The sequence below is a fragment of the Lontra canadensis genome, unplaced genomic scaffold (assembly GCF_010015895.1).
Source record: "Lontra canadensis isolate GAN:19392208 unplaced genomic scaffold, GSC_riverotter_1.0 scaffold148, whole genome shotgun sequence".
In the NCBI taxonomy this organism is placed as follows: Eukaryota; Metazoa; Chordata; class Mammalia; order Carnivora; family Mustelidae; genus Lontra; species Lontra canadensis.
In genome coordinates this window covers 2,156,084-2,297,156 of record NW_022631142.1, presented here as the reverse complement: position 1 = coordinate 2,297,156, position 141,073 = coordinate 2,156,084, and the positions used below count along the sequence as shown (strand labels likewise).

Here is a 141,073-nt window from a genome sequence, read left to right as displayed (position 1 = left end):
ATCACCCCTCTGCCTAGAGGTAGTGGGAGGGCAAGCTTGCTGGAACAGGACAGGGCAACTGTGGGAGAAGATGCCTGGCCGGAGCTGCAGCTCCAAGGAGCCTGGCGGGGAGGGAGCCTGGGGAGCAAACACCCCAACCTCACCTCCTTCTGCAGATGGTACCTCCCATTGGCCAAACACACCTGGAAGCCAGAGGGCAAGTGCAGAATAGGGTAGAGGAGGGTGGGAGGGGACCTAGGTGCCTGATAGATGGATGCTTCCCCTTGGAGAAGGGCCCAGCAGGAGGAACAGGGTTTCAGAAGGATGAAGAATTCAATTTATGGTCCAGTTCAGGCAGTGTAAGTTACCTGCTTAACAGCCACCAAATGAGATGCTGGGCTAGAGCTTAGATGCCAAACGGTCTAGCTTCCTGTGGTGGTCCCTGGCGCCTTGGAGATCACCCATCTTTCACCTCTACCTGCCTGGAGTCCTGCCTGGCACGCAGGGTTGGAATCTAGAGGACTTCTGTTGGGGGGACTCACACCAGAGGCATTGGGCCTCCCCTCGTACTACAGGGTCAAGGAGGAATCTGTAGGTCTGACCAGGCCTTGTGAAGGCAGCCTAGGGCTTGAGGGCTCCAGGCTGGATTAAGTTGGGGAGCGGGGCTTACCCAAAGCTTGCTCAGACCAGCCTTGGCTTGGGGCTGGGAGGTCTTGGGCCACCCCATTATTCCCAGATAGGGGGAGATCTTTAAAGACAGTTTGGTTTTCTGCGGAGTGGTTGGCTGCAGAGAGTAGGGGAGGGGCACAGTCACCAAAGCCTCTAAGGGATCGGAGTGGCCACCAAGTCCTGGGAGGACAACAATCCCAGAACAGTGCAAATAGGGTGTTTGTCTGGAGAACGGGAACCCGCTGGCACTAGCAGCACATTCCACAGGATTCTATAATCAGATTAGCCAGCTCCCAGGCGGGTCCAGGAGGGCTGGGAAGACAGGCAGGGAGAGAAAGTGGGCCAGGAGAAGGCCTTCCCTCTGAACTCTCCTACTCTGCCTCCCCACCCCCTTCTAAATCTTCACATCTCACCACCTAATTGCCCTCCTCGACATTCATGTGGGGAAACTGAGACCCAGCGGTGGGTGGGGGGGACTTGTCCAGGGTCTCACAGTGTCAGGGATAAGTCACGCCCTCAATTCTGCCCTCTCTCTGTGGGATGCTATTTCCTGGCCCCTTGGGGAACAGTCTCATCCCCATTCCATACGGGCCTGGTACCTAATTTGCAGGGCCTGGTGCAAATTGAAAATGTAGGGCCCCTCATTCAAACGTCGTTAAGAATTTCAAGGGGCACTTGGGTAGCACAGTCCATTAAGCCTCCTGCTCTTGGTTTCAGTTCAGGTCATCATGAAATCAAGCCCCGAATCAGGTTCGACACTAGGCATGGCATCTGCTACAGACTTTCTCTTCCTCTGCCCCTCATTGCCTCTCTCTCTTTCTCTCTCAGATAAATAAATAAATCTTTAAAAAAAGAAAAAGAATTTCACAATTGACTACAGAATCCTAACCCCTCTGACTTGACGGTAGAAAATGCAGGAAGCAGGCCCTCACCCCACACCCAGCTCAGCGGCTTAGCGCTGCTTCTCCTCTCCCCTTCCTCATGGTGCATGCCATCCTGCGTGGTCCCGTAGGTCCCAACCCCTGGGGGTCCCTCAGCAGTGCTGGGAGAGGAGGCATCCTCGCTGGCTGTCTGGGGGCTTCTTGAGGGGGCTACTCCAGAGTCCCCAGTGCCCAGCACAGGCCTGTGGGTATTTGTAAGTGATAAAGTGCATGTCTTCCCTTGAGGACACATGGGGGGACAGCCTGAAAGCCACCTCCCACTCTGGCTCCCCTGGGGCACAGCAGGGAGAGATCTCAGACACAGTGCTTCCTGCCAGGCTCACCCAGGACCAAGACCAGGCAGGATTCCCTCCTTCTCTGGGTGCGCGCGTGTGTGTATGTGTGTGTGTGGAGAATGGGAATGAATGGGGACGGCAGAGGGAATGGTAGACTAAGGAAGATTAAGGTGATAAGGAGATTTCACAGAGAACAGCTGTAAAGCTCTGTGACAGGGGTGAGGATTATTAGATTACTATCCAGGGCCAGGCCCCTGGCTCCAGGCTTTAAACCCAAATCTTTGCTAAGTGTGGCTGAAATTCAAGGAGTTCACAGAGTACAATCCCTCCAGACAATCAATCTGACAGATCATTGATATTATTCCCATTGTACAGATGAGAACCCAAGGCTCAGAGAGGCCAAAACTCTTAAAAATGGCTGAGATGCAGATTAAAACTAGTTCTGGCCCAAACGGCCTCCCTGAGACTGCCCCCGCCCCAAGGTGAATCAGGGCCTGTTCCCAGCCTTGTGGTGCTCACTGTCCGATGGCTGAAACCTACAGGGAACTCAGAGGAAGGAGAGGTCACTGGGGGCTAGCATAGTAAGGGGAGGCTTCCTGGAGGTAGTGGGAGAGAGACGCATAAGCTGTCTTTGAAAGCTTCACACCACTCTCTCCAGGAGATTCACACCACTCTCTCCAGGAGACGGTGAGGGTAGTGTCACCTGTGCACAGAGCAGTCTGAACAAAAGGGTGGAGGAGGACCAGTCGTGGTGGGTTGGTCTCTCCACAGAGCCTGGCAGAATTGAGGTTCTAGCAGGGGTCCCCAGGTGGGCAGCAGCTAGGCTGAAGAGTTTTGCCTCAGGCATCTTGGCCAGGAAAGTTCCAGATGGGGGCAGGCTGGAGCCCCTGCGGGGAGGCGAGGACTGAGCAGGAGGCTTCAGTCTGGGCTGCAAGGATCAGGACCAGCTCAGCTGCAGGAAGGCTATGGGGTCAGACGTAGGTCATCTGGAAGTGGCCAAAGGAGATCATCAAGGGCCTATTTCTGCAGAGTTCACTCTGCAGAATTAATTCCTGGCCCTGGATCATGAGTCTGCAGAAATCTCACTCCTCAACAGCTTCAGGTGGGAGCAGACCCAGAAGCCCTTGGGTCTGTCCTCTCTAGCTTGGGTGCCTCATACTTGCCAGACCCCAGGATGGAGTTACAGAGAGGAAGATGGCGACCAGCATACCCTCAGGAATGCCCATTTGGCAGATGGGATCACTGAGGCTGGCTGTAGGGAAGGACTTCCCCAGGCTGTACAACAAAAGAGAGGAGTGGCGGGCCGAGAACCTTGATCTAGGATGGGCCTTTTCATTCCTGTTGGGGAGAAGAACAGTTATCAGCGAGCAGGCACACATCAGGGGCCCGTGGAGCAGGCATTATTGTCCATCCTGACTACTTATAGTGACATCCAAGCTCAGAGAAGCTAAGGCCCCTGCCCAAAGGCACACAGGTAGAAAGTGAGCAGGTGACTTGGTTGCTGAGCCTTAGTTTCCTCATCTGTATAAGGTGGGGGATCAGGCTGAAAGACGGTCCCAAGGAGCAAAGAGGGCTTTGGAAACCTCTCCACATTGTCTATGAGAACAGCCTCTAGGAAAGCAGAGTTCCAGTGGTTACCAGGCCCTGGCACCTGGCCAGAATCTCCCTGTCCCTGGGACAGAGGCAGGGAACAGCCTCTTCCCTCCTACATAGACTCCTGCTCCTTTAAAGTCACCCCCAGCACTCAGCGGCTGCCCTTGGGGCTGTAGTTGATAGCCTCTGTAAGAAGGCCCTCCCAGTCATCCCTGTTCCTTGATGTAAAACACTCATGGGGGCCCGAAAACCTCATGGGGGCCCGGAAACACTCATGGGGGCCCGGAAACCAATGCCATGTTTAAACCAATGGGAGGAGTCCCAGTCCTAAGGAGCTCACCCTGTGTGGGGTGGGGAAGGGGAGGTGTTGCAGGGTTTCAGGAGTGGAAGAATGAATCTCCAGGAGAAAAATGTGAAGTGAGGTGAAAGTTTATTAAGTGGAGGTGAGAACAGAAAGGGAAAAAAAGAAACCTCTCTAGAGAGAACCGAGCTGCTATGGAGGGGTTTTATGCTAAGTCTTTTATAGGAAAAGGACCAGGGAACTTGGTAATTTTCTTGTCAATATCATGGTGGATTTGTAAATATCATGTCTATATTTAGAACAAACGTGGTAGACTTCTAACAGTCATGAGAACAAACAAGATGTTCCCTTCTCTCTGGTTAGTATCTCCTCTATAACATTTCTCCACATCTGGGATTTCTGTGAGCCTAGTCAGAACCCCCACTACCTGTCTCTCCCGACCTAGCCTGGCCTGTCCCTTACTCCTGGTGAAGGGGACACATGTGTGCATGTAGATGGAGGTGGGGAGAGACGGAGGTCAGAGAGTGGAGGAGAGAGGAAGAGCAAAGATACCCACAGTCACTCCAAAAGTGGGTCAGCACCAGGAAACAGGGAGGTAAAGGAAGCCTGGAGGAGGCAAACTTCCCAGGTTGGAGATAAGGGAAGTCTTCTTGGAGGAGGAGACTCTGGAGGAGGAGGAAAAAAAGCACAGGAAGAGCATCAATAGCAAAGGGAAGAACAGGAACAAAGGTTGGGGTTTGAGGACCAGCCTGCTGTGTCTGAGGAACAGTGGTGAGTTTGGTGGAAGCTCTAGGCTGAAAGAGGGTAGGGAGGAGGCAGAGAGGTGGAATGAAAAAGCCTGTGGTCAGACAGCTGGAGTTTAGTCAGCAAGTAGGAAGCCACTAAGGATTAGTGTGTTTTAAAAAACAAAAGTTTCGTTATAGACAATTTCAAATATATATATATAAAGAGAATGGGATAATTAGCCCCTATGTGCCCATCTTTCACCTTCCAACAGTTACCTGCTCATGGCCAAGTTTGTTTGATTTTTACCTCTACAGCCACCCTCTTCTGCAGACTGGACTCTCTTTTTTTTTTTTTTTTTTAAGATTTTATTTATTTATTTGACAGAGATCACAAGTAGGCAGAGAGGCAGGCAGAGAGAGGAGGGGAAGCAGGCTCCCTGCTGAGCAGAGAGCCTGATGCGGGGCTCGATCCCAGGACCCTGGGATCATGACCTGGGCCGAAGGCAGAGGCTTAACCCACTGAGCCACCCAGGCGCCCCTGCAGACTGGATTCAAAAGCAAACCCGGGGGACGCCTGGGTGGCTCAGTTGGTTGGACGACTGCCTTCGGCTCAGGTCATGATCCCGGAGTCCCGGGATCGAGTCCCGCATCGGGCTCCCAGCTCCGTGGGGAGTCCGCTTCTCCCTCTGACCTTCTCCTCGCTCATGCTCTCTCTCATTGCCTCTCTCTCAAATAAATAAATAAAATCTTTAAAAAAAAAAAAAAAAAAAAAAAAAAAAAAGCAAACCCGGGATAGCATATCAATGAATACATTAAAATGTTAGTGTAAAGCTTCAAAAGTAAGGATTCCTTAAAAAGAAACCCAATCACAATTGTTACAGGCTGAATTCATATGTTGGAGTTCTAATCCCCAGTGCCTCAGAATGGGACCGTATTTGGCAATAGGGTCTTTAAAGGGGTCATTAAGTTAAACTGAGGATTACAGCAGCTTTAGTCCAGTATGACTGTTGTCCTTACAAAGAGAGAAGATAGGACACAGATGCACACAGACGGAAGAAGATAAGAAGACACAGGGAGAAAATGACCATCTACAAGCAAAGGAGAGAGTCCTCAGAAGAAACCAATCCTGCTGGCACCTTGATCTTGGATGTCTAGCCTCCAGGACTATGAGAAAATAAATTTTTGTTGCTTAAACCACTTGGTCTATGTGGCATTTTGCTGTGGCAGCCGGGCAAACTATGGAAGATTTCTGTTTATTTATTTAGGTGTTACATGGTTATACTATTACAACACCTTAAATATTAATCAGAATCCCTTAATATTGTCAAGAATCCAATCCCAGTTATCTCATAATTTTAGCAGTTGGTTTGAAGATCCAAATAAAGCCCATACATTGCATTAGATTACTAGATCTCATAAATCTCTTGATCTGAGGGTTTCCCCTCTTTATCCCCTCACCTCGCCATCTGGATTTTTCTTATTTGCATTCCAGTTACATTATTTAACATGTTCCTCTGTCCCCTGCATTTCCTGTAAATTGATGATTAGCTGTAGTGCCTTGATCAACTTCATGCTGATTTTCTAGAAAGAATAATTCATATGTAGTATTGTGAGCATCCATCAGGAAGAATAAAATCTCTGGTTGTTATTTTGTGATATTAACAGTCACTGATGAACATTGACCCAAGCTGTTATTTCATTAGGGCTTGGAAGATAAAGATACTCCGATTCCATTATTCTTTTTTTTTTTTTTTGCTAGAATACTTCTACCAGGAAGTAGAAGGAGGAACTTGCCGATATCAGCTATTAGTTACCCTGAGGAACAGTCAGTCACTAAAAGTGTTACTGTCGAAGCAGGTGTGGGATAGGATGAAATCTGCCTTTCCTAAAAGAAAATTTTAAAAGACCAAATAGCACAGAATAAACCAAGGACATTGTTAAAGAGTTATTCTCCAAGACCACCATCCTCTAAATGTTTTATTACTTATTTAAAATATGTTTATTTTAAAGTAAGTGTTGGGGTGCCTAGGTGGCTCAATTGACTAAACATCTGCCTTCAGTTCAGGTCATGGTCCTGGAGTCCTGGGATCGAGCCCCAAGTCTGGCTCCTTGCTTCGTGAGGAGCCTGCTTCTCTCTCTCCCTGCCACCCCCCTCCTTGTGCACGTGTGCTCTCTCTCTGTCATATAAATAAATAAAATCTTAAAAAAATAATAAAGTAAGTGCTATACCCAACATGGGGCTTGAACTCACGACAAGATCAAGAGTCACACATGCTCCCAAATGTTTGGCTCCAAATGAGCCAGCCAGGCTCCCCTAAACATTTAAAGGTGAGTTTTTTCTCAGCCTTTAAGGAATAGACTGCTAATGCCAGGTAGACTGTTCTGGAACATAGAGGAAGGAGAGTTTCCAATTATTTTCGTGAAGGCAATTTAATATTGACAACCCAGCAAAACACAAAATAGAAAATAAGAAATCAGTCTCACATAAATATTGGGGGTGCGACTATCCTAAATAAAATAGGTTTTAAGAATTGTGGTGGTTCGTTTTATGTGTCAGCTTGACTGGGCCACAGATATATAGTGGAACGTGATTCTGGGTGTGTCTATGAGGGTGTTTCTGGATGAGATTGACATTTGAATCAGTGGCCTGAGTAGAGCAGATTGCCCTCCCCAATATGGGTAGGCCTCATCCAATCCATTGATAGCCTGAATAGAACAAAGGCTGAGGAAGGGAGAATTCTTTCAGTCTGTCTTCCAGTGTCTGGGACACTGATCTGCCTTCACGCTGAGACTAGAACTGAAACTTAAACCATCAGCTCTCCTATTCATAGGCCTTCAGACTCAGACTGGAACTACACCATCTGCTCTCCTGGTTCCGGAATTTCCGCCTCCATAACTGCATGAGTTAATTCTTTATAATAAATCTCTATCAACACACACTCACGTGCACACACACCCTGTTCTGTGCTCTGCTTCTCTGGAGAATCCTAATATGGGAATATAGTTTAGAATCTGGAGCATAGTAAGAAAACGGCAGGTGTATATAACTAATCTTTGCATGGTTCAATTTTAGAAAAACCTATTAATGTAGATGAATATCAGAATATAATATTATAAAATGTCATCATTAATAGATCAAAAGAGGAAGAAAAGTATATTATTTTCTATATAAATGCTGAAAAGGCATTTGTTAAAATGCAACATTAATTCCTGATTTTTAAAAACCTCTTGATAAAATAGAAATAGAAGGCTACTTCCTTAATAGGATAGATAATACATATATAAGGGCAAAAGCATCACTATGTATAATTGAACAGCTTGAAACATGGCCAATAAATTCATGAGCTAGACAAGGATGTTCCTTCTCACCAGGCTTGTTTACCATCACTCTGAAGATACGAGCCACTGTAATTTCTTAGGAAATAGGGGGCATAATATCAGAAAGAAAGAAAGAAAGAAAGAAAGAAAGAAAGAAAGAAAGAAAGAAAGAGGCAAAAAGGGACAAAAATACTGTTTCTGTGTAGGATTGATTCTGTGTAGGAATCAGTAAGATAACTGGGTACAAAATAAAGACATAAAATAATAACTTTCGGGGTGTCTGGGTGGCTCAGCAGGTTAAAGCCTCTGCCTTCGGCTCAGGTCGTGATCCCAGGGTCCTGGGATCGAGCCCCACATTGGGCTCTCTGCTTGGCAGGGAGCCTGCTTCCCCACCCCCCCACACACACACTCTTTCTCTGCCTGCCTCTCTGCCTACTTGTGATCTCTGTCTGTCAAATAAATAAATAAAATCTTTAAAATAATAATAATAATAACTTTCTTGGGGCGTCTGGGTGGCTCGGTGGGTTGGGCCTCTGCCTTCGGCTCAGATCACGATCTCAGGGTCCTGGGGCCGGGCCCCGCATCGGGCTCTCTGCTTTGCAAACAAGGAGCCTGCTTCTCCGTCTCTCTCTGCCTGCCTCTCTGCCTACTGATCTCTCTCTGTCAAAAAAATAAGTAAAATCTTAAAAAAAAAAATTTCTTATACATGAACAGTGAATTATAAAATTTAATTAAAGAAAATAGCAACTACAAAAATAGCAAAGAAGACAAGATATAAAAAATAAAATATCTAGTCATACATTTAATAAGAAAAATGCAAGATCTAGAAGAAAAAAAAATGCAAATGCTACTGGACACCTGAAACAAAACAGAAGTAAATGGAAAGAGATACTTGGTTCTTGGATGGGAAGACAGTAAAATCAGTTTTTCCCATATTGATACACATATATATATTTTTATATATTATAATTATAATATAATAATATATTATATATTATATATATTTTTATATATTTGAAATGATTCCAATAAAAATAAAGATAAGGTTTTTAGTTTTGTATATTAATTTGTGTAAGCCAGTTGCTTGAACAAATAAATCGAAGTATATAATAGCTAGAAAATGATGGATGTTTATTTGAAACAAAATAGATCTTCCTGTTGGTGGATCTGTGTGTGTGTGTGTGTGTGTGTGTGTCTTTCTCTCAATCAGAATTCTTTAATTTTTCATTCTGCTATTTTCAACACATAGTTTCTAAGGTGACTGTGCTCATGTGCCTGAAGCTGGCAGAGAAACATGAATGCTTAAGCATGGGACATTATTTTTAAGCATGGAAAACTTTCATGGGCCAGTCCTAGAAGTGGTACTCACCTCTTCCACTCACATGCCATTGGCTAGAGCTCCATTGTATGACCACATTTAATTTCAAGCAAGTCTAGTCTATATAGTCTGTCTAAGTGCCAGGAAATAGAAGAATTGAGTTCAAAGTACTTTTTGTCACAGAAAAATTCTGAAGTTCACATGAAAAACATGCAAGAATAGCAGAACATTAGAAACAAGTTTATGCTAAACTCAACAACTTTGATGAAATGGACAAGTCTTTAAAAATGCAATTCTAGCAAAACTGACAAAAGAAGAAACAGAAAACCTAAACAGACCCATTACCTATTAAAAAAATGGAATTTGTAGAGGTGCCTGGATGACTCAGTTGGAAGAGCATGAGACTCTTGATCTCAGGGTCATGAGCTCAAGCTCCACACTGGGTGTAGAGATCACTTAAATAAATAAATGTTTTTTGAAGAAAAGAAATGGAATTTGTAGTACAAATCCTTCCCACAAAGAAAACTCAAAGCCCAGACGGGGCTCACTGGTGAATTTTTTCAAACATTTAGAGAAGAAATAACACCAACTCTACACAAACACCTTTGGGAAATAGAGCTTTAAAATCAGCAATAAATGATGAATTTTATCATCTATGGAGAAAATAGTATGAGCCCTTCCCAACTTGTTATATGGGACCAACATAATGTTGATACAAAAGCTTGATGAAGATATTATGAGAAAAGAAAATGCAGACAATGAATACAGATGTGAAAATCTTTAACAAAATATTAGTGAGTAGAATCCAACAATATAGTAAAAGAATAATATATCATAATCAAGTGAGATTTGTTCCACAAATGCAAGGCTAGTTTAACATTCAGAAATCAATTAATATCATTCATCTGTTAACAAAGGAGAAAACATGACCATTCCAGTAGATGCAGAAAAATCATTTGAAAAAATTCAAAACCTGCTCATGATAAAAACTGTCAGCAATGGTGAAACACTAAGTTTTTCCCAAGTACAGGAATGAAGCAAGGATGTCTACTCTCACCACTTCTATTTGATATTGAACTGGAAGTTCAAGATGGTGCAATAAAAGAAGAAAAAGAAACAAAAGGCATAAAGACTAGAAAGGAATAATCTAAACTATTAGAATCGGCAGATGATATGGTATTTACATAGAGAATCCTATGGAATCTATAAAGAATTATAGGAACTAATAAGTAAATTTTCAAGGTTATGGGATTTGAGGTAAGTTGATAAAAATCAATGTTACATCTATATGTTAGCAAAAAAAAACTGGAAAATGAAATTTTAAAAATACCATTTGCATTGTCATCAGAAAACATCAAATACTAGGAATATATCCAACAAAGTCTATGTAAACCTGTATCTGAAAACAGCAAAATATTACAAATCAAAACCACAATGAGATACCACCTCACACCAGTCAGAATGGCTAAAATTAACAAGTCAGGAAATGACAGATGCTGGCGAGGATACGGAGAAAGGGGAACCCTCCTATACTGCTGGTGGGAATGCAAGCTGGTGCAGCCACTCTGGAAAACAGTGCGGAGATTCCTCAAAAAACTGAAAATAGAGCTACCCTATGACCCAGAGATTGCACTGCTGGGTATATATCCTAAAGATACAAACGTGGTGCTCCGAAGGGGCACGTGCACCCAAATGTTTATGGCAGCAATGTCCACAATAGCCAAACTATGGAAAGAACCTAGATGTCCATCAACAGATGAATGGATAAAGAAGATGTGGTATATATATATACACAATGGAATACTATGCAGCCATCAAATGAAATCTTGCCATTTGCGACGACGTGGATGGAACTAGAGGGCATTATGCTTAGCGAAGTGAGTCAGTCGGAGAAAGACAACTATCATATGATCTCCCTCATATGAGAAGTGGAGATGCAACATAGGGGGTTTGGGGGGTGTAGGAAAAGAAAAAATGAAAGAAGATGGGATCAGGAGGGAGACAAACCATAAAAGACTCAATCTCAAAAAACAGGCTGAGGGTTGCTGGGGGGAGTGGGGGTGGATTAGGGTGGTGGGGATATGGACCTTGGGGAAAGTATGTGCTATGATGAGTACTGTGAAATGTGTAAACCTGGCGAGTCACAGACCTGTACCCGGGGATAAAAACACGTTATATGTTTATTTAAAAATTTACAAATAAAAATTTAAAACAACAGCAAAATATGACTGAGAGAAATTAAAGTGTAACAAAATGAATGGAGACATGACCATGGATTGGAAGATCTGATATATTTAAGATGTCCATTCTCCCCACATTGACAGATTCAGCACCACCCCGATCATAATCACAGTAAGTTTTTTTGAAGAGGTTGACAAACTGATTCTAAAATTCATATGAGAATTTAAGAGTCTAGAATAGCTAAAACAATATTAAAATGAAGAAGTCTGAAGAATTAATACACTTTAAAGACTTACTTTAAAACTGTAGTAATTAAGACAATGCAGTATCAATGTAAGTGTAGACAAATAGATCAAAGGAACAGAATAGAAAATCCAAAGTAGACTTTGCATATATGGTTATCTGAGTTCCAGTCAAGGCACCAAAACAATTCATTGGAGCAGGAAGTTGTTTTTTAACAAATGATGTTGGAACAACTGGATATTTACATGAGAAAAAGCTCAACTCAGCCTTACTTTTATGCCACACACGAACATTAGTTTGATATGGATTATAGACCTAAATGAAAATATCAAAATTATAAAGCTTCTAGAAGAAAACATAGAATATTTGGGGAGACTGTACAGGTAAGCCAAGATTTCTTGGACAGGACATAAAATAATCATAAAATGGCATAAAAATAATCATAAAATAATCATAAAACGGCATAAAAAACAAAAAACGGCAAAAAATTGATATGAGACTTGGGAATTAAAAGCTTCTGCCATTGTAAGACATCATTGAGAAAATTAATAGGCAAGCTACAAATTGGCAAAAGAAAAAAAATTTTGCGAACATATACATCTGAAAAAAAGGTTGGTATCCAGGAAATATAAAGAACTTCTACAACTCAATAAATAAAAAGGCAGTCCAATTTTTAAAATAAGCAAAAAATTTGAACAGATACTTCACAAAGAAAGATTCACAGGTGGCCAAAAAGCAAATGAAAAAGAGCTTGACACCATCAATCATTAGTCATTATTAGTCATTGACACCATCAAACCACAATAAGATAACAACCACACACCCACCAGAATAATTAACATTTTTAAATATCGGCAATACCAACAATTAGCAAGGTTGTGGAGCAACTGAAATTCTTTTTTTTTTTTTTTTTGGTAAGCTCTACACCCAAAGTAGAGCTTGAATTTGTGATCCTGAGATCAAGAGTCACATGCTCTACTGACTGAGCCAGCCAGGCTCCCCTGACATTCTTACACACTATTGGTGGGAATGTAAAATGGCACAACCAGTTTTGAAAAAAAGTCTGATAGCTTCTTACAAACTAAACATACAGCAACCCTCTGACCCAGCAATTCTGTTCAAGAGAGATGAAAAAATGTATTCATAAAAAGGATTTCATAAGAATGTTTATAACAGCGGGGAGCCTGGGTGGTTTAGTTGGTTAAGGGGCTGCCTTCAGCTCAGGTCATGATCTTGAGGTCCTGGGATGGAGCCCCACATGGAGCTCTCCACTCAGTAAGGAGTCTGCTTCCCCCTCTCCCTCTGCTTCTGTGCCCCGTCCTGCTTGTGCTCTGCCTCTCTCTCAATCAAATAAATAAAATCTTAAAAAAAAAAAAAGAATATTTTTAACAGCTCTACTCATAGTAGGTCCCAAGCTAGAAATAGCCCTGGTGTCTACTGATAGGAGATCGGCTAAACAAACTGGAATATCCATATAGTAGAACAGCAGAGCAATAAGAAGATCAAACTATAGATAACCCCAACAACTTGGATAAATTTCAGAAACATTATGTTGAATGAAAGAAGGCGTGCATAAACATGTGCATACCACTTAATCCCATTTATGTGACACTTTAGAACAAGCAAAACAAATCCACAATGAAAAAAACTCAAAGTTGTGGTCTCTGGAGTGGTGGGGGTGGAGACTGAGACGGAACATGAGGGAATCTTCTGGGATGATGGAAATGTTGTCTTATTCTAGGTGGTAGTCACATATGTAGGCAATTGCCAAAACGTATAATCCGAACACTAGAAATCTGTGTATTGGGGTGCCTGGGTGGCCTCAGTGGGTTAAAGCCTCTGCCTTCGGCCCAGATCATGATCCCAGGGTCCTGGGATCGAGCCCCACATCAGGCTCTCTGCTCAGCGGGTAGCCTGCTTCCTCCTCTCTCTGCCTGCCTCCCTGCCTACTTGTGATCTCTGTCTGTCAAATAAATAAATAAAATCTTAAAAAAAAAAAAAGGAAAGGAAAAGAAATCTGTGTATTTTATTATATTTAAATTATACCACCAAAAAAGCCCCCAAAACAAAAAACGAACAAACAAACAAACAAAAAACCAAAACCAACCCAAAAAGAAAAGCTGGGAAGAAGATAAGAAAGAATCCAGAATTAGACAGAAACACATATGAAACTTTAATTTGATAAAGATGTCACTGCAAATGAGTGGGTGAAAATGGATTACTAAATAAATGATATTGAGGTAACTGGGGAAAAAGCAAGTTGGAAGCAGCTGTCACTGCTGACACCAGCACCAGTTGTGGATGGATCAAAGACTTAAAGGTAAATAAACGAAACCAGGAAAGTACTGAAGCAAACATGGGTAATTCATGATTCTGACTCTGGAACTTTCTCCAAATGATTCACATGCAGAAGCTGTGGACGAAAATATGAACATGGCCTCTAAATCGAGCAGGTCTGATTGGAAACAAATACTGCAAATACAATTAGAAGAAAATAATCACACATTTATGTACATATGAGCCCACAGGTCAATTTTTTAAAAAGTTTTCCAAAAGGAAAATGGGTACAGGATGTGGACAGATGGCTCACAGAGTGTATATACAAATGGCTTCTAAGTCCATGTTCAAGGATGGCTCAAGAAATGCCAGTAAAAACCACGTCAAGGGGTACCTGGGTGGCTCAGTCATTAGGCGTCTGCCTTCGGTTCGGGTCACGATCCAGGGGTCCTGGGATTGAGCCCCACATTGGGCTCCCCGCTCAGCGGGAAGCCTGCTTCTCCCTCTCCCACTCCCTCTGCTTGTGTTCCCTCTCTCCCTGTGTCTCTCTCTGTCAAATAAACAAATAAAATATTAAAAAAAAAAAAAAGTCAAGTTACCATTTGCCCCTGTTCGATGATCTAGGCCACATTTTTTTTTTTTTTAACGTGGTAACATCCCACGTAGGTAAGAGTGTAGGGCAGCAAGCTCTCTCATGCATTGTTGATGATGGTATAAATTGCTACAATTCTTGGAAAGACAAACCGGAGAGATCTATCAAATATAAAACTGCACATACCCTGTGACCAAGCCATTCAACTTCCAGGAATTAATTCAACAGATACACTTCCACATGTCCAGAAAGACGAATGACAGAGATATACAGTGCAGCCTTGTTCGCAGTGGCAAATAATGGACATCAAAAGAGGCTGATTGAATAAATGACCGTGTCTGGATATAATGGAATCCATGAAACTGCCTGAAGTGCACCCAAGTGGATTAATGTGGTCCCTCTGAATGCGGACTCTGCAGCCAGAATGCCTGGGTCCCAGCCCCAGCTCTTCCACTTACTGGCTATGTGACCTGGGGCCAGTTACCTGACCTAGCCTGTCTGTGTCTCTGTTTCCATATCTCTAAAGTGGAATTAGTAATTAGCATTAATAATAATAATGCCACCTACCTCAAAAGTTTATGCTGAGGGTAAATGAGTAAAAAAACAAGTTTTAAGACATTTAGACCAGTGCCGGACGCATGGTAAGTAGGTATAGACTATAATTATTACAAATATGAAACAATCTCAAAAACAAAGTGCAAAAAAAACAAGATGCTGTCCCAGTTCTATAAAACTGGGGTGTGCAAAATAGTTCTAAATATTCATACTCGTGTATGTATAGGAAATCTCTAGAAGGAGGGACAGGAAAGTAGAGGTTGTCTCTGAGGAGTGATCAGGGACGGGAGGCAATTCTTACTAAGTCACTTTTATACTTTTAAACACATTTTTTTTTACAGAATATACACATGATCTATTCCAAAATTTTAAAATTAAAAAAATACATATATTGTAAAGAAAGTCCCTTAGGGTGATGGAACTGTGTCCTGGTTTGGGGTGGTTAGACAAATCTATATGTGTGTTAAACTTCATGGAACTGTACATTAAAAGAAAAAAGAAAATTTTACTGTCAAATAGTTTTGTTTTAAAAAAGTCCCTTTGGCTCCAACGCATGATACAGAGCCTGGAGACCAGGAGGCCCGTGAGGAGGTGATTGCATTTTGGAAGAAAAGAAACCCTTAGAGCCCAGGGAAGGAGCAACAGTAGTGGAGACAGAGAGAAGAGAATTCAGAACTGTACAGGAGAAAAGCGCACACTTCATTCTTTCATGAAACACAGCCTGACTTAGCTCACGTTGTTTGCTGGGCACTGGGCACACACCCACTTGGCCTAACAGTCCCAGCAGACAGCAGGTATTGTCATCCCCTTCCCAAATGAGGTTTAAGGAAATTGCCCAAGTTGTAAGTGGCAGGGCCTTTGAACCAGGCCTGACTGACTCCCATATCTATACTCTTTTCAGCACAAAAGACTCCTTTTTCCTAATAAGTTAGATCCAGGGGCATCTGGGAAGGCTTCACGGAGGAGGTGACGTTTGAACGGGGGCCTTGAAGAGCTTATCCAGTGTTCTGTCCTGCACAACCCCAAACACTGCCATTCACAAGGTAATATCTGGGACTGGCTTCCCCGGCCATTGTGCTGTGCCTGGGCCACAGCTCTGGGTTCTTCAAACAGAAATGGAGAAGATGCTACAATTAGATTTTGCTGTATAACAAACCGCCTCCCAAATTTAGCAGTTGGTTTAAAACAATAAACATTTACAGGTTAGCTGGCGACTTCTTCTAACCCCAGGTGGGCTTATTCCTCTACCTGAGTCAGCTGCCAAGATAGCTGTGGACTGAGCAGCCATCCTGATTTGCTAGAACTGTCCCAGGAACAGCACTTCTGGACCTGCATGCCGGGAAACCTGTTAGCTCTGGGCAAACTGAAACAGTCAGTCGCCCTGGTTGACTAGGGCAGGCAGGTCTTGATTGGCTTGGGCCAAGATGTCTCCCTCCATCATGTCTTTCACTCTCCAGAAGGCTAGCCAAGGCTCATGGCAGCTGTGATGGGGGTCCAGAGAGAGCAGAAGCATGCAAGGCTCCCTAAGGCCCTTTCAAGCTCAGAAGTGGCCCATCATCACTTCTGCCCACATTCTGTTCATCAAAACAAGTCATAAGACCAGGCTGGATTAATGGGGTAGGGATTACTTGATGGGATGAATTGTAAGGTCCTATTGCAAAGGACATGGAAATGGGGGCAAGGATGGAGAACGGGGGCCAATTTTGTGATCAGTCTACCACAGCCTGATTTTGTGTTAAGCCAACTACTCAATTTGGGAGATGGTTTGTTACACAGCAAAATCTGACCGATACACCTTCTCCATCATATGGGCCCTATTTGGGGAGTGGCAGGGAGTTCCATATGGCTGCAGCATGGTAGGCTGTCAAAAGATGGGGAGAGACATAAGAATGGCTGGGTCCACATGCTTTCTCGTCTCCTGGACTGGCAGGATGAGGACAACAGGAGAGGGACCATTATACAGGTGAGAAAGACTTCATACAGATGAGAAAGACTGGGGCCCGGCGAAGGCAGGAATGCACCCAAAGGGCACACAGCCAGTTTGCCCAGGCAGGGATTGGAACCTGGGCTTTCCCTGCTGGGCCCAGAAAAGCCAGGGGAGGAAGGGGGTCTCAAAGGTCCTTTCATGGTCTCTATACTTAAGACTCGAAGGCCATCACACATCCATAAGAATGGGGAGGGGTGGCCTGCTGGACACAGGTGGGTGCTAAGATCACCAAAACTCCCCTTGGCACTTACACTCCTACAGGACTGTACTTATTTATTCTTTCAATTTGAACGATTATTTTCTTTCCTCCAAAAACTCCCCGGGGCTCCCTCTATATCATTAGCAGCAAATGGATTTGCAGGTGTTTAATTAGGCTAGAAAATTATAGACAGCCAGGAGCCTTGACCAGGACTCTTTCGCCTCCTGGGGAGGCCCTCTGGCCAGGAAATCAGGCCAGTTTCAGGGAAAGGAAAGGACATCCCTGCCGATGTCCTGACCAACTGGGTCCCTGTAAAGCCACTCAGCTGCCACTGACCTTGTGGCTTTGGACTAGCTGCTCACCTCGCCGGGCCTCGAGCTCCTGGTCTGCACCCTGAAGGGTAGACAAAGTAAGAAGCGGTGTGGTGGGATCTGAGACAGCAAGGAGACTGTGTGGACAAACTGGCACTGGCCATGGACGGACCCACCATGGCTCTGCCAAGTGCACTGCAGCCCCAGAGGTGGGGAGGTGGCTGTGAGGAGCAGGCAGGGCCTGCAAAGCAGGGAGGACATGGGAGGGGCTCTATCCTCTTAGAAAAGCAGATGATCTTCTGGTTGCCCAGCAATCCTACTTGTGCCGGTGGCCCTTAGTCAGCACTGACTCACTTTAGCTTCTTGGCACTCCTGGGGGAATGTCTGCTACCCCCGTGGATGGAGGGGAGTGACTGTTCTGTACGGCACAGCAGGTGTGAGGCACAGGTCTTCTGGTCTGGGTCTCCAGGATCTTTCCACAAGCCTGCTGAATGTTGGTGGCAGGCCTCCCACCGCCAACTGCCCAGGACGGCACGTTCTGGATTTGCCCCTGCTCTCTGCTCCAGCAGCTACATCCCTGGGGCACCCATGCCCTCTGGCTTCTGGTTGGTTCTGAGGGTGGGAAGCAGCAGCAGTTGCTGGGAGGGTGGAAGGAGAGAGAAGCTGGGGATTTGTTGCTGGGTTCCCTTCCTGTTGGACCAGCTTGCTTCCTCCAGCAAAGCTGGCTGATCAGACTGGTTCCCCGAAAAGCCATTTCCCACCCGTAGGTCTCTGTAAATCTTTAGAGCCAGTATCTTGCATTTTCCCTTAATCAGTTCAATTTTCTGTAAAATTTCGTTTTTAAAAAACTTGAATCTGGTTTTTTAAAATAAAATTTCTATTTTAGGGCAGTTTTAGATTTACAGAAATCGTGTGAAGGTACATCAGAGGTTGACTCACTTCTTAAACTTCATTTTAAAGGGGAACTTTTCATGATTCCTGCAAACGGAAAAGCAGCACAACTTGCCTCACATTGACTTTAATCTTAAAAATGAACACTGAAAACAAAACGTTATTAAATTTTAAAAATTGGAATAAAAAATTAACAGCCAGAGGAATACTAATAAATCTGATTGATTTATTAAAATGCATCCTTGTGCATAATTGGCCAGAATCTCTATGCACGTGTAGACAGAAGTAGAGGCAGGCTATGAAGCCCTTCACGGTGCAAGGCCATGGCCAGACATCAGGTGGTTTTCGACCCCGACCCACTCAATGGCCCTGCTGAGAGTTCCTGGGAGGAATGAGCCAGCCCATAGCACAGCCAGCGTTAATGGAACACCTGCCTCTGGGGGTGGGGGGGGGGGGGGGGGGAATGCTCTGAGGACTTGCATCGGTTAGATCATCAGAGCCTCAGGACAATCTGATGAGGTGTTAGGTAATATCATTATCTCACTTTTTAGATGGAGAGATGGAGGCAGGTGGAAGAGCCAGTTCAAGGCCAAAGGCAGAAGCCACGCTAGAGCGTCGGGGGAAGGCGTGGAGGCAAGCAACAGCCGTGCTCTATTCCTGAAAACAGAGAAGGCAGAGACTGTCTTTAAAAGGGAATTCCAGGAGGATCTCCTCAGCTTTATTTCCACCCCGCCAACTTTGTACTCTGAAATTCCTTGATTATATAGAAAGGGGAAAGCCTAGAAATGAACACCCTAAATCCTTCTCCAAGATTCAACGATTATTAACATGCTCTGTATCTCCGTATGTGTTTTTCCATTTTGAATTGAAATAACAAAGCTTCTCCGTCACGTGGCCTTGGCAATAATACCAGGTTTGGCGTGCTTGTGATTTTTTTCTAAATGTATTCAAGGATAAATACCTTACTGTGAAAACAAGGAGCTATTTGCCTATGCATCTCCTAAAAGCATGCCATGTGCTCCTACAGGTATGACCGCCATATCCTGGGAAAATCGGGCCTTGAAATAGGAGGGATTGCTGTGGATCTCCACGGTTATTTTCAAAACAGATGCCACCCAAGCCCATCAGCTCCCTCCAGGGACAGGGCTGGGGACTGCATGGGGAGGATAGTGTGGGGTCTGGGCAGGGAAGGCCAGGGGAGGGATGTGAGCAGTGTGGACGTGGCTTTGCACTGGCTGTTCCCTGTGCCTGCACGCTCTTCCTGATTATGTGCAGGCCCCCTCCCTCCTTTTAATCGGGTGGCCGCTTGGATGTGTCACTCTCAGAGAGGCCAGCCACAGTGCTCCCCACCCCTTCACTGGCTTCATTCTTCAAGGTGCTCAGACGGTGATGCTGTTTCCTACATGAGGCTGTCGGCTCCACACAGGTGGGGACATGTGCCTCTTTACTCAGCACTGCGTTGCCAGCCTGGTGCAGACCTGACACCAGCACGTGTTAAATAAACGATTGCTGGAGGAACAGGTGAAGGAACCTCTGGCCTGAGGTTCAGATTCAGACTCGAAGCCTGGTGCCAACACCAGGGGCCATTTAGCCCTTGTCTGCAGAATTTCTGCGGTGGGGAGCTCGGTCCCTACACTCCTGAAAGGTGATCACATTTGAGGGTTTCTTTCTAGACTTTTCTCTGTAGATGTGATTTTTTTTTTATGCCACTTCAAAAGCTGAGACTTAGATTTATTCCCTGAGGAACATAAGAGGGAGTTTTTGCCTAGTACAGACAGCCTGGCAGGGACTTGGGGAGGGCAAGGACCCTCTGCTTTCTCCTGACCCCCATTCTGCATATTTCTGAGCAGAAGTCCAGTTTCCCAGCAGGCTCGAGGCCTGTGGGTTCCTCATGTCCCCCACAGCTTGCTCCTCCTCCCCACACTTCTCTACTGGTGAGGAGATGGGAACATCCTCCTCTCGGCTTAGAGGCCTCATTAACAAAATCCTGGGCTGGGTGGGGCAGTGGAAAGTGCTCCAGCTGAGAACAGCTGTCCCGGGTTCTCCGCCACTGTGAGTCACTGTGTAACCTTGGGCCTTGCCTTCCACACCTGTAAAATGGGGACAGTGAACTTGTTCTGAGCCCAGGGATAAGAAAACATTCTAGGTCAGGTTTCCAAGCCCCAGGGGCTTTCTGCAAATAGCAGCCAAACCACCCCATCCCCAAAGGCCTCTGGCGCAGATCAGCAGCAGAGAAACACCACAGCCTGGTTTGCCTGAGCACAGACAGAATTCCGGCCAAGGAACTAGGCGAGGGGCCCCACAGCAGCCCAAATCTGAGCTGTCCATGTGATGCAGAGAACAAATCAAGTTCATATAGTCAGAGAGGGCTGTGGTAACTTGACCACAAACCACTCCTTGGCCACCTGAAGCGGGGGTTAGCAGGCAGCCCCTTGAAAGGCCCAGTCCAGTGTCCGCCCTGTCCACCTGACCTTCCCACAGGCCACACGGAGCCTGGGCACCAGGCTTTTGCTGACATCAAGCTCCTGCCTGACATGCTTTCCCTGAGTGGCTTAGCCCCACGGTTTCTAATCCAGGAGAATGGGGTCTGGCTGGGAGTCGAGGCATTCTTGGAGGTGAGGTACCCAAGCCAGTAGTCTGGGCTCAAAGCCCTGACTTGGGGTGAGAACTGTCCTTGATATCCAAAGTTCAGGTGAGAATTAATTCCCAGGCTCCATCAAGAATCTCTCCTATTGGGACTCTCACACCTGCACAATAACCACTCAGCCTTTAAGGTCAGTGTCAGGACACTTCTTCCAGGAAGCCCTGCTGAAATGGCTGGGATTCAGCTCCCTGGTTCCCCCAAGATCTACAGTGGCCACCCTGTGTGAAACTCTGGCATCCCCCTGGCCTCAGCACACCCGGCCCCCAGTAACCCCTTCTGTTTCGGAGCACAGTCCCTATCGCCATCTGCTGCACTTTCAGTTTGCTTATTTGTTTATTTTCTGGCTCTCCCGTTAATGCAAGCTCTGCGAGGGGAGGGGTTGTTGTCCGTTTGGTTTGCTTTTGTATCTCTGTGCCTAAGCAGCGCCCAGGAGCTGTAGCCTCAAATATTAGTTAAACAGATAATGGATTGAAGGAAGGTGCACAGCATACGCCAAGGCTTGGAGGTGTGAAGGGGCAGGGAAGTAAGAAGGTGCTACAGAGTATAAAATGGCAAAAGTGAGATCTTCAAGAGGCAGGGGTGGGGGGGATGGTAGTAAGACCTGAACTGAAAGGGTTGTGAATGCCAGACCCAAGGTTGTTGTGGGGGGCTTGGCAGTGTGTTAGATGGAGGAGCAACGGATCTGCTCTGGGTTTGAAAAGACCCTTCTGGCTGGGTAAGAGGAAATACTATGGGGGAGAAGAGTAGAAGCAGACAGAACAGTGAGGAGGCCGTGGAATTAGCCAGGTGAGGGAAGGTGGGCACCTAGCCCACAGTGGGCAACATGGGGGGAGAGTTGTGGTGGAATCGGGAGAGGGAAGAGGAGGCCAGGGCCAGGCTGAGGACAGACCAGTGGACAGTCTGTTGGACTGTGGTCCACCTGGCAAGCCTCACCCAAAGGCTGCCCCCATTGGGGCCCAGGGAGCTGGAGGCCCCATCCTGGACTCCAGGGAGGCCCAGAACCCTCTGTGAATGGCAAGAAACTGGATCCACCATTGCCCATCTCGTGTCTGCTATGTCAAGTGTGGGACAGGCAAATTAAACCAGTGGGGGAAGCTCGGCTGACTCAAAGGGCCATGTGAGGGGCAAATGGGGTCACAGAAGAGCCTTACTTCGCGTGGGCTGGGCCCCTGTTAAGTGCTACATACGTATTTGTTGTTATTATTATTCCCAGAACCTCAAAGTTTGTTTTATTTTTTTTTTAAGATGTATTTATTTTAGAGAGAGAGAGAGAGAGAGAGAGAGAGCAAGCTTGAGCAGGGGGAGGGGCAGAGGGAGGGAACCCTCAAGCAGACTCCCTGCCCAGCAAGGAGCCAGTGTGAGGCTCCGGCCCAGGACCTTGAGACCATGACGTGAGCCGAAATCAGGAGTCGGCTGCCCAACCGATGGGGCCACCCAGGTGCCCCCTAGAACTCAAAGTTTATAAAATACTAGGCCCCTCCTCGAGCTCCTCACAGGGCCCTAGGGCTAACAGCAAACTGGATGCCACTTCCAGGGCTGGTGGGAGGATTAATTAAATGCAGGTGAAGCGCTGGAAGAGTCTGGTGTCCAGCAGGTGCTCGCTGAGTGGTAGTCATCAACACACAAGTCAGGCACTTCTACCAGCAATGAGCTCCCCCAGTGAAAAATGAGCCCTCGGAGAGATTGAGACTTGCCCAAGGTCACAGGGCAAATGGCTTGGAGATGATTCTTGAGATGGGATACAGGTGACTTCCGGTAGCTGGGGCAACGCCATGATGTAGGTTCTGGTGAAGGGGCTGGGTTCAGGAGAGGGTCTCCGGGGAGGGGCAGGGAGACAGCAGGACAGAGGGTTGAGGCCATGGTTTGGGCTTTGGCAATTTGGGCTTCCCCCACTCCTTTCCAGCTTTGCAGCCTGAACCCAGGGCCCTCCATCCCTGCTTACCCTCCGAGCGGGCCCCTCCCAGTCCAGCTCTTTGCCTTACAGATGGGGAAACCAAGGCCCGACAGGGTGGCAGGAGGTGCCTGTGTTCTGATCAGACCCACCACGTTCTCAACCCAGCCCTGCCCCTTCCTGGCTCTGAGATCCTGGCCAAGCCTGTTACCTACCCTGATTCTCCCTTTCCTCATTTTCTAGGATCTGTCAAAGGCATTTACCCTGTACCAGGCACCGAGCTGAAGGCTTTGCATGTACCATTGCATCTATTCCTGACAACAGTCCCATTTCCTGGATGGGGAGACGGAAGCTCAGTCTTTCCCCAGGTCACACAGTGTGTGTGTTGGGGGGTTGGATTTGGAGTGAGGATTCAGACTCAGGTCTGGGTGATTCCAAAGCCTGCGTTCTTGAAATGAAGAAAATAATCTGGACCTCATCCAGTCCTTGTGAGAACATAGAGATAATAAAACGTAAAACAGTAGTTAAGGCTTCCCTAGCCTTTAATGGCCGGGCCAGGTACTGTTCTAAGTATTTCACTTATATTAATTCAATTAATCCATGCATCAGCGCTCTCAGGAGACACCAATTTTACTATTACCATTTCCCTGTTACAGGTCAGGAAACTGAGGCACGGAGTCTAAGTGACGTGCTCAAAGTCACAAACTAGTGAGTGATAGAGTCAGGATTGGAATCCAAGCCCTTTGACTCCAGACTCCTTGCCTTTACCCCCTTCCCTACACACATCCAGCACCACACAGGATGGGACATGCTGGACCCTAAAGCCACATGGGCTCTTGCCAGCAAGGGAGACCAGGGCTCGGGACTGTTTCAGCCACCCTCACTGCAGCCTCATCCCAGGGTCTGGCCGGTGCACAGGCCACAACCACCAGGACAGAGAGTTAACAAGCTGAGAACAGCACAGGAGACATGCCATCCATCTCCCCAGAAACCACCCGGGGCAGGGCTGGCCCAGCTTCCTTACCCAGGGACCCCTCTCCCTCTCAGGTCTCTAAGGCCAGACCTGTAACCCTACAGCAGGCCCCACGGAAACCACAGCCACACCCTTTGCTTTCTCTTGTCCCATAACGCACCCTTCTAGGTCCTCTTAAGTGAAGACACTTTTAAGACACGTCCTCTCCAAATTTGAGTCTTTGCTCAAACTATCTCCTTTGCCTGAAGGCGCTCCCTCTGGAAAGACTTTCTTTTGCTGTGAGCAGAATTTCTCCCAACTGCTTCTGAAATCCATGGCCCTCATGGCCTCCATCATGCCCCACATCACACACCACTGTAGTTGTGTGTCTGGCTATCTCAAACTCTGGTCTGTGTACCTAACAGTTTTCGTTTTTGTTTTAATAGATCGATTTATCTATTTTAGAGTGAGCAAGCAGCAGGGAGGGGCAGGGGGAGAGGGAGAGAGAATCCCAAGCAGACTCCCACCCTAAGACGTGGAGCCCAACGTGGGGCTTGATCCTGCAGCCCTGAGATCATGACCCCAGCCAAAACCAAGAGTTGGATGCTTAACCGACTGAGCCACCCAGGTGCCCCTACCTATGAGTTCTTTTTTCTTTTTTTTAAGATTTTATTTATTTATTTGACAGAGATCACAAGTAGACAGAGAAGCAAGCAGAGAGAGAGGAGGAAGCAGGCTCCCTGCTGAGCAGAGTCCAATGTGGGGCTCGATCCCAGGACCCTGGGATCATGACCTGAGCTGAAGGCAGAGGCTTTAACCCACTGAGCCACCCAGGCGCCCCACCTATGAGTTCTATACAAGCACACAATCCCCTCCTAACACGTAGCAACACACTCAGAAACACACAGCCACAAAGAAATACACCACAGCTCTCTTGTCGTGGGTACACGCAGGCACCTAATCCCCAGTAACCACAGGCATGTCTGACCCGCTAACCGGGGGCCCCAGGCTCACACATACACTCAAGCTAGCCGCAAGGTAAGGTCCGAGAACGGACGCACACTCACGCACACCCACACAGACGCACCATAGCATGCGTCCAAGCGCACAGGGGTAAAGCTCCCCTTGCAGGATCACGTCTTTGCAGAAGTTGCCTCCCCGGCCTACACTCTACACCCGGGCACACAGAGCAGTATACAGTCATGCAGAAACGCGCCCCACTCCCCAGCAGTGGGCTCACTCACGGACGTGCGGAAGCGCAGTCATTCCCGGGGTGGGCTGGCTGGCTCTGGCTGAGGCTGGGAGGACATCTCCGCGGAGACAGGCTGGAGGCCCCAGGCAGGGCCTGAGAAAGCAGGCCACCATGCCCCGCCAGAGCTCGGGCCTGGAGGGGAAGAGAAATGATGTCTACTGGGGTCCTGGGTGGAGGGTCCTGGGCGGGAGAGGTCCTCTTGGGCTGATTCCCGGCTCCCATTTTCTTCTTACTGCTGTGCCTTCAGACCATCGAGCCCCCCACACATACCACACATGGCCCCCGTGCCAGGCCCCAGCCGTTGCTCCAGCCACCCTTGGCAGTCTTGTCCTTAAATATTAAAAACATGCATTGACCAGCATCTGCTGAACACAAGGCCAGATGAGGAGTACTCCATGCCAGGGGCCCCCCAGGCCTCACTGTGGTCCTGGCCCTGTCAGCACTGACGGCATCCCATGGGATCCTCCTGTCACCTCTGACACGAAGGATCATTCTGCTCATTTTAAGGGGGTGGAAATGGAGGCTCAGAGAGATGAAGGGACTCGTCCAAAGTGACACAGCCTGTGAGTGATGGGGCAAATATGGACCCGCTTTCCCAAGGGAGCTCCTGGTCCCCAGGCCCCCAGGCCCCCAGGCTGGCACTGGGTCCTCTCAGCCCTCCCCTGCCACCCGGAGAAGCAGCAGGTACAGGGAGATGTTGGGTGGGGTGGAGTCTTTCTTTGGGTCCGGGAAGGCAGCAGGGTCGATTTTGCTGGGGAATAGTCCGGCCTTCCTGGCTCTGGGACACCACCTCCTTGCACACCAGGATAGGGCCTCCAGGTGGGAAAGCTGTAGACATCAGTGAACAGCTCGTCTCCCAGCCCCACTTCAGGGTCCTGGAAGGCTGTGGTCCTAAATGTTCCCCATTTAGGGAGCAGGGTTGGGTGGAGCCATGCCAGCTACGCGGGGCCCTAGGATTCCTCTTCGCCCTAACAACCACGGGCTCACCAGCCTTATTTCTTCTTCCTGGGCACTCAGGAAGATTGAATTTCTTACCTAACTTGCCACTGTGACAAAAACCGGGAACTGGGATTTTTGGAAAGGGTGTAGGCAGAAGGAGCACACGCTGCTCCCAGGCCCAGCTTTAAGGCCACTGGGGTGGCACTCTGCTCTCTCCTTCTCCTTCTACCATGGCAGTGTAGCAGACTTATGTTACAGATGGTGGCACTCTAAGATGGGAGGAACTTGGGTCCCTGAGTCGTCACGTGGAAAAGAGATGCTCAGGAGAGCCACTGACCCACATTGTGTGAGCAAGAAATAAACTTTTATGGTGTTACCCTCTGAGATTTCAGGGTCTGTTACCCTAGAAGAACCCAGACTAGCGTGACTAATATAGTCCTCTTAGAGAGACTTCACATCTCGAGGTTTCATGCAGATTTTTATTTTTTAGTTTTAATTTGATTTTTTTTTTTTTAAGTGGGCTCTATGCCCAATATGGGGCTCAAACTCACCACCCAAGATCAAGAGCTCTATGCTCTACGGACTGAGTCAGCTGGACGGCCCCCAGATTTTTATTGAGGAAAGAAGTCTGCGACTAAAACCCCACATCCAGGGGATGCCTGGGTGGCTCAGCTGGTTAAGCAGTTACCTTCGGCTCGGGTCATGATCCCAGTGTCCTGGGTTCGAGTCCCACATCGGGCTCCTTGCTCGTCAGGGAGCCTGCTTCTCCCTCTGCCTCTGCCTGCCATTCTGTCTGCCTGTGCTCGCTTGCTCTCCCTCTCTCTCTGACAAATAAATAAATAAAATCTTAAAAAAAAAAAAAGATTTATAAAACCCCACATCCAGGATGTCCTGTCTCCAGGTCCCCCTGCTCTGATGTTTTGAGAGTCTGTATTCAGACAGCTGTGGGGCAGTGGGAACCAGGAGTGTCGAGCGTGCTCACGGACACTGGCTGTGTGGCCTTGGGCAGGTGTCGTGCTTCTCTGAGATGCAGTGTCCTCACCTGTAAAGTAGAGGCCGTGATGCTTCATCTTCAGGGGTGCAGGGAGGATCTAAAAGGAACTGTAAACTGTGGAGGGGGGAGATGGTGCTTCGGGGAATGCACTTTACCTCATTATGCACATTGCCTCCCAACAACCCCTCCCCCCCCCCCCTCGCCAAGGCAAGGGCAGGGAGAGGCTTTAGGGCTTTATTTCTAAGTGGGTTATCTGGGGTCCTGAAATTTCCTTCATCTAGTCACTGAATAAGCCACTGCTCTAGCTGCCAAGAGCCCAGCAGCAACACACGGAAGTCCTTGGAACCGGGTGGGGACACGTCCTGCTCTGTGCTGCATCCTGAGGCTGCAAGTCTAGTGTCTGCAGTCAAACCGTCTCTGCTCCGTTAGTAAGGATGAGAGTTCACTATGTTCCAGGCCCTTTGCGAGTCCATTAGGCCTCCATGAGGTAGAGGCACCCCCCATCCAAATTTTAGAGTAGGAACCTGGAGTCCCTTGTTCAAGGTTACAGAAGTAGGATGCATGGTAAGGCTGGTGTGTGACCCCAGGAAGCCCTACACCAGGGCCCAGGCACAGGACCACTGAGCATTTCTGTGGCTACTGCCTCTGTAGCGTGCATCTGCGTGGATGTGCTCGTGGCCACAAGGATTGGGGGAGGGGAGGCTGGCATGGGCTGGGGATCCAAGCCTTAGCACAATAGTAAAATTTCTCTGTTGCTTTGTCCCCTCCTGTCTCTCTGATTCTCCCCAGTTTTCTTCTTAACCTCATTTGGTACAACGCTCCCTGGCTTCACAGTTCTCTGTGCCTCACTGATTCTTTCCGTGCCCTTCACTGCCTAGACTTGGCATTCAAGGCCCCCAGGAGGTACTCTTTGCAGTCTTGCTTCCTGCCCCAAGTGCTGCCCTGTGCTCTGAGTTCCACTTAGTGACCTGTGCGAACTGCCCTTTCTGAGTCTGGCCGGCTCTTTCCTACCCAGTGTTCTCTATATGTCATCTTCTCCACTGAGACCGTTCTTCCCCACTTGATCCCCCCCATCTTCCAGCAGCCTTTCTGAGTCCTGGGGTTGGACTATGTTCTCACCCTTGCAGGACCACACCACAGGCTATGTCACTGCCATGATATGCTGGCTTGTCACAGCCTTCACCTCCCCCTGAACCTTGACAGCTCCTCAAGGGCAAGACCCAGGCTGGGTCCCCATCATTGCCTGGCACAGGGTCTGGCACCAAGGAGATGTCAGCCATCCTGGGTGGGCTTGCACTGTGAGTGAAATTTTAGGGATCCCTAGAGGATGACCCCACATTGAATGACAGGTAGAGAAAGGGGCAAGGTGGGACCTGGTATAGGGTGGGGTGTGAGGACCAAGGAATAGGGAAGTCAGAGTGGCCAGAGGGGTTCCTTTGAGGTCCTGAGGACAGATATCCAGACTGGTTCAGAAGAATGCCAGGGCCAAACCACAAATACTCTATTAGACTGTGGCCAGACCATAGCCCTGGCATTAAAACTGCATATATTATGTAATAATGGATACATACAAACCAGACATATGTTGCAGTCTTATAAGAAATAAATAGACTAAGGGCATCTGGGTCGCTCAGTCCGTTAAGCATCTGACTTCAGTTTAGGTCATGATCCCAGTGTCCTGGAATCGAGCTCTGCATCGGGTTCTCTGCTCAGTGCGGACCGGAGCCTGCTTGTCCCTCTCCCTCTGCCCCTACCCATACTCTCTCTCTCTCTCCAATAAATACATAATTTTTAAAAAGAAGTAAATAGGCTAGTCATATAATTTATTATCCATATCAGGACCTCTATGAGAAAGAGGTTGTGATGAATAATTATGTTGGGACAACAAGTGTAAATCAGGACTGTCCTGGGAATACAGGATATATGACCACCCTGGATATGAAGCATAATAAGGGAAACCTTTGAACCCAACGAAACAATGAGAGCGTGACTAATATATGGGCGTCAACCTTATCCAATCCCCCTGCCTTCCCTACAGAAGTAACTGCTCTCTAGAATTTTGTGTGAATTATTTCTTCAGTGAAAAAAAAAAAAACTTGTATTACAGATCACATGTTTATGAAAACCTGAAAAATATAATTTATTTTTGTTTGTTTGGGGGCCTTACAAATGCCGGATCATGTTGTATGCAGTCTTCTGCAACAAGCTTTTCTCACTCAGTATTATGCACAGCTGGCTGCGGCCATGCTTGATTCATCTGCATGGCTGCATAGGATTTCATTATATGGACATGGCGAGTAATTTATTAATTTATGAATTCATTTACCTGCTAAGGGCATTAGCTTGGTTTCTAAGTTTTTGCCATTCTCAGCGGCACTACTGCAAACGTCCCAGTACCGTTCTCCTGGTGCTCGGATGCGTGAGTTTCTCTAGGGTTTACACTCAGTAACGATATCAAAGGTTCCAAAGCAGTTGCAGTTTTCACTGCATTAGGAGCATAAACGAATCCCTGTTTGCTTCATGCCTTCACCGACACTTGTCACTGTCACTACTTACTCTTCTGTAGAAAATCTCATTGTGGTATTAATTTGCATTTTCCTAATGATTACAGTGTTGAGCATCTTTCCTTCCGGTTTATGTCGCATTCATATTTCCTGCTGTGAAATGCTTGCTTTTAGCTTTCTTTTTTTAAATTGAGTTGTTTGTCTTCTCTTATTAAATTTAAGAATTCTTGGGGCGCCTGGGTGGCTCAGTGAGTTAAGCCTCTGCCTTCGGCTCAGGTCATGGTCTCAGGGTGCTGAGATTGAGCCCCACATTGGGCTCTCTGCTCAGTGGGAAGCCTGCTTCCCCCTCTCCCTCTGCCTGTCTCTCTGCCTATTTGTGATCTCTCTCTCTCTCTCTCTCTCTCTGTCAAATAAATAAATAAAATCTTAAAATTAATTAATTAATTAATCAAATAATTCTTTATGTATTCGGGGTAGTACTGTTTGTTTGTTGTTATGGGCTGTCATATATTCTCCTGATTTCTAACTAGTCTTTTCAATAGTCAGAAAAAAGTTAAGTTGAAGGAAGCAGAGACTGCAAGGTGATAAACACCTTAACCAAAACAAAAACAAATATTGTTAATATTAACATCCTCAAAGAAATAGGAAAACATACTGCACCCCAACAAGATACTATAAAGAAGGAGCAGTCAGAGAACAAATAAGGAGCTCTTGGAATTATGATAAGAAAAAAAAAGAAACTCTATAGGGGGTTGAAGAAATTTTTTCAGAATAGAGAACAAAAAGAGGTAGAAAAAAAAAATATATATATAAAGAATTTGGGGGGTCCTGGCTGGGTCAGTTAGCAGAGCTTGCGAATCTTGATCTCAGGGTTGTGAGTTCAAGTCCCACATTCACTGTAGAGATTACTTAAAAAAAAAAAAAAAAGGAATGTAGAAGACCAGTCTAAGAGGACCAATATTGAAATAATTTAGGAGAGTCAGAAAGAGAAGAAAAACCAACAATAATAACAGAGAAAATAGAGCTGAGGAAATCATCATAAAGGTAGTTTTAGAAAATTGTCTCCAAATTGAAGATGAGTTTCCGGAATGAGAAGGCCCACTTTATGCCCGGCACAATGGATGGAAATGGATTTACTCCAAGACATATTGAGGATACTGGAGACTAAAAGCTTCCGGAGAGAAAGAACAGGGTTCCTATAAAAGATTAAGAAACAGAATGACATTGAACTTTTCAACAGAGACTAGAAGACAATAGAGCAAGCCTTCAAAATTCAGAAGGAAAATTATTTCCAACTTAGAATTCTGTACCTAGTCAAACTACCAATAAAATGTGAGGCACTGTTAGAAATGCAAGGTCTCCAAAAACATACCTCAAATATCTCCTTCTAGAAAGTGATGATGTTCCTCCAAATCCGACAGTGAGTATAAAAAAAGGAAGGTGTGGGATCTGGGAAGCAAGAGATTCAACAAAGAAGTGCAGAGAAGCTTCCAGGTGACGGTGAAAGGACAGTCCAGGATGAGAGCTGAGCAGCTGGCCTTGCCATCCACCTGTCTGGGCAGAGCAGTCACAGATCTGAGGGGACTTCTTCTGCATGAGTAAGTCAGTAAATACTTAATTGTGAAGAGTAAAACAATAAAACCAAAAAATCAATCATTAATTCCAAGAAAGACACAAAATTGTGCAGAACAAAAATTCATCGTGGCACACTGGGAATAACATTTGTTGTTCTGATCACATCAAAATCCTTCCAGGATATGCAACCAAAAGCACATGGAACAAAGAAAACATAGAGAAATTGGGCTGTATCAAAAATAAAAACTCAACAGAGTGAATAAGCTACAGATGGAATGGGAGAAAATATTCACAAATCATACTTACAATAAGGGGCTAATACCCAGAATATACAAAGAATGCCTACAATGCAACAACAACAACAACAACAAAACAAACAACTTGATTTAAAAATGGGCAAAGGACTTGAATAGACATTTTTCCTAACAAAATATACAATAGCTAATAAGCGCATGAAATGATGCTCAACATCACTAATCATCAAGGAAATACAAATCAGAACCACAATGAGAGACCACTGCATACCCGTTAGAATGGCTACTATCAAAAAAAGTAAAAACAAAAGCAGACAATAGTGTGTTGGGGAGGATGTGGAGAAATCAGAACCCCGTGCACTGTCAGTGAGAATGTAAGATGGTGCAGTCACTATGGAAAACGGTGCAGCAGTGCCTAAAAAAATTAAAAGTAGAATCATCACATGATCCAGCAATTCCACTTTTGGGTATATACCCAAATTAATTGAAAAACGGGGACAGGAAGAGATACTCATACACCCATGTTCATAGCAGAATTATTCACAAGAGTCAAGAGATGGAAGACACCCAAGTGTCCATCGATGGATAAATGGACAAAATATGGAATATACACACAATGAAATATTATTTAGCCTTATAAAGGAAGGAGATGCTGCAGTACGTTACACACAGATGAACACGGAGGACAATATGCCAAATGAAATAAGCCAGTCCTAAAGGAGCAACTACTACAGGCGCCTGGCTGGTTCCTTGGGTGGAGAGGAGACTTCTGATCTCAGGGTCGTGAGTTTGAGTCCCATGGTGGGTGTAGGGATTATTAAAATAATAATAATAATAACAACAACAATAATAACAACAACAATACTAATAAACTTTTTTTAAAAGACCAAATACTGGGGCGCCTGGGTGGCTCAGTGGGTTAAGCTGCTGCCTTCGGCTCAGGTCATGATCTCAGGGTCCTGGGATCGAGTCCCACATCAGGCTCTCTGCTCAGCAGGGAGCCTGCTTCCCTTCCTCTCTCTCTCTCTCTGCCTGCCTCTCTGCTTACTTGTGATCTCTCTCTGTCAAATAAATAAATAAAATCTTTAAAATAAAATAAAAGACCAAATACTGTATAATTCCACTTACATGAGGTACCTGGAGTTGTCAAATTCATAGAGCCAGAAAGTAGAATGTGGTTGTCAGGGGCCAGGGAGAAAGGAGAATGGGGAGCTACTGTTTTATGGGTACAGAACTTTAGTTTTGCAAGATGGAAAGGGGTCTGGATGCACGGCGGTGATGGTAAACAACAGTGTGAGTGTACTTAATGCCACTTAATGAACTGTACACTTGAAATTGGTTAAGGTTGTACATTTTGCAGCTAAGTGTATTTTATCACAATTAAAAGTAATTTACAAATAAAAAAAACTTTTAAAATCACATAATCATAATGATATTGGAAGGATGGGCAGGGGTTGACTCAGAGAGTGAGTGCACAGGTGTCTGTATGGCTGTGTGTTTGGGGGTGCTGGTGTGTGTGAGTAAGCCAAATCCCTATCTTCACAGTGGGAAGTCAAAGAGAATGCGTGAAACTGAGAGACCAAGACATAGAAATTATTGTGTTATTTAATGATAGGAGGTAAATAGCAAAAGAATCAGCTGGAAGGGCTGGAAATGTTTGCCCCGAGGGGTCAGGGCGGGGGTTGGGGGAGAAGGAAAAGGAGGTTGGGAGAGAAGACATAAGACTTTTCATGATAAGTCTTGCAAAACTGTTTGATTCTTGAAACTTTGATAGGAAAAAATAAAATAGTAACAAAACCCAAAAGCACATGGAAAATTGCTGAGCCTCCCCTAGAAAGCCCTGTGACTCAGGCAGTGGGCACCCAGGACCTGGGTGGCCTCCAGGTCACCTTGAGAAACTCATTGTCATGGACAGAGCGGTCAGAGCTCCCGCCCTCCACCCTTTTCCCCCGCATTAAATGAAGGACCCAGAGCAGGGGACCATTAAAGAAGCAAGAACCATCTGGATGGTCGGACAGAAGAGCACTGTTTATTGGAATAGCCAGGAGGTTCTTTAACGTGTATTGGAAAAATATAATTAGCATCTCAAAGCTATGATTTCATGGAGGTTGTTGCTTAGTATGAAGCTAAGTTTATTAAGTGAAAGGATTTAAAGGAAAATCGAGGCTGGCAGGAGAGGAAGTAAGTGAAAGGGAGGAAGTCATTCAGGGAGGGTGAGAAGGAGTGGTCATGGAAAATACTGACTTGTCCAACCCCTCATGTGAGGGATGGGGATGCCAAGCCCAGAGAGGGAAAGGTACCTGCTCAGTGTCCAACAGCAAGGCAGCAAAGGAGGGAGAAGTGACTCCAGCTCTCCTAAGAGCACATGGCCAGGAGGCAAGAAACCCATGCTGGGCCTGTCCTACTTGGCCTGTGCTCTGCTGTGAAGCCCTGAAATGCCTTCATCCTCTCAGGTTCCTGGGTGTCTTCATCTGCATAACGAAGGGGTTCTGCAACGAATAGCAACAATGTTCCTGGTAAATAGATAATCATTATGCAACGTGTACTCTATACTCTTACTCAGAGAAACAACAACAACAACAGCAAACACTCACGTAGGACGTGCAATGTACTGAAAACTCTTCCAAGCACTTTATATATGGTAACTTAGTTCATCCTCACTAACTCTGTGAGGTAGTGTAGAACCCGTCTCCAGGAGCCCCATGGTGATTTTCGTCTTTTGGCCGTCATACTCCTGTAGACACCCTTCCCACAGGGACGAGAGCGCATCTGCTAACCAGTAGGATATTCCAGAAATGATGTGGTGCACCTTCCATAGTTAGATCATAAACCTCCTTGTTTTCTCTGTCTCTCTCTCATATCAGTAACTCTGGGGAAGCCGGCCGCCATGTTGTGAGAACACTCAAGCAGCCCCATGGAGAAATTTGTGTGGTGAAAAACTGAGTCGTCCTGCCAACAGCCAACATGAACTTCCCAGCCATGTGAGTGAGATGACCCCAACCCTCCAGCCTCAGTTAAACCTTCAGAAGACCACAGTCCTGCTAACACTGTGACCCAACTGAGCTCCTCCCAAATTCCTGACCCACAGACACTGGGAGGGATAATAAATATCTGTTGTTGTTCTAAGATGCTCATTTGGGGTATATTTTGTTATGTAGCAATAGATAATTAATATTATTATGTAACATTGTCGCCCACATTTCACAGATAAGGATGTTGAGGGTTCATACAATTTGACCCACGTCACACAGTTAGCAAGGGATTTAAACTCTAGCAGTTTGGATCTATATAAAGTTCATGTAATGAATTAGAATCCCTTTTTTACAGGAATGAAGATATTCTGTCTAATCAAAAAGAGACAGAATGAGAAAGAAATACAGAGAGACAGGGGCAAAGAGAAATGCTCAGTTGGCTCAGGCCAATATGAAGGACTGGGGCTAGACTTCTGTGAAGTGAAGGTGACGGACAGTGGGAGAGCCCTGGTGCCCTTACAGTTCAGCCGTGATTAATTCAGGTCGCCAGTGTGTTTACCCTAGCTGGATGGGGGACCTAGCTTTGGGTACCCGGGTGTGGGAATCTGACATCCCTGAGTAGCCCCATCGGAGGTTCCCATCACCCTGCACACTCACCGTCTGGCCCCGAGATCAGAGATCCTCAAAGGCAAGGATGTAGTCTTGTTTATCCGTGCCCCTCACCTAGCATAAGGACAGTCAAGGGAGTCTCCAGAGGTTTATAGAAAGCCCTGACTGCGACCTCTCTGGAAGAGGCTGGAAGGCTTCTCAGAGGACGAGGCATTTGAGCTCAGGCCCAAAGGATGAAATAGAAGTCAGTCAGTGCACAAGTGTTCTAGACAGAGGGTACAGACTGGCAAAAGCCTAAAACTCCAGTTTTGGGGGGCCAGTATGAGGGAGTGGAATGGGCATGGGCTGGGCCCCTAGCAGTTTTGGAAGCAGGACATGGAGGCTTAGGAGGGGGATATTGCTGTGCTGACAGCAGGTGGAAGTCACCTGTTTCTGTCTCATGAGGAATTCACTGCACTTGAGGTTGGGTTTGGGGATTTTCATTGGAAACCCAGAAGTGGGCAAGGTCTGTATACTTGAGTCAGCCCAGAATGGAGAGAGAGGACAGGTGGGGACAAGTCACCAAGGCAGCAGAAGCTATTCCTCAGGGTCCCTTTAGTGTCTGACATCTGTCAAGAGCTGGGCTTTCTCCATTTGCCCCTCACTGGAATTAACCAGCTTACGTGCCCTGAAAAATTCCCAGTTCTGCCACCTGGGTTCAAGTGCTAGCTTTGCTGCCATTTACCAACTGTGTGACCTCCCTATTCCTTAGTGTCCTCATCTGTAAAATGGAATAAACATATGACCTGACTCATGGGGATATTATAAGGACTCAATGGGTTAAAGCATTTAAAGCACTTAGATGAGGCACCTGGATGGCTCCATTGGTTAAGCATTGGCTCAAGTCATGATCTCAGGGTCCTGGTATGGAGCCCCATGTCAGGCTCCCTGCTCAGCAGGGAGTCTGCTTCTCCCTTTCCCTCTGCTCCTCTCCCTCCACTCCCTGTTTGTTCTTTCTCCTCTTTCGTGCTCTTTCTCTCTCTCAAATAAATAAATAAAATCCTTAAAAAAAAATGCTCTTCAATGGTGCCTGACCCCAAGTGTGCAGTGAGAAGTAGTTATTATTATTACTTGATATGATTTGCCTTTTGACTTTTCCAAGTATTTAGACATCATTTACCTAATGCTTGTTTTTGCCAGACCTTGTACTTATCCTCTGAAAATAAAGATCAATAAGACACAGTCTTCCCAGGGGTACAGAAAACTTCAGTGAGGCAGAAACAAATATTGGTCAAATTCGTGCCATGCCAGAGGCCCAGAAACGCAGGACAGGTTCTTCCTATCCTCAGGAAGGTCATGTGCACACCTGTGAGTCTGTCTCAGGGGGGTCACAGGCTGACTAGGGAGAGAAGGAAGTAGTCCAAACTGGCCGAGGATTTCGAGGAGCCTGGAGGATCTCTGATGAGGGGCTGTTGAGAAACAAGAGGTTGTCCATCTAGACAACTGGATCTGGGGGAGACCATATGAGCAAAGGTCCTCCTTTGGAGGGGAGGTCAATGAACGCCTGTGCTCAATCTTTATTCTTTGAGTATTGGGAAGTCATCAGGGGTTTTGAACAGGGAATTCTGTTTGAATAATAGTAACATACCTAAGTTATTATGTACCAGCTGTATGCTTCATGCTGCCCATGCATAATCTCTTCATTGACTATAATCCTCACAGCCCTCTGAGAGGAATTCTGTCATCATTCTCATTTTGGATGAAGAAACTGAACCAGAGGTGGGAACCAGTTTCTTTAGATGATCCTATCACCTTGTTTTATTTTTTCTCATAGCAGTTATGATTATCTGAAATTATCCTTTTTTGTTTTCTTGCTTTTGTGTCTGTCTCTCCCAAGTAAGTTGTAAGCTGTAAGAGAGCAAAGAGGGACCTCCTGTATTTCTACACTCTACCCCTGGGCTGCAGATAATGCTGGGCACGAAGAGGGGCTCCCTAAGTTTTTGTTGAAAGCGTGCATGTCCTTCGTTGCCTGTGTGTGGATGGCTGGTCTCCCCACCAGTCAGGGACTTCACCATCCTGGTACCGTGTCAACCCACGAAGTGTTGGCACAGAGCAGGGCTGACTATGCTTGTTAAATGACTGAATGAACAAAAGCTAGAAGGGCTAATGGCAAGAATGCCTGCTGGGCTCTCTGGGGTCTGCGCCCCTCTCCTACGAGGTAGCTGCAGCCATTGCCAAGGGGCTGTCGTTTGTGGGAAGGAATAGGGCTCAGGAACAGGGCTGCTGGCAGACAGTGGCTTCCAGGACTGGGATGAACAGCTCTTGAAGCTCCTTTTCCTGCCCCTCTGCCATGGAGGTGAAGTGGCAGGAGGAGATGGGATGGTGGACCTACACTGGGCCCAGACACCTGCCAGTCTGTCTCTTAGTGGCCAATGCCCTCAAACCTCATTCTCCAAAGAAGGTTGTGCGGGATCAGCCTTACTGACCAGCAGGCAGGGAAAATCTAGTCCCAGGTCGGCTCTCTGCACCATGGCCTGGGTGGGTTGGGGATGTGATCGACTAGAGAAGGGGACTTCTCCTTTATACAAATGGTGAACAAAGGCCCTGGATGTGCGTTCCCTATAAGCAGGAATAACACATCCCTTTTGTGGAGTGCCCCAGTCCCCTCCCTTCCCTATCACAGCAAAGACTGGGTGTTGCCCTGCAGGTGACCCTCATCGCCCCTTTGCCTGACGAAGAATGCTTTAGACGATGAATATATAAAGTATGTGCGCCAGGCCCAAGCCATCTGCCTCACGTCCTCAGCCGTGGTCACATGAGCACATAACATGCACAGAGGCACATGGGCACGCGAACCTACTACACGCATGCATCGTATCTGGGGGGCAGCGGATGAGGGGTGCAGAGGGCCAGTGCAGCTCCCAGAGCTTCTCCCTGATCTCACACTTCCCGGTATGCTGACCTTTATCCACGACCATCACCTCTGCCCCATGTGCACATTGCACAGCCTGCGCACCAGGGAGCATCTCGCCTCCCACCGAGGTTTACTCTTACGCACCCCTCCTCAGCCTTCTCTTAGCCTCCAGGCACCCAGTGCTGCTTCCCCTGGCCTGTCTGCTTCCTCTGGGGCAGGGACCTCGCCCGGCTCATCCCAGCATCTGCGGCGCCCAACGGGTCCTCAGCTAGGTGCCCGCGCGCCAGCTGAGGGAGGAGTGGACCTAGGACAAGAGGGAGGAGGCAGAGGCTGCAGCAACTGGAGGAGCGTGGGGGCGGAGGCGGCAGAGGGAGGGGGCGCGCGCGCCGGCGGCGGCCGCCCAGGGCCGGGGCCGCGCGCCCAGCCTGAGCCCGCCCCGCCGCCGAGCGTCACGGAACCTGCTTGAAATGCAGCGGAGGAGCCGGGGCGGGCGGCAGCGGTGGCGGCGGCGGCGGGGGCAGCGGCAGCCCCGGCGCCGCGGCGAGGACTCGGCGGGCTGAGGCGCGGCGGCGGCAGCCGCACGGGGTGCGCGGGGCGCGGCGGCCGGAGCCCGGGGCCCGCCATGGGCCGCCCCGAGCGGGGCGCGCTCCGGCCGCTGGCGCCGCTGGCGCCGCTGCTGCTTCTGCTGCTGCTGCTGCCGCTGCGGCTCCAACAGCTCGCGGCGGCGGCAGCGGCTGATCCACAGCGCGGCGGCCAAGGTGCGTGAGGCTGGTTCCCCCGCCCGGCTCTGCGCCGCCGGAGCCGCCAACAAAGCGCGGCCCGGCGACCGGGCTGCGGGTTTCGCTGGGCTCCGTGAGCCCGGGCCTGGGGGTGGGGATAGGTTTCTCGCGACCCATCTATCCTTTAATTTGCCCTCGACCTTCGCCCCCCACGGCTCCCGGCGTCGTTGGCTCTGCCTTCTGGCACCTGCTCCTGGGGGATGGGCCCAGTGGGGGCCAGGCGGGCCGGGAACTTTGTGAGGGGGCGGGGGTGGTCATTGATGGTTCCGGGTGGGCTGCATGATTCCAGCCAGCGGGATTCATTTGACACGCGCGCTCCGCGGCGGCGGTGAGCTGAGCCGGGCGACTTCCCCGCCTGACAATGCGTTTCCGGCGACCCCTGCGCGCGGCGGAGAAAGAGGGGCTGCATGCTAAGGGGTTGAGCCCGCAGCGCCCAGTGCGTGTGTCGCGGCGTGTGCGGGGGTTCCCTGTGGGTCTGTGTCTGCGTAGATCTCTGATTGTGGGCCGTGAGTGCGGGTGAGTGTTCTCAATGGGGGGTATACCCAAGTCGTGTGACACCGACTGTGTCTGGCCTCGTAATGCCACGGAGCAGCCCGCCATCCCATTACCATTCTGCCCTCCTTCCGGATCCAGGGCTCCCGAGGCCCCCAGAGGTCTTCGGCTCCATTATCGCCTCCTTTCCTTCGCCCCAGTAGACCCCTCCCTGCGGCCAGGACTGCACTGTCCGTGCATACGGCTCACGCCCCCCTCTCCCCCGAGTAGGGCCGGTCAAAGAGTGTGAAGAGGACCAATTCCGGTGTCGGAATGAGCGCTGCATCCCCTCCGTGTGGAGATGCGACGAGGACGACGACTGCTCGGACAACAGCGACGAGGATGACTGCCGTGAGTTGGACGGCTGGGGAGGAAGGGAACGGGGCGGGGATGGGGGGCCGCCGGCCACCTGCTTGGGCCTCACTGCCGGGAAGCTGCCCTGGCGCCGCCTTCCTCAGGGTTGGGTGGCTTGGCCGGCGTGTCCTAATGGGGTCCAGGGCGGGGCCCGGCGCTGGTGTGGCCCAAGAGGAGGGCGCGCCACGCCCGGGTTGCCGGGCCGGAACTGTGGGCAGGGACACAACCGTCCCTGCAAGCGTCTAGCTTCCTGCGTCTAGCCCTCCTGGACTCCTGCGTCGGCCCCACGGAACGCGCGGGTGTTTCAAAGTTCTAGGCAATTCCGGGCCTCGTCTTGCTGGGTTTTTGTGAATGAATGGGCTCCCCGGGGCCCCTGATTGGCCAGGCGAGGACCACCCCATAGGCCCCCGTGGCCAGGGCGGCCAATCGTGGAGCGGGCGGGTGTGCAGTTTTCAGGCGCCGGGGGTGCAAGGGCCCTGCCCTGGCCCCGCCCCGGCCACACCCCCGCACGCATCTCCTGGGAAGTTAAGCGCCTGTGAGGCCCGGGCGCTGGCCGGCTCCGGTTGCTTTTCTGCCTAGTCATGGTGTAGAGGTTTTTGTGCCACCCTGACGAGCGGACCACGCTCTCCTGCTAGCCGGGCGCGGGCATGAGTCATGGGACAAACTAGGAAGGAGGGGGCCGGGAGAAAGAGTTTGCTTCCTGGAGAAGGCCCGAGGATTCCGAGACTGCACGTGAGCGCTCAGTTGGTGACGGGTGTGCACGTGGCGGGCCGCCTTTGCTGATGCGCTGCTTGCACACCTGGGCGCTACAGCTTTGCAGGTTCTTTCTTGCGATGCTTGTGGTTTCTGATGTTTGTGGTGGCAGAAGTGAGCTAGCAAGCAGTTGCCATGAAGGAGTGAGGCTCCAGGAGCAGAAAGAAAAACAGGACTCTTTAGAAACAGACGCAGGGGATCGTACATTCATGGTCCTGGAATGCCTTCTCAGTGCCAGCCCCGGGGCACTTTGGAGCAGGAGCCCACTCCATAGGCCAGGGAGGCCCCACAGGGTCTGTGGGAGGGCAACAGGTGGACGGATCCACAGCACCACACAGTGGCAGGAGCGGAAGAGGGAGGAACACCTGGACAGGCAACGTGGAGTCTTTGAGGTTTTCTGTGGGCTTGCTGGTCAGCCTCCAGATGCATTCTCAGCTGCAGTCCGGAGTTGGCTCTGTTTCTTGGGCTCATGGTCTCCTCCTGTCTTCATTTCCTCACCTGACCGCTTGGGCTCATGATTCTTGGCCTGTTTCTGAGGACCAGTTATAGTAATGTAATTGGAAGTCAGGCGACTGACACATGCTGACTGTTAGCCATGTGCCAGCCCCGCAGTGAGTGCTTATCTCCGGCGAACTCCTCCACTCTTCTCAGCAGGCCTGTTTCACAGGCTAAAAAACTGAGGCACTGAGAGGTTAAGTTACTTGCTCCACAGTTCCTGAGTTGCTAAGTAGGAGCTTGAATTTAACGCTTCCAGAAGCGTAATCATAACCTCACCATTGATTCCCCAGTGCTATTGAAATGGTGAAAATGGCAGTGCTGGGGTAAAATATTATAGAGAGTCTCCCCCCTGGGAGTTGTTCTGTGGTTGCCTGACCAATGGAGTGCCGAGGATGAGGCAGGAAACTCGAAACTGCAGTTCTGGGTTGGTTTCACCTTATCTCTGGCTCTGTAGAACAACAATCTTGTGCGGGTTTTTCTTGTCACCCCTGTTTGTAGATAGGGGTGCTATCTCAGAGACGTGGGGCGATTTGCCCAAGGTCACACAGCTGAAAGTGACGGAACTTGGTCAAGATGTCCACGTGCCTCCTAGCTTGGGTACTGGCTGTCGCAGTGGGGAGTGTGGCACAGAAGGACCCAAGAGTGTGATCCAGGGGCTGGAAAGCCATGATCTGTGTGTTGGGCCTGTTGCTTCTCATCTCCATGGGAGGCTCTGGGGAAGATGGAGGAGTGAAGTAGCCTGTGTCCAGGTGACCCCAGATGGGACCAGGGGAGCTCTCGTGGCCAATATTGCCTCCTGCTTTCCTTCTGAGGTAGATGGCTTGGAGTGGAAAAGGTGGGAGCTCTAGTTAGTACCAGTCCTACGTGGCTTAATTTTTCTGAGCTTGTTTCCTCATCTGCCAAATAGGGCTGCTGTTCCTCCATCATAGGTTAATGTGTGGAAAGTCTTCAGACAGGGTGGGCAAAGAGAAGGGAATGGATGAGCCCCTTAGAAAGGGACTCTATGAGCCACAAAGAAATCTTGAAAAATGTGGATGGGGGCTTTGGGTAGCTAAGTTGGACTACGTGTTTGAGTGGTCTTTCCTCATCCCCTCCTTCCCCAAGTGGGGAGATTCCTGCTCCCCACCTCCGCCCCATGCTGGGCTGCCTGCCCAAACTGAATTTCCTTGAACTACCCTCCCCTCAAGTCTGTTGCTTCCTCCCTGAGCAGCCTCTCTGCCTTATATCTGATCCCCTCCTTTGGCACTCCAGCCCTTCTACCCTATGAGAGAGCCGGAACCACCCCACCTCTGTACCTCTATAGGCCTGCAAAATGGGCATTGCAATTTCTAAGTGAAGTCTGGGTAAGGCAAAATGAGTACAAGCTCCCAAAGGGGCCAGAATGCAGCCTAAGAATATCAAAAGCTGATGGAGGCTAGAGGGAGGAAGCTTTTATGTTGAGGAAGCCAAGGAGGACTTCCTGGAGGAGGAAATAGCTAAGCCAGGCCTTGAAAGATGATAACTGATATCATTCTCACAAGGCTTACATTTAAAAATAGGTGGTATGGTCCCCATAGTATGGAGAAGGAAACAGGAGTTCACAGAAGTGAAATGATTCCCCCCAAAGTCACATAGCTCCTCAGGGTTGGAGCAAAAACTCAAGCTAAGGGCCACTAAGTCCTGATCTTCATCCACAGTGGTTAGGACTTGGCACTTACAAGAGACACCAATAGAGTTGGGAGGATGGGGAAGTGAAATGCTTGTGGGGCTTCAGTTCCAGTCTCAGAAGACCTTCAAAGTGGAGGAAAAGGCTGGGAGCCTGAGGTCCAGGCTCAAGGAAGCCCAAGGGCGGCCCAGCCAGGCTAAGTGGGGTGAGATCCTGGGGTGTGGACCTGGTCACGTAGGCCAGTTGGCTCCTTGGCCGGTTTCCTGTTGCTTCTTAGTGTCTGGGGGCAGAAAGAGGGGTTCTGGTCTCTGGCCAGCCCTTTGCTCCCAGAGTAACAACAACAGCAACGACCACTTGTGTAGGCCCCGGCCTCCTGAGATGTGTCTCCTTGAGCTCCTCACGTCTATAAAATGGAGCAAGTCTCCGAACTACCCGCATTAGCACCATTTTACAAAGGGACAGAGCGGTTAAGTAACTAGCCCAAGGGCATCTGATTTTTTTTTTTTTTAAGATTTTATTTATTTATTTGAGAAAGAGAGAGAGTGAGTGGGAGCACAAGCAGGGAGGAGAGGGAGAAACAGGCTGCCTGCTGAGCAGGGAGCCTGATGCGGGCCTTGATCCCAGGACTCTGGGATCATGACCTGAGCCAAAGGCAGACACGTAAACGACTGAGCCACCCAGGCGCCCTGGGTATATGATTTTTAAGTGAAATTGCTGGGGTGTGAATGCAGGCGCTCAACTACAGCACCTGTGCTGTCTCCAGCAAATCCTCACAGTTTCTCCCTCTTGAGATGACGTTAACACCCCCCCCCCCCCCGCTTCAGGCCCCCCAGCTCCGGGAAGATCTCTGTGCTTCTCTTTATGTCTGGGCTGGGGATACCCATAGACTGGTTTTGTGCTCAAATTCCTCCACTTAGTTCAGGCTTCTTTAGGTCGTCCTTGTTCTCCCAGCCCCCATCAGCCCTCCATCCCAGGTCTAATAAAGAGTGGGCACAGCGAGGTCTCCCATGGTTGAGAGTTCATTAGCTGGGCAAGGCCAGGCTGCAGGAGCGCCGGGGCTTTCTGGGAAGCAGCCTTGTAAATAATTAAAGCTTGGCCACAGCTCCCAGCTGGGGCTTACAGCCGGCATCTGGCCTTCAGAGCGCTGCCTGGCCTCAGGCCCCATTCTCACATTCCTGACCCCAGGCCCAGCTTCATCTTCTTTTTGGATGGAGGCATTGCACAGACAGTATTACTCCTCTCTGAACTGTGATTTCCTATCTGTCCAGGCAACTCCACCATTCAGAGTCTTCCTGAGCCTCCCACATACCCATGGGGTAAAAGCAACTCTGTGACCAGCTCCTGTGGCCACTCCCCTCCAGACTCTTCCTATGAACTTGCAACACCGAACTGTAGCTTCTATCTCAGTCTGGCCTTCCTACTGCTTCTCACCTCTGGGCCTTTGCATACGTCACTCCATCAACCTGGGACACTCTTTTTGCTCCCTCTGCTGACTACCTTCTTATCCCCATCTTAGAAGATTCAGTGCAGGTATCACCTCCTCCAGGAAGCCCTCCCTGCTACCCTCTAGCCCAAGGCCAAGATACAGAAGTTGAGAGAGAGAAAGGACATAGGGAGCCATGTTGAAATCATAACTCATTGGGGCTCTCAGTCAGACACAGAAGATAATCTATCCCAGCTGTGTCCTTTGGTCGATAGGTCCTTGGGACGATAATCTCTCCCTCCCAAAGATACTGTGAGGATTAAAGAGAATGTGCCTGATGAGCAGTAGGTGTTCAATGAATGGTAATAGGTGTGATCGTTCTCAGAGGGAGGAGCTTCACTGAGGTCTCGAGGTACCTGACTGTCTGTCGGGGGGCCTCTGCAGGCCACCCAAGAGCCCCCTGCTTCCCCTGACCCCATTTGCTTGGCCAGATATCTGAAGGTCCCTGCAGTTGGTTGCCTACCCATGGTGGAAATGGCCTCAAGGCCACTTAGAGGGACCTGAGAGTGACAGAGGGGTGCCCAGGGAGGGGCTGAGGGAAGAAATGAATCAAACAGGCCTGACCCGTCTCAGTGGATGAGTGGCCTGGGGCCCTGGGAGGGGCAGAGGATGGCTTCCCTCAGGCCCTGTGTTCCTCCTGAGGCTGGTTTCTGTTCTCTCTGGCTGTTGTGGCTGTGCCTGGGAAAGGAAGGAAGCCATTTAGCCCCCAGGGCTCTGCCCAGCAGGCCCCAAGCTTCCCTCTCTTCCAGATCCAGGGCTGGCCCCCCCGGGGCTGGAGCCTGCAGGCCTTGGGAATGTTTGCCATAGACTCTCCTGTGGGTCTTTCCACAGGCACTCCTGGGACAGAGTTCTGCTCCAAGAGCTCCTTGGCTTTCTCAGGCCTGTGGAGATGCAAGTGCAGTAGGCCTTAGAGGGGTTGGCCCTGTCCTCCGTAGGAGTCAGCAGGCAGCTGGCTTGACAGTTTTTCCCTCCTTGGGGAAATAGCAGCAGCAGATGAAGCAGAGAGATGCGCCCTGGGGGGAGGATAAGGAACAGGAGGGTGTATGGAGCTGGTTGTGTCCCCCTCAAGGGATATAACCAAGCAGAAGCTCTCCTGGCCCCAGGGCTAACAGTCAGAGCCCTCGGCCCGCTCCGCCCCCGGGAAGGCAGACCTGGGGCCCCACAGATCTTGCTTATCTGATCACCCCATGTTTGAAGGCCTGGTAGAGATGCCACCTCCCTCCGATTGCCTTCCCTGACCCCTTGTTCCTGAGCTCCCACAACATGTCCTTGAGCCTCCCTCAGTCTTGGATTCTCCTCCGCATCGTCCGCTCCTCCAGCCCTGTGCTGGGAGATTCTAAAAGAAGTAGTTCCCTGGAAGGAAAGAATTACTCGTAACAGATATTGGCTACTTACCCGTGCCTGGCACCACATTGCAAATTTGCTCTCATTAGCTTTGCTACTCACAGCCCTGGGAGAGCTGTTTTCTTATTATTCCCATTTTATGGATGATGAAACTGAGGCTCAGAGAGAAGTGACTTGGCAATGTCTGAGGCTTACGTGGTGGAGCCAGGATTCGACTGAACTCTCTTTGCTCTGAAGCTTGGACTCTTCCTCACACTCTTCCTCTCTGAGCACTCATCTACTCTGTTGGGGTCAGAGCGCTGGGGGTTTAGAGGATGTAGAGAAAGTGGGGATGTGGTGACAATATCCAGCAGTGCCTCCCCGGGCTGCAAGTGTCTGGCCTGGGAGGGACTCTCCTCTCTGGAGACCCCATGGAACCACCAGAATAAGGTGCCCCATGTGCAACCTCCTATGGGTATGACCCTCCCACAGTTTTCAAGGCCTCTCTTGGCCACTGCCTGTGAGGTGGGGGATTACGGTTCTACCCGGACAGATAGGGAAACTGAGGACTGGCAAAATGTCGCTGATACAGGTGAGTCACTCTAGGAGAGGAAGGATGCTTCCTCTAGGAAAGTTCGAGAGCCCAAGCCATCAGAACCATCCCCTGAGGCCACCAGGGTGTGGTCTTCATTTCTCTGAACCTCCCATGCGTGCCCCTGATTCTAGATCTCTGAGCTTACTGATTACTACCCAGCCTTCAAAACCTAGCTCATTGCCACCTCCATGGAGCCTTCCCCAGCTTTCTTAACCTCTGCTGGGTCTAGATGCCCATGGCTTTGTGCATCCGTGTCATAGGAGCTCCAGGTTGTTTGGAGCACCTGAGCGATTTGTGATGAACCACAAGGCCTGGCACAGAGGAGGCATTTGGGGGATGGCACATGAATGAATAAACATGACTGAGGAAATGTCACCCACTTTAGAGGGTGAGAAGCTGATATTGGTCAGATTGGGGGCCCTTAAGGCCCAAGAAGGGAGCTGTGTATCATGTAGGGACCTTAGTCAGACTCTGTCTTGTGAGTTGGGTCCCTTAAAGACCGGAGACCACAGGTGGTTTCTTGGCAGTTATGCAGGGGCCGGGCTGCCTTATGGCACCAGCACGGGGGCTCCTCAGTGCTCACCCTGCAAACCTGGGAGATTTCCAGATCAGCCTTCAGAAGCTGCAGCCAAGGCGCTGGTGTCCAGAAATCGGCCCTAGATGTCATCAGGGACCTGTTCTCAGAATCAGAGTGTCCTTAGTTCCTGCGCTGGACTGAGTCGGGACAGTATGCTCCCCACTCCCGCCGGCCACCCCTGTCCTCTTTTCCCTTGCTGGATCAGGGAACAAGGTGTTCTCAGGATGAGGGCTAGGCACAGGCTCCTGCACAGTAAGAGGCTTGGGGCTCCCATGCTGGACTCTGTCTGGCTTCCCCTGGATTGCGGGAACTCCTCTAAAATCCTGATGTTAATTCTAACACATGTAATGAGTATGCTTGCCACTGAGGACTTTGTCAGGCAGGACCTCCTCAGCCGGGACGGGGAAGGATCATTGCTGCCCTTCACAAAGACCTCTTGGTGGGGTCGCTTGCTCCAGGCGACCTGGCAGGTCAGTGGCAGGACTGGGCCACGCCTGTCTGGCCACAGTCTATCACAAGTGAAAGGAAGTGATAGGTGCTCACACATCCAGTCACAACGAGAGTGGCCTGAGGACCTTGCTTCCTTTCCAGGCACCCCAGGCATCCCTCTTGCTGGCCCCTGGGTGCCCTCAAGCATGAGCTGGGACCCTGAGCCATAGTTTTAACCCCCAGCCATGTTGTTCGGGACTTCCCACAAGACCCCAGGAATCACCGTGTAGCTTGAGTGGTTCAGGAAGGACCCCCCTGTGAGCTCCCCATCTGCTGTGCCTGGTCTGACCTCTGTGTCCCTGGCAGGGCCCAACCCAGATGCCCACAAGCTGGCTGCTTTTAGGCTGCAGAACTCAGCCTACCATCAGGCCCCTCAGAATGCCCTCTGGTGACTGGAAGACATGGAGAGAGGAAGGGCTGTGAGGCTCCCGGTTCCCAGGATCCCTCATGCCCTCCACACACCAGCCCCTTGGAACATGGCAGGACAGATGGCCCAAAGCCTCTCTGGAAGACTACCAGTCTGTGTCCATGGGAGTGGTCGTGTGGCCAAGATCCCCTGGTCACTGGCCCTGTGGTGCCACAAGAAACTTTATCCCAGCCTCCGTGGAGATGATTTCAGCATCTGCCCTCTCACCCTATGAGAACCACACAGTATGGCCTTTTTCATTTTGTGCCTCATGGCTATCCTCGGAAGAAGATGGTACAGGAGTTAATTATCATCCCCATTGTCCTGATGAGGAAACTGAGGCTTAGGGAAGACCCGGGGCTCCCCCCGGGCCACACAGCTAGCTGCTGGCAGTGCCGAAGCTAAAACCCACCTCAACTGATTTTATTTTTCCAATGGAAATAACTTTGATTATGGGGGCACTTAGGTGCCTCAGTTAAGCGCCTACCTTCAGCTTCATGACCTCGGGGTCCTGAGTTGGAGTTCCCCAGTGCTGGGCTCCCTGTTCAACAGGGAGTCTGCTTCTCCTTCTGCCTCTGCCCCTCCCCCACCACATGTATGTACTCTCACTCTCAAATAAATGAATAAAATCTTTAAAAAAAAAACAAAAAAAGAAATAATTTCGATTATGTAAAGGTAATTTCATACTTAGAATTTTAAGAAAACCACCAGCAATACAGAAAAGCAAAAAGAGGACGGTAAGAGCCCCTCTCAGCTCTGCCATCATGGAAGCGGCTTCTCCTGCTAGAGGTGTTTCCCAGCATGGGAGCTGGCATGCATGGACACATGTATTTTTTCCTTTTAACAAAAATGAGGTTGTGTTAATGCCCGTTGTTTTCACCCCACACCAAACATGGCTTGTCAATTATAGTACTATCCCGTCATCGTTTTCAGGGGCTAGAGAGTCACCCGTTGCCAGAATCTTCTATAACTTAATGACACAGTCTCCTATTGATTGCCCTGTGTTTAGTTGCTTCTGTTTTTTCTCCTAATCTGCAGTGTTGGTGTATGGACCCTCCACTATATACCTTTGTGCATCATCCTTAGGATGAATTCCTAGGAAGGATACTGCTGAATGTGTCCATTTTCACCCTTGCCATATTGCTCTCTCTGGGTGACGCTTTCCCACCTCACCACCACACCCCTAACTCCCCAAGGTCCTTCCCAGCCAGGTAGGCAGCCTGCAGGACCTCCCTCTTCCTTGAGCATAGGGTCCCCTCATCTTGGCCCCATGGGGCAGACACAGTAGCCAGATCTAGGCCACAGAAAGCATAGCAAGGAGAAAGGACAACTGTGTTCTGGCCCCAAGGACTCCCCACCCACAACAAGGAAAACAAAAGGGAACAAAACTGATCTTCATTCTTCTCCAGATATTTGTAGAATCCATTCCCCTAGCATTGTAATAGTTATTCTGTCTCTGTCTGTCACATGCTAAGTGACCCTGCACAAGTGTCTCTCCCTCTCTGAACTTTATTTCCCCTTTTTCCATCAGTTCTTGCTCCACCTGCACTGCAACCAGCCCTCTGAGCAGACTCCTTCTCCCTGGAGTTGGCTCAGGGCCCCGTCCTGGCCTGGGGGTGGGGGACCTACAGCCCGAGCTCCTTACTTCCTGGTTAGGGTTAGCGGGAACGCAGCTGCCTCGGTGGGTGGATTCTGAGCTGGCAGATGGAGGCTAGCTGGACTTTTAGGGTCTACTTCCAGAACTCAACCCTGAGGCCCAGGTTTCTTGGGCCACTTTCCTTTCTGCTTCTTCCTGCACCCATGATCGGGTCGGATGCACTGGAGTAATGGAGAGAAGCAGGCTCACCAGCCCCGTGACTAGCTGGGGTTCCTGGTTTGGGTCTTCTGAGCTTCAGGTCCTTGGTCTTTGAAACAGGGATAATAAGCCCACCTTTGAGAGGTGTGCAGGCTGATGTTCAGCCCAGAACCTGGCCCTGACAATGAGCATCCCTGTTCCCCTTCCCTGGGATCCCTGCACAGGGAGCAGCCCCACAGAAGGCACTGTCAGCAGCTTCCCTCCTTCTCCACCAAGGACACAAGAGGGGCAGCTGCTCAAATGGCAGCAAGGAGATGTAGGTCAACTGGCCGGTGGGGAGAACTGAGCTGCCTAGGACGACAGCAGCTCTGCGGACTGGGAAGGTATGTATGAACCCTCTCACTCTGCTCCTGTCTGCCTTGGGGGCCCCAGGGTGACAGCTTTCTCGGTGGCCTGGGGGTGCTGGCCGTGCAGACGAGGCCACGGAGACTGGTTTACTGCAGGCCTGGCATGTTCGTTATCCAGACGGGGGTCTTACTCCGCCAGCAAGTCCAGGTTAACATCAGAGAGTTGGCGATAGATGAGAGGCAGAAAGGCCCGGTCAGGGCCAGGTTAAGCTGCTCGAGTGAATAGCTGGAGGCCAAGGGTGGGCTTTCCTGGTGGCCTGATGCCAGGGACATTCAGGCCAGCGCTCATTCCTCCCTCTTCTACTTCCTGGACCCCAGGCTGCCCTCTGGCCCCCATCACCCTCAGAGGCCTCCCTTAACCTTGTGCACCAGCGTGTGTGTGTGTGTGTGTGTGTGTGTGTGTGTGTGTGTGTGGTAGGTAGGGTGTAGGTGTGTGTGTAGGTAGGGTGTGTGTGCTCCAGGACCGGGTGTGTCTCAGGAGGCAGGTGACTATTCTGGACGCACTAAAAGCTGCAGGGTCAAGGTAACATTCTTCCTCCCACGCCCGCCAGGGCAGTCCAGCAGAGTCAAAGCCAAAGCCCCCCCACTGGGTGTTTGTGGCAGGGAATTCTTTGTAGCTGGAGAGGCGCCAGCAGCCTCTGTTCCCAGCCTGCCCCCTGCCATGCCACAGCAGCCTCTCCCCACTAAGCCCCAGCCTGCAGCCCTCTGTCTGGTCCCCACCTGCCCCCATTCAGAGAGTTGCGGTGGATATAAACCGGTGATCCAGATGATGGGCCCACCTCTGCCTCGTCCCAGCTCCCATCTCCCCAAGTGACAGTGGAGACACAAGACACAAGACCGGTCCCTGCCCTTCTTGGGGTCTCTGCTCATTGGGAGTAGGGCATTCCTCTTGGACCCACTTCTCTCCCTTAATAGCCAGTGTGTTCACAGGAGCTGGAGTCTGCTATGGCCAGGCCCAGGGTGTTGGGGGACAAGGAGATGGGTACAAGGCGCTGCCCCTGTTCCCTGAGGCCAAGAGTTTGAGAGCAGGGCCTGTGAAATCCAGCCTCTCCCGCAGGGCATGTGGCCTAAACCATGTACACGAAGCCTGAGCTGACTGGTTATCAGCAAACCCTACATCCCCTTGGGGGTTTCTGCCTGTTTATTTTCTTGCTGAGTCTGACTGCACTGATTCTTTAATACCCGTGAGCTAGCCGGAACAGACTGTTTCTGTGGCATGGCTGATGGTCTCCTGTCCCCATCCCTGCCTGCTTCTCAAGGGTGCAGGAACAAGTGTGCCCCACCCTCCAGAGTCCCCCAGACCTGGTTTTCGTTTGTAGTTCTTCCACATCCTAGTTGGGGGCCCTTAGACCAGTCCCTCCAAACTGAACCTCACACTTCCGTACAGTGACTGCTAAGTAATTCCTGGCCTTTGTGTCATGCCTGAAACCTTGTGGGTCCCACAGCGCCAGGAGCTGGGCCGCACCAGGGGACAGAGGTCTGCCAGCTGGTGTGATTGCTGCCCCCGTGTTTTGCCACTTCCTCTCCCAGCCCCTTGCACTCCCCCTCCCTGGCCTTTGGCCTCACCCACACTTGCAGGTTCTCTGCTGAGAGCAGAGGGCTCTGTTGGTTAACTGAACCCCACTGAGAGCCAGTCCCTCCAGGCTCTCATGCAACCACACCAGGAATGAGGTAGCCTCTCCTTGTCACCGACTTGCTGAGTGATGGGGGGACGTCTCTGCCCTCCCCTGCGCCTCAGTCTCCCCATCTATACTGGGAGGGAGTTAGGGTTGGATCTGGAGTTTGAATCCCTTTGGGCAGCTTTTAAAATTCAGATTCCCTGTCTCGGCCCAAACCTTTGCTGGCTGTGCAGATAGGGGGGAGTGCCAGATGTGAAGACCCCTCAGGCCCTCCTATCTCTGACCGCCCCTGCGTGTGTTGTGTCATCCGTGCGAGGCTTCACTGTGACATGGATGACAGCAGAGCCTTAAGCCAGGCAGCTTGAGGGCAAGTCCATACTTCATGTCTTCTTAGCTGGGGGACCTCAGGCAAGTTACTTCACCTCTCTGAGCCCTTGTCTCATCTGTCAAATGGAGGCATCAATACAGAACCGACAAGGTGGTTGGAGGACCATGTGAGTTAATTTAGGAAGAGCACAAAGAGCAGTGCCAGGCCATGGTCAGTGCTCAATTTGCTCAGTTGGTGTTGACCTCCTTCTCTGAGCTTCCATCTCCCATTGGTCCTTTAGGATCCCCTCCTGGGCTGGGCTGCTGCACTGCCTTGTGGAATAGGAGGAGGTGGGGAGCCCCCAAAAAGGCTCCTTTGTCCCTGCTTCTTCCCTGGGGCCCCAGGCCAGAACTTACTGTCCTAGTTTAATTAGGAAGAGCTCTTCCAGGGACTTCATTAGGAAATGAGTCCAGAGCCTCGGGGACCTCTGGGGAGGGGTGGGGCGCAGGAGGAGGCTGCATTGTGTCTGACCTGCCCAGCCCTTGGCCCTATGCTCCAGATGTGCCCAGGGAGATACGGGTGCTGGGTCTGTTGGGGTGGGCGGGGGGGGGGGGGGGGGAGATCCATGATGCGGAGGGCAGGCCGCCAGGGCCTCCATCCTCTGTCCCCTGCCCAGCTCCAACCTCACCCCCCGCCCCAACTCCAGATGGGGGTGGAAAAGGTTGAGAGAGGTGGTTTCTCTGTTTCTGCTCTGGCCACTTCTGGTGCCCGTTGTCCCCAGCCTCGCACAGAGCAGGCCTTGTTGGTATGTGTTCAGTGAATGAATGAGTGAGCTCTGGCTCCTGGGGCTGGAGCCACAGCCTCATTTGGCCAGAGGAGCCTTCCCACCCCATCCCAGTGTAGGAATTTCCTCAGCAGCCTTGCAGGTTGGAGTAGGTGATGTCCAACTTCTGCTTAAACACCTCCAGGGACAGGGATCTCACTAACTGACCAGAGAGCTTCTTCTGTTTCTGGATAGCTCTTTCTGTTAGGAAATGTGTCTTCCTTTACAGGAAGACCAGGCCTGTGTCCTGTGACCCACTCTGTTTCTGGGGCCTCTGCTCAGAGAGACTGCCTCCCACCTTCACCCCCCAAGCCTGCTCAGCATCCCTTCCCAGCTATGACACTGACATCCTAGGAGGCCTCGGGGGAGGCCCGGTCCCCTCTCAGGCTGCTACTTCTCAGGGCCTGGCAGGCTGCACGCTTTCAGTCTCTATAAGCCACCTCCTGTCACTCTGACCTGCTTCCCAGGGAAGTAAAGAGTGAAGACAGATGTGCCATGCCTAGAGGTCAAGTGACAGCTCCACAGACCCCTTGGTCTTCTAGTTAGCAGGGCAGCAGTTCCCAGACTCCACAATGACCCGCAGCCCATCACATAGGCCCTTGGGACTGTGGATGGGCCTCTTCTGCCCCTGAGACCAAGTTCTCAGCGTAGCACGGGCACCGCTCCGGCCTCAGTTAGGAACCTGAGAGTTGTCGCTGCCCCTGCCTCCCTCACCTGTAGAGGCTGCTAGCTCCTTACTTTCCTCCGCTGCCACTGGCCAGTCCAGGCCCTTCCCCATCCCACTGTGGCCACTATAGGGGTGCCGGCCTCATCTCTGCTCTTCCCCTCCCGTCCATTCTCTGCTCTGCAGCCAAAGGCTGTCAAGCATGCAGACCTTTGTCCTGTCCTCGCTCAGCATCCCACAGGGACATCCACCACGCAGAGGATTGAATCTGTTTGACATTCAGGGCCTTCGAGACCTAACCTGCATCTACACCTCTCTGGCCCCAGACCTCATCTCTACTCGCCTCCCGAATGCCATGACTGTATTCTCTAGCAGAAACCAAAACGAGGAGGAGTGTCCCAGGGCATCATACTCTCACATGTGGTTCCTCTCCCTGGAAGGTTCTTCCTCTGCTTGTCCAATGACTCTTTATCTCAGGAGTCACCATTTCCAGAGTGTCCATCCCTGTGTTTCTCTCTGCCCTGGGGTGGTCCACTGAAGAGTCTGGTTCACACCAGACCACAGGCCTCAGGGCTTGGGGCCCAGGCCTGAGGAGGGGAGACAGGGAGGCAGCGGGAGTGGGGCTCTGTCTGGCCTACATGTGCCCAGAGCCCCTCCCACCCTGTTTCCACTCCTCACGCGGCACGTGTCAGGCCGGGGTGTTTCTGTGAGTCCCGGGGAAGTGCCTGGTGTGCGGTCTTTGAGTCCGAGCTCCAGCGTTCCCTGAAGGCCTGTTCTGTGCCCGTGCCCTGTCAGGACCTGAGGAAATCTGCAGATGGAAAGCAGGCCCTGTCTTCTGAATGTTGGCCACCTAACTCAATGTGTGACCTTGAGTAATCGGCTCCCCGTCTCAGAACCTCATGTTACCTTGGCTGTGAAAGGGGTGGAGGGCCCAAGGCACTTCCTCCTACCCTTGGGCCTAGCTGTGCTCTGTCTGGGGTCAGACGGGCCCTGCATGGCCCCAAAACTGCAGCGAGACCAGAACTTCCCTTCCATCTGGTCTCTGGGGCCACGGGCCAGGCCACACAGGACAAGAGTGAGGGTTTACTGTCTTTTTGGGAGAATGCCCATGCCTCTATTTCCCAGCAGTTTGGTGTTGCCAAGGGCTGACTCCTACCCACCGTGACTAACTGGTCCTGGAGTGCTCACTGCTGTCCTGGTTTTCCAGCTAAAAGTCCCAGCCTCCCTGCATCCTGCAGACTCCCTCCACGTCTGCAGTGGGACCACGCCTGGACCTGTGGGTTCTACTGCCCCACTTGGGCATGGCTCACTTGAGAATAAGGAAAAAGCTGATCGTTCTCCACATTTTGGGAGAATTCAGGAGACACAGAGACCCCTTGGAAGGTGTGGAGGAGCTAGGAACAGCCCGCTTGGGGCGCCAAGATGGACTGGGCCTGGGCTCCTGGCCATTGCTCTGATCCTGCCTCTAACTCAGCTTTGCGACTGCCCTCTCTGGGCCTCAGTCTCTGTAGCTCTTCCCAGTTCCCCTCCCGGCAAGTGAGGATCCTTGCCTTGATGACCCCACCTTGCTTTTCTGCTGCCATTTATATCCTTCCAGGCATTTTTCTGTTTGTCTACATCCCATTTGGCCTTGCTACTACCAAGAGGAGTGGCCCCACGTTAAATAGAAAGGAGGTGAGACCACAAGGCCCTACGGTTTACAGGGCCCATCCCGTGTGATGCCTTGGGGCTCCTGGCATCCCCCAGGTGGACCTGGCAGGATTTACTACACAGAGGGAGACACGGAGCCCAGAAGCCCACCCACAGGATGGAGGGATGAAAGCAAATGGGTGGCCGAGATGGGACCATGGTGTGTGGGGGTGACAAGTAAGTGGGGGTCACCAGCTGGATGGCCCTCTTCCCTCTCCATTCCCACTTCGTCAATGTCTTCATCAGTAGGAAAAGATGGAGACAGATGGAAGGGAAAGGAAGACACAGGGAGGAGGGGGGAAACGAAAGGATCAACGTGGAGTAGGGGGTAGGGGGAGAGCGCTGGGGAGGCAGGGGAGGGGGATGGGTCTAAATAGAGCTGCTACTTCCTCTTGTGGTTCTCACAGTCTGTCTGCACCAATTCCTGACAGATGGAGGGAAGGGAAGAGCTGGTGCCAAGAGGCTGTCACCGCAGGCGGGCAGAGCTGGAGGAAGGGTGCTTTGTGGCCAGGGTTTGCATGGGGAGGGGGCAGCAGCTGGTGGTCTGGCTGCTGGGCTTCCTTGGAGCCAGCTCCTCAGGAACTGTGGCGCTAGAGGGGCGTGGATGCTGCTGGGCAGGAAAATGGGCAAGGGGTGAAGCCATCACCTGCCTGGGAATGGCTGTGCCCTTGCCCCTGACCAAGTATAGATGGCCAGTCCTTCCTTTTCCATACCCTGTGTCAGCAGGGCCTTCCCTCAGAGGATGCCTCTTACCCAGCCCTCACTGGCTGTTGGACTGGGCAGGTGCTGTGGGCCAGGAGGGAGGGTGGCTAGGGCTGAGCTGTGATCATGGTGAATCAGGACAAGAGAGCATGGGCACCTGGAAGTCCTTGGGCTCATGGCACCGTCGGGGGCTCAGAGCAGGTGGGGCCCAGCCTCATATCTGCAGGGCCAGAACTCACCCCCTCTTTGGGCTGCCCAGAGGTTTTGCAAGGTTTCTTGATTTTTCTCTAGGCTTTTTGACTGGAAAAGGAAGTTGCCTCTAGAGTGGGTTTGGGACCTCTGGCATCCCTTTCTAGGGTGTGGGTTTCCCCAGGCGGGGTTAGGTCTCACGCTGTCTGTTCTAGCATCCCCATGTCCCACGCAGGGCCCAGCACAGAGGAAGGGGTCCAGGGAGTGCCTGTTGAATGAATGCATGGGGGTGAAGGAGACCTCATTTCCTCATACGGCAGCTTTTCCCATTTGAACAAAGTTCTTTCAGACTCTATTCTGAGAGGCCTCACAGGTCCTAGGCCTATTACAGGAGCCACGCAGAGCCCCTTGCTGACCCTGCTGCCTTACAGCAGTCTTGTAGACCAGAAACACCCCAAGACCATCACCTCTCCTCCATGGCATCTGACAGGACTGGGTCTCTACTGGACTCATCTCTGGGTCATCAGTAATCAGAGCTGACGTCCAAGTCAGGAGGTGAGGGTTTGGCCCAGTGGGCCAGGAAGGCCTCCTGGAGCAAGGGGCTGTGGCAGACCCCTGTCCCAGCTTCTGCCCTTCCTTTCCTCCCCACACTATTCTCAGGCAGATCCTTGACACACTACTTCAACTGGGCAGTCCTTCAGGAGAGACCCGGGGACCTGAGGCCCAGAGCCCATCCTTAGCTAGAGACCAGGCTCATCATGAGCCCAAGGATGTATCTTACCATGGCCCGTCCTGGTCAGTGCCCCGAGACATGTGTGGTGATGGCTAGGGCCTGAGCTGGCAGGTAGGTGGGTGGGAGCTGGGCCTCCTCCTGCTCCCTAAAGTTGTTCCTGGTCAGAATTATCCTCCTCGTTAATATTAAAAATGGCACTCATTAATGATAAATTATGGTGTGTGTCCCCTGTGCCAGACCTCAGCTGGGTGCTCTGGGGGAAAGGCAAGAGGAGATGGTGGTGTCTATCCTGAGAGCAGGACATGCACCTTATCTCTTTCCCAGAGCATGTCACAGGCTGGGCACATGGCGGAGGGAGGCGGGGCAACTTAATAAGTCTTAGCGGTTGAGAAACACGTTCCTAGGCCCCTTTGGTGGGACACACTTCTCCCCTTTCTCTGTCATTCACAGACTGATTCCACAAACATTACTGCCAGGCCATGTGCCCACCCCAGCATGGCCCTACTTCCCGAACTTTCCCCTCACCTCAGCACTCTGATCCCCACGGGCTCCCCAGTGAGTATAGTGGGAGCTGTGGTTCCCTTTATCCCCCACCCCAGACTGTCGGCATGACCTGGGGCAAATCACTGCCTCTCTCAATGCCTCAAGTCCTTCATCTGTACAATGGGGCAATAGCAGTCCTGTCCTCAAAGGACTATGGGAGCATTAGGAGAGGTGATGGCCACAGGGCCCAGTAGTCAGTTGCTCAGGAGGGAAGGACAGAAATGAAGATCCCAGAATACCTCTGTTCTCTATGTGTGACCCTATGAATCCCCTGACGCCCTTGTCCCTCTGCTAACAGGGATGGCAAGGCGCCAAGGGGTGGGGTGACTCAGCCTGTGAGTGGCAGGCTCAAGCCCTGGCCCCTCGGGCTCTGAGGTCCCTGTGTTTGCCATTGCACCAGGCAGGGACAAAGGACTTAGCCCAAAATCTCCTTTGGAATTGCAATTGCAAAGGCTTCTGGCTTCCCATGCTGATCTCCTGCAAGCCTCCAGCCCCCAGATCCTAAATCCGTCCTAATCCTAGGAAAGAGGTAGTCCCCCACCCCCACCACGTCCATCAGGAGCTCCCAGAGCCCTCCCTGGGCCTGTCACCTCCCACAGGAGCCTTGAAGCGGCAGGCAAGGGCCTGGGCTGCAGGGATGAGGAATTTCCGTGTAGGGTTGAGATCTGTCACAACATTAATGTTAATTAAGCTTCGTTAATTCAGTCCTCTGCTTACACAGAGCTCCTGACAGCAAATTACTCATAAGTGAGGCAGTAAATTTATTGCTTCGTTTTCCCAAACACTCAGCAGCAAAGCACGTGCCCCTGGGAAAGTCAGAAGAGAGGCCCGGGGATGAGTCCTCTACGATTCTCGCCAACCTGACCCACCTGGGCCCTGTGGCCCAGAGAACAGCCAGGGCTCAAGGGGAGACCCTGGAGAGGACAGACACTGAGCCCATCTGAGCAGGCTGCTGAGAGATGTGGTGAGCTCCTCCTCCCTGGAGGCATGTAAGCAGGAGGGCCCGGAGCACTGCCAATCCCTTCGGACCTGCCCATCATCTTTCCACCTCATTCATCTCACACCACAGACTGCGGTGGCTCTGTGCTTTGTGTCATCCCGTGGTGTCCTGAAGTCACACAGTAGGGCCCCTAAAGACTGAGTGTGGATCTGGACATGAGCCCCAGAACTGCAGGGTGGTTTGACAGGAGCTCAGGGGCCTCCGCAGGGACCGAGCTGCCGGTCTACTGAGGCTGGACAGCCCTGCCAGGGATGCCATGAAGGGGTCTGTCTCTGTCCTGGGTCATGGGGCATTCTTGGAACCAGGACCAGGCTTGCATCTGGGCAGATGGCCCTTGAGCCCAGCCCCCCTTGCCAGGCTAGGCATCAGCCCTCCAGGTAAAGGTAGTGCATCTCCTGAGTTCAGTGCGAGCCCCTCCCAGTCCCTGGCCTCACGGTCCCTCCCCCTAGGACCTGCTTCCCTCCTTGGCTTTGAGCTATGCCATGCCTGAGACATTTGGAACAAACCCAGGCCCTGGGTACCTAGATTTTTTTTTAATTAATTAGAGCATTAAATGGTAGCCCTCTGGGAGAATCCCACCATCTGGCTGTCACAAGAGAAGCAGAAAAATCTATGCATATTTGTCTGTAGTGTGCGAATGTTCTACGAAGCCACCTGTGTGTGTGTGTGGCATGGGCACAGTGTGGCATGCGTGTGAGTGTGTTTGGCATGTGGCGCACATCTGAGTGTGTAGGTGGACAGTGTGTGTCCTTCTGTGCGCACGTGTGCTCCTGTGCAAGGATGCATTCTGGGTGCATGACCCCGAGGGTCTGCACGCCTGTCTCACACTTCCGGGCCTCGCTGCTAGGGGCAGCAAGTCAAGCTGGGCTGTGTGCTGAGAGGGGCAACCTCTCGACCCCTCCTGGCTGGGATGCTGATCACAGATGGGGGTTGAGAGGGACGCGTTCGCGGGTGGGCTAAGGGGAGCTCTGGCAAGTATACACACGGCCTGCAGGGGGCAGGCAGTGTGGGATTCTTATCCACACCCCACCCACCCTGCCATTTGATAGATGGGGAAACCCAGGCCTGTGCAAGCACAGAGCCAAAGTGTGGAGGGGCCCGACTGAAGCTGATGCTCTGGGACTCCCTGTGCTGTACTCTTTCCACTCCACTGGCCAGCATTTTCTTGACTTTGGTATCTGTAATGCTGTCAGATTTTCATAGTGGTTCGGAGATGTTCTTGAGAGAGAACTGGCCCCATTTCTCAGGGCTGCTTGGGCGGGAGCAGGGTGGAGCCGGGGGCAAGGTCAGGACTTGCACCGTAGCCCCTGCGTCCTTCCCATTTTGTGGAGGAGGTGGCCAGGCCACTGGACTGGCAGAACACTGGGCAGATAGAAAGCTGTTTGACCCAGGCCCAGCCTGTCCCTCTCTGAGCCTCGCAGGATGGTTATAAGAACTAAATGAGGAGGTGTGTGCAAAGAGCTTTGTAAACCCCAAGGTGCTCTAGAGAGATGAGGGTCTGGACCAGAAGTGGCTATCGCACTGCAATCAGGGTCACACATGTCCCCAGGGCCCCCCGAGGAGAAGGCTGGGAGGCAGCATCCTGGGTGGAGGCCGGCGCCCTCCCTAGCTTTACAGATTGTGAGCCTTTCCAGAACCATCCGCCTGGGTTCTAGCACTGTCCTCCAGCTCTGGCCTCCCACTGTGGCTCATATAATGAACTAGAGCAAGAACGGGGCTCGTAGAACAACAGATGGTGGCATGAAGGCCCGGAGAGGGTGAGTGCCTTGTTCAAGGCTGCATGGTCCTTCAGCTGGGACCAGAACCCAGACCTCCCAACCCCCAGCTCTGTGTCTTCAGAAAGGGCGAAAAGGGACCTGGAGGAGTTTTTTATAGCAGGGGAAGGATCTGAGAGCGCCAACTCACGGGAGAGAACTTGGGATCCCCTAAAGCCCCGGGTCATTATGCATGAATGAAGGACTTTCAAAACAATGGTTTACCGACTATTATTTTGACAGTATATACAGAATGTCCTATGGTGGATATGGTTGTTCCTGGGCCTGTAAATTCTATATAAATAGAAAAGACCCAGCCTCAAGACTGCTTGTGCTCATTTGCTCAATCATCCCGCACACATTCCCTAAGTGTCCCCTTGGTGCCCGCCAAATAGACCTGTCCCGCCCCCAGTGAGCTGCGAGTCTGATGGGGAAAGATAGTCAAGTGACAATACATCATAGTGAATCTGTGACCGAAAGAAGCCTTGGATCCTATGTGGGGATGTGGAAGACTTCACAGGAGAGTGGGGGAACTTCCAAAGAATGAGGAAGATATGCCTGCGTGACCCCCTGGCCTCCCAGCTTCCCGTGGGCTTGACCTTGGACAAGCTCATCATTCACCCAGAAATGGGCAACAGAGCACTTTCCAGCTGCCCTCCCCTATACAGCTCTCCAAGGCCCAGCCTTTCTACTTATACATGGAAAAACCCAAGTAAGGAGGAACCAGGAGGCCTAGGTTGACAAGAGGCCAGGCCTCCTGAGGCCCCCTTAAGAACTGTAACAAGAACTCCTTGAGGGCCTACTGTGTACAAAGCCTGGGAGTGGGGGAGCAGCTGAGAAAAGTTGGAAGTTCCATCACTGAACGTTTTCTAATATTCCTATTTTCTGAAATACTAGAATATTCTGAGTATCTTTTTTTTTTTTTTAAGATTTTATTTATTTATTTGACGGAGAGAGAGAGATCACAAGTAGGCAGAGAGGCAGGCAGAGAGAGAGGGGAGAAGCAGGCTCCCTGCTGAGCAGAGAGCCTGATGAGGGGCTCGATCCCAGGACCCTGAGATCATGACCTGAGCCAAAGGCAGAGGCTTAACCCACTGAGCCACCCAGGCGCCCTATTCTGAGTATTTTTTAAGTGCCAAGCCCTATGTCAATTGACAGACGTAGCTCACCAACTACCCTGCAAGTCAGGATTCACCATTGCAATTTTAGATGAGGAAAACGCAGGCTCAGAGAGGTTAACTAAGCTGTCGGTGGTCACACAGCTACCCGGGGGAGAAAGCTAGGATTTGAGCCGCCGTTCCTTAACCTGTTCCTGGTGGGAGGAGGTGCGTAGTGGGCAGCAGACTAGTGTCTGCCAAACCCCTGTACTCGGAAAAACTGTCTACTTGAAGAAAAGACAGAAGTGGGTGGAAATCCCGGGGCCGTGAGCATGCTCAGAGAGCAGGGTCTTCCAGAAGTGGCTTCCCCTACACACAGGCTGTGTTGGGACCTGTCTTGTTAGGGGTTCCCATCCTGGCTCAGAACCTCAGGGTAAGGGGTTTTGAGAAGTGGCAGAGGCGGTCAAGATCTGGGCCAGGGCACCACTGGGATCTGAGGATCTGCTGGGCACCTGCCCCACTCCCTCTCTCCACTTGCCTCCCATGGCCCTGTCTGTCTCCTTCTGCCCAGATCTGGTCTAGAGACCTTATAGCTCTCCTGTAGGGCCCCTGGCTAGAGACACTGAGCTGTAGCCTATGGCCATTAACTCTGCCCACGCTGCGTCCCCCATGGCCGGCCTCAGAATAGGTGGGTGGTCTCGGCCAGAGTTCTGAGCCCCAGCTCTGCAGGACTGGCACCCTGAGACACGGCCAACTCCGAAGGTCTTAACCAAACTGCAGGGCTTGCCAGTAGCTAGCAGGACACCTGTATGCCATAGGCCCCCTGCTTGATTCTTTTGGCTTCCAGCAGCAGAGACCTCAGAGTTTCCAGTTAGAAAGGGGGGTCATCAGACTCTGCCTTGGTCCCTCCCAGAACACAGGTCTAAGGGTATGTGCTGGACATGAGGAGGCCCTGGGGGCCCTTGCAGCAAGCTCTCCCCAAAGGGCGCCTGGGGACCCCCTCTGCCCTGAGCTCTTTGCCAGGCGGTCCAGTGGCAACGCGTGGGCCTGCCTTTCCTCCCCGACTGGCACAGCCGTCTCCCAGGAAACAGGGAATTTTCCTTCATTCCCATCATTAGGGTGCCAGGGCAAACAAACAGCCTAATCCAGATGAGCCCTGGGCCACAATCACATTCTCTTTTGGGGTTTTCTCTTTATTTCTAGCAATTTTGAGAAGACTGAAGTAATTGGTATTCCGTACAGGTTAATAGATTTGCTGCCTTCTCAGTATTATGCCTTAATTTCCTTTATCGCATAGCAAGTTGGAATTAATCGCCCCTCTCCTTCCTTTTTTCCCACCGAAACCGATTACCAGCCTGTCTGGTGGTTAAAGTCATTTTGTGGCAGCTCTTGGCTCCTTTCCACTTCCCTAGGAATCTTTCCGACCAGAGCCAAAAAACAAGGAGGGGTGAAAAACCCATTTGTACAAAGTGGGGATCCCCTGTTGAGAACTTATTTCCCTCTCTGTTCAAGAGGAAGAAACGCGTCCAGCCTCCAGCCGGCACAGCTGACTGAGTCCCCTGTCGCTGAGAGCATTCAAGAGGGCAGAATGGCCATATGTCAACGCTGGGAACAGAGGATTCCTATATGGGCTGGGGGAAGGGGCAGGCCTTTGCCACTCCTGGCACCTGGATTAGAACCTTCTAGGGTTCTGCTCTCTGTCTGGGAGTTTAAGATTCTCTCTGTGATTTCAAAATTGGACAGATTCTGCGCATCTGTGGTCCTGAAATGGGGCCGTTTGGGTTTAAGTACTTTTAGATTGTGTGTGTTGAGATTCTAAGGTCCTCTCCTGGAATTAAAGATTCTATTCAGTGATTCTAAGGCTATTTCATGACTCTTATGAACCTCTGAAGCTGCAGTTTTGTTCCATGACTGTGTCTTGGGAAGGAGTGCAATTGCTTTCCTGAGGTTGCCATGGGAGTATGATCGCCAGGTAGCCTAGGCCAGCTCTGGCCTCATTTTCCCCAGTTACAAAATGTAAGTGTTAGACCACATGGCCTCTAGGGCATGACTTCCAGGTATGTTCTGCCTGTAGTCCTTGTTGGTTCCTGCTGAGCCTAACAACCACCTCCCCTCCCCCAATCCCCCATTGCCCTGTCTGCACTGGCCACCTCCCAGCACCTCAGGGGACCCAGAATGTTCTCCCGTCTGAACCAATCTTCTTGTCTACTTGCCCCTAGCCTTCTCCCCTTCCAGCAGGAAGGCAACCCAAGCTCTCCTCCAGAATCCCAGCAGGAAAGTCCGCAGAGGAGATGGTAAGATACAAGACCATCATTGACCAGAACTCCGTTGCCTTTGTGGGCTGTAGGCGTCACCATATAATTTCTGCATCTACAGTCTCCCATGATGTGTGCCCCCCAAGGGATGTAGTTCTCATTAACCCCATTTCATAGGTGAGGAAACGGAGGCTCAGAGGTTGAGTAACTCACCCATAGTCATACTGGGGGTTCCAGGGCGCTGGGTGGCCTGCTGTTGGTGCAGCGCAGGCTCCCCGCCAACTGAAGCTGAATGGGATGTCAGCAGCCCAAGGTGGGCAGTGTGATGACGGAGCTTGGGGACCCAGGGGCCATCTCCCCCAGGAAGCTGCTGGACGGGGTTGTGGCTTCCTCCTTCCCCCTTCCCGCTAGACCCAGCCCCTGGGATGCTGAAGGCCTTCTGAGAGTGAACCCCATTTCCTTCCAAGTGCACCAAGAAGCCAAAACAGAAACCTCCTTCTCCATCTGCTTTTAGAATCTGCCTTTCAATTCTGGATCAAACAAGATTTCCCAGGATAGGCTTCCCCAGCCGAAATCACCCCTTCTTAGAACTCCAGCTCTGGGCTTCCAGCTCTGCCCTCTGCCCTGCCAACAGCTCCCATGCGCAGAGCGGGGCACTGGTAAAGGCTGAGACCCCCGAGTTCAGTGTCCTTGTATTCGGCAGCAGCACTAGACTCAGCAAAGGGGGATGGCTGTCTGAGGCCACACAGCAACCTTACCACCCTTGCTTTCCTTGTAGAATATTAGGGATAAAACGGCTGGGTTCCAGTGCTGCTCAAGCCCTGTGACCTTGGCATAACCCATTGCCCTTCAAGCATTTTGCTGCCTCATCTCTCGAAGGGAGTGATGCCTTGGCCACCCTCTGCCCACCTCCTAGCGCTGCTGTGGAGAGCCAGGTCCAGGAGAGAGCTGGGGGCAGGGGGCGGGGGAGTGAATGTGCCCAAGGAGAGAGCTGGGGGCACAGGGTGGGGAGGCATGATAGTGCCCCAGGAGAGAGCTGGAGGCAGGGGGAGGACATAAACATACCCCAGGAGAGAGCTGGGGGCGGGGGGGGGGGGGGGGGGGGGGAACGTGCCCCAGGAGAGAGCTGGGGGAAGGGGGAGGGGGACATGAACATGCCCTTCAGGATCTTAGTGCTGCAGATTCCCTTTGGACTCTGCTGAGTTTCCAACCAGACAGTCTCCTTGTTCCTGGAACGGTGCCCCAGTCCACCCTCCCAGGGCTGCTGCTCCTCTGTGGCCCCTACTTTCAGGGCCCTTCCCCTCTCTCCATGGAGTACCTGCCCAGAGTCACGCTCGTCCTCTGCTGTCCTTGTCACCCAGCAACAGCCCTACCGCCCCTCCTGAAAGCAGGTGCTAACCGCGCTCAGCCCTCCCCCAGGCCTGGAGAGACCTTCATCTGTGCCTCCCACTCTGGACCTGTGGAGGTGCCTAAGGCAGGCGCATGAATGACACACGTGGAAAACCTGACTCCCGTCTCTTTCCGTGTCTAGATGAGGAGCCTGAGATGGCGGGAGGGTCCGGGGTTTGTCCAGGCTCACTATAGGGGAAGCCTGCTGTAGTGTGTCCAGGGCTCAGGCCCAGGCCACTCAGAGGCTCCTCCCCACCCCCCCAGCCCAGGCCTGGGTTTGTGGAACTTCTCCCCCAGGGAGGCCCTGTGACGGGCTTTCCTACAGCCAAGGGCCCAGCTACAATGAGGCCTGAGGGTTTAGCTTCTCCCTGAGGCTGGCTGCATGGTGGTTGCTGAGCCACATCTTGTGGGCGGACCGAGTCATTGGGATGACTTCCTGAGTTCGCTCTGCTCCGGTCCAGTAGAGGGAAGGCCTCTCCAGGCCAAGGGAGATGCCTGCTGTCCAGCAAGGCTGCAGATCTTCCCGGTGTTGCTGACAGCCAGGGTGGGTGTAGCCTGGAGGGCCTTGCTACGGCACTGCCCACGTGTGGCCTGCCAGAAATACAGCAGCAAAATAAGTGGCCTGTGGGAAGGGAGTTTGTGAATGCTCTCCCTTAGTGCTTTGGGCCCAGCAAGCCCCAGGCTGGGCCTCCACTCCTTTCTGCCTTGTTGGAGGTGGAGGGCACTGTCAGTAGTAGATGCATGGGGTAACCCATGTGGCTCAGTCCGTCGAGCGTCCAACTCTTGATTTCGGCTTGGGTTGTGATCTCAGGGTCATGGGATGGAGCCCCGTCAGGCTCTGCCCTCAGCTTGGAGTCGGCTTAGGATTCTCCCTCTCCCTCTGCCCCTCCCCCTGCTTGCGTTCTCTCTGTTGCTCTCTCAAATAAATAAACACATCTTTAAAAAAAATAGTAGATGCTAGAGCTGGTCCTGAGGTTTGGGGAGAGTTTGCCTGGTGGAGACAGAAGCAGCATGTCCTGCCTGGTGTTGCTGGTGGGAAAGAGTCCGGTCTGCCCGTGACCTCTGAGTACATGTGGAAGCCCACAGGAGCTGGGGACGGCCCGAGCAGGGAGCGGTGGAGCTTGAGGTCTTCATGCGGATTCTGCTGAGACAGTGGGTCGTCTTCTAGGGGATATGGGAGCCTGGCAGGGGGAGGACACCAGTGGAGCCATGGCTGTCGGCTCTGGTTCACAGCTCCCCACCTGAGCCTCGAAGTGGGTGGGGAGCCCCTGGGGACAGAGCTGCGAGTCCCTCTGTCTAGTGACCTTGCTCGGGACCTTGTGGCAGGTAATCCCGCGCCTCTGAAGGAAAAGCACGCAGGGATCCTCTTATCCAACCCAGCCATGCCATGGAGGAAGGGAGAAGGCACTGAGGATACAGGACTTCCACCAGGACTCCCAGACCGGAGACGAGGAGATATGCTGCCTGGTGGTCACTGGGATGGCCCAGTGGGGCACCTCTCAGGAAGGGCTTCCCCTAGCAGCCTAATTGGTGAAAGTGTTGGCATTTGCTCCTTAGCCAGGGCCACCCCCTGGTAGGTAGAGGGCGCTACATCAATGTTACTGGGGTGGGGAGTTGCCCTGACTGCCCCCCACCGCAGACAGGCCAGTGTCCAAATTCCATCATGCACTGCCTGACTACCAGCAAGCCCAGGCTGCTTCCCTGGGCAGAGGCAGCCCCTTCTGTGTTCCTGGACCCCTCTGGCTTGGCTTTCTTGACTCTGGCTGCAGAGTTCTGCCCAGGGAGTCCTGGGTTCCCAACTTGAAATCGGTGTGGGTGAAGGTAGTGGAGCCCAGAGCGGTCTGTTGGGTGTCACTCCAGCAGAGCCTGGCTGGAGACGGATCTGGAGTCTTTTCTTCAGCAGCAGAGGAAGACCCAGAAGAACTGCCCCTTCTTCCATCAGGGGGCTGGTGGTAGGAGAACAGGGCCTGAAAGGTGGGAGTCCTTGGTGGGCTCCCCGAGGGAGGGAGACCCATGGACCCCCAGCTTAGGAGGCCTGGCTGGGGCTAGACCCGAAAGCCCGCTGCTGCGAGGTGGTGGAGCCCCCACTCTTGGCTCTGTACCTGCATGGAGGGGCAGTGTGCCCCTGGGAGCCAGGCTGGACTTGCCCGGAGGTCAGAGAGTTTCCCAGCATGCCACTTACCCTCTGGAGGCTTCTACTCTGAGGGTGCCATGAGTTTGCCTCTAGCTCTTACCTTGGCCCTAAAATCTCAGTGCCAAGTGGGTGGCCCAAATTCAGGGTGGGAGCGGCCTGAGCTTATCACCTAAGCAGCCCCTTCTTGTGATGTTTGGTCCTTCTGCAGGCACCAGCCCGGGACCCCTGTGGATCCCATTCACCTCTCCCCCACACCCATCTTCCCCCCACCCCCTACAGCTGTCACCGGCTCAATACCTCCTGTGTCCACAAATCACTGTGACAGTTAGACCCCTTTGTCGTCTGTCCCTCGGAGACGCTCATCTTCCCTGTGGCGACAGGGAGTCCCACATACCCCAGCAAGGGCTTGGACCTCCCTTGGTGACAGTGGAGCTGGAGACCGGCAGTGTGTGAAAGCAGCTGTGGTGTGCTGGGGCCCAGAGGAGGGACGGGTCTGTGGAAGGCTGCAGGTGACCCTGCTGGAGGGACAGCAACACCTCTGTCATAGAGCCACAGACCCAGAGTTTCAGCTGGAGGGTGTCATTAAAGATTGGTTCCCATGAGGAAACTGAGGCACAGGGTGGGAGGAGGTCACAGGGCCCATCAGAGGAGTGGGGCCGTAGATTCGCTCTGAGCACCTAGTTGGCATCAGACCTTTTGTGAGCGGGACATTGGGATGAAGGAAAGGATGGGAATGATGGAGAAACACTGGTGTGCAGCCAGGTGAACACCCAGGCTGAGGACATTGAGGAACGAGCCCTGGGCCAGGGGAAACAGGGCTAGGTTCAAGTCTGGCCAGGAAGTCTTGCTCAAGCCCCTCCCCCTGTCGGGGGCTCCCTCTTCATCCTCACCAAGTGGATGGCATGTCCCTCCAAGGACCCCCAGCAGCGGGTAATACGGAGACCCCGTCTCTTCATTTCGAACAAGGGGCAGCTCATGAGCAACTCAGAGCACCATCTGTATCCTCTGCCACAGCCGACTGTGGGATACTGCGCTGACCCTGACACCTCCCTCACCCGCCCCCGCCCCCCGCTGCCCCGCCTCCAGCGGGGGAATCTGGCCCAGCCCAAATGCCACCTCCTCCAGGAAGATCTCTCTGTGGCGGCCTCCCATCCAGTCTTCCCTCCAGACCTCATTGCCACACCTTGTGTTTGTTTTGGTTTTGGTTTGGTTTTACGATCTGGACAGGTTAAAAAATCTGTAGCTCCTTAGTGGAGTGGGTTGGAAGAGGAGAAGAGAACCTGGAAAATTTTGAGGGAAACTGCCCAGTTTAAAAAAGCAAAGATGCCGTTGCCAGAGAGTGGTCCTCTGGGGCTCACTGCTTCATTCTTCAGTCTTCTCCCTCAGACCCTTCGGGAGTCCGCCCCTCCGCCCCCAGCCCCCACCCCGGGCACCTGCTGCTGCTTCATTTCCTCTTTCTCCCCAGGTGGGATGAGAGGGTGGGGGAGAAAGCACACTCAGATGTCACCTGCTGATGGATGGTGGTGGCCTGAGGCCCCAGGAGCCTGCTGGGCCGCACAAAGCGGGTAGCCAAGCCCCCGCCCACCATTCTTTGTGGGTGTGGGGACCCTGTGGGAACCATTCCCCTTTCCTGCATCACCAAGAGCTTTGAGTCTGCTTGTCAGCATGTGGGGACACTTGGCTTCAGAAACACAGTGCTTTGCAGGGATGGAATCCAAGGCCATCCCCAGACTTACGGGCATGTGTGACTCATGCAGTGACTGTCCTGGAGTCCTGTCCCTGGGGCTGACGGTGAGCAGATCAGTGTGTGCTTAGAACCTTGGCTTCTTAGAGAGTTAGAATCTTAAATCCTCTGAAGCTGTTCTGTATGTTTGATCGGACCCATGGGGTCTTTATTTTTATTTTTTTAAGACTTTATTCTTAAGTAATCTCTACATACAACATAGGCCTCGAACTTACAACCCCGAGATAAAGACTGACTAACTCACCAGGTGCCTAGACCCACCGGAATCTTTACACAGAGGATTCTGAGGAACCTCACAAATCCGGGGAGGGGTCGGGGCTTGAACCCAGTGCTGCTGGGCCCCAAAGCTGCTGGGGATGGGCTTTGAGCCCAGGGTCCCCCTCCCCCACCCCATGGCCTGTTGCAGAACTGTTCAGGGGATAATGGGGAAAGGCCAGAGGGCTCTGCCCTTACCGTTTCTGATAAGCAGTGTAGCTTCATGTTTGCCTGTTTTATACATTGGGGTTTTACTTGGAAAAAGGGTTCCTCTGCTTAAAAATAAAGAATAAAGTGTTCCAGGCCCTGCACTGCCAGCAGCTCCCATGCCAGGGCCCGCCACAGCCTGAGAGGGTGGCTCTGGCCAGCGGGTGACCAGGCAGGCAGACAGGGCGTGGGGGGGGGGGCTCCCAGGAGGGGGCTGCGGGTTGCTCTGGGCCACAGTCTCCTCCCCCTCTCACTCCTGCTGTATTGTTGCTGCAGCCCAAGAACACTCCGGGTCTGTTGGGTCTGTCGTCCCATCGGCTGGGGTGACAGTTTAATAGTAGCTTCCTGGACTGTCATTTAAATCTGCCTGCCAGGTTAGTAGGCCAGGGGCGGGCCGGCACGCCCCCTGCCCCCACCCCGGATCTTCGTTCTGCTGGCAGCCGTTGGTTGTCTTGGCAATGCCAGGGCCTGGCGAGTTCTGCAGTGGGGTAGTTGGGCGGGGGGGCGGGGAAGGAGGCCTTTCATCTCCCCGACCCTGGTACAAGTGGCCCAGCTGCCTTAGGGCTGGGCTGCAGGGCCAGAGCCAAGCCAGCCAGTGCTGGTCCAGGCTTGGGAGAGGAACTGGGAGCACACTAGTCCCTCCGTGCCCTGAGAGGGGAAGGGACCTACCCAGAAGCCTCAGCAACTGCGTTGAGCCAGAATCCACCTTGCCTATGGATCTCTGCTCTGCTCTCAAAGAAGGTTGGGCCCTCAAGGTTGGGGCTCCCGACCTGTCTGCAGAAACCTAAGGGCCTGCATTCCTGATATCTCTCCTGTCTCCCTGTCCCATGTGGCCTGATACCAGTCTCCCCTGCTCTTCTCTGCACTAGTCCCTGCTCTGAGGACTGGGGTCTCCCTTTAGCTTCACCCTGGGCCAAGTACCCTGTGAATACCTCCCACTTTTCATGGCTTGGTAGAGCTGGCCCGGAGACGGAAGACTGGGTAGCAGCTTTGGCTGTGGGACCATAGACCTGTCTTTCCCCTTCCTGGGCCTCATCTCCTTACCTGCAGGATGAGGGACTTACATGACAGTGTATTTCCTCAGGTGTGGTTCATTGGCCCACTTGTTTCTTGGGAAATTAATAGACATGACATCTAAAAAGGAAGTTTCTTGGCCATAAATAGGTTAGGGAAGTGCGGGAAGAAACAAAGTGAATCTGATATCTGCAGGCCTTCTCGGACCTTTTGTAAGCTGGCAGGCATCATGAATCTACAAAGGAGGAAAATAGCAAGTCTTCTCTGAGACCTCTGGGTGGATGGCTAGCCCTGCTCTCTGTCCCACCATTTGCCTCTCTCTTCTCTGCTAGGGGTCAATCATCCGTCTCACACAGTCTCACCAAATCCTAAAGGAAGCCCAGGCAGCTTAAAGACATGGGTTTTGTAGGCTGCTAAGCAGCAGCCCCTGTACTTAGCAGAAGCTGGCTGAGCTCAGGGAAAGGGGGCCTCTGAGGGGCAGCTTGGTGCCAGGCAAGGTCAGGTGGCTGCCAGCCTAGAGGAGCTCCTAGGTCCCTTGCCACTTGCCTCCTTACCAGCCCCAAATTGCCATCCTGCCTCCACAACCCCAGGCCCTGTTATCCCACTTCCTGGAATGCCTTTGTCGCTTGTGCCTTCGTCACTCCCACGGTCTGGCTGACACCTTTTCCCTGAACACGGTCCCCTCCTTCAGGAAGCCTTCCTTGATTCCTGGGCTGGGCCAGGTGACCCTCTCCTGGCTTCCTGGCCGCACAGTGGGACTGAGCCTCAGAATATCAGAGCACAGCGGCAGCCCTCCCGCAGACATGTGCTGTTCTCTCTGGCCCCTGGTCCTCTGGCTGACAGAGTGGGAGAGCTGCCCAGGGACCGTCAAGCCCCTGGGCTGTGACGTGACAGAGATCTGGTTGCCAAGAGGACTCCACACCAGGCAGCTCCACCTGGCAGCCCGACTGATCTTTGTTTCGAACCCTTCCGTCTGCACCAGGGCTGCAGGCTGAGCGTGGGTGGGATGGGGAAACAGCAGTGTGAAGGACGCATATTGTCTCAGGAAGGGGGCCTGGCGGGGGCGGTGGAGAAGCTGGGAGGTGCTGAGCAATCATAATAATCTCCCAAGATCATAGACTCTTGAGTGTTGAGCGGGACTTAAGATTCAATGGGCACCACACCTCCATCTCCTGATGAGGAGCTAGGCCCTATGTGACAGGTGGGCCCAAGGTCACACGCACAGCAGCTAGGGCTGCTGACTTCCCATGCCACAAACTTGCACCTTTATGCTTTCCAGTTTATAAAGCCCTGACACCATCCTTAGCCCATGTGCTGCCCACAACCTTGTGTGTTTGGCGAAGCAGCGATATGACCTCTGAAGGTAGGTAAAGAAAGTGAGGCTCAGAGAAGTTGTGTAACTTGCAAAAGGTCATACAGCCCATATATAGCAGAGCAGAGTTTGACTGCCCACGAGTGTTGGAGGCTTTCCTCTGTCTGTGTTCTTGTTATAAGTGGCAACACCTACCTCCTTTGTCCCGGACTTCCCATTCTCCCCAACTCTGCCCTGGGTGTGGGCTCCTCCCCACCACTCTCTGGAATCCCAAATCCTCCGTGATGGCCCATCTGTTGCCGTGGTAGCAGATTATGATGTTGCAGACCCTGGATAACTATGCCCAGCTCTTGGGCTATGGGGTCCAGGGGCTCACAGAGGTGGGCATTGTCCAAGGGGCAGACAGGCATGGAAGGAGATAAATCCCTGGAAACGGGGGCCACGGCCTCAAGCTCAGCTAGGGAATTGCCTGGGAGTTAGAGCCAAGGCCAGGAATGGGGTCTGGCATGGCTGGCTCTGATGGGGTTGAAAGACTGCTTGGCTCTCTGCCTTGGTGGGCTCATTACACTGACCAACCCAACACGGGGGTGCCCACGGGATCCCTTGTGAGAGCCCTTTTGCCTTTTGTCCTTGTACCGGCACTGCACGGGAAGCCAGCATCACCACTTGCCCAGAGAGGGAAGGAACTTGCCCGAAGTCACCCAGAGAGGAGGCGACTGTGCCAGGATTCAGTCTCACCTCTTCCAGATCTTTCCATGGGGTTATACTCTCAGACATGGCCCATTAAGGTGATTGAGTCTGGTGCCCAACCTGAAAGTGAGCGTGCTGCCTCGGTTTCCCCAGAGTGGTCCATTAGCAGACACAAATGACAGGCCCGTGTTTATTCTAGCACGCTGTCCGGGCACATTCCAGGGGAATACTTGATGTGGTCCTTCTGAACAATGTGGCTGATCTGCCCCATTGCCTGGTCCCGTGGCCCTGGGGACCTGCGAGGTGTTTCGCTGGTCACACACTGCATTTACTTTTCTGGGGTCCTCTTAGCCTAATAATACGGAAGTGGCTGAGGGCCTCCGTGGAAAGAACCCAAACTTTAGCAGCTGCCACATGGAATTAAAATCCTGCTTCTGCCACCTACCACCCCCGATTCCTCTTCCGTAATAAGATGGGCTTCACAGCACTGCCAGGATGGATGTGAGGAGTCACTGGAATATCGGGTTTTCACCTGGCCAGAGCCAGGATGGAACATGTCCAAACCCGCTCATGACCATGAACAGACGTTTCCTCCAGAACACTTCCATGAGACATCCATCCCTGAGGCTGCCACTTCCTGAGCTGGATGGCCTGGAGGCTGCCCTTCAAGACCGCAATGGTGCTTTTGGCTGCCCCGGCCTCCTTGCCTGGTGCGCACAGGTGCAGGGCTTGACATGCTGCAGGAGGCCAAGCTCACTCCCAGGCTCCCAGAATGCCAGGGAGGAAGGGCTCTTTCAATAGTGTCTGGCTGGCCAAGACTAGTGACAGAGCCCCCTGATCACCTTCCTCATCAAGCTGGCCTGGCTCTTTGTGGTTCTTTCTGTTCTTCACTCACCGCGAGTCCCTGGGGGGCAGGTTGGGCTGATCTCCGTGTGCTCCGTGCATAGCCTGGCACAGATGCAGGCTTGTTGAATTTTTCTCTTCTTCTGTGTCTGAGGCTGCTGAGTGTATTATTTGGGGAGCCTTGGTGGGGTGGCAGGGGATCTGACTGTGAAGTCAATTCGTTGACCTGCTCCCACCCATGTGTGACCTTGGGCATGTACTTAACACTTCTGGGCTGGAATTTCCTTGTTTGTCAAGTTGGGACGTGCATGGCCCTTTGTCGTGGGGTTTTCTGGTAAAATGCCTAGCATGGAGACTGGCACACAGAATGTGCTTGGAGGAAGTTAAAACAGGGTAAAGAAGACATTGGGATATACACTTCCTCTTTTCTGTGGACGCGGGGCTTCTCGTGGAAGGAATGCTCTGGTCCTTGTGTCAGAAGATGCCCCAGATGCTGTGGTTTGTAACTATGCTTACTTCCAGAGGATTAGAGGCGGTGATTTACCAAAAGGTGCTATTGGTACCTGTTACCCACACCAGCTGCTCATGCTGAGCTCAGGGAGGGCTGCTGGGGGGCCTGGGTTGGGAGGCAGGAGAAGTGGTTCTGATCTCCGCCTAGCTGTGTTTCCCTGGGCTAACCCCTTTCCCTCTCTGGGCCTCAGAACCACCCCCCACCACCACCACCAACTGTGTAGCTAGATGGATTCCTCTCTTTTCTTCTAGCCCTGCATAGACAGAGGTGTATTCTTCTAAAGAAAACATGAAGAGAACTCCTCTTAGAATGCAGATGTCCTGCAAGGATTCCACTAAAAGGCAAAAATAGATTGGATTCAGGAGACCCAGTGTCTGTCCCCATATCCCAACCAGGCTGTTCAAGCCAGAGGGAGTAGTTACATGGCCCTGAAGGCAGCCAGAGGGCCCGTGGGAGGAGTTACATAATCCAAGGCTTCCCTGGGAGAAGCTGAGCCCAGCCCTAGAGGTGTGGGAGCAGAGGCTGGCCAGCCACGCCCCCTTTCGGTCCAGTGTCCCCACGGAAATCCACCCTGAGTTGAGCCTGTGCTGAATCTGACAGTGTTCCTACCCCAGAGAAGCCTCAGGCCAGTGGTGGGACTGGGAGAAAAGCAAACCATGTCGCCTCTGCCTTATCACCCCCAGTTTTGTTACCAGCTGTGAGATCTCAGTCTGCTACATATGTCCCCTGTGAGGGCACAGAACACATGTGCTAAGGTGTTTGCTTCTGGCTAAGGCTCAAACCATCCAAACAGCAGTAGCTGTTGCTGACTGGTCTTCGGCTTCAGGGCCAGGTCCTCTGTCCATGTTCTTTGTACATTGTAACTTGTTAGTCCCCCTCAGAGCCCTTGTTTTCTTCTTCCCATCATATAGATAAGAAAACAGAGGCTTGGTGGTTAAGTAGCACCCGCAAGGTCACACAGACCGAAAGAGGCAGAGCTGGGATTCAGAGCCCCCCGAGGAGCCTCCCTTCCAGGCTGTAAGTGCCTCGAGAGCACTTTCTCTCCAGAGACTGATTGGGTGTCTCACCCAGCAGACACTCTTTTCATCACTCCAAACAGAATTTACCTCATTAATCTTGTCTCAGAGTAATTGTTGGCTTTTAGGATTCGTTAGCAACAGCTCCCTGATGCTTCCAGAAAGGCCTGGTGTTGGGGAGCAGGACAGGCCAGTAAAGGGACTGAGAACTGGCCAAAGGGGCTAAAGTAACTGCCGTAGGAGATCAGGGAAGGCTTCCCGGGGGCGGTGGCCATGGAACTGGACTTTGGGGGAAAAGGAGTAAGACAGGAGAACAGGCATTCCCTTGGAGCATGGTTCCTGGTACCCTTGTTGGGCCTGAGCTCCTGAACTTGGAGGCAGGGTCAGGAGTCACCTGTCTCCAACAGTGCTCAGCAGAAGAAGGAATAAGCACATCTCTCCTGTCCTCTTCCTCTGTGGCCCAATGGGAGTAGTGGGGGGTCCCATAGTCCTGCTTTCCAACAGTGTGCATCTTGGTCACCCCAGTGCCACCTGACCATAGCCTAGAAAAGCCTCCTTGGCCCGCCAGGCCCCCTCATGCTCTTCTCCTTGCCCCACAGCCAAGAAGACATGTGCGGACAGCGACTTCACCTGTGGCAACGGCCACTGCATCCCAGAGCGGTGGAAGTGTGACGGCGAGGAGGAGTGTCCTGACGGCTCTGATGAGTCCGAGACCACATGCAGTGAGTCTGAAGCTAGGGCCGGGCCAGGATGGGGGGTGTTCAGCTTCTTCATCAGATCCTTCTTGGGAGGTTGGGAAGCCCGGGGGGTTGTGATCTGTCAGACACAGCTCCAGACCCACCTTGTGCCAGACTGTCAGGAGCTCCCAGGGCACGGCCAGGCATATCCAGTCCTGGTTTCTGCTGACTTCCTCACAGGCCTCTTGCAGCTCGGGCCCTGCTCCTGGAGCACCAGGAACCAGAAACAGCCCTTCTGCCCAGAAGCAGCCAGAGCATATCCTCTGGGTCTCCCTGCAGCCTCCCCAGCTATTTTTCTGGAGGACTCTGATCAGAATTCTAGTAGTGCTGCTAACAGTGGGTGCCTATTAAGTGCTTGCTCTGGGCCAGACAGAATTCTAGGCTCTTCGCACTCACTAATTCATCTTCCTACGGCAGCCTCATGAGGCAGGTCCTGTCATTTTCTGAATTTTGCAAAGGAGGACACTGAGGCTCAGAGAGACAGAGTGACATGCCCAAGACCACCCAGCCAGGACTCTGAGGCCCCAGCTCTTTCCCCTGCCCTGAGCCAGTTAAGCCCAGGAGCCCCGGCATCCATGGCAGGCTGGATGGTAGCAGAGGCAGCCAGGGGTGAGGCCCAGGGCCCGAGCCAGAGCCCCAGGCCCGCCTCCTACACTCTGGGCTTTGTCTCTCCTTGATTTCTTTTCTAGGCCCTAATCCTCAAAGCAAACTTACACCCAGCGGGTCATTCCGTGACATTTGTTAAATTAAAAAGGAGATGAGAAAGGGGCGGAGAAGGCCCCAGCAGGTCCCGAGACAGAGCCTCAGCTGAGTGAGACTGAGAGGGCTGCTGAGGACCCATAAGTCACAATCACCATCCTCCTGGTCCTCCTCATTAGGGGTCACACTCAGCCCAGAGGCAGAGGCGGGGACAATGGAGGCCCATAGCCCATCTAGGACTGTGGCTGGTGATAACTGGGTTTCTTCGTTTCCTAGCAACAGAGCCACCAGTCTCCCCATGAAAGAGAGAAAGGGGGAGAGAAAGGGAGAGCAGGAGTGACCCCGGCCCCAGACAGGAGGCCCCCTTGTCTCCTTGCACAGCTGCCTCTGCCTCCCCTGGCCAGGCCACAGGCCCTGTCCTTTTCTTAGCCACAGGCAGCCAACCTGTCCCAGGGGCGGTCCAGAGCTTTGTCCTGAGCTGCAGAAGGCACAAAGCCCAGCCACGCCCACTAGGATTCTCATCCTCAGGGCCAGCTTGGATCTCTGTTTAACGAGAAGGAAACTGAGGCCAGGATGGGTTTGGCCACTTGCCCAAGGCTGCCCAGCTAAGGAGGGGCAGAGCTGTGGACAGCCAGGAGTGGGTGTTCGGGGAGGGGGCTGTAGCCATAGGGAGCCGATCAGGGAGACCTGCAGTCAGCCCGCTGGGCTGTCCCAGCCCCACTCTAGCCCTCCCCCTGGACACTGGGGGCAGCAGGGGAACAAGGGGAGCCTCAGCACAGTTATTACTGGGGTATGTCCTACTGCCTAAGAGCTGGGCTCCCCCTTCTCCCTGTATCTCTGTCTCTCTCTGTTGATGTCCCTTTTCATCTTTCTGGCTCCAACTCCAGGGCTCTGCCCACCCTCCTCTCTTGGATGGCCACCCCCTGCCTGTGCCCCTGCCCAGCCTCCCTCTTACCATCCCTCTTCTCCATGCCATGCCCCATATTTCCCTCTGTCTTTCTCCCTCTTGTTTTTCCTAGCAGTTGCTGCCTTCCCATCCTCTGGCTGTGCAGGGCCCTCCAGCCTCACCCCTCCTACCTCCCAGGACTGCTTTGTACCCACTGTAAGGCACTGTTATTTGACAGTTGAGTTACTGGAGAAGTCAAGGGCCTTGATTACAAGACACACAGTTTGTTTGTGGCTGATTGGCCTTCTGTGATAAAAGGCAGGCTCATCAGGCTCTCTCTGAGGCTTGACGGAATGCCTGTGGGAATAGGAGTCAAGATGGCACCCTGGGAGTCAGAAAACCCAGCCCTCCCCTGGGCTCTCCCAGTGAGTTTGCTGTGAGATCCTGCACACTTTCCCGTCTGTCTCTGGACACCAGTTTCTAACATCTCAGAGTTCCTGGACACTTAGGACCTTCTTTCTTCCAGCTAGGGCATAAGGCCCAGGATCCCACTTTACATGTTACATGTGGTAACTTTTTGTGCAAAGTTACACTGGTCAGAGGTGGGCAAGGCCTGTGGGGCGCAGGGGACTGCCTGGAGTAGGTGGGTCAGAATGGGACCTCAAGGGTCTGGCAAAATTTGGGGCAGCAGGACCTGGCAACAGGCCAGCTCACTGCTTCCCCACCAAATGGGGAACCTAGCCAACCCACTGCCCATTTAATAGGGTTGCCATAGCAACCCCCATAGTCTACCAAGTTCACCTGTATAGCCTACCAGGTTCCTAGGTCCTCTGCCAGCTCGAAGATTACAGGAAGCAGTAAAGTGTAGTGGGATTGGTGGGTATGTGATCTATTTGGGTCCAGGTCCCATGAGACCTCAGGCAGTTTGCCCAGTCTCCCTGAGCCTCTGTTTGCTCATCTGTAAAACGGAGTGATGGCACCTGCCTTGCGGGGGTTACAGGGATGAAATGGAAAAAATGTGGCAAACTGTCAGGGCACAAGTAACTGGCAGTGTTACTCTCATTGCTGTATTTTGATCCCAGGCCCTCTCTTCCACATACAGCAATTTAAAATTTTAGAATAAGGGAGGGGGTCTGCATGGAGAGGGCAAGGGGTCTGGGAGGATGTTCCCATTTTTGTGCTCCCCCACTGTGTCGTCTGCCCCTAGCTAGCTGGGGTTTCTCCAGGCTTAGTTTCCTTCTGGTTCTGGGATTCGTGTCTCTCAGATACAGCCAGGAGTCACAGTAGGAAAGCCTGAGACATTTGCCTAATGAAAGTGGCATTTCAGGTCTAATTATAGCTCTCTTGATTGGGGACGGCTTCTGACCCACCTTCAGGCATCCGATGGGAGGGGTACGGCATAGGGGAGGGGAGGTTGGTTCAAGGTGAGTGAGTGGCAACTTTGGGCACTGTTTATTGGCAATGGGAATTTATTCATCATCTCTGAGCCTTTCCACTGGAAAGGGGACCTTACTGATGAACCAAGTGGAGGCCCAGAGGTTTTCTGAGGCCCAGAGGCAAGTTAGAGGCTTACCAGCTAGGAGTACTTTGCCCGAGCCCGCAGGAAGGAGCTGTGTGTGACTGCACACTCCCTCACTACTCGCATGATGAGGTGGCCCCATGCCATGCTTCCTGGACAGCAGCTGGACACTGGGAGCCCCACCGCCTGGGTCCCTGGTCCTCCTGGAGCTGGCCGTCCCCATCTGGAGGTCGTCTGCCCTTCAGCCTTGCATGTCCCGTCCCTGCAGACGAGCCCACTCCCTAAGCAGCCTGCAGACACTTCAATTCTTTTACTCGACAGACATTTCTCTTTTTATTAATTTGTGAACTCATAAATTAGAGAACGCCGGTGGACTGGATTTCTGGGGCAGGATTCTCCGGGAACGGGTAACGTCTCCAGCCACTCTGGCATTGCTGTTCCAGACCCTCGCCGACCAACCCTGGAGGATTCCCGGAGTCTGAGAGACCGTGGTGTTCTTCACGCCTGCCTCTCAGAACCTTGGGGACACTTGACAGCAGGCCAGGGCATTCCTCGGGGCGTCTGTCTCAGAGAAAGGCTCCATGGCGGGCGGGGGGGGCGGCGGGGAGCTGTGAACTGTGGTCATGTGCACCCCCCGGGGCCAAGGCCAGGCCCCTTCCAGCCCCTTGCATTTGCATTTCATGAGATGAAACAGGGGCAACTGGTTTCTGAGTTTGTTCCAGGCCCCGCGTGTTGAGCTTTCCATGTCTCCTCATTTAAACCTCCTAGAGGAGGTTCTGGAGGTTCTGTAGCCCCATTCTCAGAGGGAGCCCTGGTGCAGAGAGATTAAGTGACTGGCTGAGGAACCTGCGTGCTAGTAGCTGGGCGCAGGCCCGGGTGTGCCCAACTCCAGAACTCACGAATGCTCTTTCTCCTGCATCACGCTGCCTGAGGGGACTTCGGCTTCAGTTGTCCTGAATGTGGACATTAGGCGGCCGTGTTGCAGACCCTACTTGAGTAGAGGCCCAGTGAGCCTCCTTCCTTTGGTGACCCCTCTCCAGCCCAGAGGTCCTGGGAGCACCAACAGGGCCTGCTTTTCTCATGGGCAGTGGTTACATGTGGTAAGTTAAGCAGTGCGTTTAGACATCAGAGATCTAGGCTGGAAGTCCAGCTTGGCCTCTCTCCACAGGACTTTCAGCAAACACCTTACCCTCTCTGGGCTTGGCTGGCCTCATCTGTAAAATGGAGGTAGTCATGGCTCTCCCCACCCTCATGAGGAGACACAGCATATCCGCACTTACCCAGGCCAGCTTTCCAGAGGTAGGCAGTGAGAAGGCCTGACCCCACAGACTGCAGAGTGAGGTTCCTATCCTAGCTTCAGGGAAGAGCTGTATGACAACAGAGACGGTCAGGTTCTAGGAGAGAGAGGAGGTTGGAACACTTGGCATCCAGTAGCCTGGGCAGTCCCTTCCCCTCTTTGGGCCTCTGTCTCCTATCACTTTAGTGGGGACTCCTCGATGTGACCTCTGTGTCCTGGCCTTCCAGGACAGTGCCTTGGCTCTGTGAGGGTAGGAGGGGCTGCTGTCAGGCATTGCGGAATCCTCCAGAGCCTGTAATTAGAGCTGTCTATTTAAGGACACCGCAAATGTCTTATTAATTATAAAGAAAGGAAGCAGACGGATTGTTTAATCATTGTCCTTGCTGAAAGGTTATGCAATTAACTATATAAATATTCATTAAAAGTTCAAGCGGCTGCCTGCTGCACTGGGGTCCGCAGAAGCAGGCCCCGAGAGGTGGGGAGGACGGTCAAGGGCCATTTCAGTCACCTGGGTGTTTGGGTGTAGAGTTTGGGGCTGGTTCAGGCTACTCCTCTACCCACAGGAGCATGCCGGGCTTGATGGAAAGAGCACCACAGTCAGAGGAACCTGGACTCTGCCTCTCACCTGCTGTGCATCTTTGGACCAGTTCCTTGGTCTCTCTGAGCCTGTTTCCTCCTCTGTCAAATGGAGTGCTTACCTGAAGGGCACCCCTGGAGTTGGCACACATAGCCTGAAGGGTCTGCTCACCTGGGAGGTAGTGGGCCGCATGGGAAATGGACTCGCCTGACAGCGTGGGTGCTCAGCAAACATGGCTTCCTTCCAACTCTGCTGCAAAGTTCTGTTTCCTGTGGCCTGGCTCAGGGGGAGATGGTCACCTTGTCCTTCTGTCTCATTGCTCTCAGGAGCTTGCAGGCATGCAGGAAGTCTCTGTTGCTTATATGGGAATGAATTTAAAGGAGACGAAATATTCTGTATCTTTTAGACTTGCAGAATGTTAACCCAGTGATTCTCAGAGGGGGTGCATGGGAATCTCCCGGGGCAGAGGGGAGTTACTGAAATGCAGATTCCTGGGCTCTGCCCTCAGAGTCTGGATTCCGTCTGCTATTAGCTGGGCCCAGGAACCTGCACTTCCGGCAGCCCCCACGGCCCACCCTGCAGTCAGGAGTCTGGGCAACACTGGCCGGCTTCAGCTCCCTCCTGTGCTTCCAGGGGTCCTGCGGTGTGCGGGTGATGGAGGGGCTCTGGAAGGGCCCCACCTCCCAGCTGCCAGACCTCCTTTACCACCCTGCACTATGGCCCCAAGGCAGCTTTTGTAAAAGATCTTTGTGTGTCTGCACTCTCTAGGGCCCTACGCACCAGTTATTTGTGAAGGGGAATTTCTAGAAAATGAATCCCATGAATCCTGTATTCTTGGTGAAGTGTCTCATATTTCACATAATGTATTCCTAGGGAGAAGTCTGGGGAGCCAGGTACACCTCTCCCTTCGCATAGTAGTGTCTGAGGGCCCTGCCTCCAATGCCCGCCCCCTCCCCCGACTTAGCCTTTTCTCCATCTCTGGTGCCCTGTCATCCCAGCTGTGAAAGTCAGCAAAGGGGAAACTGGTCCGAGTTGAGGGGGAGACACGAGTGACCCCCCCACCAGCAGGTGCAACAGACTATGCCAAGTGTGAGGCGTCAGACACAGCTGACTTAGAACCCTCACTCAGTCTTAGCAGCTGTGTGAGTGGACCCCGTGCTTACCACGAGGGCTTGTACACGGCCGCACTCGGCAGAAACTCACTGAATGGACAAACAAGTCTTCGTCTGTTCATTTGGGGAATTATAGTGGCTAACCCTTAGCAAGCCCTGGGCTGGGCGTTCTAAGTGCCTTACAGACATTCTCTCGGGACTCCCAACAATCCCACGTGCTAGGGAATAGTATCATTGCCACTCTGTTGGCACCGAGGTGAGGGCTGTTGACTGAGGTCACATAGCCAGTGAGTGACCTAACTGATGCCCAGGAAGCCAGGTTCCAGAGCCCCTGCCCTCTCGATCTCCAAGATGGAGGCCTCGACATTATCCTCATCCTGCCAGGGGCTGTTGTATGGATTAAGTGAGCCTCTCGCTCCGGGCCTGGCACTTCTGGGCGACGACTGAGTTACACCCTGGCAGGTAGCAGGGAGCCAGCTGCAGAGGTCTACACCGTGCCTTCCACAGCTGGGTCTGTCACGTGGGTCATCCTGGGACTCTCAGGATGAGAGCCATCCCCAGCCCTGATCAGGGTTCTCATTCTTTCTTCCAAATTGAGAATCAGCCCTGGGGCTCCATGCCCCTGATTGAGTCAGCCTCTGATTGCTGCTGGAGTAATTATAGCTGTGTGGTCCCGCTGGGCCCTGCTGCAGGCACAGCACTGCTCTCGACAGCCAGCACTGTTGCTGAGGGAGGGGGAGGGGGGCGGGGCATACCGAGGCTGCTCTTGGGGCCTTGGCAAGGCCTCCAAATCCACGGTTCGGATCACTGAGGCACTGATGTGGAAGCCGAACCGAGGCCCAACTGGGGCATGTTCCACCCGAGGCACATGGCGGGAAAATGGCAGAGAAGCATGCGGAGCATGGCAGTTTCATGTTGCTGGAGCTCAAAGGGGATGTTTGGAGGGTGGGAGGTGGGGCCCGTAAGGCAGACAGGAGTAGGCTGGATGGAGGAGGGACTTGCCTGCCAGGGGCCAGGGGCCCGTACAAGGGCGTTAGGGAGTGGTGGGATCAATGTAGGATTCCAAGGGCCTTAGGGCTAGACAGTAGCTGCTTCTCAGATGAAGAAACTGGGACCCTGGGCAGGGAGGCCTGACGGATTCCCAGGGCCTTGGGCCAGGCGGCTTGAGGCAGGCAGGAGGACTGGTTGGCGCAATGCCCCGTGTCCCCCCTTGGCTAAGCCATGTGCGTGTGTCTGTCTCCACAGCCAAGCAGGTGTGTCCTGCAGAGAAGCTGAGCTGTGGACCCGCCAGCCACAAGTGTGTGCCTGCCTCGTGGCGCTGCGACGGGGAGAAGGACTGCGAAAGCGGAGCGGATGAGGCCGGCTGTGCCACCTGTGAGTCGGGTTAGGTCCCAGGGCCTGCAAGGTGGCTGGGCAGCCTCGGGGAGCCGCAGCCACTTTGGGGAGGGGCTTTCTCTCCCGGCTTGGTGGGTGGACAGCAAAGAGTAATGATCAGGACACTAGTAATGGCCAGGCGCTCTAGAAAGACGTTTCCTGCTTTCATCCTCACAACCACCGCACGAGCAGCCATTGTCATCCCCATTTTATGGGTGAGGAAACTGAGGCTCAGACAAGCAAGGAAAAGCAGCACCCAAGGCTGAGTGGTGGAACCGAGATTCAAATCCGGCTATGGACAGCCAAGCCCAGGAGTATTATTACCATATCTGACATCTGCTCATCCATTCCATCCGTCTCTACCGACCTCTGAGCCAGGGCAGGGGGCGACGGCTCAGGTGTGGGGGGTACTGGTGGGGCTGGGGGGGGAGGGGCAGACTCCTGAAGTGTGAAGGGCGTCTGATGTTGAAATCTCAGACTCCAGCACGAATGTCACAGGGCGGGAAGACATCCCCAGCAGCCTCAGCAGGAACAGATGGAAGTGGTCACCGGGGCAGTTCCACATCACTGAGCTTCAAACACAGGATTATCTCCTTCCCAGGGAGCAGGCCAGCGGGTCCTGGGCCAGTGGGGCTATGCTTGTTTCAATTGGATGGACACCTACTGTGTGCCAGGCCTGGAGCCAGGCTCTGGAAGGGATGATGAGGTGAATCCTACACCCTTCTTCCTCCGGGAGCCCGTGATTAATAGGGGAGACAGATTGGCTGCCGATAACTAAGCTGCAAGGCTGGGCTGAGATGTGGGTGGTTTGGGGTATGATAGGGGCTTTTGCCAGGAACTCAACCACTGCTGCCTTGCACCCCCCTCCCTCTCCCAGCCTTTATATTTACATCCTACCCATCCTCCCTGGCCCAGGGGAAATGCCATCTCTCTGGAGGTTTCTGAGTCACACAGCACTCTAGATTCCAAGTCTGGAGTTCTGATGTGTCTGAAGCAGGAAGCATCTGGGTATGGGGGAGATCCTGGCTTCAGCCAGCAGTTCCAAAGCCCTAGCGATGGCACTGGCTTGTCTCCTCAGCTGTGATAATTTTGCGGGGCTTCACTGGCCAATGAGAATCCTCTTCCCTCCTTACCCCCACTCCCCATAATCAGATGTTTCCTCATCTCTAAGGGCCATCAGCCGCTATTGCACGGGCAGGAGTATCTCTAACTAGGCCATGTGATGGCAGGCATGATCCTCGTTAATTACGGGTGATGGGAGGGTGGTTTGAAGGTCTTACTGGACACCTCTGCTACAGATCCCAACCACCCAGGCAGAGGAGAAAGAATTCTTCCTTCTCTCCCTGACCCAGAGCTGCTTCCATTTGTGAGAGCTGGGAGTGGACTCTCTGGATGCAGGTCTGAGAATAGGGCTCTTGAAGCCGTTGTTAACTTTCAGACCTCAGGGAGAGCTCAGTATAAGGAAGCGACTTAGTGAGCCCTTCCCCCCAGACACGTGCAAGCCGAGTCTGGCAGGAAAGAGGGGAGCTAATATGGGCATCTGCGTAATCTTGGGGGCAGACACCACAAGGCAGTGTGTGCTTTCCCCACCAGTGCCCCAACATCCCAAAAGCCCAGAAGGGGGGAAAAATGCAGCTGTCAGAAACTTGATAGAGCTGTCAGCAACACATGACGAGCTGCCTACATTGCGAAGCTGAAGACCTCATTCTATTTTATGTCCAATAACCATGAAGAATGACATATTTCTATCAGCAAATAAAAACAGACTCTTGGCGCCCCCACGTGGAAAGATCCGGTGCTGCCGCCATGGGGTCCCTACCCAAGGCTGCAGCCCCCTTCCCAACCACACCCCCCATCCCCCAGCCATCCTCTGTGTGAGGAACAAAGCAGGGAGATGAGGAGGTCACTGCTCTGAAAACCCTTCCTGCCTACCCTCCAGGAAAGGGGGAGCAAACCAGAAAGCTGAGAGGGGTCAGAGTAGGAGGGAAGAGCCCCAAACCAGGGTTCTGGTTATGTGTGACCCTGGACAAACTGCTCCTCTCTGGGCCTCAGTTTTCCCATCTATAAACTAGCAGTTGGGCTGGTGGTCTCCAAAGCCCTCCCAGCCTCTGAGCTGAGCAGCTCACTAGAGAGAGGAAGCCCAGGGTCCCAGGCAGGGCCAGCGACCTGTGTCCTTACCTACTGCCCATCCCTACTTACTCCTCACATCCTGCCTGTCTGGCATCCATCCACTTCACACCCGCCCCCCACAGGGAGCTCTGTGCCAGGCCCTCCAGACCAAGCTGGGTCAGTCTTGGAGCTGGTCCCCGTGCAGTAGTTGTGAGGGAGACAGAACGATGTGAACCCAGATGCTTGAATGTGCTGTGAAGGGCACGCAGAACAGAGGTAGAGGGAGGCTTGCCAAGTAGGAGAGCATAAGTGTGTTATGAAAGAGGTGGGCTTTGGGCCCCTGAAGGATGAGAACTGGTCACTGAAATACGGAGACAGTGTTGGGCAGGAGGAGAGCACCCAGCAGAGGGGAGAGCTTGGGTGAAGGCCTGGAGGTGAAGAGGTGGGCCAGTGGTCCAGTATGGCAGACACCAGGGCACCAGGCGCTTGGGTGGAGCAGTGGCTCTGTGCCAGTGGCTTGGATGCCAGGCCAGGGGACTGAGCCTGGCTGGTGTGGGCACATGGGGATGGGGAGGCGGCTGAGTCGTGACATCAGGAAACAGCTCCAGATCTTGTTCCTTGGGATGGGTCAGGGTCACATTCGGTTTCATTTCCTGGGAACATCACAAGGCCCTTGGAGACAGGCAGCACCCCGTGGCAGGAGCACTCCCAGCCCCACCCCAGTGCTGGCGGCGCGGGGACCGGAATTCTCACTCCCAGTGAGGCTGCGAGGCTCAGGGGGGGCAGGCGCGGTGCCCTGAGTCCCCCTGCATGGCCCCGGATCGGAAGCCCCCTGTGCTATCGGGCGCCCCTCCCCGCGCAGGACGCCCGCAGCCGGTGGGCGAGAGTCAGGGACCCCCCCCCCCGCAGCAGCAGCAGCAGCAGCAGCAGGGCCAACCGGCTCTCTGTCCCGCGCAGTGTGCGCCCCGCACGAGTTCCAGTGCAGCAACCGCACCTGCTTGGCCGCAGTGTTCGTGTGCGACGGCGACGACGACTGCGGCGACGGCAGCGACGAGCGCGGCTGCGCCGACCCGGCCTGCGGGCCCCGCGAGTTCCGCTGCAGCGGCGGCGGCGGCGCCTGCATCCCTGAGCGCTGGGTCTGCGACCGCCAGTTCGACTGCGAGGACCGCTCGGACGAGGCGGCCGAGCTGTGCGGCCGCGCGGGCCCCGGGGCCACCGCCGCTCCTGCCGCCTGCGCCGCGGCCTCCCAGTTCGCCTGCCGCAGCGGCGAGTGCGTGCACCTGGGTTGGCGCTGCGACGGCGACCGCGACTGCAAGGACAAGTCGGACGAGGCCGACTGCCGTAAGCCTCCGCCCCCACCCCCGTACCGCGTGGCCCCACTGTTCTCCCCTGGCCGGCCTGAGGCACCGGCTGCCAGGACGCACCTGTCCTGCCCACCCGGGTTACCTGGGTTACGGTGGGCACGCACTTGAGGAAGGTGGAGTCCCTAGGTTGGAGGCCCCCAGGATCCTAAATTGCCCAGCTCAGGGATGACCTCAGAGGCCCAGGGTCTTCCCTGGTCCTGCTTTCCCTGTCCTGCCTTCCACCCCCTCCCCTTCCCCCATTTCAGGCATTCACCCACTGGCTCCAGTGCCCCAGACCTTGGTACTCTCAGGACCTGCCCCTGCACCCCCGCCCCACCTGCCAGGCCTGCTTGTCTTTCAAGGTCTCAACCCTCCCAGCTGGGCTGGGTTCCCCCGCCCTACCCGGAGCCACCCTCTCCTACAGCACAGACTACACTGTAATGTCTTCCGTTCATTCCTCAGCCTCCCTCCTGCCCCTTGAGCTCCTAGAGGATGGGGAGCCTCTCAGTAGTCTCTGGGTTCCCCGTGTCCCACCTAGTCCCTGGCATGCAGAGGGTGCTCAGGAAGGGTTTGGGGAAGGGATGAAGTCATTAAGAAATGAGCACCAACGCTGAAAAGAAGGCAGCGGTGTGCTGTGGGTGGGTGGCCCTGGGGAGAGGCGGTGGATGGGAAAACAGCAGACCTGAGTTTCAGTCCTGGCTCTACCAGCCAGAGTGCTGTGTGATCCTGGGTGAGGCCTTCCCCCTCTCTGAGCTTCAGTCTCCCCATCTGTATACTGCAAGTGCCTTGGCCAGGTGTCCTCTGAGGACTCCCAAGTTCAGCCCCTGGTTCTGTTTTTGCCAAGCACGGATATGGGCTGGGGCTGGGGGCTGTGGGAGGAGGGCTGTTCCAATACCACATTGGCCCTAATCCTCCTGCTTTGCCTTCTCCTGGCAGCACTGGGGACCTGCCGTGGCGACGAGTTCCAGTGTGGGGATGGGACTTGTGTCCCTACGATCAAGCGCTGCAACCAGGAACAGGACTGTCTGGACGGGAGTGATGAAACCAGCTGCCTGCAGGGTGCGTGGGGTTGGAGGCAAAGGGGTGACACCCTCCCTAAAGAAGAGCCCTGAGCTCTCCCGACTCCAGAGACAGCAGAATTCAGAGAGTTCTCCCCTTGGTCCCTGAGATGTGTCTACCCCCAGAGCATCACTTGCCACTAAATTACCCAGATTTACTCCCTGCATGTCCTGCTGGCCCCAGAACAGGATTTTAAAGGACTTTGCAAAAGATCAAAGAGGCCTGGGGGAGGGCATGAGAAGGCACTGCAGGAAGTCCACCCCCACCATTTGTCCACGCCCAAGCCTCCCCGTGGCTTTCTTCTAGCGTAAGCAGAGCCTCTGTACCCAGGGAGCTCCCTTCATTCTCAGATGACTCTCTGGTCATCACTCCCCACCTGTAGGAACCAGGACCCTGACCGCAGGTCATCTGGGAAAATGGATAAAGGGTTGGGCAGTGAGGCGGCCTCCCCTATGCAGGGCCTGTAGGACACAGGTCCCCCTCAGATGGTCAGTCCAGTCCCCAGGGTCTCTCTAGTGTTTCTACTTTCCTCTCAGGGCCCAGAACTGTCAGATCAGGCACAGCCCCCGCCCCCCAACCAGCCTTGCCCAGCTAGATGATGCGTGGGCATCCTGACTTTATTTCTGGGGTTCTGCCCTTCTGAGAGCAGAGCTCCCACCAGCCCTATGTCCCACTGTCTATCCTGGGTCCTCTAGAGACCCGTGGGGACTGGGGCTGGAGCTCGGCTCACCTCCCACGGACCTAGACCAGCCTAGCCCTCCCTGCCCAAGGTCTCACAGGCCCTGTCCACTCTCTTGTCCGGCCCGACAGAATCAACATGTGAGGGTCCCCGCAGATTTCAGTGTAAGAGTGGCGAGTGCGTGGACGGCGGGAAAGTGTGTGACGCTCAGAGAGACTGCCGGGACTGGTCGGATGAACCTCTGAAAGAGTGTGGTACAGTACCTGTCTCCTTCTGCCTGCTGGACTCAGCCCCACCACGCCCCCTCCTGACATCCAGGCCAAGGCTCACACCTGCCCCTCTGCACACGTTTTGCTCTGACCCTCTTTCTCTGGACTTGTGCACTGTCCTCTGGCAGGACTCTGCCTTGGGGCCTCATTCTGCATCTCTACAAATCAAGCTGCCTTTCCTTTCCAACCCAGATGCTCAGTTATGCTTCCTCTCACAAACTCGGCCTCTCCTCCTCTCTCCTTCCCCATTGAGACCTTTGCTAACCTAGCCAGGGTCCTGGCCTCTGAGGCTTTCTAGTCTCTGCAGGAATCCAGGAAGAGAGGGAGAGGTAGGGGACAGCAGACAGTAGCCAACTGAGGTACATTCCAAAGCCACCTGGCTCGGGCCAGGCCTGAGTGAGGGTAAGGCAGACCCAGCAGCAGAAGGTGACAGGAAGATGACACCATCCTGAGCCCCAAGGAGCTTGGGCTTTCTGAGAGATAAGACTTACAGGCTGGGCATGAGTAAGGGGTGGGATGAGGCAGCTGTCCTAGAGCTAGAGCTGTGAGGGAGGGTTCCAGGCTGAAAAGAACAGGAGAGTCTGGGCTGTGGGTGAGGCGAGCAGCCCACAGAATATGCTAGAAACCCACTGTGGGCTCCAGGAAGGTTCATGCCTGAGCTCAGAGCTTTGGGCCGAGAATTCCTGGGAGGACGGAGCCTATATCCAACCCTACCTTTCTGGCAGACCCGGCTGCCAGTCTGAAGATTCCAGGGAGTTTCATTCTCTAGAACTCTCCAGGAACAGCATGTTTCCACCCCTGTTGAAGATTTAAAAATTGGTTTTGGAAGGCAGAGTGGTCGGTTGCAGGTCACTTAGCCTGCACCGAATCTGGTGGGAACGTGCTCATCTTGGGCCCTCCTGCTCCCTTAGACACCCTGCCAGGAAAAGTCCAAGAGGAAGGAATGTAAGCAAAAGATAATAGGGAAATGGGAACAACGGAGCCCAGCCTCCACCACCACCAACCCCTTCACCCCTCACAAATCTGGAGTTAGCCAGGGGCTGCTAACCTACTAAATCTCTTCTTTCTGGTCTTTTGCACGACACATCTAAGAGAAGTATGTACGCATGTATCTGTGTCTCTGTGTGCTGGAGAGCCCCGTGTCTGTGTCCACGGCTCCTCCTTGGAGTAAGGCAAGGGGACGCATCTTGTGTCTCTGTGCATCCCTGCATCCGTGGGAATTTGTCTGTGGGGTCTGTGCGCCCACCAGTGTGTGGGAGCATGCACGCAGGGACACGCATGTGCTGGGGACAGTGACTCTGCCCCTCCCTTCCATGGCAGCCTGTGGACCACCCCCACCTCCCCTGCAGGCACCCAGCAGAATCACATCCAGGCTGGATAGCACTGGGAAGGCCCAGGGAAGCCCCTCCAGGCACTGCTTTGGCCCTGGCCTTCCAATGCACGGTCAACGAGGACCCACTACTCATTCTCTCACCCCGAAGGGACTCTGTGCTTTCCTCTATCAGAGAAACCTGAGCCACTTCGAGCTCTCCCTCTTCCCTTTTCAGAGCCATCCTACACATGCTAGTCTGTCAAGGGTTTGGTAAATATAGCTGTGGAGTTGCTGCTACCTACAGAAGGAGGGGGGCAGCGAACAGAAGGAGGGGGCACGAGTGGGTGCGTGAATGAGGCAGTGAGCCAGCGGTGAGCAGACGGATGGACGGGCACTGAGGGAATAATACAGTGTGGGAGAAGTCAGGGGAGGCGTGGAGTGACCGAAGATTCCCGGATGTGGTGCCCCACAGAGCGCCCCTCAAAGCTGCCGTGGCTCAGCCCACCCCAGGGGACTGGGCCTTCTCCCAGGGCTGGACTCGGCTGAGTACCCCCAACCCCCCAGACCCTCCAGTCATGGGGTTGCTGTGATCTTGTTCTTTCAGTGCTACCAACATCCCGGGGAAACAGGAGGCGGCCCAGGGGTAAAGGGGAGTCATCCGTACGCATGGCTTGGGCTGGAGGTGGGCACCCGCCGCTGTGCATGGCCTGGGGCGGGCCACTCAGACCAGCTGCATGCATGGCCACAACTGGCTTGGCTCAGCTGTGCTTGGCTTGGCTGCAGTGGCGGTGCATGAACCTGGGGGGGGTCGAAGGGTGGCAGGGCACCTTCTCTTGGCCTGCAGAATTAACCTGTGATCCCAAAGCTCAGAAGATGCTGTGAGGACCTGGTGAGCTTTGGTGCCGGCCTCCCTAACCTCCCCTAGGACTCTGCCAGAGGGGGCGAGGAAGCGGAGGGTGGGGAGACCTGATGAGCTTCTGGCTTCCTTCAGCCCCTGCAGCAATGGGACCAGACCTGTGATTGAGTATAGGAAGAGGGATAGGGGCTGAGAGGGGAGAAGGTGGAAATAATCCATCATATTTCATGGTAGGAGAGAACTGCCAGAGCGGCAGCTCTGTGTAGAAAGAACCTGGGGTCTTAGATAACCACAAGCTCGGTAGGGTCAATCTCTGTTGTTCAGACTCCCTCTGGGCGGCAGTGAACCAGCCCTGGGCCCTGTGCAGGACGGGACACGGACAGATGGGATGTGTCCGGAGGAAGGCACTTGGATAGCAGGGCATCAGAAATCAGCGCTTCAAGGAGACTCAGAGGGAACCATCAGACTGGCCAGCCCCAGCCAGTAGAGCTGGAGTGGGAGCAAAAGCTTCAGGAAGGCCAGTCCAGTGAGGAAGGCTGCCCTGGGAGGGAAGGGGCTCCTTGAGGCTGGAGATGTTTAAGCAAGGGCATTTCAGAAGGGGTTCTCGAGGTATCCTGAGGGTGAGGGGTGGTCCCTGCACAATGAGGTCACGAGGAAGGAGGAGCTGTGAGACCTGTGTTTGTGAAAGGAGAGACCTCAGGCGGCCTAACTGCCTCTGGTTGGGCCTCTGGCTTCCGGGTACACAGAGCCCTGGCCTGGGAGGCAAAGGACCTGAGTTCCACTCTGTCCCTGTCTTTGGGTCCAGCCTGGAGCAAGGACCTGCCCCTCTCTGAGCCTCCTCTGCGCAGTCACCGGGTTAACAAGGCTGTGGCTCAGTGCGGCTGGAGAGCATCCTGGCCCCGTGGGGGTCCTGCCGCCCGGAGTCTCTGCTTCAGCTCTAGGCCCTACCCCTGTCCTGCCCCCACCCCCCCAGCCAGGACTCCTGAACCCCCAGGAGACTGTGTCCCTCCCCAGGGCTGAACGAGTGTCTGCACAACAATGGTGGCTGCTCCCACATCTGCACGGACCTCAAGATCGGCTTTGAGTGCACGTGCCCAGCAGGCTACCAACTGCTGGACCAGAAGACCTGTGGCGGTGAGACCCTCCCCACCCCGCCCCTCCCCCAGACAGAGGCAGAGCACCCTGCAGGTTCTGACCTATGCTCATGCCGGCAGACATCGACGAGTGTGAGGACCCTGATGCCTGCAGCCAGATCTGTGTCAATTACAAGGGCTACTTCAAGTGCGAGTGCCACCCCGGCTACGAGATGGACACGCTGACCAAGAACTGCAAGGCTGTCGGTATGGGCACCCCAAGGTGGGGGGCACGGGGACAGCTCCATGGGGTTGCAGAGAGCCGGCTGCCGCCCCTCTGTGAGGAGCAGATGGGTACGCAGGTACACAAACACACACACAAACACACACACGGAGCAGGGGGCACATGCGTTGCTTGGATTATAAGTGTACCTTGCACACAAACGCCTGCACAGACCCTGCCCAGAGCCACCCGGTATATCACAGACACGGCACACACAGTCACACCATGTATGGACACATGCTGGACCCTACAGACCACATACAGCACAGGCATTCCCCGGAGAGGGCATGACATGCATGGACCCATACATCGTTCTAGGCATTGGGGATTCGGCAGTAAGCAAAGCAGACACAGATCCCTGCGTGCTCTTTGGGACTTACATCCTGGTGCATGGGACAGACAAGAAATCTGATTAAAAAAAAAAAAAAAAGAAAAGAAATCTGATAAATAAGTGAAATAGCATGGCAGATGGTGGTCATGGTTAAGGAGACATACAACCCGGGGAAGGGGAGAGGGAAGTCCAGAAGGGCAGAGAGGAGTACAGTTTCAGACAGAGTGGTCAGGGAATGACCTCCGTGAGAAGGTAACATTTGAGTCAAGACCTGGAGGTGTTGAAGGAAGGAGACATGCAGCTATCAGCAGGAACCACATTTCAGGCCAAAGGAACAGAAAGTGCAAAGGCCCTAAAGCAGGAGCGTGCAGGGTGTGTTCCGATGACAGCGTGGAAGCCGGCGTAGCTGGAGCAAGGAGTACAGGAGATGAAGTCATCGAGGGGACTCTGGGCTGTCACAGAGCCTTCTAGACCATCATAAGGGCTGTCACCCCATGTCAGGGGGAAGCTTGGAGGGCTTTGAGTAGAGGAGGGATGTGCTGTGCCTTCCATTTCCAAAGGCTTCCTCTGGCTGCTGTGCTGGGAGGAGACTATAGGGGACAAGGGAAGAAGCAGGGAAACCATTTAAGAGGTTTTTGGCGTCACGCAGAAGAGGTGATGGTGGCTGGGACCAGCGTGCTGCAGTGTGAATGATTTGAAGCAGGCAGACTGGACATGCTTTGCAGGTTAAGACTTATTTTGAAGCAACAGGATTCACATACCCATTGAATGCAGGATGTGAGAGTTAAAAAAGAGTTGAAGATGACGGCAAGGTTTTTGGCCAAACACCTGGGAAAACAGGATTGCTATCTATGGAGCTGGGAAAGATGGTGCAAGAAGCAGGGTCGGGGGAACAGTAGCTTGATTTGGGCATGTCGAGTTTTCAAGAAAGCTGTGTTGACATCCGAGCGGGGGTCGTGAGGAGGCCCTTGGACGCACAAGCGGAGCTCAGACGCACACACACGATGTGTGGTGTGCGGCCACAGGGACACAAAGCCTGCAAACCCAGAGCCTACCGCCCCTACTGTGCCTGATGCCACACGTATGTTAGCGCATCATGCACCACATGCTGCCTGTTCTCGCTGCCCCCACCCCCCTAAGGGATGCGTGTCCTCCATGCACGGACTGTGAACGTGCAGCAGAGACAACACGTGACTGCCGTGTCATCACAAGGCCCCGCAGAGGAACATCTGAAGTGCAGTCACACCAAATCCCAGCCACCCGCACACTGGGTTCCTAGCACCTCGAGATACCCTGTAACCTAGCTCCTGCCTTCGGAGGATCGTGTTGCTGCTCTCGTTTTGGGACGAAGAAAAGGGCACAGTCAGGGGAAGGGCTTTGACCTCGGCTCTCCTTCTTGCTCCTTCCTGCACCCAGAGTTCTTGTTTCTCCAGACCCTCTTTGGGTACCACATCCTCTCTTCCCCCACCCCTGACCCATCACTACACGCAGGTCACAGGCCCAGGCCACACAGGACTCTGTGCTGGTCCTCCCTGGTCCCCAGGGAACTCGTTAACCTGACACAGATGCACAGTGACAGGGACCAGGTGGCCTGCAGAAGTGTCCACTGGAAAACAGGGAGAAGGCCCAGGTAGCTCCAGGTGTAGGGTCTGGGACATGAGAGTAGAACCAGGCCACAGGAGGGAAACTGGAATTCAGTGCTGGCCCCTCACAGGCCTCTGGGGTAGTGACCTTCATGCTGAGTAGTCAGGAATGTCTCGGTCACTAGTGAACTTCCTAAAATAGCCTCCTAAGTTTAAAAATGGCTTTTCGTGTGCATGGGTTGCCGTGTGTTGTCCCCATTGCACGTATATGATCTGTGCTATATATTACACATACCCCACCCCTGCTGCTGTTTCAGAGTCAAGTGCAAATGACACCCAGCTCACAGGAACCCTCCGGATCCCTGTCAGCTCCTGAAACATCATCTCTGGTCATGTCCCTGATACGTCATCTCTGGTCATGTCCCCAAACACGTTCTGCGTAAACTAAAGACTGAGTCTTCAGGGAGAGGAGTCTTGACGCTGCATCTCCTCTTTTAAACCTCACCCTAGTTCTGATGTTCATCCTCACACTCCAACCTCAGTCACCTTCCTAAAACACTTAATGCTCACATTGCCCTGTCGTGAGCTATTGCAGTGGGGCCCTAAGCAGGGGAGCTGGGGAGCCATGCGTTCTAGGCAGAGGGGACCACTTGAGCAAAGGCCCGAGGCAGCCAGGCTCTGCCTGGTCATCATAGGTGGTCTGGTGGCTGGAGTCAAGGTGTGTTGGCGATGAGTGATGAGTGATGAGGCTAGAGTGATGAGGCTAGATGAGGCTTAGGGTCACATCCCAGAAAGCCTTCGGTGTAAGCCTATGGAGGAAATGGGGAGTCATAAAAGATTTGGGACAAGTTTGTGTCTAATACAAAGAATACAGATCTTCCGTTACACAGGGCACTTTGCTCCTTAAGCCTCCCCATACGCCGCCCCCCCCCCTCGCCTCTTGCACTGACCGTTTATCTCACCCTTCCTGCACCGCAGCCGGCAGAAGCCCATCGCTGATCTTCACGAACCGGCATGAAGTGCGGAGGATAGACCTGGTGAAGCGGGACTACTCCCGCCTCATCCCCATGCTCAAGAATGTCGTGGCGCTGGATGTCGAAGTGGCCACCAATCGTATCTTCTGGTGTGACCTCTCCTACCGTAAGATCTACAGGTGAGTGGAGGCAGGTGTTCCACAGCCAGGCCGGGGCAGGGGCGGGGGGCCTGACAGGCGTACAGGAAGTGGGACCTCTGTACCTCCTCCGCCTCCAGAATCCCCTGGGGACCGACAGGGACTTGGGCAGAAACGCAGGGTCACAACAGATATGGAACTCCCAGACCATCTCCTTCCCTGGGGCTGGCCAGGCGGAGAGCTCTGTGGGGAGAGACCCTCTGAGCCCACGCCCCTGGGCTTTGACTGACCTCTGGTGGCCTGGGGGGCAGCGCCAGACCTGAGAACCCGTCCACCAGGCCAGGAGGGATGACGCTTCAGCCTCGGTGAGGACAGTAAGGCAGCTTACATGTCTGTGGGTCAGATCTTGCGGATAACTCAGTCCAACATGACTGAGACCTGGTCCTGCCTGGAGGACAGCACTCATAACACGGTGATGTCTGTTATGCTGCTATTTCCCAAGAGGAAAGTACAGAGGGGGCCCCTTACCCAACCTGGGGTGTCAGGGAACTCTTCCTGGATGGCACTACCCCCAGCCCAGCCCTTTCCTTTGTCCGATGCCATAGTCCGTGAACTTCCGCTCTCCAGAAGGCCCCTCACACACGCCAGGAGGTCCTCTGGTAGGTCTTTCTCAAATCCCACAAGCCTGCCTCCCTGCGTGTCCGGGCCCCTTTTTGGACATCATATCCTTTCTTTGTCCTGAGATCTGTGTGGCAGGACTGCCAATGACCAGGCCCAGGGTAGACTGTTAAAAGAACAATGGGGTGGATGGATGGATGGACGGATGGATGGATGAAGATATACCAAGTGCTGTTCACAGACAGCTAGATACGTACCACACCCCCAACGCACAGACACATACTCAGTTTAGACTCACACACAGAAGCAGCTAGGGCCATGTCTGCCCCACAGGTATGCCTGGGAGAGGCAGGATTTGATGACAGACTGGGTATGGGGCCGAAGGAGGTGCATTCTGGGAGGTTCGGATTTCTGGCTCAGAAGCCTGCCATTTTCTGATATGGGAGCAGTGGGTGGGATGGGGTGTTGGCCATTCTGGCTGGCTGAGGGGAAAGGAATGGGGGGTAGTTTGAGATGTGTTGAGTTCAAGGTCCATGGGACATCTAAGGGGTGCCAGTCGGCTTTACAGTCTGGAGCTTCAGAGGGTAGTCAGGATGGGAGAATCAGAGTTATGGGTGGCAGTGGGCACTGTGGATCTAATCAGCCAGAGGGAGGACGTGGGGGAGGAGAAAGCATTGGGGAAAAACAGCATTTGGGAGACAAAGTCCTGGTAATGTTGCCTCCTGCGTGTCCTCTGTGTTCTCAGCCCCTTCTCTCCATTCTCACTGACACAGCCTTTCTGCAGATTCTCTTTGCCTCTCACCCAGCTGCGGTAATGGCCCCCTAGCTGGTCTCCCCGCCTTCCTCCCCTCCCCTTCCATGCATCAGCGCCACAGTGACCCAACATGCCTATCTGACCATGACCTCTCACCTGCTCAGTTACTCCCTCCTGAATAAAATCCTGAATGCTTGGCCTGGGCTGCAGGGCCCTGCCTACACTCACTTCCAGTCTGTGTCTCGCATGCTCCGCTATACCCCCATCGAATGCCTCGCTGTTCCAGAACACACACCTCTGGGCGCCCGCACATGCCATTCCTTGTGCTTTCTGTTCCTTGTGCTCCTGGTGAGCTAGTCTTTCAGGACTCAACTACGGAGCCTTCTCCAGCTCTCCAAGATAATGGAGTCTCTGCTTCTTGGCTGCTAGAGTCCCTGATGCTTTCCATAATCACATTGTACTGTGATTACCTGGCTAGAAATTCCTCTCCCCCGACTAAACTGAGCTCCTCCAGGCCAGGGGCTATGGCTGACTCAAGCCCGTATACTTGCCCCTGGTGGACTAGGAAATGGGAAGAATAGAAACTAGCCAAGTTCCTCTAAAATCCACTGCCATGGCCTAGAGGGGAGGGAGAGAGGGGAGGGGTGCCCAGGCAGCACTAGATGGACCCCTGGGTGGACCCCTGCCCCATGGCCAGCTCTGGTTGCTCCTAGCGCCTACCTGGACAAGGCCAGCGACCCGGCAGAGCAGGAGGTCCTCATTGACGAGCAGCTGCACTCTCCAGAGGGCCTGGCAGTGGACTGGGTCCACAAGCACATCTACTGGACTGACTCAGGCAACAAGACCATCTCCGTGGCCACAATTGATGGTGGCCGCCGCTGCACTCTCTTCAGTCAGGACCTCAGTGAACCCCGGGCCATCGCGGTTGACCCCCTGAGAGGGTGAGTATCCCCACCCAAACTTCCCATTTTCCCTGAGGAGGCACTCGGTCCTCCTGTGTCTGTGATAAGAGCTATCTTGAGGACTTTGGAAGGCCGTGGGCCACTCAGACAGCCCAAGGGAAGTAAGTCTGTGTGGGCCCCTCAGACTATTAACCCCTGACCAAGGGTTCTGTGGGCAGTGGTCATCAGGGTTCTGACTCTGCCACTCACTCATATCCTAGACTCAGTGCATCGCAGAGCACAGTTGGGCCTAGAGATGGCCCTCGTGGAAGCTTCTGGGGCAGGAAGTCTTTCCTCAGGCTGCTGCACGCTGCTGGTGGCAGCTTCCACACTCCCAGAGACAGGGAGCTCATTATTTCCCATGGGGGCCGTTTCATTTCAAGGCAGCTCTGCCCATTAGAGAGTTTAGGATTTTTTTTTTTTCTCATATCCCCAAATCTGCCCAACTTTGACTTTCTCCATGGGCCTCTGGAGTTACATCAAACACATCTACTCCCTGCCCTACAGGACAGCCAGCAAGATAATGAAGACTGAGACCACTGACTAGGTCTGGTGCACCCCTGGGTGCACAGCTTCTGGGCCCCTCACCACCCAGGCTGTCCTGCTGTGGCCACACTTCCATTTTGGGGATAGTGATTCTGAACAGAGCAAGACTCTTCCCTCCCTTCCCCAGTAGGGATGTCCCAGGAAGGCATGGTTTTTCAGCAGCTGTAGCCATATTAAGTTTCCCAGGATCGCTAGCTTCTTCCTGTTACTGTTTCTTTAATTTTAAACAAGGATAAGAACAACCCTCTTCTTTCAGTGAGGGTGGCTGGGGGCCACAGTGGCCCCTGACAGAACGTGTGAGGCCTTGGGCAGGGACTGACCGCTGCATACATAGGAACAACCAGGCACCCGACCAACGATGAGTCATCTCACTTAACCCCCACTTCACCCCTGCTCCCTGTGTGTTCCCCCAGCCCGTAGTGACACCCAGCCCAGCTCCAGTCCAGTGTGGATCGGTCTGAGTCCCGGCAGGAAACCCGCCACACACCCGAATCCAGATGACTTGGGGAAGGCTTAACGGGGGGTCTCTTTACAGAGGAGTGGGTGAGATCTGATGCACTGTTCCTAACACTGTGGCCTTAGCAGCACTAGACCCTAAGGGCAGGAAAGAGCGCCACCTTCAGAGCAGTAGCCAGCCGGGGGCAACTTTGTAGAGAGGAGTCTAGAACAAATACCCTGACCTCAGTCTCTCTGTCCTCCTGCTCAGACATTTCACTGAATGCAGCAGGAAGCCAGAAGACTAGCCCACTGATGTGGTTCGCACGTGGGTCAGTTTTTTGGTGTACAGAGCAGAATGGGGATGGGTAGAGAGTGACTCCGAGGCCACTAACAGAATCACTCAGCCCCCCAGCCAAAGGGGGCCCCCAGGCCCAGGCAGCCTTGGCCTGACACCAGGTTCCAGCAGAGGCAGTTTTGGGGAGAAGGAAACCTCCAGGCTTTAGAGTTTGGCTTGCATTTTATATAAAGTGAAAGGCTGGCTCCACTGCTTATTAACAGCGTGATGTGAGGGAAGTCAACCACTCTGAGCCACAGTGTGCTCATTTATAAAACGGGACTAATAATTATACTCTCCAGGGGCTCTGGTGGGGCTGGGATGGACACATTACTTTGTCCAACAAATATTAAACAAGATCCTGTTCCGGGTCCCACATGAGCGACCTACAGGTACACAACGAGGGGCAAGACGGACGAGACTGCCCTCAGAGGAGCTTACAGACTAGTGGGGGAAATAGATAGGAAAATACACCTCACCACCCAAATGCCCACAGAAATAACCGATTTTTAAATGCCAGGAAGGCAAGAACTAGTGCTTTCGGAGGTAATAACAGGGTGGCCCTATTACAGAAAATGATTCTGTACAGCAAAGACATCCACGGTGAGAAGGAGCTGGGGGATGGGTAGAGGCCTGAAGCTCTGAACTAACAAAGCTTGGTGCCCGGAGCCCCGTGGGGCACGTGTGGGGTTGGGAAGGGTGGGGTGGTGGCGGGAGAGAGGCCTGAGCAGGCAGAGCCCTGTCAGCCGTGGGAAGGATTTGGGATTTTGTTTTAAGGGCAATAGGAGAAGCCACCGTAAAGTTTAAAAACCAGAGAGTAACGCTTTATTTCTGCTTTTGAGAGTTCCTTTGCCTGCTCTAGAGGGATGGGGTTAGAGGGGCAGTGATGGCTGCGTTTATAAGTACGTGAGGCAAAACCTCTCAGTTCATTGCCCGGCACACAGTAGGTACTCATTAATGTTCAAGAAAGTAGGGAGAGAAACCCTGGGCTGAGTTCTAGCTGTGTGACCCTGGGGAAGCCGTCTACTTTCCCCTCTGCAGACCAGGAAAGTAAGAGAGGGTTGACGAGGGCCTTTCCTGCGCTGGCCTCCGGAGCTCCAGTTAGAGCTGCCAGAGTGGCAGAGGGGGCCTCAGAGGCTGGTCGGCTGAAGCTGGGGGGACTCTCGGGGAACGCAGGCTTCCCAGGGCTCTCAGATGAGGGGAAACTAATGCAACTGCTAACTCTTAAGATTCAATGGTTCCAACGGATTTCAGAGGCCTTCCTAGCCCCCACTGAACACAATCTTCAATATTCAGTGGCTCATTGAGCCCTCTGACACACACCGCCCCAACCCCATCCCCTGACTAAAATTCCAGTTGAGTTCTTCTCTCTTTTAGGTTCATGTATTGGTCTGACTGGGGGTACCAGGCCAAGATCGAGAAGTCTGGGCTCAACGGTGTGGACCGGCAAACACTGGTATCAGACAACATTGAATGGCCCAATGGAATCACCCTGGGTGAGGCCTGCCTTCCCTGGATTGGGGCCCTGTCCAGCTACCCAGTGCTGACTACCATCTGGAGCCCCACGGGTCTTGTGTTTATATCCCCTGTAGAGTACCTGTGCCTGTATTTCTGGATGGTTGCCCCAGGCGGGCCTCCATGGAAGGCCTGGCCTGGAAATGTGGGTAGGGGAATGGGCACAGAGGAGCAGAGATCCTGGTTGGGATTCCAAACTCAAGACCTGATCCCCTGTCCTCAGATTTGCTGAACCAGCGCTTGTACTGGGTAGACTCCAAGCTTCACCAGCTCTCCAGCATTGACCTCAACGGAGGCAACAGGAAGATGCTGATTTCCTCCCCCGACTTCCTCAGCCACCCTTTCGGGATAGCTGTGTTTGAGGTGAGCCCCGGGAGGGGACATATGTCCCTAATAGGATGCTAAAGCCTGGAAAAGGCTTTTCAAATAGGATGGCTCTCTGAGACTTGTCCAAACAGAAACAAAGGAAGAGGGAAGCCAGCTGACTTGTGTGTACACAGTGTGTGAACTGCCCGCACACAGAGGCCTCGCAGCCTACTGTCCTGTGCTTCCTTCCCAAGACCCCTCTCAGAGCACTTGTCACAGGGAAGTTGCTAGAACACGTGTGTTCCCTCTCTGTGCCCTCAGTGCCTGGCACTCTACCCCTATACAGAAGGGACACAATAAAGGGAGGGAGGGAAGAAGGAATATACATTTCCTTAGACTCTGCTGTTGGAAATAGCCTGAGAGATGCTATTCGGCTCAGCACACTTTGGCTGACCTTTGCTGGACCCTGGGGTCATTGAAGTGAATCAGATGTTATCTCAGTCCTCACGAAGCTCCCCAGAGGGTGGAGCGTCCCACCCCTCCTCTGCCTCTGTTCGGCCCTAACAACCTTTCTTCTTGGGGAACGAGTAACCCAGAACCAACCCAGGTCTCACCACGTCGATCTTTTCCCCTAAATTAACTTTGCCCCCAAGGGGAAGGAAAGCAAGGGGACCATGGTCTATGGTGGCTATTGGGCCATATTTGCTTGGAGTGACATCACTCAGCACTGCTCTGAAATTCTGGGCAGAGCCCCACCTCCAAGTCCAGCCCCCTCTTGGAAAGATAGGTGTGTGCCGACACATGTAGGTGCTTGTGCGTGTGTGTGACATGCACGTGTAAAGTGTATGCGTGTGTCTCCAGAAATCCAGCCATTTACAAGCGTGCATTTCTGGTATGTGCTGGTGCTTGTGAATATGTAAGTACTTACACCAAGACTTGGCCAAGTGTCTGTTCTGGTCCAAGTGTGCTTTTGTGGGTACGTGTCCAGATCTGTGTGTAGAGCTGCATGGTTGCACCTGTCGTTGTGGAGTCGCCCGCGGGTGACCCTGTAGGCTTATGTGGACAGAATGTTGGATGCATACAGGTCTGTGTGTACCCAGAAGCTGTAGGAGGACCTACCAGGGAATAGTCCTCAGTAGCTCATACGTCCCCTCCAATCTTGGTCCCAGGCCCCGGTAGGGGTAACAGCCATCGAGACCGGACCTTGGGTTTCTCCTCGGCTCCAGGAAGCAGGCCTAACTCAGCATTAATGAACAGTCTTCAGGCCAAAGCACAGAATCAACAAATAATCCTCCATGACAGAGGGGAACCAGAGTATGTGCCACAGATTAGTGGCTGAGAACCCATCCCCTGAGCCTCCTGTGAATCTGTGGGCAGGAGAGCTCAGGGGAGAGGTCAGGGCAGTTTTTGTGATAATGGTTTGGGCCAAGCCCTGAGACTAAGGTCACAGGTTTAAGCTCTAGGCCTCCCATCCTGTGCATCTGTACCCCCACAGGACAAGGTGTTCTGGACAGACCTGGAGAATGAGGCCATTTTCAGTGCAAATCGGCTCAATGGCCTGGAAATCTCTGTCCTCGCTGAGAACCTCAATAACCCACATGACATTGTCATCTTCCATGAGCTGAAGCAGCCAAGAGGTGAGCCTTGCCTGGCCCTGCGGCCCCTGCCCGCGCCCTCTCCCTGCACTAGTCGGGCTGTGTGATGTTCCCGTAACGCCATTTCCCAGCGTTCCCAGGACACGTGGCGGCAGCCACTCTCGTTGGGAGTGTGCTTTGCTGTCACACATTTTACCTCATTTCCTTCAGCTCTTGGTGAAATAAGGCTGGGTATAAAAACTATAATCTAAAGTTCCATTTGTGCCTACAAGGAGTGGGTGTTACTTTTCTCATTTAGAAAGCTGAGGCTCAGAAAGGTAAAATGACGGAACTAAAACCGAAACTCAGGTCCGTCTGATTCCAAGAGCTACTTCTGCCAGGAGGGAGCACGTCGCCTCTCATTTATGATGTGTACCCATTTTGCATCAGTGTAAGCTAATATATCCCCAGGCCATGAAGCAATCCAGTTTGTTGGGACCAGAAGCCAGGAATCCTGCTCGTCGGGCTCCCCGGGCTCTCTTGCTAGGATATAGTGCTCAGGCTACCTGTAACTCAGCTGTGGCCACCAGAGGGACAGGGGGAAGGCACAGGGGAGAGAGGGGATGAGCATGGTGCCTGATTCTAGACCTGGAAGTTTAAATAAGAAAGAGACATGGCACATGGCATAGAGGGAGAAACATGGACTTTGGAATCCAACAGACCTCAGTTTAAATTCCAACTGTAAAATTACTAGAACTGTAACTTGGACCAGTTTGTCCTCTTTGAGTCCAGACCTCTGGTATCTGTCATTCTGGGCCATGCACCCACCTCTCAGCATTGTCGTCAGGATTGAAGGGAGGTGGGGGGTGGGGGAAGGAACACCAGGTCCAAGGCTGGGATGTGCCCAAAAAGAGTAGGAGAGAAAGCTTTTGGAGCAAGCCGACTGGGAAGGGCCTCATCCTTGGGAGAAGGGAGGACTTGGCATGTCTTGTCTTTGCTCCAACTCTCTCCCTCTCCCTCTCTCTCTCTGTGCCATTAGCTGCAGATGCCTGTGAGCTGAGTGCCCAGCCCAATGGCGGCTGTGAGTACCTGTGCCTTCCTGCTCCTCAGATCTCCAGCCCCTCTCCCAAGTACACGTGTGCCTGTCCTGACACAATGTGGCTGGGCCCAGACATGAAGAGGTGCTACCGAGGTAAGCAGATCTACCAGGGGGCAGGCCCCCAGCAAAGTGAGATCCCCTCCTGCTAAACTCCTCCCTTGGCTTCCGGGATGCCATATGCTCCCGGTTTTTGTCTGTCTTTTCTGGCTGTGTGTTGCCTTCTTTACTGTCCTTGAATGCTGGTGTCCCACAGGGTCCTTCCAAGGCTTTCTCTTCTCACTTCCAAGAAAAAATGCACATTTACAGACAACATTTTAAACTCAGTTTCAGGGGCTTTCTGGAGGCCCTTGAAGACCTGAAATTAAGGTTTCCTATGGCTTCGGTTCCTATTTCTATGCAGGTGACTGTGAGCTTGCCCATTCCTTACCTAGAACTGGACACATGACACAGAAGCCCTTCTGTGATATGATTAGGACTAATAGTTAATACTTAGGCCATGTAAGCCTCTATTCATTGTCCAGTGTTATACAGGGCCAAGGCCTTTGGCGTAAGCCCAGATCTGCTACATCAGATTTATGAATTATGATTTCCAGGTCCAGTTCTTTAAAGTGGAGTGAGAATTTGAATTTAGTAGTGTATCAATATGCATGCAAAATCCTTCTAGATTTATAGTATTCCCCCCCCCCAGTCTTTTACAGTGGTCTTGCCCACACCTAATTCTATAGCCTTGTTTTAATGACTTGTCTTAATCAAATCAATGTGCAGTTTAAACACAAAGTACTTGGGATTCAGCTAGAGGAAAGGTCAGAGCCCATTCAGGAGGTTTAGGGAAGGCTTCCTGGAAGTGGCATTTGAGCTGAGCCTTGAGGATGACTTCATAAGTATAATTTGTAGAGGCAGTGAGTTAGGCCTAAAGCAAGACAATTCTCTGTGCAAGTGACCTCCTTGGCATTTCCCCTCCAGCACCTCAATCTACCTCAACTACGACGTTAGCTCCTACCACAGCGAGGACACCAGCGGAAAACACGAGAGCCCCTGGGACCACTGTCCACAGCCTCACATACCAGAACCACAGCACAGAGACCCCAAGTCTGGCAGCTGTGGTCCCAAGCTCAGTTGGCATCCCCAGGGCTCCCAGCATCAAGCCATCTGCCCCAAGCCCTGCGACCAGCAACCACTCCCAGCACTGTAAGGAAATGAGCTCTGCATTCTTTGGTGACATGGGAGGGGCCTTCAGGAAGCCTGGGTGGGTGGGGAGGTGCTGGGGAGGTGCTGGGGAGGGCTGAGGATGTTTGGGGGGGAGATATGTGGAAGAAGAGATCACACCGGAGCAGAATCTTGGACCTCTCTGAGGGAACCGGTAGAAGTGCCCACCTATGATTTAGGAGTCTGAGGTGCCCCTGACTTGTAGAGGGTCTTGTGGGAAGCCACTTCCTATCTCTGAGCCTCAGTTTCTTCACCTACAAAGTGGGACTGATAACTGCCCTTCCCCCCACCTGCTTCAAGAGCTTGTCTAGAGAGACAAAGGAGGTGGTGTAAACAGTAGGGCTCGCGTGCACAGCCTCTGCTGCTGCTGGGAATGTGCCTGGGTTCACTACTGACGCAGCGATGAGGGAGCGTTCCTCTGATCTGGAAACCTCAGAAGCTCTGGTCTCTTTTCTTAGCTCCCTTAGCCGGTTCCCCAGCTAGTAACACCCGTCACTATGGTCTGCTTGTGCCTCTTTCCAAACCCTGGCATGAAAATAATTAAGTTCAGCACTTACGAAATCATCCAAAGCAATACTTGTCATGGCTAGAAATGTTCTGTCTCATGAGCCAGCAAATACCTTTTTTTTAATTAAGTCACCTGCCAGGGCGAGTTCACTTAAGAAGATAAACCATCTTTAAAACATTTTTCCATATGTGGCCCAGAAACCAAGCAGCCCGGTAGCACCTTTCTTATCAGGCCCACCTTGCCGGCAGAAGCTGGCTTCGCAGAGCTGAGCGCTCACCCTGACTTTTGGAGGGCTAGCTCGGTGAGTTCCAGGCCCTCTCCAGCGGGGCAGAGCCTGTGATCCAGGTCTCTGCACCCGCCTCCTGCTGCTCAGGGTGTGCTCATGTGCAGTGAGGGCGCAGCAGTGCCCCGCTCTGAAGCCTGCAAGGGCATAGTGAGCGCTCCGCCTGAATTACCTCACTTAACCTTCACAGCGCCCCTAGGAGGTAGGTAACTCGCCCACACAGGTAGCGAGTAGGAGAGCTGGGATTTGAACCCAGGATGTCTGACCCCAGGAGCCTGTGCTGTTGGTTCCACTACTTATAGTGCCTCCCATTTTAATTACTTATTGAAAATAAGCTGATAATGCAGACGGACAGAGAGACCGCCCAAGCAACAGAGACAAAGCAATAGGTACGGGCTGGAAAAGGCAGTTGCCTCAGTCAGCGACGTAGAGACCTAAGTGTTCACTCCGCCAAGCACCCCACCACCACCACCCAGCTTCCTAGCACTGTGGTCCTGTGGGGTGGCTAAGGGATGTGGGGCACACATCCTGGGTTTGGGTCCCAGCGCTGCAGCTTCTCTGTGAGGCCCCAGAACCCCAGAAGACTATGTTTCCCCACGTGTGAAGTGAATATAACCTCAGTTGTGCTCACGTCGGGGGAGTTTTCATAGGATCTGGAAAGACTGAATTGTTAGGCATTAGCCAGGAGCCTCACTATGGAATGAGAGCAAGAAGCAGCTGGTAGTTCTTATAGCTTGAGGCAAGCAAGGACTTGGGCTTACGGCGATGGAGCATCGTTAGGCACGTTTGTGTTTTGCAGATGGGAATGAAGGCGGCAAGATGGACTCAACCGTCACTGCTGCGGTCATTGGGATCCTCGTGCCCATGGGTGAGTGTGGCCCCAAATCTCCAGGGAGACGAGAGCAACCACGCTCAGGCTCTGGGGAAAAGCACTAGCCTTAGCCCTGAGCACACTGACCTGTCCCATTGAGGAGACTGTGGCTCAAAGACCTTTTCTGCCCCAGGAGATTTCCAGCCCACTTCCCAGTGTGGTCATTTGGTATCTTAGCTTGGCACGTAAGACCCTTCAGGACCTGGCCCCCGGCAGCTGTCCTAATGCCTTACTGTACCCCAGCGTTCACCCTCCCCCTGCCTGAAGGCAGACTTTTGGCTCCATGGGCACAGGGCTGGGGCCTCTCTTGCTCGCCACTCTCCCCAGCTCCTAGCAGTGGCTGCCACATGGTAGGATATAAAATTTTTGTTGAATTAATGAGGAGCGCTGCTTGCCATTCCTTTAGGAAACCATGCTATCTTGCTTCCTTTCGGTTTGGTTTTCAACAAACATTTATCAAGCAGCTGCGATGTACCAGACTCTGTGATAAGTGGAGAGAAGGGAGAGAAGGTGATTAAAAATGAAGAAGACATGATTCCTGTCCTCAGAAAGTTTAGTCTTGTCGGAGAGACCCACATAGCAGATGATTTGACCACAACATGGGAAGTCTAAGCCACAGGCGGTCCGTGGAAGTGCCAAGGAAGTACTTAACTTGGAATTGGAAGAGAAGGGAAGTGAGCAGGGAAGGTTTCCGAGTGGAAATGATAGGAAATGACTCACACCGAGTCAGCCCAATGAAGAAGAATCCAGAGCAGTCCAAGCAGTGGAAACAGCCTGAAGCAAAGCCAGGAAGGGGAACAAGCAAGGGAGGGTAAGGGAGGGGTGGGCTTGGAACCAGAAGTGCAATATGGCCAAAATATAACACTGAGTTCAACCTCTCGGAGAACCACAGAGGCTGATTTAGTCTCTCCCACCCCACGGTTCACATGGTATCCTGAATATGCTGTCTTGTTCTAGTCTCATCTCTTGATGGGGTCTTCGAACTGTGACTGCCCATTCATAGGCTGATCCCCCTTGCTGGCCCACGGGCACCTCAGGGACCAGGACTTTGTCCATTTATCCTGGAAATCCCCACTGTGGTGGTGAGCTAATGAGTGAATGTTTTCAAAACTCCTACACCATGCAAGGGACTGTGCTGGGTGCCAAGGGTCCCGGGAAGAGAAAGATAAAAGACTTTTTAAGAGCTTTCAGTCTTTACTCAGACTTGGTCCTAAAAAGTGATGCAAGAGAGGTGTTACCACATACTACATACATACAGCTACATGGGGCCCTGCAGAGGAGAGGGAATGGTCCTTCCGGAGAAGGGGCCATCTGAATTGGCCTTGTAAGGCGTTAACCATATAGATGATGGGGAGAGTATGGCGGGCTGAGTTTGACTAGAATGAATGGAAAATACTCTGAACATTGTTTAGTGAAAGAGAAACCAAGCCCTTTCCTGCCATCCTCTACTCGATAGAAGGAAGGGCGTGTGTAGTCTGTTTCCTTGATAGAACCCACTCCAATGTAATTAATATTTTTTAAATTTCTGTTCTTCTGAGGGGTGAAAGATGAGTATTCTTACCCTGGCATTTCCCTATGAGGTAGAGTATCATTTCATATGCTTAATGGCCAATTACATTGCCTCCTTAATGCATTGCTCACTCCCAGTCTTGTCTTGATTTTCTCTTGGTTCTTGATCTTATTCTTATTTGTAGAAATATTTATACATAAGGAATATTAAACCTTTGTAATATACATTACAGATATTTTTTTCCTTACTCCCACTTGATTTTTAAATGTTTGTGGTTTTTTGCTACACACAAATTTGAAAATTTTAAGTATCTGATCTTTTCCTCTTTCGTGTTAGGATTTCTGGGTTTCGTGTTTTCCTTAGGAAGCTCTGTCTCAATGTTAATTGTTAAAATATCTTCATAGATATTTTTCTACTAGACATTATATTTAGACAGAAATCCATTTGGAATTTATTTAGAATATGCTGTGAGGCAGAGATTTAATTTTTTTTTTCTACAGGCCTCTTTCATTTTCCCAAGACCATTATTGAATAATCCATCCCTCTGACCTGAATTGTCATCTTTATTATAAACCTTTATTATAAACTACATGCTTATCCATACTTTGATCTTCTTCTGGGCTGTTCACTGCCCTTCACTGGTTACCTGTCCGTTCCTTTATATGGCAAGAACAACTTCACACTAGATTTTAATACCTAGTAGGGCATTATTGTTCTTGCAATATTTTCTTAGTTTTTTTTTTCAACTTCTCTTCTAGATAAACTTTAAAATCATCTTAATTCTTTAAAAATCATAATGGAATCTTATGGTTTGGATACATAAGTTGATGTGGGGAGAAGTCACATTTTTACAATACTGAAGCTTCCCATCCAGGAACATGACACATCTCCCAGTTTTTTTGAGTCTTCTTTTATATCCTTCTGTAAAATTGTATAGCTCAAATAGGACTTGAGCATTTCTTGTTAGGTTATTTGAGGTATTTTGTAGTTTTCCATTGGGCTGGTATGAATGTTCCATTTTCTAATTGGTTATTGCTCATTGATAAGAAAGCTATTGATTTTTTTACATTAGTTCTTGATGAACTGAAGTTATTTCGAATAGTTTTTCATCTGCTTTTTTCAGATTTGTCTGAACATACAGAACTGATGATACTAGCACTTTGGTTTCTCCCGTTTCCCTGTGTGTCTTCTTCCATTCCTGATCTGGTCTCACAGCAGAGCTGGGTCTCTGGAACCATAAATGGTGGTGACAGTTGTCCTGGCCTTGTCCCCATCTTTAATGAGTATTGATGATCACAGTCTTACCAAAGTAAAACACTCCCTCTCAGGCAGCCTGGATAGCTGTCATTAGCCTTCACTTGAAAGCTCACAGTGACCACCTACTATCTCATGAAGCCACTGGCCCCATTTTTACCCAACTGTGTTAGAGAACTTCCTTCTTTATTCATTAATACGTTCATTGGTTGCCCCTCAGAGCCAGGGTCTCCCTGCTGTGTCCCCTTCCAGAGATGCGCCTCTCCTTGCAGAGCCCCTGCTTTGGGAAGAAACACCCCCACCCCACCATCCACCCTCCATTTGGGGTAAGAACGGTTTTCTCAGAGAATTGCAAGGTGGCAGCCGTGTTAGGACAAAGGTGTGGTGAGGAAATTCACTCATTCACTCCGTACATGTTACTGAGCTGGACAGAGAGGTGAAGACAAAGTCTGTGCCCACAAAGAGCTCAGTTGGGGCTACACACATATAAAGGACAGGACCGCAGGCTGGGAACACACAGGAAGGAGCAACTGACTGGTCCCAGGAAGTGGAGGAGACTTCACATTTGAGCTGGGCCTTGAAAGAGGGGTAGTTAATAAAGGAAGAGATAGGAGAAGGGCTTCCAAGCAGCAGAAAAAGGACACACACAACCACCTGAGGAAAGTTGGAGAGAGGGCGTGAAATGCACTGACATCTGAGCAATGGACTAGAGCTTCCTGGAAGTTCAGCATGCTGTGTCCCTTTCTCCAGCGGTAATAGCCCTGCTGTGCATGAGTGGCTACCTGATCTGGAGAAACTGGAAGCGGAAGAACACCAAAAGCATGAATTTTGACAACCCAGTGTACAGGAAAACAACAGAAGAGGAGGACGAAGATGAGCTCCACATAGGGAGAACTGCTCAGATTGGCCATGTCTATCCTGCAGTAAGTATCCCTTGTTTGGAGAATTCCTTCTTTCCTTTCTCCTTTCCTTCCTCCTCCCTCCCTCCCTCCCTTCCTTCCTTTCTTCCTTCCTCTTTTCCTTCCTCCTTCCCTCCTTCCCTCCTTCCAACATTTATCAAGTGTGCCAGGCACTATCCTAGGCCCTGGGGACACAGACACTCTGGGGCAGGTGGTTGGGGTGGAAATGGATCAGGACCCCCCCTGCAGCTAGAGGCTGTTCCTACAGTAAAGAAGCCAATGTCTTTGTTTCTGCTGAGTAAGTTTTCAGAACCTTTGGCCTGGAAGGGTAACTGTGGCCATGCAGTTCAAATGCATTCATCGCACATGAGCCAAGCGCAGTCCCAGATACACTGCGTTCACAAATAGGGAAGGAAGGTTCCCATTTCCGAGGAGCTGGTGGGGGGGTGAGAGTCACTAACTATTGTACAGTTGTGCGCGGAGTGCCTTGGTGGAGCTCAGGGGTCTCTTCCAGGAAGCTTTCCCCAGTTTCTCTGTTCTTCCACAGCCTCTCTCCGTCCCAGCACCTGTCACACTGTAGTCAACTTGTCTTTTTGCTCATTGGTCTCCCCACTAGACTGTGAACTCCTTGAGGGCGGGCTTGTTTGATTCATTGGTTTCCCTGGGGCCTAGGTCTGCATAGCTGGCTCCCGGTGATATTAGTTGAACAGACGCTATGGGACCATCCATGGAGCTGTGAATTCTATTTGGGAAACCAGGCAGGGAATGTCTCACAGAGGCTGTGATAGATGAACTGTATCCTTGAAAGGTTCATAGCAGTTTTTCAGCAAGAGAAGGAGGGAAATGGCATTCCAGAAAGAAGCATGTGCCAAGGCTGAGGGGCACAATAGGGCCTGGCCTGTTGGGGGAGCAGATGTCATGGTTCTATAGCAGAGTCAGGGGGCTGAGTGTGACCTCATAGGTCATCCAGTCCATCCCCCTGTCAGGCAATCAGCAGCTTTGATCACCCACTGTGGGCAGAGCCCTGTCTTGGGGAGACCAGAGAACTGGAAGACCCAGCCCCTGCCCTCAAGGAGCTTTTTGTCTTGCCGGGGGAACCAAGGTCACAGCTGCACCAACTCCCGAAGAACACTCTTTCCGAGCTGCCTGTCGTCAAGTGCAAGGTAGGGCAGTGCCACTTTGAGTCTGAGGGGCTGGTGAGTGAGGGCGTGAGCCTAGGCAGGTGCAGCCAATCCTAGACGGCATTCTGGTCCCGGAAGGCTGCCAATTGTAAGCTGGGTATTGGGGCAAAGAGGAAAGATGAGCTTGGTGTAGACCAAGGAAATGGCGCGTGGAAGAAATGATCGAGTATGGGGCAGAGCAGACTGCCTTGCCGCTGAAGCACACTATTCACAAAGGGGAAGCAGGGGACATGAAGTGGAGCAGGTGAGGAGGGCTGGCAGAGGGCCTTGAGACTTAACCTCGGCCAATCGCAGAAGAAGGGGCTTGACCAACTTTTACAGCCTTGGGGCGTGCCCAGTGGAAGAAGGGTTGAGCTCAGCTTATAGAGGTGGCTCCCAGTTTCACTGCTCCATAGCCTTGTGGTAAAGTCACTTCTCTCTGCCCACTTCTATTTGTAAAATAAGAATGATATCCCCCATTCTATCCGCCTCCTGAATTCATAGCATTCAGGCGGGACAGCGTAGGTGAGAGAGCTTTTGTGAGTCACAAAGCACTCTACACGTGTCAGGCGGCGTTGTGTCCCAAGGGGCCAATAACCCCTCTGGAGGAGCTATTCCTGAGGCATCTAGGCCCAAAGAGTAAGCTCCTGTCAGCTGCAGGGAAATAGAGCAGGAGAGGAGGAAGGAAATCGACATTTAGTGAGAACCTCCTGTGTGTCAGACACGACTCAGTGTTTTATGTACATTTCCTTGTATAGTTTTTACAGTAACTTGATAGAGTTGAGATGATTAGCCCCATTTTGCAGATGAGGAAACTGAGACTAGAGAATTTGAATAACTTGCCTAGGATCACAACAAAGAAGTAGCAGAACCACGACAAAAACTCCAGTCTGTATGCACACAAAAAGTCCGTGCTCTTTCCGCTTATATCATGGGGTGAATAACCTGGGAGCTCCGAGAATCAGTATCCTTGACAGCCTGTTGTCCCCCCTTGTCCTTTTCTCAGATCACTCCACCGTCACTGCCTTTGGTGTAGAGATTCGTCTTGGAGAGAGTGGGAGGGCACCTGGACAAAAGAAGAGGGTCTCAAGTGTCTTTGCTAGTAGAGCAAGGCCATGGCCTTCACCCAAACCACAAATAACCCAAAGATGATTTGAAAGGCAGTGGGGTCACTTTTTAATGTCTGTAGGCTGTCCATGGATGGGAAGTGCTAGTCTGGTTCTACTGTATTAGGCTGGTCAGGCTGATCTAAAATACTGTGGACCCCACGTGTGTTAAGCACTCTACGGAGATGATCTCATTTGGTTTCTCAGCAACTCTCTGTGGTAGTTCCTATTCTTACTCCCATGTGACAGATGGTAAAACCAAGGCTCAGAGAGGTAAAGTGGTTACCCCAATTCACTTAGCTAGGAGAAAGATATTGAAACATGGGTCTGCCTAAATGAGTGTACTCAGGAAACGGAAGAGTGGGAAAACAGGATTACGACAGACCCAGTTGTGGAAAGCTAGAGAGGTAGCCTGGAGGAGAAAACACTCAGAAGGAAAGGAAGGGAACTGAGACACTATGCAGATTTCAAGGGTGGTCTGTATAGAACTCTCAGAGTCTAAGAGAATCAGGGAACATTGGAATAATTAGAGAAACAGATTTCTTGTCAGTAGAGGAAAGAGGTTAAGTCCACTGTCTGCTCTTCCAGTGGAATAAACCAGCTCAGGGCTTAATGGGCTCAGCCCACTAACAGTCAGCCATTTGTGACAGGGGAATTCTAGCATCTAATAACTAGAAAGTAGGGTTGAGAAAAAGAGGGATTGAATTTAATTGACCTGTACCGCCTTCCGATTCTGTATGATCAGTTACGATGGGTGCAGCAGATCGCCTGCCTACTGGTGACTCAAAAGCTAGAGACAAGTAGCTAATGGCCTGGGATTAAACGTTGGCCAGAGCTAACACACTGAAGTTGAACAAACCTAAAATCCTATAAGGAAGGACTGAGAAAGTTGAGACCTCTGCAGCACTCCTTTACCATGAGGCAAAAAAGAATGATGGAGAAAGCGACAGCTCTAGATTCACCCAGGTCTGGGTTCAAATGTTAGTTCACCCACTTGCTATGTGATCCAGGACAAATGTTGTTAAAGCTCCTTGAGTCTCCATTTCCTCATCTGTAAAATAAAGACGACAAACCTGTCTCCCGGGGTAGTGTGAAGATTATGTGGGCTAATGCCTGTCAAGTAACAGAATGTCTGCTGCCTTGTGGGGACTCCGTAAACAGCTCCTGTGGGTCTAATGGTGATGTCTTTGCTCTGTCTCCCCAGCGAGTGGCATTAAGCCTTGAAGATGATGGACTGCCCTGAGGATGGGACCACTCCCTTCGTGCCTCATGGAATTTAGTCCCATCCACTACACTTTCTGGATGGTGTATGCCTGCATGAAGGTGTTTCTGTATATGGGTCTGTGTGAGTGAGTGAGTGTGTGTGTGTGCGCGTGTGTGTGATTTCTTTTTAATTTATGTTGCGGAAAGGTAACCACAAAGTTATGATGAACTGCAAACATCCAAAGGATGTGAGAGTTTTTATATGTATAATGTTTTATACACTTTTTAACCGGTTGCACTGCCATGGGGACTTCATGGAATGGCTACTGCCGAGTGACTGACACGATGTACATAACCAAATGGGGCTGATGGTACAGTAGCTTACTCATCATTTTAAAACTATATTTACAGAGGGTGTTTGGTTTGCGGGGGCTTTTTTAGGTTTTGGAGTTTGGGTTTTTTTTTTTTTTTCAAGTATATAAAATGATGATGCTTTGTGGCTTCCATCAACATAAGTGAGAAAAAGAAGAAAACACTTCAACTCCCTCCCCCACTTAGATTATTTATTAACATATTTCAGAAATAAGATTAGTTCTATAGATAATTTAGAGACATGAGAGTATTTATTTTTGGTATGACTGGCCCACCATGCAGACTCCGCGTGCATTGATGTTCCTATGTGTATGTGTGTGAGAGAGACAGATCTGTAGAAAGAGGCGCGCCTGGGGCTGTTTGAATCCATACAGAGAAATACATGGGAAAACAGTCCACGGAGGGGCATCTGTCGTTTTCAGAGAAGCCTCTGGAAATTTGGCTCAAAAAAGTGGATGCCGTGATTTGGTACACACGTGGTGGAAGAGGCAGGTCTTCCCCACCTCTGGCAACTCCTGGGACCCCAGTCAGTCAGGCAAAGCCTTTCAGTTCACCCATGGCTGCCATGACTCCCACTTGGGCTTTCTCTTCTGTGGCTGAGGCCAGTGCACAGACGTCACACGGTGCCAGTTCTCGTGAGCTCAGGCGAGAACATGCCCGAACCTTGGCTACTGCTTATTTTAAAGTTCGACATTTCAAGTAACTTCCTTTTCCTTCAGGATGCTTGGGTTGAATTCATTATATTTCCTCTGAAGCAGGTACAGAGTGCCATCCTTACTCGTAGAGCGCTAAGTGGAGGCATTTCTAGAACAGCCCAAGTTTCCTGTAGAGACTGGCTCAGGCACTGAACCTCTGAGACACGCAGTGGGTGAGGATAAGGACAGTGGAGTGCGTTCTGTTACATCTCTGTTTCTCCCTTTCCCTTATTCTCTGCCATTTCCTATAAGTGGGGGAAACAACACAGGCTTGCTACCATCATGTGCTCATATAGAGGAAAGTAGCTTTAGGTTGAAGTCAGAAAAAGTGGCCAAACTTGAAGTCCTACGAGAGGGAAATGGCATACACAACGTTATAGCCTATTGAATATATATGTTCACACAGGGATTTGGTTTACTACTTTGTAAATAAAAGAAAAAACTCTGAGTATATGTATAGATTTTTTTTTTTTCATTATGGACACTTTTTGTTGTTTTTCCCGGGTGTTGGGAGAGGTGGGAGAAGTGCTTTTTTCTCTTTGCGGGATCTACCATTGAAAACATGGTCCCAGAAGGAACTCTGGCCCCGCCAGCTCTCTCATCCAAGATCTGATTTTTTCTTAACTCTGCTGTTCTGCCACTTCCCTCCCACCAGACAGCCAGGGACAAGACATGTGAACAAACTAAACAAATTCTGACACCCCTCCCCGCAGCAGCCCCCAACTCAGTGAAGCTTGGATATCTCACCAGCTTGATACCCTTCGCATTCCCAGGCAGGCATTCAGGAGTTCTATAACCCTGCTCCTAGAACCTTTCTCCACGTCACTCGTGAGCTCCTCACTTCTGAGAAAAACAACTGTGTTCTGGAGCCTCGGCCCTATGCTCTGCGTAAACAAGCAATTTCCTCACGATACGCGTGTGTTGTGGTCCTGAAACACTCATTGAGAGTCAACTGACCTAGAGACCAATACCAAATAGAATTTTAAGAACAGGTGGCCAACTCCTATGGAGCTTATTCACTTACTACTATTCTTTCAAGAATGGAAAGTAAAATTATTTTTGACTGAAGAAAAATGACAAAAAAAAAAAAGTCATTGAGATTTACAGAAAACAAACAGGCAACTTTTTCTATGACCTGCCTCCAAAGAAATAGAATTTCCTGGGGAAATGAGAACAGTGACTAATGTGTAGTTTCTAAACTTTGAATCAGATCTTGGCCTTCCCAGAAAAAACAAACAAAGCAAAACAAACACAAACAAAAATGGAGTCAGGATGGTTCAGCCTGAGATCTCAAAATGATGATGAAACACAGCTTTCTCAGAGACATCCATGTTTCTTGAATATACTACAAGTGCAGTTTGGAAGAGGCGGCTCTGGGAGCGGCTACAGAAGATGAATTGCAGAGTCCTCACGTGTCCGATGGTAGTCAGTAGGATGAAATCTGAGGGGGTCAGGTCCATCCTCCCTCTCTAGTCTTGGAGGCTCCTGAACCTCATTTTGAGGTGTTATTGCATTTCTGTTGCCTTTTGCCCCTGTGCTATCATGTATCTACAGCCAATAACAAATCATAGAGTCATTGGACTATAGAGCTGGAAGGAAATCTAGACATAAGGCCTGGAGGGTAGAAGATTTATCAGAAATTTTTTTTCCCTCTGTTTCAGAGAAACTGGTCCCAGACCTTTTCCTCCCTTTCCTTCTCCAAAAGACTACTTTGGGCTGCCTGAGCATTGTACCAAACCTGCTACCTATCTAATGGCCTATCTTTCCAGTGGAATTATGAAGACACTGGTAGAAATAGCCTGCCAGAAACAGAAAACTAAAATTTTATTTATTTACTCTTGATGGCATGATTATTTATAAAATAGGTTGAGGTAACGTTTAACCTCGAGATCGGAATTAAATTGATGGCAATAAGTACTATGATCCTTCTAATTTTCTCTACGGTTGCGGTATATCCATTCATTGAAACCATTTGCCAGGTACCAGCTAAGTGCCGGGCACTGCACTCAAGTGTTTACTGTCCTTACAGAGTTCACAGTAACAGTAGAGGAAGACACGTGGAACAAAAAAGGAACAGATTCTTTTCAGAGTACTATTAAGGCACAAAGGAGAGAGGTCATTTCTATGTATGGAGATGGAGAATGGGGTCAAGAAAGGCATTGTGGAAGTGACCTTATGCTAAGTCTTAAAAACTAAGTCGGGGTGTCCGGGCTGCTCCAGGCAGTGGAGGACACAGAGGCATGAAACAGCATGGGGACTGTAGGGACCTGCATGTAATTCATTGTAACGAGCAAAAGGCTCAAGGGGGACTTAGCAAGAAATGAGGCTGAATGGAAAGACAGGTTCAATGTAAGCACTTTATAGAATACTTGTTCAATTTCTGATTCCATTATGCAAACATTTCTTAGTCATTTATTGCGTACGAGGCACGGAGTGCATCATGGAGGGTTCATCAGGATGCATCGCCAGCACTTTGCAGACACGACAGTCTTTAGCCTCCAGCCTTCCAGTGGCCAAAGGGAAATAGTGACTGCGTTTCATATGTTTGAGTTGATCTTTTTTTGAATATAAGGGTAATGGAATTTTCACAGAAGCACTCCGTGTTGTCAAGAGCCTCTGAGATTTTTCTCAACATTGAGAAAATGAAAATTTGGAGATGGGTAGTCTGCAGAGGGAACCCCAAGCACTGTCTAGTCAGGTGCTGGTAGGAGTCGGGAGAGAGCACAGGAATGTGAGCCTCACTCCTCTTCCTAACTCCAGCTGGACTCACTGTTTCACAGAATATAAATGAATTAGCAATTAAACATGCAGAGTAAATAACTTCCTTTCCCATCAATGCATGAAGATAAGAGTATCGGAGTCTTCTCACACTGTATTTTTAGGGTATTGGGGATTTTCAGGATACAGAGAACTTAGAGGTGGAAGAATTATAGCTTCAAATTTTCAGTTAATATAAGAAATCAGGAAGCTCTGTTCGTTTAGGCCATGCACCATGTGCATAGCCAAGAATCAGCAGAAACCCTCTGCATTTGCAAACACTTTGTGCTATAAAAAGTAATTTTAAAAAAGCCACCTGTATATGTATATATATATTTAAAAACATGAAGGTTTTGATACTTTTTTACAAAAACTACAAGAGAAAACATACCTGTACAAACCATGTGTTTCGAAATAGCATTTTGTTCTAAACAGCTCTTGTTCATTTGGGGGTGAAGTACTGGTTTGCAGACTCCATTACCTTGTACCCAAATGAATTTTCCTCGTTTGTCTTCTCCCCACACCCTCAAATGACCATACTTGATGTAACAGGCATGTTAGAATGTTGGGTCACACTAACAGTTTCTGCCCTCTTTGTCTTGTCATTCCGAGTTTCATTAGCTTGTGTACTCAGTGCCCTTTGCAGTCTGGTTTCTGTTCCAGAAGGAGAGGGTGGCGTGCTGCATCTCACTAGCTGTACTGACATCATCTTGGTGAACAAAAAACCAAATGTGAACATTTGTAAAATCAGTGCACTGTTTCTAGAGAGAGATTAAATTCATTTTTTAAAATCTGAAAGTGTTGTTCTATTGTGATGCTTTAATGAGGGGTGGGGGGGTGGTGAGCTATCATTGATTGAGTCCCTAATGTGTATCCAGTATTCAACATAAATTATTTTAGCCTTCAACAGTCCTATGGGATAAATACTATCAATATCAATATTATTGTCCCCGTTATGTAGATGAGGAAATGGGTGAAGGAACTACCCAGAGTCCCACAATTACGTTTAGTATCCCCAAAGTGCCTGTAGCACATGCTACATGTGGCATTCTCTGCCTAGGTTGTCCTTCTCTGGCTCTTCATCTGGCTGACTCCTGCTTGTCCTGGATACTCCACTAGGACTCTTCCTCCACAAATCTCTGTTCTCTCAGACTCAGACCTAACTCCCAGGGTTAGGTAGTTTCTGCTTCCACAGAAATTTTGCCTATTTGCATACCAATACTTCCACCCCTCCGCCACCCCCCCCCCCCGTCCCTGCTTCCAGGCTGCTGAGGTGGTTTTTACCAAGGACCTCCTTGATTATAAATCTTATAAATATTTTCAGTCTTTTATCTCCCTTGACCTGGAAGCAGTTGGCACTGTTGGCATTCCTTGGAAGGAGTTTTGGCTCATGACACCATATTCCTGGTTTTTCCCTACCTCTCTGGCCATATCTTAATCTCCTTCGCCTATCCCTTACATTATGGTGTCTTGTCTCAAATCCATCCACATTTATCATCTCCATTGCCACTACCCGAGTACAGGTTACCATTATTTTGGACGATTGTCATCGTAGATTAGCAACTACATATCTGAACTTCATACTTTTCAATCTTTCCATTTTCCAATCTGTTCTACGATATTGCAGCCAGAGTGATTTTGTCTAGAATGCAACAGGTCATGTCACTACCATCCTTTCTACTTTCCTGCTTGAAGCTCTTCATCTGTTTCCCTTGCATTAAAATCCAATACCTTTCGGTTTTAGCCCACACTCCTTAATATGGCTTGTAAGCCATTTGGCTTCTGCCCCTTCTCCAGCCTCATTACTATATGCAAAACCTCATTCTGTATTCTAAGCCCGCGGTTCTGGGCCCTCTGTTTGGACCATTTCCTTCAGGAAGACTTCCCTTAGGCCCCTCGACTGGATTATGAACCATCCCCTGTTCTTCTATAGTATTCTGTGTTTCCCCTATTTGCAACCTTTATCTTTACATTATAATTGCTTGTATGCTCCCTAATGGCCTCCTCTGCAAGTTCTATAAAGGTCTGTATTGCTTACCAACATGTTCCCAGCACATCGCACAGTAAATGCACAGTAAATCATGCTGAATTCAGACACATCAAATACACAGACCATGTTCTTTCAACTATACCACGTAATCTCACGCCCCCAAACCTGGATCACTTTACAGCCTGACGAATCCAGTATCCTTTACATTTACTCAAAACTTTTGTTATTTGCCACATCAGCATTTGTAAATGGATTTGCATTTATTAGGTGCTTAATACCTAGTATTAGGTATAAATGCGAATCCGTTTACAAATGCTGTTCTTTGAATCCTCACAACAATCTTGAGGTGGTAATTGCAATTAGGTATATAGATTCATCAGGTAAATGCCATGAGGTTATTTTCCAGAATGAAATTATAAAAATTATATGGTAACTTTTGAATCTGAGCATCTGCAGATGTGTTCCCTTCTCTTTTTTATACAGTTCCCTTATTACCACCCATACCAGTGCATTTTTTTTAAAAGATTTATTCATTTATTAGAGAGTGAGGGAGGGAGAGAGAGAATCCCAAGCAGACTCCCTGCTGAGCAGAGAGCCCAATTCAGGGCTTGATCCCAGGACCCCAAGATCATGACCTGAGCCAAAATCAAGAGTCTGATGCTCAACTGACTGAGCCACTTAGGCCTCTCCCAGTATTTTTTTTTAAATAAAATGCTTTATGGTTTAATAGCAATTTACAGTTTGCAAAGTATTTTCCCAATTTCCAAGATATTGCTTCCTATCCTTACAACAGTCCTACCAGATGTATGACATTTTTCTCATTTTAAAGATAAACTTGAGGTCCAAAAAGTTAATCAGTTCATCTTCAGTCACAGTGAATCAAGTTGCACAAGGATTATTTTAATACAAGCTTCCAATGATTTTTTCCCCCATCACACCCACTCTACACTGTGCTACCAATTATTTTTTTTGGGGGGGTGGGGGGGAGAAGAGGAGTAATGGTAAGAATGGGAGTGAGAATCAAGAGACCACTGACCTCTATACAGAACACTATACAGTTAGAGTGGCCAGGCCCCAAGAATGATGCCATCTCAGCACTGTCTCTAGAACTGATTTCATTCCCCACACGGGCTGGAACTTCAATGAGCTAAAGCAGTCTTCTAATAATTAGAATTTTGATTGTCCTTTGCCTACTCAAGGAGGAAAAGTTTTCCACAGCCAGAAAGACTTCACAGAGGTCAGCCACTTTGGCCTGAAAAGACAAGGGCCTCTTGGGCATCAGTCCTCAGCCACAGCTCATCTGGATGCTTTGCAAAAACATACCAACGCCTAGGTTCACTGCAAGAGAACTTGCTTAATTGGTTTGGGGTGCGGCCCAAGCATCAGTTTTTTTTTTGGGGGGGGGGTTGTTTTTATAAATTTATTTGAAAGAGAGAGCACAAGTGTGTGTGGGGGGTGGGGAGTGGCAGGCAGAGGGAGAAGGAGAAGCAGACTCCGCCCTGAGCAGGGAGCCGGATGAGGGGTTCAATCCCAGGACCCTGGGATCACTACGCAGCAGAAGGCAGACGCTTAACCAACTGAGCTACCCAGGGTCCCTCAAGCATCAGTATTTTTAAGATGTTACCAAACAATTCCATTGTGCAGCCAGGACTCTGAATCACTGTTCGGTAAGCAGTGCATAGAAAATGAGAATGGGAAATTAAATATTCCATTTAACTTCTATTCATAGCACCTACTCTAGAGACCAGTGAAGCAGAAAGGAAAAGGCATAAATAAAAAGTAAAAGAGATAAAATGGGAGAAAAGTTAGTTCCAGGGAAATGACAATCTCCAAAGGTTTCCTTGAACTAGTCCATAAACAGCAAAGTTCAGTTGCAGCCAATTTTTGACACAGCATGTGCTGAGTTCCATGGAATCAGGTCATTTAACTTTTTTTTTCTTTTTTTTTTTTCTGTGAGGTCGGCTCATTTAACCCCATTTTATTATTGAGCCCTAGGTCCGGAGGCGGTTATCAGCTTTGTCCGACTCCAAGTCAGGTGTATTTAAGTGGATGTCGAGCCAGAAAACCCGCCGCTCCAAAACCTCGGCCTCAAGCTTGGTGCAAACTCCGGACCGAGCTTCAGCCCTATTCCCGCCTCGGGCCGAGGAGGCGGGGCTGCACTGACCCCGCCTTCGGGTGAAAGGACCCTTGTTTCCGACGGGTAATGGGCCAAAGTTGCCCCCACTTCCGGGAGCGGGGGAAACCTGGGCAGCTTCGCCGCGGCCGACGGCCTTGCCTTAACGTCACTTCCGCGCGCCCAGGGAGACGTCAGTGCTGGGCGCAAACAGCGACGGTGTGGTTTGCTGGTAAAGTTTCGTCTCGGTTCCCTCCTTATGAACCATGGAGAGTGACTTTTATCTGCGTTACTACGTGGGTCATAAGGGCAAATTCGGCCACGAGTTTCTGGAGTTTGAGTTCCGACCCGACGGTAAGAGCGGCCCCTGGCACCCCGGGAGCGAGGACTGGGCCTGGGGTCGGGCGAATGGGGAGGCCGGGATTCCGGAATGTGCGAGGAGCTGGAAGAGGAAGAGACTGATGACTGCGGCGCGGATCCGAAAGAATCACTCCTGTGACCGCTCCACTGGTTCTTTCCATGTGCAGGGACTTCTGTTTGGTGACATTTTTTTGTTAGAATGCTTCACGCAGGAAACATTGCCTACCTACCTCGTACCAGGCTCTTTTTCACAATCTGGGATACAGGAGTGAACGACAGACAAGCTTCCTCTCGTGAAACGTATATTCTGGTACTGGGAGAGATATAAACAAAAAAATTCCAGATAGTTACGAGTAGTCAGAACATAAAACAAAATGATGGAATAATTGTTGGTGGGCTGCTTTTAAGCAGAGTGACCACTGGCGCGCTCCCTGAAAACGGAGTGTTTGAACTGAACCCTGACTGACAAGAAGGAACCAGGCTTCTGAAGCTCAGGAAGAAGAGCATTCTGGACAGAGGGAGTAAGAAGTGTTAAGGCTGTAGGGCATGAATGAGCTAGTAGGCATGTTTCGGGTGGCCTGTATGGCTGAGGAAGTAGTGAGCTCTGAGGAGAATTGTAGGAGACAATGTCAGATCAGTAGGCAGGGGGACACCATGTAGGTCTTTATAGGCCATGACAAAGAGTTTGGATTTTATTCTAAATGCAGCAGGAAGCAAATGGAAAGTTTTAAAGAGAGAAAGATGTGATCTCTTCCTGAAAAAGTATTCTAATCTTTGGGTGCAGAATGGGAAAGGGTGGAGAGAGGGCTGCTTATTAAGAGACAGTTATAGTTGTCAAGACAAAAAGGAAGTTGGTTGGAACTGGGGGGGCAGTAAAAGCAGATAGAAGGATTTAGAATACTATTGGAGGCAGAACCAATATGACTTTGCTGTTTGGTAAGATCTGGGGGAAGGGCCACTGTGGTGAAGGAAGAGGAATCAAAGATGACAGAAAACTCTCGTTATGGGAGCACAAAGATGAATCTGACAGACCCAGGTTATAAACAACGGATGACAAGATGGTGTGTTTACATGTGTGCCTTCTATTCTGAGGTTAAAAACTCATCTATTTCCTTTTATCTTTTCCTTCATACCCAGCATATACCCAGATTAGCCTTTTGGATGCACCTACACACAAAGGGCCTTGTATACCAAATATGCTTAATAATAAAATCACAACTTTTCCATCACAGGAACAGTTCAGAGTGTTGCATGGCCACATGAGTAGTATGTAAACAGCATTTTACAGTTTTCAGACTCCTTTCACAACTCATTTGAACCTCAGGAGGCCCTGTATGCTAGTAAGTTACCATCACTCTCCCTGTTTTCAGCTGAGGACATTAACCTGCAGAGATATGATTTGCCAGAGTCAAAAAAATCATACCTGAGCTGCCTTTTGCAAGATTCTAATTCAGTGTCAGCAGTATTTTCGGCTATGAGGCTATTTAATAGCAAAGAACTGAAAAGACTGCTCTTGTTGGAACACCAGAAGCACAGATAGTAAATCTGGTAGACACTGAAGGGAAAGCTGGGATACATTTTAAGCAACAGCTGATAGTCTTGGTGAGCTAATGACACTTTATTCATATGTTTTTAATATACACTGAATTTGGTTTTTTCTTTCTTATAGGGAAATTAAGATATGCCAACAACAGCAATTACAAAAATGATGTCATGATCAGAAAAGAGGTAATGAGCCTTTTGAGAGCCTTTCTTTTACTACAGTTTAGCCTTTTGTCTTGTTTTTGTTCTTTCTGGGAGTAGTATTGAAAAAGAATAGAGAAGTATAGACATATCTATAGATACTTTCTAAAATTTTTCTCATATCTTTCAGTTTATATTTTCTTTCACAGTGCTGAATCACTTTCTGGTAATCATTTAAAGTCTTGCAAACTTGGTTTAAACCCTGAATCTGCTACTTACTATGTGCCCTTGGGCAAATTCCCGGTTCTTTGTCTGCAGAAACAAATAATAAAACCTACTCCCCACTGTCCAGTCCTGTCATAGAATTAAATACGTTATACTCAAAGTGTTTGGTATATTCCCTGGTGCATAGCTTTCACTAGAGCTCTTTAATTTGCGTTTGAGCAGGGTAAGGGAGCGTGGAAAAGCAGTTCACATCATTGAATGCATGTTAGAAGCCAGGCATGGCACATATTTTATACACATATGATTTTATGTAACCTTGATTGTAAGCCTGTTTGATGGGTGGTATTATATACCCTTTACAGTGAGCCCCCAGATATTAATTATGAGGCCTGTTCAAAGTCACCTCTCCCTGTCTAGCAAGAGATAGAGTGGGAGTTCAAAGCTGTGCCTGCCTCTGTCAAGTCCATGTGCTCCATTTTGTATAACTTCTGCCACACTGTTGAGGCTTCATCAAGGCTTCTCTTTCCTTTCAATCACTTTGTCGCATTTGAAAATGTATTGTCAATATATTTTCATACTATTATGTTTAACTAGCATTCAGTTTTATGTTTACCCACACATGTCAGCCTCCTTATATTTTCTTTAATGGGAACTAATATGCAAAAGGTATTTTAAAAGACATGTCTCTGCTCTTCATAAGCATGTCATCTAGTTAGGAATAACCAGGGTTTCTCACAGATCTTTTGTTCTGGGTTCAAGTGTGAGTTGGGTCTGTAAGCAAGGAAAAGGTCTAAGTGAACAGCATGTCCCAAGAAGTAGAAACAGGTAGATGAGGTCTGAGGTGTAGTCACTGGGCACCTCTGGCCTTGCCCTCTTCACGCCTGAATGCCATCACCCCTTACAGAGGTGCTAGAAACTAGTTTTTAGGAGGGGGCTTTTTTTTTTTTTTTTTAATCTTTTATCACTATCTGAGTCAGAACACTTGCTTAGGGATACAGCTTAATTCCATTTTTAAACTTGCTTTCAGGCTTATGTACATAAAAGTGTAATGGAGGAACTGAAGAGAATAATTGATGATAGTGAAATTACCAAAGAGGATGATGCCTTGTGGCCTCCGCCTGACCGAGTGGGCCGGCAGGTGAGTGTTTTAGCAACTCTACTATAGTGCAGAAATCTTGCAACTAAGATGAGTTTTACTGCCCTGCATATAACTGAATTCGTGGGGTGAGGGGGACCTACACAAAGCAGATTACAGCACCTTTATCTAAGGAAGCAGTAATCCCACAGAGAGGAACAGAGAGCCAGTGGTGCTTCTGACCACCTAGATCCTAGCCTGGATTTCCTCATGTGCCTCTCCCCTCAGCCCTGCTCAGAGGTTTGGTGCCCACCTCACTTACTGAGTAACTGCTATGGACAAAGTATTGTGAATATACAAAGAGAAATAGAACATGGTTATTTCAGCAATCTAAGAGAAGGAAAGTCATGCAAGTGGCTAGGTATATGTGTTTAAATTCATGGCTTATATATTTATTCTGAACACCATTATGGTAATTAAAATAAAAACCACTGTCCTATTTGACTGTGTTAATGGGGAAGCTGTTTCTTTCCACCTCAGCTGCTACCTTCCTAATCTAGACTTCTAATTGATGTCCTTTTTTCTTTTGTCCTGTACAGCCTGTTTTTCCATCCTGAAATCAGACTAATCTTTTAAAATGTCAATGTATTCCACTGATTTTAAGGTCTCCATTGCCTTCCCGCTACATTTAAAATAAAATCCAGGATGACTGGGTGGCTTAGTCGGTTAGCATCTGCCTTTGGCTCTGGTCATGATCCCAGGGTCCTGCATCAGGCTTCTTGCTCAGCGGGGAGCCTATTCTCCCTCTGCCTGCTGCTCCCCCTGCTTGTGCGCGCTCTCTCTGTCAAATAAATTTTTAAAACATCTTAAAAAATAAAATAAAATCCGAACTCCCACTTTATCTTCTACCATTTTCATAATCTTTTACTGTGTTCAGACCTCACTGACCTTATTTCTGTTCTTCAGACATGCTTAGGTTATTCTTAGTTTAGGACATTTGCGTTTGCTGCATCCTGCCTGGAATGTTCTATCTAACATGGTCTTTATTATTGCAGGTTTTAAACATCACTTCCTCCGTGATGTCTTGCCTATCCGTTCAATCTAAATTGCCCCTCCCCTTTTTAAAAAATGTTTTATTTTCTTCGTGTCATCTGTTATTGTCTGAAATTGTCTTGTTTGCTTTTCTTTATATATCCCTTTTCCTCCCCCACTACAACAGATTTGCATATACCCCTGCAAGCTCCGTCAATACAAGGATTTTACCTGTTTTTTTTCAGTGCTATATCTCTAGTGACCAAAATAGTACCTGTGTATAGTAAAAGCTCAATAAATAATTACATTTATTAAATTAATATAAAAACCCATATAAGTTAATTCCTAATTCATCTCAAAAGGGTGGGTCAATTTTTTATTTTTATTTTTTTTACTCTAAATCTAACTTAGTTAACAATAGTGTATTATTTCAGGAGTAGAATTTAGTAATTCATCAGTTGCATATAACACCCACTGCTCATTAGATCAAGTACCCTCCTTAATGCCATCACCCAGTTACCCTGTCTTTCCACCCATCTCCCCTCTAGCAACCCTGGAGGGGTTCCTTATAGTTCCTTATAGTTAAGAGTCTCTTATGGTTTATCTCCCTCTCTGTTTTTATCTTTTATTTTTCCTTCTCTCCCCAAATGTTCATCTGTTTTGTTTCTTGAACTGCACGTACAAGTGAAATCATATGGTATTTGTCTTTCTCTGACTTATTTTGCTTAGCATAATTCTTAGCTCCATCTACATCACTGCAAATGGCAAGATTTCATTCTTTTTATGGCTGAGTATTAACTCCTTTATATGTGTGTATGTGTATGTGTGTGTATGTATATATATAATGTGTGTGTGTGTATATATGTGGGGTGTGTGTGTGTATACATATATACATATATATACACATACACACATACACACACACACCACATTTTCTTTATCCATTCATCTGTCGATGGACATCTGGGCTCTTCTGATAGTTTGGCTATTGTGAACATTGCTGCTGTAAACATTGGAGTGCATGTGCCCCTTTGAATCACTATTTTTGTATCCTTTGGATAAATACCTAGTCTAACTCTTGAGGAAGAGTAAAAAGAAAATCCCATCCTCCGTACTTTCTAAAGTTAACTTTTTAATTTATGTCCACAGGATCTCAGTAAAATCATATTTATGTATTTTGCCTTACTGTTAATTTTCAGCTCTATTAGCTCATACAACAAACCCAGTAGCCCAGTGAAGAGAACAGGGCATACTTCTCTACACTAACAACAGCCTACTGGATGAGGTTACCACAACAGAATCCCATTCATCATAGCAACAAAAGCTTATAAAGAACTTGGGAGTAAATTTAATAAGATGTCTGAAACTTAAAAAGGCTTTATAAAAGAACTAAAAATCTGTATCATTTTTATGATGAAATGACTCAATTATATCCATTTTATTAAAATAATTGATAAATTCATTTCAGTTCAAATCAAAATCACAACAAGATTTTTCCTGAAGCCTAAGAGAGCATTAAATTCATGGAAGATCAGAGGGACAAGAGTAACCAAGATAATTCTGAAGATTTCTTGAAAACGTACAGACATCTGTACTGTAGTGTTGCCTCAGAATTGATCAGTGAACAGTGGAGCAGAGTAGAGAGCCCAGAAACAAACCCATGAATATATGGCAACTCAGAGTAGGGTATGACAGAGGTGAACTTTCAAATTAATAGAAAAAGGATGGATTGTTTAAAAAATTATATCAGTTGGAGTATGTTTATAGAATATTTTTAAGTTAGACCATTTGTAGAAATAGAACAAGATTTTAAAACATAAAATATAGACTATCTTTTATTATTTTGGGTAGAGAAGGAATATTTTAAATTCCTCAAGGGAAAAGATTGATAAATTTGACTTTTAAAGTTAAAACTTTTGTTTAGCATCATGATAAAGTTGAAAGATAAGCCACAGACTGAAGAAAGATATTTGCAAAACCTATCTGGCAAAGGGTTTATATCTAGAATATATCAAGAACTACAAATTAATAAAAAGATAACCTGGAAAAAAATAAAAGACAGCCCGGTGGCAGAATGTGTAAGGGTTTTGCATAGGCAATTTACAAAACTAGGAAAACAAATAACCAATAAATATCTACATTTTGAAAAATGAACATTAGGAAAATAATGATATACCATTTCAGACCCATTAGAATAGCAAAAAGTAGGGGTAGGGGGCATCAAGTTTCAAAAAGGATATGAGAAAGAAAAAGGGATCTTACATACTAGTGGAATAACATCAGTACAACTATTTTAGGAAATAATTTGGTAGTAACTGGCAAAATTGAAAAAACTTATACCTTCCTTCTAGGAATACCCCTAGATACATTTTCACATGCACACAAGGAGATGCATAGAAGAATATTCTCACCGCATTGTTTATAGTACAATAAATTGGGAACTTAAGTCTGCTTCAATAAAGATATAAATGGAATATTCTAAAGAATTTAAAACTAATGAACTAGATCTCATACAAAAACAGTGTTGAATGATAAAAGCAAAAGGATGCATAGAGTATGATCATTTATGTAAAAATTTTAAAACATACTACCAAATCTTAAAACATGAGTGGAATGAATACACCTGAACTTCCAGGATGCGGGAGGGAGAATGGAATAGGAGGTGGACCTAACTTTGTATGTGTAATATTTTATTTATTTAAAAAATCTGACAAACTATTAACATTTTCACACCTGGATGTTAAGAACATTGGTTTCATAGTTTTCTATATTTTCTGTTAGAATTCTTTTCATAATTGAAAACTATAAATCAAAAAGAAATAGGAAAAAATGAAGAAAAAAGAAGTGAGACTCACTAAATTGTAAATTCTACAAGGACACAGACCTTTGATTTTGCCGATCTGTCCCAAGCACCAAGAACAATAGCTGGTACACGGTGAGCACCCCCATAGAAATTTTTTAAAGATTTGTGCTACTTGCATTACTCTTTAGAAATCGAGGCAGCAGCAAGTATGTGGTAGTGACAAAGCTGGGATCAAATCCAAGGTCTAGACTTCTCTTTGTCCCATGTTGCCCAGAAAGGTTAGATTCTTGGTATTTATAAAACACAAACACAAGATGTATACATGTTACTCCACTTTCTTTTTTTTTGTTTTCTTTTTTTTTTTACTCCACTTTCTTAACAATGAAAACGCCTATATAAAACTTGTAAATCCTTCCAAATCCCAGAAATGGTAGAGTCTCACAAACACATCTATCTTCCTCTAATAAAAGTATGAGCTACTCAAGGACTAAGTCAATATTTAATTTCTCTTTTTGTTTCTAGAGCCAGTATAGGTTAGTGGGTAGAGTGGACTGGTCTTGTTTATATTGTAGAGTTGGTGTGATTTGACAGATGGTATATCTTCTGTGTGGTTGATGGAAAATCCAACTTGGCTTGACTTAGTTTTTTTTAAATGTTTCTAGGAGCTTGAAATTGTCATTGGAGATGAACACATATCTTTCACAACATCAAAAATTGGTTCTCTTATTGATGTCAATCAATCCAAGTAAGTGTGTGTGACCCTTATAGCCAGATGTGTCTGTTTTGAAGCAGACCAATAGGAAACCCTTAACCAAATTGGGACCATAATGGTAAGATCTGGTACAAATACAAAACAGAAGGGTTCAGGCATGCCTGGGTAACTCGGTTAAGCATCCAACTCTTGGTTTCAGCTCAGGTCTTGATCTCAAGGTCATGAGATCAAGTCCTACGTCAGACTCTGTACTCAGTGCAGAGTCTGCTTTAAGAATCTTTCTCCCAGGGGCGCCTGGGTGGCTCAGTGGGTTAAGCCTCTGCCTTTGGCTCAGGTCATGATCTCAGGGTCTTGGGATCGAGCCCCACACCAGGCTCTCTGCTCAGCAGGGAGCCTATTTTCCCCTCTCTCTCTGCCTGCCTCTCTGCCTACTTGTGACTTGTGATCTCTGTTAAATAAATAAATAAAATCTTAAAAAAAAAAAAAGAATCTCTCTCCCAGGAGAAGGGATTTGGGGGAAATTGGAGGGGGAGATGAACCGTGAGAGACTGTGGGCTCTGAAAAACAATCTGAGGGTTTTGGAGGGGAGGGGAGTGGGAGGTTGGGTGAGCCTGGTGGTGGGTATTACGGAAGGCACGGATTGCATGGAACACTGGGTGTGGTGCATAAACAATGAATTCTGGAACACTGAAAAGAAATTTAAAAAATAAATGGTCTCTCTCACTTGTTCTCTCTAAAAGGAATAAATCTTAAAAAAAAAATAAAAAAAAAAAGAAGGGGCCAACTTTGTTGTCATCATTAGAGAGAAACTTTAGATTATTCTCCAGGGCTTTGTCCTGTTGCTTTTGATGTTTTATTTAGGCACTGTTAAAGTTTCTTAGTGACACACATGCAGAGTAATGTCATAGGAGTAGCCAAAATAAGAACCTGGCCAGAACAGAAAATGAAATATGCCAGAACAGGTGCTTGAGATAAACTGTAGAGTCATTGGGTTGATCTGAACAGCTTTTCAGGGTTGGCCATTCACACTAGCACATCTTATAGTCTGACAGTGGTGAAACTTGAAATTATTTAGAATACAAACTTAAGGGGCACCTGGGTGGCTCAGTGGGTTGGGCCTCTGCCTTTGGCTCAGGTCATGATCTCAGGTCCTGGGATTGAGCCCCAAATCTGGCTCTCTACCGGGCGAGGAGCCTACTTCCCCCACTCTGCCTGCCTGCCTCTCTGCCTAAGATCTTGTGATCTTGTGCTTGTGATCTCTGTCAATCAAATAAAATCTTTTTTTTTTTTAAGATTTTATTTATTTATTTGACAGAGATTACAAGTAGACAGAGAGGCTGGCAGAGAGAGAGGAAGGGAAGCAGGCTCCCGGCCGAGCAGAGAGCCCAATGCGGGGCTCGATCCCAGGATGCTGGGATCACAACCTGAGCAGAAGGCAGAGGCCCCAACCCCCTGAGCCACCCAGGTGCCCCCAAATAAATAAAATCTTAAAAAAAATTGTATACAAACTTAAAAATTCTTGTTGTCAGTAGGGAAAATTATAAAGTTGAGACAGGAGTCTTTATGCTACAAAGAGTCCTTCCAATTTGGTAACCTCTGGGGGCGCCTGGATGGCTCAGTCGGATGGCTCTGGTCTGACTCTTGGTCTCAGCTGAGGTCTTGAGTTAAACCTTAACTGACTGAGCCACCCACCCTCCCCTGCGGCTCACTTTTAGTACATGCTGGGTGTAACTGTCTTCCCTGTTTAATATATAACACATAGCCTTTTTCTTTGTTATGGGCACTTGGTGGTTTTTAAAGTTTTAATTCTGTAAATACCTTTATGTAAATAATCTGAGTTAATGTTTTTGTGTTTTTGCCACTTTTTTCCAGCTCTTTAAACATGTTTTTCCTTTTGCATTATAGGGATCCAGAAGGCTTACGAGTATTTTATTATCTTGTCCAGGACCTGAAGTGTTTGGTCTTCAGTCTTATTGGATTACACTTCAAGATTAAGCCAATCTAGATTGAAAACTGGTGTGGACACAAGGGGGGTTGGGAGTACCTGTTTTTAATTACCATTATCAGGAAGTCTTTGTGTATATCAGGGCAATATTTTTTTTTTATAAACCATAAATGACTGTCTTTAATAAATATATAGCAAAATGCATTTTTTTGTTATTTTATAAAGACCTAAACATTTGAACTCTCCTCAATATTTTTTAAAACACTAACATCCAATGTGAAGTATCGCCAAAAATCTATTAATCACTGTAGCTATAACCACCAATTTACAGGAATAAGAGAATAGAGAGAAAAGTTAGAAAATACAATAGATTAAAAAAAGAGAAAGAAAATACAATAGAAATCTAATCAATATCCAAAGGAAAATCCAAGGCAGAGGGTCTGGCTTCTTCAACAAACAAATTGCAAACATAAACAGAGATGGTGTGGGAACTGGTAGATTAAAGGTGATTTAAGGGGCGCCTGGTGGCTCCGTGGGTTAAAGCTCAGGTCATGATCCCAGGGTTCTGGGACCAGCCCTCCATCAGGCTCTCTGCTCAGTGGGGAGCCTGCTTCCCCCTTTCTCTCTCTGCCTGCCTCTCTGCCCACTTGTGATCTTTTTCTGTCAAATAAATAAAATATTTTAAAAAAAATTTTTAAGGAGATTTAAGAAACACATAATCAGTGTACTGTTTGGACCCTATTTGGATCATGATTCAAAAGACAAAATTGACATCATTACAGAAATTTGGGCACTGGGTATTTTATATTAATGAAGTATTGCTAAATTTTGAGGTGTGAAGTGTTTTTCCCCCTCCACCTTTATTGAGAGAGTATTGGGTAGATATATATATATATATTATATCTCTATATAGAGATAGAGAATTGAGGTTGGGGTTTTTTTAAGTCCTCTTTTATAGATACATCTGTAGGTATTTCAGTATGGAGGATAACATTTTGCTTTAGTACAATATATACCTCAGGAAGTTTTCTAATAATCCATCTTAAAATCAATACCAACAGTCATTAGGAACTGAGACCTAGCTGGTTTGGACAGTGTGGGAATTTGTTGAGTAGGTAGATCTGTAGGAATTTTCCTTGCTGCTAAACTAAATTGCACTGCTTCCTTCGGCAAATTGCTGGTTGACCAGATTGTGGGTGCTGAAAGGAACTGGGCTTGGTAAATCTCATCTGTGGGGAGGTGATTAGGATAAACTCACATCCCACAAGACAGGCCAGACTGGGACGTGTCATTTTTGACACCTAGGCCAGTGTTCCCTGCAATCCCGCCCCTATACACACGCTGCCTCCTTCAAAGATAGTAGCAGCTTAGGTCCGGATCTGGGACAGAGATGTCAGGGTTCCTAACTCCAGTGCATTCCCCTCTATAGAAGGGTATCTGGGGCAATGAAGTTAAGCTGGTGGTAAAGTAGACAAGAATAGTAACTCCAAATTTTAAATGGCCGTGAGAACCTCATATTGTAATTGTAATTGTCGCAAATAGGCCGTTCCTTGAAACACAGCTTCCTTATGGTCTCAGATGTGCCCTGGACCCCATCCCCCAAATCTGCGAAGCTGGTCTCGGGCAGGCGGAACCGACGCGATCTAAGAAGCCTCAGAAGGCAAGCAGGGACCAAGCAGTTGTTGGGAGAGAGAAGAACGAGTAGTGAAGAGTCAGGAAAGAACTGAGGGGCAGGAGGAAACCGTGGCAGAGCTTTCCTGCAAGGACTGTGTTTGCTACGGTATCCCTCAGACTAGCATAGTGCCTGCACGAGATCGGCGTTCAGCAAGTATCTGAGCTAACACTAATTTCACCCTCAGGACACCTCCACAGGCCCACTTAAAGAAAAATACAAGCCCGGGTCGCTAACCAGCCGCGCGTGAACGCCCCGCCCTCTCCCCCGCCCGACGCACGCCGGAGGTCCGCACCCCGTGCGCCGGCGGCGCCCACGTTTACGACAGGCCGGAAAGTAGCGGCGGCAGCTTTCGCCAACCCGGGTCGGGCAGGGCCGAGCCGAGCCACTATGGGGGTGAGGCGCAGGCAAAGTGCCGCCAGGGCAGGGACGGGGAGGTGGCGAGGACCTGGGAGGCGGGAGTTCGTGCCAGGAGGGACTGAGAGAAGTGGGCTCGCGCTGAGGAGTGGGGAGGCAGAGCTCGAATCTAGGAGGGGCAGGGCCGGGCCTCGGTAGGATGCGCAGGCGCGGTTCATGCACTTGCTCTGGCACTCCCTCCACAGAAAATTGCACTACAGCTCAAAGCCACGCTGGAGAATGTCACCAACCTCCGCCCCTTGGGTGAGGACTTCCGGTGGTACCTGAAGGTGCGAATGGAGGGGCGGTAGACACCGCGAGGATCCGGAAGGGGGTGGGGCGCCAGGGGGCCGGGCCCAGAGAGAGCTTTCCCGTGCCGAAGTGCGACTCCGAGGGCAGCTTTGTCTCAAACCATTAAGAATGGACATGTGTAACCGCTAAGTGGTATTTTCCTTAATAGAATTTGTTCGCTTTTCTAAATGTATTGGTTAGTTCTTAATTACTAACGTCTCGGAGATTTCCTCCGTGAAATATTTTATGTTTTGAAAACAGTAAACGAGAGACTACTTGAAGGGGTCTTGGGATTGTTTAGTAAGGAGGGGGATTTCACCTTCTGTTTTAGTTGATTAGGCTTTATTTATTGTGAAATCCCTTTAGTTTTGATCGTGGCTTCCTCCATCCCTCCCCACCCCATACTGGTGAATCTGGTACTCTGGTGGCTTGGTCTCCAGACACCCTTAACTCTTCCACATCACGGAGCTTCTGCTCTGTTTCCCTCCTCATCCAAACCCCAGCATCCTTCAGATCCTGGCAGTAGCTCTATTCCTTTTAGGAAGCTTTCTCGCCACCTTTACTACCAAATATTTTGAAGCTCAAGTACCAGGGTTTGAGAAATTGATTCTTCCACTTCAAAAAGCACAGAGTCTAGCGGAGGAGACAGAGAAATAGAGTAACAACAGTGATAAGTACTTTTAGTAGGAACCTACAAGGCCTATGAGAGCACAAGGGACGTTCCAGATCCAAGAAGGGGTGGAGGTTGGCGCTGTTGAGACCATTTCAGTACTACAGGAGCCTTGAATTTCCAGCCAGACAGGGTACTTCTTAGAGGAGGGTGGGCACACCAGCAGGAGAAACCCTGGCCTGTTCTTTGCCCAGAGAGAAATTTTGGTTATGTCCTTGGTGGGTTCTAAGGATGAGGTGCGGTAGTTGATGGGAAGATAGGTTGAGCCTGCCTACGTCACACTTTCTTGCCCTTCCCCTGTCTGCCCGACTGAGCTAAACTACTTTACTAATCTTCTTTTTCCTCCCCCAAGATGAAATGTGGCAACTGTGGTGAGATTTCAGAGAAGTGGCAGTATATTCGGCTGATGGTAACTACTCCCCCTACCACCATGCCCACATACAAACACATATAGGCCTCTCCTCCGATTTGGGGAAGGAACCAGTGGCCCTGATCTCTCAGGTCTTTGGACCCTGCTTTTTGTGGTTTGGAAGGGCAGCCATTAGTATAGTCAACACTGGGAAGAACGGGCTTCTTCGGAATGTGAGGCAGAGTTCAAAATCAAGGGGAGTCCCTTTCTCAGTCTCAGGAAGCTCCCCAGGATTCTTGTCGTAGCAGATGGCATTCCGTTTGGGTTTTGGTCTCTTCACCTATCTAGTAAGTGGTAGACGGGATCATGTCTAATTAATGTGTGACTACAGATTCTGTTTACCCTTGCCAGGACAGTGTGGCACTGAAGGGAGGTCGTGGCAGCGCCTCCATGGTCCAGAAGTGCAAGCTATGTGCGAGGGAAAACTCCATCGGTAGGTCAGGTCACAAATCCTGGATTCTGCCAAATGGGGCTACATCTTCCTGATACAAAGCAGGCTCATGTTACTGTGGGTAGACCCAGGCCTGAGATGCCCAGGCTGTGGCAGCCGACTCTTCCCCAGAGCCACATATGGGCACCAGGATAGGGGCAGCGTATGGACTCAAGTCACCTTTGTCTTCTCTTACATTTCAGAGATTTTGAGCAGCACCATCAGATCTTACAATGTAAGTTTCCTGTTGTGGTGACAGGTGGTGGGATTAAATCTAAGCTGGGAGCTAGGAGGTTGGGGTTCTAGAGTTCTGTCTGTACCAGAGCAACTTGCTGTGGGGTATTTATTCATATACTCACTTGTTTACTCATTCACTCACTCTGTCACCATACACTGGCTGAGTGCCTGGTAGGCAGAAGATTCATAATCAGGCTATTACAGTGTCTTCTCTAATAAGCACTGGGCTGTGGGAGCTCAGGGTACCTCTGGCCCAACCCTTCCACTCAGGTTCCATCTCTGGGAGCACTTGCCCTTTCTATACTGGGGGACTTGTGAGCCTTCTCTGGTACCCTTGATATTGACATTAGCTAGTTAGTTATACATGACTGTGTAACCAATCAGTCCAAAGGGGAGAGAGGGAGTGTGTGCTTTTAAGTCTCTTTGTTTAAAGGGTAGTTACTTGTATTCACCCATTACTTACTATTTTTTTAAAGATTTTATTTATATGAGAGAGCATGAGCAGGGGGAAGGTAGGGAAGAGGGAGAAGCAGACTCCCCACTGGGCACTCAGCCCAATGCAGGGCTCAGTCCCAGGACCCCAAGATCATGACCTGAGTTGAAGTCAGACACTTAACCAACTGAGTCACCCAGGGGGCCCCCCTTACTTAGTATTTTTGAAACATGTCTGATTTATGCCAAATTCTAAGCTTTGTTCTGAAGTTAAAGAGAGAAGTCACAAGGACTTGCTTTCAAGTAAATAATGTATAGTAGATGAGACACACCAGCAAACAAAAAGCAAACCAGAGCCGACAGAGAGTGCATCCTCTGTGCCGGCACATGACTGGTGTGTAGGAAATGATTTTACAGTGAAGGACAGAATGAGATTGAATGTGTGGGTGTGGTGCTTGGTATCTCTGAGCCCATGGGTCAGGGAGGCTTGAATTTCCTCGTTCTACCAGCCCCCTCAGAGGTGCCTGTTCCATGTGAAAACCCCATTTCAAAGGCTTTTAAGTCACCCTTCTGCCTCACAACATGGCAGAGGTTTAGTCAAAGGCTGCAGTTAAGTGTCCCGGGCCATTGGGAAGATCTGGAGACTTTAGAGCGTAACATTCTTGTTCACATTTTTTTATTTTGATAATTTTATCTGCCATTTATTGAGCATAGTGTCAGGTACTATAGCTAGGAACTTTACACATGGTTAAGATTTTCACAGCGAACCTCAGCCCAGTCTGACAATCTTGGGCCCTAGCTGGGAAGAGAGGTAGAGCTGTCTGAGATCATATCCAGGCAGGCCGACTCTAGTACTCAGTCTTTCTTCTGTAGCAGCTCTGTCCAGGCAGGTCTCATGAGGAGCAGTACCCAGTGCAGGCCTCTTCGAGAAGAGGAGGAGTCGCTCTCGAGTCCCATCTGGGCTAACGGGTTGTAGGGCCCCCTTGGCAGGAACGGCAGCAGCACTGAGAGCTTTCCAAGGGCCCACTGGCGCCTGCGCCGTCAACACACTTCTTTTCTAGGCTGAAGACAATGAGAAGTTCAAGACAATTGTAGAGTTTGAATGCCGAGGCCTTGAACCAGTTGATTTCCAACCCCAGGTGCGTAACCTGTATCTGTGGGGAGCTCATACAGGAATAATAGAACTTTGCTTTATCCAGAGACCGCGGACTAGGACTTCTCCTAAGGGTAGTAATTGTTATTTATTAAGTGCCTACTGTATATTGGGCACTGTGCTGGTCACGTTTACATATTACTTCATTTAATCTTCACAGTAACCCTGTGAAGTTACTCATCCTATTGTTTGGACAAGTGAAAACTTTTTTTCAAGATTTTGCAGCTTGTGCGGGGTGACAATAAGCATGGGAACAGTCATTTGAACCCCGGTCTGACTCCAGAGCCCACACTCATCCCACTTTATTTGTGCAGCTGTTTCACCTCATGACAAATCTGTGAGGCAGGGAGACAAAACAGCATTCTCATCCCCGTCTCCTAAACAAAACTAAGGTCCAGAGAGGGGAATGACATGCCCCAGGTCTTTTGGGAGCTCAGGGGTAGTGGAAAGGTTTACCCTTCACCTCCTGCCTCTGGTCCAGGGCTCTAGTTGAGAGGAACCGCTGTAGTACATGATTCCAGAACAGGTGCTCGCACTGCATCTCTGTCCTCCCATCCCAAAGGTGGTTTGAAAAGAGCCAGTTCCCTGGCCAGGCCTCTGCCCCTTTTCCCCCAGACTAACCACTGCCTTTCTGTCACCTCCAGGCTGGATTTGCTGCTGAGGGTGTGGAATCGGGGACAGTCTTCAGTGATATTAATCTGCAGGAAAAGGTACAGGACTTTGGGGCCTTGTGGGGGCACTGTATGGAACCTGGTGGGAACTACCCTTTCGGTGAACAAAGATCAACAGAAAGCTGACTCTGCCTTCTTATTTTTGTTGGTGATTTTGGTGTTTAAATGGCCCCAAGTATAGTGCTAAAATGGTACCTAGTGTTCCATAAGTGAGAAGGCTGGGATATGCCTAATGGAGAAAATGCATGTTAGATAAGCTTTGTGGAGGCATGAGTTCTAGTGCTGTTGCCTATAAGTCAACTATATATAAGGTGTTTTTAAACAGAAACCTACCCAAAACAAAGTTGTATATTGATTGGTTGAAGAAAATGTGATCAGAGGCTTCTAAAAACGTAACCCTGTATTTCCCCTGGGAGCAATGGTTCACTAATTCAGTGTTTGTGGTGATTTTGTAGAATATAACTACCATGAATAATGAAAATCAATTGTATTACTGAACATGTTACCACCTTAAATAAGCCTTGTGGTCAGGCTTCAAAAGGAGGATGGAAACCTTCAGTTTGCATAGCACCTGATAACAACAACAACTGGAATTTACTGAGCTCTTATATGTGCCTGACATGATGCTAAGTATTTATACCTGTTTCCCCATTTGCTTCTTTTAACATTCAACCTGTTTTTGTCCCTTTTTTTTAATAGAGGACAGAACTGAGGCTCTGAGAAGTTAAGTGAATTTGCCCAGAATGCACTCTAGCTCTGTTCTAGGTCATATATATTCATGAATGTCTCAGTAAGAGCCTGAACTGGGCCTTTAAAGTCCCAGAGTGCCATAGTCCCCACTGTCCTAAACCATCTCATGAGGCTGACAGGGCCATTTTTTCCCCACAGGATTGGACGGACTATGATGAAAAGGCTCAGGAATCTGTGGGAATCTACGAGGTCACCCACCAGTTTGTTAAGTGCTGAACCTTCTCCCTGCACACTTGCCTCTAAGAACTGAGAAGGGACAACTCACCCACTGAGGCGAGTCCCCTCATCCCTTGTCTCCTGGAAGTTATCCAAGCCCTCACCGCTGCATGCTGGGCTGTGTCACAGCTTCCCAAGTCCCACCAATAAAAGCCCCTGTTTGTACTGCACTGGTGCACGAAGGCAGAGTCAGGTAACAGCAACTCCCTCCACAAATAAGAATTTCATGTTGGAAGTCTCTGGTTGCTTCCTGGCACATTCCCACAGTAGAGGATCCAGTTTGTAAAATATGCAGGAGCACATAGCTTCTGAGGGCTCTCCAGCTCTTGGGGAGCAGGTAGGTTTACCCAACGGACCTAAGGTGTCAAAGCCAACAGTGCAAAGAGCAGCTGGGCCTGTGGAACGATGCCATGAGCCCCATGGTCCTGAGCCAAAACAGTACATTGATCACCTTAGCTCTCAAGCAAACCCAGGCATTTCTAGCTGGTGTCACTTCATAGTCCAGGGCTAGCAGGGACTTTAGAGGCAGCAGCCCAGTACTGGCATGAATCTGCTCTGTGAAGTTCCTGCTGGACAGTCATCAAGTCTTTGTCCATTTGCTGTGATGGGGCAATCGTCTCCCACCAGGGGAGTCAATAGGAAAGTTCTTCCTTCTGCCAAGTCAGCATCTTTGCTCCCTAAAGTTCCTGCTAGTCCTGGTTTGTCACCTTTGTGGTCACTCTTCCATGTTCTGCCCCTGGACAGCCCTGTGGAGGTCTGAAGACAGGAGTCAGGGCCCTGTAAGTCTCGTGGGCCTGGTTCCCGGGATCTGAGGATCCCCTGCAGAGTAGAGAGAGTTGTTCGGTGCAGTTAGTTAGATGGTGAGGGTATGCTCAAGCATTCACACTGGTGAATCCACCATTCGGAAAACCTGTTGTGAGACACCTTATTTCACCAGTGTTGCAGAATTTTTTGGAAGTAAAAATGATTACTTTCATTTTTTGAGAGGCCCACTAGGAAAAAGTATGCCCACTTCCAGACTGGTTGTGGGGGGCACTAGAAAGTAGCACTACTACCTCAGATTTCAGGTTAAAGCTGGCTGTGTCCAAGGGTGGTAAAGCGATCCCTACCTTGTCCGTTCTCCAGTCTGGCATCTACATCGTGTTTCCTCTAGGTTCCCTGTGTTCCTGGCCCCGGACCTGCTCTTTCCTGCATGTGACAGAGTAGAACTTCTTTGGCCCGCCGTCAGCCAGCAGGTCTGTCCAGTCTGTCACACCCGGGGTCCAGTCTACTGCCCAGGCTGAAAGCAAATAAGTGGAAGCAGCCTGATAAAGCAGCCTTCCTGGGTTTTAGTCTCTTACGCTACAGCCAGTGTGTGTGAAGCTCACAAAGACACAATAAAAGGATCTCAAGGTTTCCTTTATATTTTAGATTATTTTCTCATTTTTCAGGAGGTGGAAGAACCCAAATAATCATTAAGGGATTAAAGGAAAATTAGATGATATCAATAGATGCAAGTGTTCAGAAAAAGTGTTCAGTAAAATTTAATACTCATTCAACAACAAAAACAACAGAACTATAGAAACTCTGAGCAGACTGGGAATAGAAAGGAACTACCCTCACCTCACAAAGTAGATCTATAGAAAATGTAGAGCAAATGAAATGTGTGAAGTAGTCCAGTCAAGGTCAGGGTGAGCTGAGGATACCCCTGATCACCACTACTCTTCCTTGTGCTTGAGGTCCCACCCAGTGCCCTAAGACAACAACAAAAATAAAGGGAAGGTATCGAAAAGGAAGAAAACTCATTTTCATGGATTGTGATTTTCCACTAACAAAATACAAAAGCATTAATAGGTACTGGATTTAAGATCAATATACAGAAATCAAATCCATTTCGGTACACCGATGACATTCTGCAAAATAAAAATCGAAAAAAAAGTACTATTTATAATAGTAATAAGAAAAAATACCTCCAAAAGTAACTGGGAGTTAAATCTATCAAAAATGTTCATGACCCTAGTATGTGAGAAAATTATTAAACTTTGCTGAAAGGTGGTAAAGCCTAAGTAAATGGAAACCTATATACTATTACTGGAGGATAGGAAGACTTGGTAGTATATCCTTCTCAACAAGTGTATTTATAAAGTTCTTGTCCAGATCTCAACTTTTTTTTTTTTTTTAAAGAGAGGTCTGTCTTTTTTTTTTTTTTTTAAGATTTTTATTTATTTATTTGACAGAGAGAGATCACAAGTAGACGGAGAGGCAGGCAGAGAGAGAGAGAGGGAAGTAGGCTCCCTGCTGAGCAGAGAGCCCAATGTGGGACTCGATCCCAGGACCCTGAGATCATGACCTGAGCCGAAGGCAGCGGCTTAACCCACTGAGCCACCCAGGCGCCCTCAACTTTTTTTTTTTAACAGAAGTTGATTTTGAAATCTGATGCAACACAGGTGGGAGTCCCCCCTCTACCGGATGCCACGATATAGTGACAGAGCAGTGGCAATGAAGCCAGCACCATACTGGCCCTGTGATGGACAAACAGACCAGTGGGACAGTAGACCCCTGCATGTGTGAAAACTGGTTTAGGAAAGGTGCTATTGCAGATCAGTGGGGAAATTTTTAACTCCCCAATAAACGGTGCTGAGGCAGTTGTTTGAATACGCGCAGTAAAAGACACTGGGACTCTGTTTCTGTTCCGCCATTAGTTATCTTGGGTGCTTTGGTGCAGCATCATGTTGGGGTAGAAGAACCCTGGGCTCAGTGTCTGGCTCACTGTAAATGCTGGGCAAGTCCTGTCTCTCTCAGGACCCCAATTTCTCCATCTAAAATAAGGGCACTTTCAGGTCTGACATTGTTACTAAATAAGAATTAGTCAAAATGGTGGTGGCATGTCTGAGGCCTGCCCCACATCACCAAGAAAGTTAGTTCCCTGCCCCACACTCCAGGACAGGTCTCCTGTCCACACTGTGGAAGGTAAAGCTGCTGGATGCAGGGACAAGTGGAAGTTGAGACCATCTGAGTCCTCAGTATGCCCTTCTAACATTATCCTTGCACAGCTGTTTAAAAGGTGCCATCTTTATCCAAAAGCATTTTTAAAACTTGGCTCTTGGTGAATGACAACAAGTTGAAGGTTGGGTAACATTAAGCTGCATCCTCGTGTACAGCAGTTATTTCCATTATTTCCCAGGAAGGGCAGAAGCACCCAGGATCTCTGCCTGACCAGGCAGCCTGATCATTTGTGAGCCAAGTCACCCTGGGCTGAGCCCTATCCCTGGTTAGCCATCAGAGCCCCAGAGAAGGCTGCATGCCTGGCCTTCAGAAAGCTCGGGACTCAGGACAAGGACCATTTCCACTCTCCTGACACTTAACTATGCATCTGAACTTTGATTCCGCCATCTTCCCTGAGGGCTTCTGCTGCAGTAGGCGCTTACAGGGAGAAGATGAATGAGACCCAAGCTGTCCTGTTCAAGAGCCAAGCAACTATAACCCACTAACTAAAACAGTTACTCCCAAACAGGTGCACTGGATTACTGGGAAAACTTTTGAAAAAGACATTTCCTGGCTCTACTTCATTCCTACTGAATTAGAATCTCTGGGCTAAGATCTGAGATTTCCTTTAATTTAAAAGCTTTCTCGAATGAATCTGGTGTATCCAGATGACCAGAGCACACCCTGATTTCACAGCAGGTTGTGCTCTGGGCTGCTGTGGGGACTG

At 50.3% G+C, this 141,073-nt stretch overlaps 3 protein-coding genes across 15 annotated transcripts; all 3 read left to right on the top strand.

Annotated features, from left to right (window-relative positions):
- The first annotated feature begins 38,456 nt into the window (after positions 1 to 38,456).
- LRP8 (LDL receptor related protein 8) lies at positions 38,457 to 115,245 on the top strand. Of its 10 annotated transcripts, none has more exons than XM_032844221.1 (20): positions 38,457 to 38,592; positions 39,376 to 39,495; positions 74,559 to 74,681; positions 82,032 to 82,160; positions 85,227 to 85,610; positions 86,549 to 86,671; positions 89,536 to 89,574; positions 90,802 to 90,921; positions 91,002 to 91,127; positions 94,036 to 94,210; positions 96,254 to 96,481; positions 99,177 to 99,295; positions 99,538 to 99,677; positions 101,116 to 101,257; positions 102,234 to 102,386; positions 103,257 to 103,481; positions 105,090 to 105,158; positions 108,676 to 108,848; positions 109,811 to 109,987; positions 112,295 to 115,245. In XM_032844221.1, the coding sequence occupies exons 1-20, from the start codon at positions 38,457 to 38,459 to the stop codon at positions 112,331 to 112,333; spliced, it is 2,940 nt and encodes a 979-aa protein (XP_032700112.1). In that variant the 3' UTR covers positions 112,334 to 115,245. The 10 variants fall into 10 exon arrangements, with proteins under 10 accessions (XP_032700112.1, XP_032700111.1, XP_032700110.1 ...); XM_032844220.1 differs by having other exon boundaries at positions 89,536 to 89,613; XM_032844219.1 differs by lacking the exon at positions 89,536 to 89,574 and adding an exon at positions 87,482 to 87,604.
- Positions 115,246 to 120,389: 5,144 nt separating this feature from the next.
- On the top strand, positions 120,390 to 130,259 carry MAGOH (mago homolog, exon junction complex subunit). The gene is made up of 5 exons (XM_032844147.1): positions 120,390 to 120,574; positions 122,250 to 122,308; positions 123,516 to 123,626; positions 128,061 to 128,143; positions 130,016 to 130,259. Exons 1-5 carry the CDS (start codon positions 120,487 to 120,489, stop codon positions 130,113 to 130,115), a joined length of 441 nt encoding a protein of 146 aa, XP_032700038.1. The 5' UTR covers positions 120,390 to 120,486; the 3' UTR covers positions 130,116 to 130,259.
- A 1,810-nt stretch (positions 130,260 to 132,069) lies between these two features.
- CZIB (CXXC motif containing zinc binding protein) lies at positions 132,070 to 137,428 on the top strand. Of its 4 annotated transcripts, none has more exons than XM_032844217.1 (8): positions 132,070 to 132,090; positions 132,330 to 132,387; positions 133,437 to 133,493; positions 133,845 to 133,926; positions 134,127 to 134,158; positions 135,654 to 135,731; positions 136,390 to 136,455; positions 137,305 to 137,428. In XM_032844217.1, the coding sequence occupies exons 2-8, from the start codon at positions 132,364 to 132,366 to the stop codon at positions 137,380 to 137,382; spliced, it is 417 nt and encodes a 138-aa protein (XP_032700108.1). In that variant the 5' UTR covers positions 132,070 to 132,090; positions 132,330 to 132,363; the 3' UTR covers positions 137,383 to 137,428. The 4 variants fall into 4 exon arrangements, with proteins under 4 accessions (XP_032700108.1, XP_032700105.1, XP_032700107.1 ...); XM_032844214.1 differs by having other exon boundaries at positions 132,078 to 132,123; positions 132,330 to 132,413; XM_032844216.1 differs by lacking the exon at positions 132,070 to 132,090 and adding an exon at positions 132,094 to 132,123.
- The last annotated feature ends 3,645 nt before the right edge of the window (positions 137,429 to 141,073 follow it).

Coding starts and splice junctions, on each gene's coding strand:
- LRP8 (XM_032844219.1), top strand. CDS start 38,457: ATGGGCCGCCCCGAGCGGGGCGCGCTCCGGCCGCTGGCGCCGCTGGCG. Junction 82,161..85,226: donor TGAGGCCGGCTGTGCCACCT/GTGAGTCGGGTT, acceptor TGTCCCGCGCAG/TGTGCGCCCCGCACGAGTTC. Junction 87,605..90,801: donor TGAACCTCTGAAAGAGTGTG/GTACAGTACCTG, acceptor GTCCCTCCCCAG/GGCTGAACGAGTGTCTGCAC.
- MAGOH (XM_032844147.1), top strand. CDS start 120,487: ATGGAGAGTGACTTTTATCTGCGTTACTACGTGGGTCATAAGGGCAAA. Junction 120,575..122,249: donor GTTTGAGTTCCGACCCGACG/GTAAGAGCGGCC, acceptor TCTTTCTTATAG/GGAAATTAAGATATGCCAAC. Junction 128,144..130,015: donor ATTGATGTCAATCAATCCAA/GTAAGTGTGTGT, acceptor TTTGCATTATAG/GGATCCAGAAGGCTTACGAG.
- CZIB (XM_032844214.1), top strand. Junction 133,927..134,126: donor TGCGAGGGAAAACTCCATCG/GTAGGTCAGGTC, acceptor CTTACATTTCAG/AGATTTTGAGCAGCACCATC. Junction 135,732..136,389: donor CAGTTGATTTCCAACCCCAG/GTGCGTAACCTG, acceptor TGTCACCTCCAG/GCTGGATTTGCTGCTGAGGG.